The following is a 129,909-nucleotide window of genomic DNA, read 5'->3' on the forward strand; positions in this document are numbered from 1 at the left end:
ATGGGATTGGGTTTTTTGCAGATTTGGTGCTAAATACAAGCTGATTACTAATGCAATTAATGTATAATAATTACATCTATCAGAGGAAGGATGGTTCAGTGGTTAGGATGGGCACTTGGGAGATTCAGGTTCAAATCCTTTCCATCACAAACTTCCTCTATGACCATTGGCAGGTCACTTAGTCTCCCTGTGCCTCAGTTCTCCACTTGTAAAATGGAGATAAAAGCATTGCTTTACCTCACAGGAGTAATGAAGATCAGTATATTTAAAGACTGTGAGGTGCATGGATCCTATGGTAATGGTGGTCATATAAATACGTAAATATCTACTATATATTTTACAGGGTAGTTGAGATGTGTAGAATTACTGATTAATTATAACTCATTCCCAATTCTTGGGAAGAAGCTGAAAAAAATCCACAATGCTTTTAACCAACAGTTCAATGCAATAAAAAGTGAGATGGGAAAGAGAATTACTACTTAATCCATGTGGCTAGATGAGATTTGATTATCCCATTTTACCAGTATATAACTACAAGTTGTCACAAGTTAGAGGATTACAACACACTTGTATATCCATCTATAGAAATTGACACAGGATGCTTATAGTCTAAACCAGTGGTCCCCAACCTTTTTAGTCTGGTGGGCACCAGACAGCGAGCCATCGAGGACCATGGCCGGCGGATGAGCATCTTCCGAAATGCTGCTGAGAAGCGGCAATGTGAATAGGCATCGCTTCTATCAAGCAGCGTCAATCAGAGGCATCGCCACCAAAATGCTGCCGAAAATCAGCTGCATTTCGGCAGCGACGCCTCTGGATGACGCTGTTTCTCGGCGGCATTTCGGCGGATGCTTGTCCACCAGACAGTACGCAGGCGCACATAGATGCCTCGGCGGGTGCCGTGTTGGGGACCACTGGTCTAAACTACCTTGGCAATTTGCTACAAACCATTTGGATTCTATTGCATGTCTTACCCAGGAACAAAGTTATTGTTCCTGAAAGTTCTTAGTACCCTGGCCCCAAATCCAGCAAAATACTTAAGCATGTGTTTAATTCAAGGCATGTGAGGGTCCTGCTTCCTGACAAATGACATCTCTGGTCAGGGAGCAAGTTCCAATAATAAAACTCATTCTCCCTTGACTGCATTTCCATTTTGTAATGGGCTAAATCTCCTTACATCCTGACTCAGCAGGTGCACATCTGGCTGCTCCAAAAGCCAGAATACAGTAGTCAAAATGAATATACTGTGTACTGTTTGAATTAATTAGCTTTGCTGTGCCATAAGAGGTAATTTAGATTAATAGAACAGATAATACACAATACTGCTGTGGTATAAATATAGCAAATTTTAGAGGAGCAGAAGATACAGCACTGGGAGTGAGGAAAAAACACTGGGAGATTCTGTGTTGTTCCTCTAAATTTGCACCATTCCAATACTTGGCTGTTTCAGGAGCTGGAAAGGCCCTCAATGTAATGTAGACCATCCTGAGGGTCTAGCTAAGTTACAGCAGCCTCCCTGGGGGTCCCTATAGACTGTAATACAGCCCAGATTCTTCCCAGTGCTGCAGCCCACCTCTGGAATTCCCTTCCTGCCTCCCACAGATCACCTGCACCAGGGCAAGAGACAATCCACAGTGCCTGCACTGAGGGAAGCAAATCCTCCCTCAACTGGATACGTGAGTATTAGGACTCAATTACACTGCGCTGGCTTCATACGCAGCATAAAAAGGCTAGAGTGGGCATAAGGATCTCACCTCATAGATTCTGTTGGCTCTGACCAGCTATGTGATCTTAGGCAAGTCACTTCACCTCTCTGCCTCAGTTCTCCAGTCTGTAAACTGGAGAAATGTATAATAATGTCAAATGATTCTCCAGCTTTTATGCTTCTCCTGCACTTTGAGATCTACAAGTGAAAAGCGCCATATAACAATCCAATCAGGAGACTAGAGTTCTAGACATAGCTCTGCTACTGCCTGGCTAGGCAGGGCCATTTGTTAAATGAAGATAACGATTTGTCTCCCTCACAAGGGTGTTGCTGAGGATTAATTAGTTAATACTGGTAAACTGTTTTGCTGCAAAGCACTAGGTAAATGCTAAGCAGTTTTTTATTACTACTGTTAAGTATTTATTAAATGTCAGTATCTGAACTCTTGGTGTCAACTTTCCTCCTTCCTAAATACTATCACCATGGCCTGACCCTAACCCCAAAACAACTTACTATTATACCTGAATAACTTAGTATTTATTACAATCATACTTAACAATTAGAGCCAGAATTTCACCCCAAATGGACACTATTTACTTCAAACTGTTACAGTTTTATTTTTAATTTCTAATGATGTATTATTAAAATGGAATGTTGATATGTAAGAGAGGCCTTTAGAGTCATTAGTCCGATCCCAAATAGTGTCCATTCAGTAAATGATCACTGTAAGGTATCCAGTGTATTAACTTGAACACACGGCAATTAATAGACACCAGCTGAGGTTAGCGTGCCTTATGGCTACCCAGCTGCTTTGTAGGTTAGAGTCAGGATAGAAAACAAAACTGTCAGGTTTGCTACTGAAAATCGCCTATCGCTATTATTTTTGAATCTGAGCAGCTGCTCTCTCTTCTGAGAAGTGAACAAACACATCTGTCCAAGCAAGATGCTAGGTTTAAACAAAAAAGGAAGTTTTTTAATGTAAACATTTAAAAACATTAAATCCTGCTGCTGCTGCATAAGATATCAGGTGTTCCCTTCTCACTGCTTCTATACCTTTGTATTTATTTTTTGTGACTCAAGTTCCACATGCTCCATAATTTATCATTGTGGTAGGCAAGATAAGAGACTTATCTAGTAGCCTGCACTTATACATTTAAGTGGTAACTGCCATTGCAAAAGCCAAAATAGCGATCAGATTCGATAAAGGGAATGATTTGGGAGTGAAGAAACTAGTCTTATGTGCAGGATAAGGACAATACCAGCTTGCAGTGTAGCCTGAACTACTGAAGTGTTTATAGAAAGTTACAGCATGAGTAAATATGCTACTGCTGGAGGAGCTATTCACATTTTTTATTCTGGAGCATGGGGCATGAGGAGAATAGTTAACAACAAGTTTTTATATCAGCAACCTCTTGGACTTGTATTTTTCTGGTACGCTGTTACATCATGCACCATGCTGTGTGCTGTGGTAGAGCTCAGCAAGAGCAGGAAGCTTGTTTGCACTGAACTGTGTCTAACATGACAAATAGGTTATTTTTATATATTTTTGTAGAAAAAGCAAAGATTAGTCCACAGTGGCAGATATTTCCTTGTTTTCATTCACTGGTATATTAGCTTTGTAGAAAATGCTACAGAAGGTAAAGGGTCTCTGTTACCACCTGGCTATTTCTATCTGTTCAGTGACTGTAGCTGATTACATGCGTTTGCCTTACCTAGGGTGACCAGATAGCAAGTGTAAAAGATCGGGACGGGGGTGAGGGGTAATAGGTGCCTATATAAGAAAAAGCCACGAAAATCGGGACTGTCCCTATAAAATCGGGACATCTGGTAACCCTAGCCACACTTTCTTCTTTCAGATGCAAGCTTGCATGATTGCATCACACCCAAAAGCATGCTGCAAAAAACGTCTAGTCTCTAAGGTGCCACAGGATTCTTTGTTGCTTTTACAGATCCAGACTAACACGGCTACCCCTCTGATACTAGCCTTACCATGCGTCCTACTTTCATCTGCCTTAATTTCTCTCTCCATTCTGTTCCTTTTCACCTCCTCCTGTTCCTGTTCCCACTTCACTATATCTAGGGTGACAAAATGTCCTGTTTTTAAAGAGACAGTCCCATTTTTGGGACTTTTTCTTATATAGGTGCCTATTATCCCCCACCCTCTGTCCCATTTTTTCACAGTTGCTATCTGGTAACCCTAACTATATCCATCTCTGCCCCTTTCTTTTTCTACTCCCAGATAGCTTTTCACTTCCTCATTCTTAATACCCAAGTTCTATCCACATCCTAAAAAGCCCCTTAAAAATTAAAGAAATACAAAATAGTTATGTCCGTGCACTGCATGTTAACTCATTTTACAGACTGCTTATTTTCCATTAGTTCTCTCCATGACCTCCCAATAATTTCTTCCGGGACTCCCTCCTATCTAAATTATAAATATTATGTCATCCAATCAAGGAACATAAACAATGCCATATAACTTTGGTGACCAGTAATACAACTCAAGCAGTGAATTATAGCTGGTGACTATTTAGGGTATTTGCTACAACCGGTTCATGAAAAGCTTATAGGCTCAAATGTTTTTCAAACTCAAAAACCAAAACACAACCTCCCTCCCTTCATCAAACAGCTAAAAATAACAGATTAATAACTATCAGGATCTGTTCAGACAATTGAATAATAGAAGAAAGGGCTAAATCTGACCCATGTCCTTTGCAACAGACAGCTTGACCAGCTCCATTCAAAGCTGATAGTTTGTGATTTTGAGCCAACATTTCCACTATTCCTTTTGGATTTTAATCCAGGCTTCTATGGAAAGCTTTTCATTTTTCTAAGGTTGGTGCCCAGCTACTCAATTACTCAGTGATTTTTCTGAAGCTTGATTTTTATCTCCCTTCTGTTTACTGATTGATTACTGCTCCGCTGTAGAGAAGACAGGAGGAAATGGTCAAATCAGTTTGCCTGCTTGTGTTGCTTCTGCATCTGGATGAGTATCTGAAACAAACTTGGAATCTTCACCATAGAAGGACGCTGAGGAAGATAGACTCTAGGCTGTATCCAAGGGAGTTCATCATTTCATCTTGAGCTGCCTGAATTTTTTTTAAATGATGCAACATATACTAGCGATGAAGCAGCATTACCATTAATACTTCTGTAGGGTTGGCAGAGATCTATTAGAGGGTAGTAACTGGTCCCCCTCTCCCTCGTTGAACCTTCTTCAGGCATGCCACATCATGTGTGTTTAAAAGTGCTGAGTCAGGAAGTGTACTGATATATCTAATAGAAAAGCAAAGTTGGGTGTGATAAACATTACATTACACCAGAAAGTGAAACTTTTTGTAACATCTAAATGTTCACTATAAATCACAATGCAAATCTTAAACGAGAGTTTCTATTGTGTATGTTACAGAAAAATGAACTATTCAAAGACATAACTCTAGCAGTCTTTATGGGTGTTGTGGTGGTTGCTGTAGATTAAAATGAAGTATATTTGGCCTGTAGTTTTGGCTTGGCAGTTTTTAGGAAAAGTCATGGAAGATGGTGAGGATCTGAACCCTGTAGAGTAGAGCTTGGTTCCATAGAAAACCCCTGGCTCCAAACACTGCCATCTTTCCAGATTGCCTATTGGCAATCTGTACACATCTCAAAGGAATGCTGTTCATCAGGGAAGGGAGCAAAAGAAATACCAGAAAGTTGAAAGAGATCAGAGGGCAAACTGAAATTCTGTGACTGTATAAGAGGGACATTTTAGTGACCAAGTGAAAATCCTTGGGCCATATTCTCAGCTGATGTAAACCTGCCTAGCTCCACTGAAGAAGAGATTTTTTTGATTCACACCAAGGGAGAATCTGCCCCCACCCATGTTTATTGCATCCCAGTACAACATAAAACAGTGCTGTAGCCCTTATGTTTGCTATATTTGGTTTGAACAATCCATTGTTACTATCTGTCTTTCGTGTCCTGCTGTTGTTTTTGCCTTTGTCTGACTAAGTGCCTTTTTTCCCTCTTTCAGCAGCCGCGTTTCCAATTCTGTCTTATTTTCCATTTTGTGGTTCTCCCTGATCATATTTTTGTGACTCACTCCTGTCACAGGTTTTATTTTTCAAAAAAAGTTTTTTTTTACTCATTGCAGGGTATAATATGTCACAAATTTATCCACTTTTATACTTCACTTTAATTCTCTGCTGATTTAAAAATTGGTAAGAGTAAGCTTTCAGGACCTTGTGGAATTTTCTCCCTATCCAAGTCCTCTCCTGCAGCTTAATCTGTGAGTTGAGGATGGCCCCTCCCATACACTTAACCATCTTGACCATATGAATACTGCATCAAAGAAACTAATACTTATTTCTTGTCCATCAGGAAGCTTTTAATTTAGCACTCATACTGCATTTATCCCCATGTACTATACTAAGATTTATCTCTTTTATAAAGTTATATTCCTTAGACTCTCTTGTAGGTTCTAAATCTCAAACTTTGTTATGCGTTTGAAAATTGATTGAGGGATTGGATTGGAAAACCTGGATGATAGCACATTGATAAAAAGGACTACAAGTTGAATTGGAAAAGTGGGAAAACACTTTTTCTTTGTCCAGAGTCACAACCAGGGATTATTCTCCTTACTGACCTATTTGACAAGTGATGCAGTAGGATCGTACTTTCAGACATGTTTCCTCCCCTCCCCAAGATACAGATGTCCTTAATGATAGGTTATTCTCTCTGGAATCTGTGGAACTCGTCAGTCCCATATGTAGAGGGAAAGATGTGCTCATGCACAAACACACAATCTGGTACTGCATGTCAAATTTGGTGCATGCATTGCTGGGACAGTATTTTGAAAAATACTATTGTACCAGTGGAGTTGCATGTACTCTATTTTAGGCTGAAAAATATTGAAGCCTCCTGTTTTTGGTTGCTCATAATTTCCTGAAATGGTGTGCAGTATTTTGTAGTATTCTGTGATGTCAGATAATCCCTGACAGTCTTTTACATATAAAGACCAGTATGGTATAGTAGGTACAAGATTTTCAAAAGTGACTCATGATTGTTGGGTGCTTTAGGTTTTGGGTATTCAGCTTAATAGAACGTGTATGTTCAAAGGGTGGTTTGATGTCCATGAATTCTGAGGTCTGATTAAGTGCATTAATGTTGACATTTGGTCAGCTGGTACTCTTTTGTTAAATAACTGAATTGTGTATGTGCCTAGAGCATTGCGTAAATTTCAAAAAAGTGAAAATCAAGATACATGTCAGATGCCAACTGGAGGAGCTATGTGGTAGGTAGAGACCGATACTAAGGTGCAGGAGGCAGCCGATTAGAGAGGGACTGAGAGGAGCAGCCAGTCAGGGTCTGGCAGGTCCATATCAGAAGAGCTACAGAGCAGGTTCAGTTACTCCCTGGAGCTCAAGGAGGGAGAACTGCATGTCTGGCTGGCAGAAGCGAGTTAGCACCCTGGACAGTGCTGCTAGCAGGGACCAGAGAAGCTACAGAGAGCTCCTGGATGGCTGCTGGGATTTTCAGGCTGAGGCCCTGAGTCAAGAGTGAAGAAGGTGGTGGGGCTGTGGGGAAGTGGTGGGACAATTGGCTGCAGCTCTCCCTGGAAGGGGGGAGCACAGATAATGACACAGCCAGAGGGCTGTGTCATGAAAGGGATGCCACAGTCCTTGGCAGAAGGAGCAGAAGTGACTGCAGGCGAGGCACCATCAGGAGAGGGCATGCTAACCTGCAGAGCTAATCCCCAAGATGGCCAGCAAAAGGCACCAGCATGGTGAGCGGAGCCCTGTTACAAGCTATCAGAGTTCTGTCTGCCACAGGTGTAGTAATTAAAGGCAGTATTGGCATTCTTATATGGCATCTGTCCTGCTACAGGGGAAGAAGGATCAGATCTGAGAATTATCTCCTTTTATACTACTGAGTACCATGGAGCTCAAATGAGTGAAACCTGCTATAGTTTATATCTGGCTGATTGTACCACAATTAGTGAAACTGGCATTCGTTTGGGTTGAATTTGCATGCTAGTCTGAGTGAGAAATGTGGGGCATGGGTGGAAAGTTTTCAGTACAGAAATCTTTCTGGAAGCAGCCAGTCTTCTCTCTGTTATCAGGGATATAACAGAGTATATACATTATGCTCCACCTTTCTTTCAAATTGTATATTATCTTTGAGAAGAGGGACTGGATTATGAATCCAATCACATGGTATTGGGAGGCAAAAAGAGGGCTTTGTTTCTCTGGATGCAGTTGAGTATAGTTTTACTCTTTCTCCCATTTAGCAACTATGGTGTGAGGTTTGTCTTTCCTGTCTTGTTTTCTATTATAGTTATGCTGGCGAGCTCAGGGGAACTGCTTGTAATGTTATGACCATATTCAGGGATACATGTGGTGTATCTGCCATTGTTGCTTACATTGTGCCAGTCAGTTTCAATGTGTTCCAAACCTAGCTAAGCGCCATGGGGTGCTCCACTCACTGCTGGTCTGGCGCCTCCACCTAGTCCCTCTCAGCATTAGCTCTCGACGCAGACACCATCAGTCTGTGGTTTGCATGCCATCACTCTGACTCTGGTGTGCAGCTCCTCTCACTCCAGGACCTGCAGCTTCCTCTTCATGACTTAGCACTCTGGCTAGCTGTCATAAACAGATAGTTAAGGGTTAATGCCTCTTTTACTTGTAAAGGGTTAAGAAGTTCACCTAGCCTAGCTGACACCTGACCAGAGAAACCAATGGGGGACAGGATGTTTCAAAAGGAAGGAGGGAAGTTCCCTTTGTCTTGGTCAGTTTCAGTTTTGGCTGAAGTGGAAAAGATCAAGGAACCAGCCTCTTATCAGAGTAGTAGTATTAGAAACGAATAAATAGGTTTATGTTTATTTTCTGTTGTGACTTTGTCTTTGTGCAATTAGAGGAATAATCAAATTGTGGATTCTTTTGTGTACTAAGTTTTTGCCCAGGGGAACATCCTCTGTGTTTTGAATCTGTTGTCTGTGAGAGTAGCTGGTATGCTAATCTCTCCCAGAGGTTTTTTTTTCTTTTACCTTTCTTTTCTTTAATTAAAAGCCTTTTTTTAAGAACCTGATTGATTTTCCTTGTTTTTAGATCCAAGGGGATTGGATCTGTACTCACCAGGGATTGGTGGGGGAGGAAGGCGGGGGGAATGAGTAACTCTTCCTTGTTTTAAGATCCAAGGGTTTTGGATCGGTGTTCACCAGGGAATTGGTGGAGGAGTCTCTCAAGGCAATCCAGGGAGGGAAAGGTTTTTTGGGGGAAGACAGAGTTTACCAAATAACTCTTAAATGATTTGGGTGGTGGCAGCCAAACCAGATCTAAGCTGGTAATTAAGCTTAGAGGTTCTCATGCAGGTCCCCACATCCATACCCTTAAGTTCAGAGTGGGGAAGGAACCTGTGACACTAGGACACTCACTGTTTCTCCTTTCTGTGGTTCAATCCATCAACAGTCCTAAGTAGTCTTCCCATTCATTGCCCTGGTGACACTTCCTCAGTAGCTAGTAGGGGAAATTGGGCTCACCCTCTACTCCCTGTTCCAGTCCAGGAACCCTCAGCTCAGAAGTTCTGGGTTTCCTCTCTGCCCACACTGCTCTTTCCCTGGATTGCTTCCTATTATCTAGTTCCCCTTCTCTGGGTGTACCAGTTCCAAGAATCCTCTTCCCAGAGAGTGACAACTCTTTTTCAGCAGCTGCCCAGTCTGAAGCCAACTACTTGGCTCCATAGACTCTGTCTGTTCCTGTACATGTGAGCCTGTTCCTAATCAAGCTCCTGCTCCTTGGCTCCTGCTCCAGGTGCAGCTTGTGGAAGTAATTGGCCTTCTCAGCCACCTTAACTCTGCTCAGTTGTGTGTGGGATGGTCACCCCATCACACTAAATAAAAATGGGAAGTGGGGAGCTGAGTGGAGAGCACCAAGGATTCTGTGGGTTCTTCTCTATACACTTCTGAAACACACAGTGCAATTTCCTTAATCTTAGATGGGTTTGAGTGAGGGGTTATCAAAGTTCATTGCACCATGACCCCCTTCTGATAATTAAATTACTACATGACCCCAGGAGAGGGGACCAAAGCCTGAGCCCTGATGCCCCAGGAGTGTGTGTGTGGGGGGGGAGAGCAAAGACTGAGCCCCACTGCCCCGGGTTGGGGGAGGAGTGAGGGCCAAAGCTGAAGCCCAGGGGGGCTTGGGCAACTTCATTAAAACAGGGCTGTGATCCACTTTGAGGTCCCAACCCACAGTTTGAGAATCACTGCTTTAAGTAATTTCAAACTATAATTGGATGAGGGGAAGCCGGGTACATTATTTAAGTGGAATTCCATATTCAAATAACTTGCCAGTGGCAAATTGTGAAGTTTAAAACAGAAACAAGTGATCTACACCAAAATTAGGACTTAGATGCCTTTTTGCATTTTCTACACAGGTAGAAAAACACTTAGAGCCAACATTTTATATACAAATGCTGGGATCCTGTGTTCTCACTCCTTTTACACAAGGGCATTCCATACTCTTCAGCACATATGCCCTCCTTTACTTATTTTTGGAATATTTTTTATAATAATATAGCAGAGCCCCACTCTGTCTTGAGAGGAATGATTTTAAGTTCCTAAGTGAATAGCTAGTGTTATAAGCTAAAAGCCTCCCAAAACCTGTATAAAAATATGGAAGAAGTTTGTATGCAAAAATACATGACCCCTATTGTTTGTAAAACATGTTCCTTTTGGGCATGATCCAATGCCAACAGAAGTCAATGGAAGTGCTCCCACTGACTTCAGTTGGCAATGGATTGGGTCCTTAAGGCAGGTTAACTCTCATGCTCCTAATTGTATATGTTCACTCTTTCACAAATTGGGCCTTATATGTCTCCTGTCTCCTTTTCCAATGTAAATTCAATCAAACTCTAATCAAAGTTCCTGTTTACACTATAAAACTACATGTGTTGTGGGACCCTAAAACAATGTATTTTCCTCCAACATGGTTAAAGCATGGTATGATAATGCATGCAAAACCTAAATGTGTGTTCACTGCATCCTGATCTATACTATAAAGCCCTGGCACATGTGCCATCTATACTACAAGTCTAAGCTGTGACAGGGGACAGACTTCTTTACTTCAGTATATATTTTGATAAACTACTTCCTCCATATTTTTCAAGGCTATTTTCCCCAAGTCCATCTGTCTTCTTTTTATTAACTGTTCTCTCTATACTTCCCCTCCTAAGCTTGTACTTTAGAATAGCTGGCATGGGGTTCTCTTGGATGCCAAATGCAGATGCTTTGAAAAATGCTGAAATATTTAATTCTACAAATCAGTGTTAGAACTATTAATTTGTCAATTAATTTACAAAGATATCTTGTATCAACATTCATATATTTGTGCAATATTTTTCCTTTTGGTATCCATTATGCAGGGTTTATATCACAATAATTCTCCTTTCTAACCATGAAAGTCAAAAGGAGATGTCTTTTTAAAAAAAGTGGGTAAAAATTGGTCATTGAGTTACTGTCATGGCTCCATGATGTAGGCAAGACCTGTAGATAGCTTAAATCCAAAATAAAAGAACTCATTTTTGGACAGAGTTCAGTTGGAATAATGATTTTTCATATCCAGAATCTACCCTACAAACACTTACTGAGTCGGTGCTTACTAACAAGGGGGTGGTCCTATTAATCAAGCGTTATTGAAATGCAGAGTAGAAAGAAAGAATAAAAATTATCTTCTGACACTTACAACTCTGTTAGTCATATAGAGTAGACAGGGCATGCTCTAAGGCAGCGTTTCTCAAACTGGGGTCTGCAAGTCATGTTCAGGGCCATCGGTCCCACTGATCAACTCTTCCTCCTCCCTCCCAGTGCCTCCTGCATGCCACAGAACAGCTGTTCAGTGGTGTGCAGGAGGCACTGGTGGGGGTGAGGGAGAGGAGCAGTGACGGTGTGCGCTCAGGGGAAGGGGTGGAAAGAGGGAGGGAAGAGAAGGGACAGAGGTGGAGCAAGGGCAGGAAGAAGTGGGGCCTTGGGGGATGGGGTGGAGTGGGGTTGGGGCCTGGGGCTGAGCATGGGGCTTGGGGTTTGCAAAAAATTTTTAAATCAAAATGGAGGTTCTCGGGTTGTTAAGGTTTGAGAATTGCTGCTCTAAAGCTTATGCATGTTTTGAGGACACTCCTAAAATAAGTGGTCTTGTCTATTGTACATGGCCAAACTATATCTGGGGCAGCAGAATTACCAAATTGGCTTTCATTTGTTGTGACACTTTTTTTGACTAAACTCTTGGGCTTATAGTGGGCCTTACATCTTGGACGTAACAACTGAGACTCATAAGTTCTCTTAAGTAGTCAGTGGAGATATTGACAGTCTTAAGCATTATGCCTGGTGTTTGTAGAGTCAGGTTCCAAGAGACCACATGATGTAGGAATCAGAGAAAATATTGGGAGTGTGGCAGATGCAATGAGGGTCTGAACAGCCAAAGAAAGAAAAGTCAGTGTCTCAGGTTGAAAAACACAAATTTTCTCTGGGGTGCCAGACACACTGCAGGACTTACAGTTTAATTATGGAAACTGGTATGCATTCCTTCCATGCAACTCTACAGTCAGTAAAATCCAAAGCAACAAACACTGTAGTTCACACATTTCCTGAGGGTGCTGTACTCCTTTTCTCCTTTGGGTCTAACTCCACCATTCGTTATGGTGCTGCACATAGTTAGACCCAGCTGAAAATGCTTCCTCAGAGTGACTTGGGACTCTTGGCGGAAGTACACCCAAAAAGCCATGACCACTTTCTGGCTTGATGGGGACTTCTGTGAACGTCACTGGGGTGGGGAGTATCAGGATTGTGATGTCCTCTCCAGGGAGTACCAAACGTTGCTTCTAAGAGCCTGCTGTGCATGACAAAAACTGTTAATTTGTTGCCATACGATTATGCTGTTTATTTAGGTGGGCTATTAGTCTATCTATTAACAACTTATAAAGAAGTATGACTCCATAAGGAACCGAGGTTGCTTTACTCATATAAATGTCCTGATTAGTATGGATATTTTGGTTCGTCGATGAAAAAGGGGACATGCATTTAGCTCCAGGAGCCATGGATTTTTAGCTTTTGATGTACTAATTAGTGTTTAATATTTCCTATTTATGATTTTTTATCACTTTTACATTAGTCATCATTAGAATATCAAATTCACATTTAAATTTTGCTGTGTAGTTTGATTTATCCAAGCTGCATATACCTGCCATATTTTAAATTATATATATAAAAAAATTAAAAATGTGTTTCTTACATGAGCTGCTACTTAGCATATTCTTATCTTTCAAAGAGAAAGGTAGAAGATGTAAGTTTTCTCTTTGATTTTGAACTATCTGAAATGCCTGTCACATGGCAATCTTTGGCTTCTTTTCATGTTCTTTAGTATCTCATTTAAATAGGAATTAAAATGTAAATGATTCCTTTTTAAAAATATAACTTCTGCATATGCTGCTTATAACACTATAACATTTTAACACCATCCTACAAAGAAATAACCCCATGCAAAACTGATCCCCTGCCCTGCATCTCTCACCCACCACAGGCCCCTTACAGACCCCATCCCTGCCCTGCAGGTTCCACCCCAAAGCCTCCCCAAATACCCTACTCTCCTCCCTACAGGCCTTCCCTCATCTCTTGCAGATTCCAACCCTAACCTTGTGGCTCAGGTATAGTATGACTGGTAACCGTCTTTGCCAACTTGAAAAGGGAAGGAGCTGCTGCTGTGTAGCACTACAGTACTGTGTCTGTCAGGAGATGTATGGTGACAGTGAGCTGAGTGGGCTCTATGCTTGCTGTGGTATATCATCTGCACAGGTAACCCAGGAAAAAAGGTGAAAAATTATTCTTTTCCCGTTGCTTTCACGGAAGGAGGGAGGGAGGCCTGATGACATGTACCCAGAACCACCCGCAACAATTGTGGGGATACACGTAAACGACAGTATCAAATTGATTTCTAAAAATCAACTTCTATTAAATCAAACTAATTTCATAGTGTAGACATACCCTAAGAAACTGATTACAGGTAATATCTCACCCTCAGACATGTTCCAATAAGCTTCTTTCACAGACTAGACTCCTTCCTAGTCTTGGCCCAATCCTTTCCCCTATTACAGTCCTTGTTAGTTCCAGCTCAGGTGGTAACTAGGGGTTTTCTCATGACTGGCAGCCCCCTTTGTCCTGTTCCACCCCTTTTTATAGCTTTGCCACAAGGCAGGAATCTTTTCTCTCTGGGTCCCCACCCCTCCTTATGAATGGAAAAGTACCAGATTTAAGATGGATTCCAGTATCATGTGACATGGCCACATGTCCTGTGAGACCTCAGCCTCCATTCTTCCTTGGCAGGCCCATAGGTACACAGGGAGGTTTACAAGTAAACAGAGCCATTTACAACCAATTGTCCTAGTCAATGGGATCTGTCAAGATTCTAAACCACCATTAATGGCCCACACTTTGCATAACTACAATAGGACCTCAGAGTTATAGTTCATATTTCCAACTTCAGATACAAGAATGATACATGCATACAAATATGATAAACACACTCAGTACATTATAAGCTTTGTAATGATACCTTACAAGAGACCTTTTGCATAAAGCATATTCCAGTTACATCATATTCACATTCATAAGCATATTTTCATAAAGCATATGGAGTGCAATGTCACAATATGTACTTGGATATTTTTAATGATGCAGTTGTCACCTAGCAAGCTTAATTTTTTTAATTAAGCTTTGTGGGGTTTGGAATTACAATTAATGAACTGTCTAAACAAAGGAATTTTTTAGGCTAATAATATTTAGAACTTTTTACTAAAAAGAGGTAGTAGACAAGCAAACAAGTTCAAATGGTGAATTTAGAATCTCTCTTGCCAATATTTTGAAAAGGAAAAATATTGTCGAAACTATTTTTATAAGCCAAAAGGTGTCTGACACATTTCTTCCTTCATCTGCCATGATGAATGTTGTCCTTGTGACCTGGAAAGGTCATTTGTATTATGAACTGACTATCAAAGCCGGCTGTTTCCTTAGAATTATATTTATTATTCCATTCATCTGGAAATATTTCAGTCAGTAAATGCCAGCTCTGAATGTCTCTGAAAGATGCCTTCCTACATGTTTCTAAAGTCTTGCTAATGGCATCAGGCTGGGTTTTGGACTCTGGACTTCATTAATTATGATTGTATTAGTGAGGTTCCTTTGTACAATGATGTATTTTAAGAATGCTAACATGGTTTAGGAATATATATACTCTGTGAATTATTTTACATAAAGGGAAACAAATGTATTCCAACTATGTTGCTTTTCTAGAACAAAAAATAAATAGTACTTACAACTTTAAAATTACATTTCTCAGATACAAAAACTGTCATTCCAAATACAGGTAATGTAATTTCTTGTTCCTGTTACTTCTATGAGAGATACAGTTTAACCTTTCACACAACATTACAACATTTGAAGATAGGAAAATTACAGGCTCCACTTGAATTGCTTTATCTAAATAAAATGAGTTGCTGCTACATAAAGCAGAATCACACTGCCATCAACATCAGGGTCATCATCTGATATGTCCTTGGCTAGAGTTTGCTCCAACTGATAACTAAAAGTGTGAAAATTCATCATATGGGAAAAGTAGTCTGAAATGAGATTATTTTCTGACTTGACTATGACATTTTTCCTATCAATACTAGAAGAATTTTTTTCTTATTACATCTTGAACAGATCTGAAGTAGCACAAATCCCAGTTTTTGCTTTTAGCATTAGTAAAACTATTGATCTTGCATAGCCAAACTAAATGCTGTTCACATTTGTAGGCTTAACGCCTGAAAGATGACTGTTGGGAGAAATTAAGTAGGAGGAGAAGATGATATCCATTGTATAAAAACACTATACTGCAACCAATCTTTCTCCATATGGCGGGGGGGGGGGGGGAGAAATGATAACTTTCAGACAGATTTTTTTTCTCTGTCTAATTTGTCAGTTTATATTGGAATAAAATAAAGCCAACTTGAGTTTGCCACAGCTCTTTTCCTCACCTTTTAACTGATTTTTTTCAGTCACAAGCTGCAAACAAAATTCCCTATGTGAATAATTTTAACCAAAACTGTTTAGTGCTTTAATATATCTAGGCCCCAATACTGCAAAGATTTCAGTGGGACTGTTCATGTTTGTAGGGTTAAACATCTGTGTAACTCTTTGAAGGATAGGCCCTGGTGCCCCTTTGTGCTCTGTTTCCAATAACATGAAGCAAAATGGAAAAGTTTTTTTTAACTAAATGTGGAGGGTGAGTCCTTGATCTTTAAATAAAGATCACAAGAAATGTTGCATCTGGTGTCCCTACATGCAATAACCACAATCAAAAGTATGCTCCTGAGTGTTAGGAATAGCCCTGCTGGATCAGCCTAGTGGGCCACCCAGTCTGGGTCTTGTCTCCAATGGTAGCCAATGCCAAGTGCTTCAGAGAAAGGTGCAGAACGTGGATATTCCCTTGCTCATTCACTACACAGCTTCCAGTTTCTACAGTAAATGAAGTAGGTGTCCTACAGGTCAATGTTTCTCAACCTTTTTGATACCAGGGGCCACCTTGCAGCCTTCCAAAACTGTTAGGCAGATCTCAGGGACTGGCACCAGTGCACGAACCAGTCGTTGAGAAATACTGCTATAGATGACAACTTTTTACTACAGTACCCTGATTCAACTCCAGAACAAGTCCATACTCTGCACTGAAAGAGGCAGGTATCCCTGTGGAAAATATAGTATGTGTTTTTGTAACTGAAGACAGTAATGTAATGCACACCCACAAGGGGGATGAATTAAGGTTGCACAGGCAATCTTAATCCTGGCATTTCCTACTTTGAGTGCTTGACTTTGCAAGCTTAATGTTCTATTAACATAGTTTTTTCTGTGTAATTTCCTAGGCTTTTGAAAAAAAAATCCATCATGTGATATCATACTGATGCCCATGTGGGTAAATAGGAGGGCTGGAACCTTTAGATCCACCACACAGACCTCTGTCATTTGAGTTCATGGAGTAACTGATAACAGTAGTAGGCCATCATCTTCTGTCAACCAGTACTAGAAGGAGATGGGACACTGGCCCATGGGTTTAAATAGATATTTGCTGACAGCAGAGGAATGTTGAGACTCATGAATTCCATTCTAGATTCTGAAGTGAATGTTGTCTAGTGGGCATAGACTTTCTGCCCATTTCCCCAAGCGTAAGCCCATTTTTCCCATACCTTCCATGTCCTTGTCCCAGTCCTGTCACTTCCCCACCCCTTGTTGCTTGTCCCAATCTCATTCTCCTTGCCCAATAAATCCTATTCTCACCCCTCCAGAACGCCCTGTCCTAGTCCCAGTCTTCCTCCCCACAGTTCTGACCTCTCCCTCCTCCCCTACCTTGTCCACTAGTTGCTGCTCCTACCTGCACTTGTTCCCGGTCCCCTTCCTAGGCTCTTTGTCCAATAACATTATTGCTCCCCTCTGGTTCCTTGTCCTATTCTCTCTACCCAGACAGTTCCAGTTCTTCCCCAGCACCCTGACTCCTTATCAGAGCTGTCTTCTCCCCCTACATCCTTTACCTTGCCTTCCTGGTTCTCAGTCCCAAGCTCCCTGCTGACTCTCCATCTGATCATCTCAGTTTTCTTCCCCCACCTATTGGCTCCAGAGGCTTCTAAGACTTTATACTAAGGCTGTTAAATGACTAAAAAATTAATCTAAATTAATTGTGTGATTAATTGCACTGTTAAACAGATATAGGATACCTTTAATTTAAATATTTTGGATGTTTTCTACATTTGCAAATATATTGATTTCAATTACAACACAGAATACAAAGTGTACAGTGCTCACTTTATATTTATTTTTTATTACAAGTATTTGCACTGTAAAAAAAACAAAATAAATAGTATTTTTCAATTCACCCAATACAAGTACTGTAGTGCAATCTCTTTATCATGAAAGTTGAACATACAAATGTACAATTATGTACAAAAACTGCATTCAAAAATAAAACAAAATCCACTCAGTCCTAATTTTTGTTCAGCCAATTGCTCAGACAAATAAGTTTGTTTACATTTGCAGGAGATAATGCTGCCCACTTCTTGTTTACAATGTTACCTAAAAGTGATAACATGTGTTCTCATGGCACCATTGTAGCCGAAGTCACAAGATATTTACGTGCCAGATGTTCTAACGATTCATCTACCATTCCAGGGGACATGTGTCCATGCTGATGACGGGTTCTGCTTGATAATAATCCAAAGCAGAGCAGCCCAATGTATATTCATTTTCATCATCTGGATCAGATGCCACCAGCAGGTTGATTTACCCTTTTTTGGTGATTCAGGTTCTGTTGTTTCCTCATTGGAGTGTTGCTCTTTTAAGACTTCTGAAAGCATACTCTACACCTAGTCCCACTCATATTTTAGCAGGCACTTCAGATTCTTAAACCTTAGGTCAAGTGCTGTAGCTACCTTTAGAAATCTCACATTGGTACCTTCTTTGCATTTTGTGAAATCTGCAGTGAAAGTGTTCTTAAAATGAACAACATGTGCTGGGTCATGATCCGAGACTGCTATAATATGAAATATATGGCAGAATGCAGGCAAAACTGACAAGGAGACATGCAATTCCTCCCCCCACCCCAAGGAGTTCAGTCACATATTTATTTAACACATTTATTTTTTTAATGAGTGTGATCAGTATGGTAGCATGTCCTCTGAAATGGTGGCCAAAGAATGAAGGGGTATATGAATGTTTAGCATATCTGACACTAAATACTTTGCAGTGCTGGCTACAAAAGTACCATGCAGTTGCCTGTTCTCACTTTCTGGTGACATTTTAAATAAGAAGAAGGCAGCATTATCTCCTGTGAATGTAAACAAACTTGTTTGTCTTAGCGATTGGCTGAACAAGAAGTAGGCCTGAGTGGACTTGTACGCTCTGAACTTTTACATTGTTTTGTTTTTGAGTGCAGTTACGTAACAAAAAAATCTACATTTGTGAGTTGCACTTTCATGACAAAGAAATCGCACTATAGTACTTGTATGAGGTGAATTGAAAAATACTGTTTCTTTTATCATTTTTACAGTGCAAATATTTGTAATAAAAATAATATACACTTTGATTTCAATTACAACACAGAATACAATTTATAGAAAATGTAGAAAAACATCTAAAAATTAATAAATTTCAATTGGTATGCTATTGTTTAACAGTGCAGTGAGAACTGCCATTAATTGCGATAATTTTTTAATCATTAATTCTTTTTGAGTTAATCACGTGAGTTAACCGCAATTAATCGACAGCCCTTCTTTATACATAAACAAGGGGAAGATGTTTAAATACTTCTGGTTTTATGTTGTGTTTTTGCTTCTGAGCTTTCACAAGTAAACCAGTGGCAATATTTGCAGGTTACCACGTGATGTTAGAACCTGTTTACTCATTTATTATTCTGTGTTTGTGGTATTTTCCATATTCTTTGCTTTTTATAGAGAGTATTGACAGTGTTAAAATGTTAAATCATTTTTGGTTTCAGCTTCTCCCCTCCCACTTCATAGTCTAATCTAATGTATTGCTTTGTGTAGTGAACACTAAGTTTTTAAAAAGCCACATGATCATTTTTATATATTTTCTTAACCTTATCAAAGTTCAAAAACGTCTGTGTGCCCATTGATGTTAAATCTCGAATCTCTTCTATGCAACGGACCATGTCTCATTCCTTTCTGCAGTCATTTAATAGCATAGTTGTGCTGATACATTTTGAAATCTTGTGTTAAAAGCTTTTGGTTCAAATAATTACTACCTGTATTTCTGCTTGGAGGATTTCATATTTGTTCTCTCTACCTTTTTTCTTTTTGTGAAGCCTCCTAATTGGTTGGCACCAAAATATGGGAGATGTCACTTCTGATTGCATCAAAGCACAATTTTCTGTTAGTCAGTGTAATGAAATATTCCTAGGTGCAGTCTGTGCAAATATAATGTTTATTTTGATAGAATGAGACATGGAGTATCAGTAAATTGTCTATTGGATGTGAGGCATAATAAAGCTGATGAAAAGCCTATCGTGAATGCCAAACTGCATAAATGTGACAACCTTAGTCTGATGGAAAAGTATGGACTGAGAGACTCTGCTTATTAAAAATTCCTGTTTGTTTCTAGCTTAATCTGTTACATTAATAACACTTGTTTTGTAACTAACCTGGTTCTAGAGATTAGTTTGGGGCTATATTTGTTATGTAAATGTATAGGTTTCACATACAGAAATTAAACAGCAAGTGATTTCTTTTCAAGACAGCAATTGCGTCCCTTTAAAATTCTAATTTACAATGACAATTGAGTTTGCTGGTAAGGCCTGGCCCAAATAGATAATTCTAGACTTTTTTTTAAAAGGTCATAGGCATGATTTCTAGTATTTGTAACCAACTGTATGACACTATAAAATTAAAAATATTTTATTTGTGCAGAAAGCGCTGATTATCTTGCCAGCTTCAAGACAGGATGGGTATTTTGAGAAAAATAATGGGCTTCTTACATTGCTTCTGCAGGCAAAGCTGGACCACAGCCAAAGTGTAATCATGTTTGACTTACTTGGGGCAGGATTTTTAGGAAGACAGGCATATATATACAGTAATATATTTTATATTTGTATTTCATAGTTTTGGCCCTGTTTTTTCCCAAAACATTTAGGCAGGTGTGTAACTAATTGGACCACTCCGGCAAGTATAGTTATGTACATGTCTAAGGCCCTGATCCTGTGAAGACTTTAGCCATGCTTAACTTGGTTTTACAAAAGGTAGATCATGCCAGACCAACCTGATTTCCTTCTGTGAGAAGATAACAGATTTTTTTTTAAGACAAAGGAAATGCAGCAGATTTAATCTACCTGGATTTCAGTAAGGCATTTCATACAATTCCACGTGGGAAATAATTAGTTAAATTGGAAAAGATGAGGATTATTATGAGAATTGAAAGGTGAATAAGAAACTGGTTTAAGGGAAGATTACAAGTGGTCATACTGAAAGTGAACTGTCAGGCTGGAGGGAGGTTACTAGTGGAGTTCCTCAGAGACTGGTCTTGAGACCAATCTGATTTAACGTTTTTATTACTGGCCTTGACCCAAAAAGTGGGAGTATGCTAATAAAATTTGGGGATGACACAAAGTTGGGAGGCATTGCCAATATGGAGGAGGACAAGAATATAATACAAGAATAGCTGGGTGACCTTGTAAAGTGGAGTAATATAAATGGGATGTAATTTAATAGTACAAAGTGCAAGGTCATGCGTTTTAGGGAATAACAACAAGATTTTTTGCTATAAACTGGGGATGTATCAGTTGGATGTGAGAGGAGGCGAAAGACCTAGGTGTATTGGTTGATCACAGGATGATTATGAACTGTCAGTGTGATGTGGCTGTGAAAAAGATTAATGTAATCCTAGGATGCATCAGGTGAGGAATTTCTAGTAGAGACAGGGGAGTGTTAGTACCATTATACAAGGCACTGGTGATACCTCATCTGGAACACTATGTACAGTTCTGGTGTTCAGTGCTTAAGGAAGATGAATTCAAACTGGAACAGGTGCAGAGGAGGGCTATTAGGATGGGACACTAGATGTGGGGAAGCTCTGAGTTACTACAGAGAATTTTTTCCTAAGTGTCTGTCTAGTGGGCCTTTCCCACATGCTCAAAATCTAACTGTTTCCTATACAGTACGTCCTCGCTTAACATTGTAGTTATGTTCCTGAAAAATGTGACTTTAAGCGAAACAATGTTAAGTGAATCCAATTTCCCCATAACAATTAATGTAAATGGGGTGGGGGTGATTTATTATATAGATATACACACAGTATACGTTTTAAACAAACAATTTAATACTGTTTACAGCTATGATGATTGTGAAGCTTGGTTGAGGTGGTGAAGTCAGAGGGTGGAAGCGGGAGGGATATTTCCCAGGGAATGCCTTACTGCTAAATGATGAACTAGCACTCGGCTGAGCCCTCAAGGGTTAACACATTGTTGTTAATGTAGCCTCTCATCAAGGCAGCACGAACAGGAGGGAGGAGAGACAGCATAGCAGACAGAAGCAGACACACACCTTGTGTATGGGAGAGAGAAAGGATGCACACTGCCCCTTTAAGTAAGCTGACCCACTCTTAAGTGCATTGTCTTTTTAAGTGGATCAGGAAGTTGAGACAGCAGCTGCTGCCCCAAGCTCTCTTCTTCATCTGGACCCATAGAAAAGAAGACCTTGAGGAATTCCACGATGATTTCAATAATTTCCATCCCACCATCAACCTCAGCCTAGATCAATCCACACAAGTGGTCCATTTCCTGGACACTACAGTGCTAATAAGTAATGATCACATAAATACCACCCTATACCGGAAACCTACTGACCACTATACTTACCGACATGCCTCCAGCTTCCATCCAGGACACACCACATGATCCATTGTCTACAGCCAAGCTCTAAGATACAACCGCATTTGCTACAATCCCTCAGACAGAGACAACCACCTACAAAATCTCTATCAAGCATTCTTAAAACTACAATACCCACCTGCTGAAGTGAAAAAACAGATTGACAGAGCCAGACGAGTACCCAGAAGTCACCTCCTACAAGACAGGCCCAACAAAGAAAATAACAGAACATCACTAGCTGTCACCTTCAGCCCCCAACTAAAACCTCTCCAGTGCATCATCAAAGATCTACAACCTATCCTGAAAGATGATCCCTCACTCTCACAGATCTTGGGGGACAGACCTGTCCTCGCTTACAGACAACCCCCCAACCTGAAGCAAATACTCACCAGCAACCACACATCACTGAACAAAAACACTAACCCAGAAATCTATCCTTGCAACAAATCCCGATGCCAACTCTGTCCACATATCTATTCAAGTGACATCATCATAGGACCTAATTACATCAGCCATGTCATCAGGGGCTCATTCACCTGCACATCTACCAATGTGATAATATGCCATCATGTGCCAGAAATGCCCCTCTGCCATGTACATTGGCCAAACCGGACAGTCTCTATGCAAAAGGATTAATGGACACAAATCTGACATCAGGAATCATAACACTTAAAAACCAGTAGGAGAACACTTTAACCGGTCTGGTCATTCAATGACAGACCTGCGGGTGGCAATTTTGCAACAGAAAAGCTTCAAAAACAGACTCCCAGGAGAAACTGCTGAGCTGGAATTGATATGCAAACTAAATACAATCAACTTAGGTTTGAATAGGGACTGGGAATGGCTGAGCCATTACAAACATTGAATCTATCTCCCCTGGTAAGTATTCTCACATCTTATCAAACTGTCTGTACTGGGCTATCTTGATTATCACTTCAAAAGTTTTTTTCTTACTTAATTGGCCTCTCAGAGTTGGTAAAACAACTCCCACCTTTTCATGCTCTCTGTGTGTGTATATATATCTCCTCAATATATGTTCCATTCTATGCATCCGAAGAAGGACTGTAGCCCACGAAAGCTTATGCTCAAATAAATTTGTTAGTCTCTAAGATGCCACAAGTACTCCTGTTCTTTTTGTGGATACAGACTAACACGGCTGCTACTCTGAAACAAGCTCTCTCTGTCTCTCTCCGTCTGTGTCCCCTCCCTGCTCTATATGGAGAAGGGGTAAGTGGAGTGCAGGAGCAGCGGGGAGGGGGACACCCTGACATTAGTTCCCCCCCATACACACACAGCAAGCAGGAGTCTCTGGGAGCAGCACATGGCAGTGTGGGGAGGGACAGCTGAATTGCCGATTGATCACCTGCTGGGCAGCTGCAGCATAGGGAACATAGCGGAACAGGGAACTGATAGGGGGGCTGACAGTCCACCCTAGTTCCAAGCCCCCTCCAGCTAGCTGCAACAGGCTGCTCTTCCTGCAAGCAGTGGACAAAGCAGGCGGCTGCCAAAGGATGTTAGAAGGGAGCATTGCACAACTTTAAACGAGCATGTTTCCTAATTGATCAGCAACATAACAATGAAACAATGTTAACTGGGATGACTTTAAGTGAGGAGTTACTGTATTTGGGGTTGGGAAGGAATTTACTCTATGTCAGATTGGCAGAGGCCCTGGGGTTTTTCCACCTAATTCAGCCAAAGGTGATGGATCTGGGACAGGGGTGAAAGTAACTTACAGGACTTACTGGTACTGCTGGAGTCCTGATGGGGGCATGGCCTCATCCAAAAAAGGCATGGCCTCAACCAGAAGAGGTGGGGCCTCTCAAGATTTAAAGGCCCTGGGGCACCGGCTGTGGCTGGGAGCCCCAGGGCCTTTAAATCAAGCGGGGGCTCCCAGCTGCAGAGGTGGCTGGGAGCCCCTGGGGCTCACGGGCAAATTAAAGGGCTCCGGCCGCCGCAGAGCTCCAGGCCCTTTAAATCCCCACCGCAGCTCCAGCTGGGATTTAAAGGGCTCTGGGCTCCCCGCAGCAGCTGGGAGCTCCGAGCCCTTTAAATCCCAGCCCCAGCCTGGCCGCCAGAGCTGTGGGTGGGATTTAAAGGGCTCTGGGCTCCCAGCCACTGCTGGAAGCCAGTGCGGTCCGGCATGGCATACTGGCTCTTGCGGGTACGCCATACTGGACCATACCGGCTTACTTTCACCTCTGGTCTGGGAGTGGGTTGGTGAGGTTCTGTGACCTGCAATGTGCAGGAGGTCAGACTAGATGATCATGATGGTCCCATCTGACCTTAAAGTATATGAACTTTATGTGTGTGAAAAGTCCCATTGATTTCAGTAGGACTACTTGCATTGTTTAAAATTAGGCACGTGCATGAGCCTTTGGAGGGCCAGAGCCCAAATTCCCATTTGTAAGATCAGGACATGTGTATGTGTGTTTTGGTGTGTGTATAGGTATATAATCATCCTTGACCTTAGTGTGATCACAAAAATTTACCAACCTAGGCACAATAGATGAAATCTTGGCCAATTGCAGTCAATGGGTGTTTTGCCATTAACTTCTCTGGGGCTAAAATTTCACCTGTTAGCTCTACCCTGATGGCACTGATGATGAAAATATTTGATATTTGTTAATATCAAAGGTTTAAACAGGTATGTTGAACTTAGAACAGTATGATGATTTAGTGTATGTATGAGAGACTACAACAAAATGGAAATAATTTATGCAAACTGTGTTGTCAGTTCTCATCCATTAAAACACCAGTATTTGCTGAAAGGTTGTACACAATAATATCTAAAATTACATTTCCCCCCTATGGGGAAATCAGCTCTTGGCTTATCTACCTGGAGTTTGGACTATGGTGTGTGAATTATAGAATATTCTAAAGTTTTGCACTCAACTGCCTTGTATAGACCCTGATGGCACAAACTAAAAGGTATCTACCTCACACCAACGTAGTCCTGTTTGAAATGAGACTACTTCAGTGTGAAGTAGGTACCTTTTTGTTTATGCCAGTAGCAGCTACATGGGGCAGTTAGAGTGCAACACGTTAAGAGTGCTCTGCAATTCACCCACACCCCCAGTCCAGATTGCAACACCCTGTAGACAAGCACTCTGATCCTGTGCCATCAACCTAACTGGGAGTTTAGCCATTGACTTAATGTGCCCAATATTAAGCGCACAGATAGAATAAGGTAATAATTGGAGATATACCAATCTCCTAGAACTGGAAGGGACCTTGAAAGGTCATCTAGTCCAGCCCCCTGCCTTCACTAGCAGGACCAATTTTTGTCCCAGATCCCTAAGTGGCCTCCTCAAGGATTGAACTCACAACGCTGGGTTTAGCAGGCCAATGCTCAAACCACTGAGCTATCCCTCCCCCCCTAATAAGAAATAGTTGTGCTAAATCTGTGGCAACTGTGTGGTATATATTTCCAAAAAATGATTAGGCATAGCAATATAAGGATTACCATACTATAGATCAGGATAATGATTAGTTTAGTTTGCTATTTATCTAGATCTTCTACAGCATCACTTAATACTTCAGAGGGCAGATAAACCTAGTTAAGCATCTAGCCTGCTGGGGAATCCTATAATATGAGAGGACTGTGGGTATATTGTCTGGAAGAGGAAGAATCTAATACTACATGTAGGCAGCTGAACAATCGAAAAACAAGCAGTTAGGTATCTTTTCATAGATGATCAATGTAAAATAATGTTTCAGATTATCCTTTGAGCACCTGGTCTTCATCATAAATTTAATTGTTTCTGATAATGCTACTCCCTATTAGATGAATGATCATTGTAATTTCAGTGTGTGGAAGCCATAATTAAACACACTAAGCTATTGTTATTGCTTCAACACTGGTTTGTATCTTATATGTGCAGATAGGTAACCATTTCCATTGGGTTCACATGGAAACAGCTACATTTCTTAAAGCTCCCTGATACTTATTCCTAATGAAAGGGCCACAGAATGATGGGGCAATTTCCTTCTGAAAAAAACCCCACCAAGAACCAAGTGCTGAGCCTGCTTTGGATAGCAGATGAAGCAAGGGCCGAGTAGAAAAAATGGACCTTTAGAGGTGTAAAAAAAAAATAAAATCTGTGAATCCCACTTGTGGGGGCACCTAGATACTAGAGTAAGAAAAATGTTTGTTTGAAATGCATATATACAGATAGATAAGATTTCATATACATTTCCTAATCCTGTATACAAACAGTTACCCGTCAATGTTTTCTTTTCTTCAAAATGTCAGAATTTGGTCCAAAAATCTCATTTTAAAAGCTTGTGATGATCAGATGCCATACTTGACTTATATGTCATGGTCTGTAGTAGGTAATAACTTTTCTTTCCACTTAGGTTTAAATGAACACTTCACAGTGTAGAATTTTTTTTTCATGCTGTAGAATATCTGATGTTGACTGAATGCAGCTCTATCAACATCAAAAATGGACTTTGGTAACAAGCTATAAAGGACCCCCAAAGAGGAGTCAATTTACTTGTCATAGCTTTTTCCTGCACACCCCTCCTCCACCTATGGTTAGGGTGACCAGGTAGCAAGTGTGAAAAATCAGGAGAGTGGGTGGGGGGTAATAGGAACCCATATAAAATAAAGCCCCAAATATCGGGACTGTCCCTATAAAATTGGGACATCTGGTCACCCTACCCATGGTTAACTTAATAATGCAGGGATAGATTCAAGATTTAGGCACAGCCTTGAACAGCAGATAGTACCTAAACTCTCATGTTAGAAATGGGCCTTGTGGGCATTAAAATTCTGAATTACTCTTTGCTCATGATGACGGTGATGATAGTAACTTGCTTGTGATCTATGCCAGCAGTAGGTTACTATCACCTCAGATACTCTGTCCAGTGAATGGGGGGCTGAGTCGAGACTCCACCTATTCCTAGCTTGTGAGTGCACACCTGCATTTAATAAAATGGCAAGAACCCAGCTTACTACTGTACTCCCAGACCCAAAGTCCAGGTAACATATGGAAGCCTGTCTTCCTCCTTTGTACTTTCTTGTGCAGATATATACTCAGAGTCAAACTAGCCTTAAATATGTTCCTGCCACTACCTGTCTTTTCGCCCTCCTTTGTCCAGTGGAGCAGTACATATTAATCAAGATGAACTGGGACTGTTTGCCAAACTCCTATGTGCTCACATTTTTTTCTTTACAATATAAACTGGTAAAAGCTCTTATATCATAAAGAGAGGATTGTGAGTTAGTGTAAATAAACAAAAGTGGTGAGGGATCATGATAGAAGAAGGTATATACTTTCCCTTCCACAAATCTCTCTCATCTTATTCTGAATGTTAAAATCCTACTACTGTCCTTGGTATAGCAACTTAATGCAGTGCAGCCAACTGAAGATTGCAGTGCATAACATAGAATTACTATGTTACATTGGTACACTCTGTTAGAATTACTGCCAATTCCACTATGCTGTATGACCCATTCATGCTAGATAGCTCAGTAAGGTCACTTGGGCCTGGTCTACACTACAGGGGGATCGATCTAAGATACGTCGACTTCAGCTATGCTAGTCTCGTAGCTGAAGTTGCGTATCTTAGATCGACTTAGAGTCACTTACTTTGCGTCCTTGCAGCATGGTATCGATGGCTGCCGCTCCCCCGTCGACTTTGTTTCCGCCTCTCACCAAGCTGGAGTTCAGCAGTCGACGGGAGAGTGATCAGGGATTGATATATCATGTCTACTCTATACACGATAAATCGATCCCCGATCTGGCAGGTAGTGTAGACATACCCGTGGTGATATCTAAAATAGAGAGAGCTGGTGGAAAGGATTTGGTGGGGGGAGTAAAATCATGTAATGGGTGAATAAAAGACAAATAATGCATGGAATGCATTATATGACGTGTAGCTTGGCATAAGGAAGAAGCCAAGGTGTATTCTCACTTGAGTAGCATCCTTAGTTCTTGAAATGGAAGCATGACAAGACTTGTATAATAAGGCTAGCACTTCAATAATAATAATAATAATAATAATAATTAATAATAAATTAAAAAAACAACAACAACCTTACAAACAAACACACTCAATGCCTTCTTACTTGTGTGCCCAGACCCAAGGTGCAGGTAACCTATAGCAGGAATGCAGGGCCACCCGGGGGGAGGCGGCAAGTGGGGCAATTTGCCCCAGGCCCCGGGCCTCACAAAAATATAGTATTCTATAGTATTGCAACTTTTTTTATGGAAAGGGCCCCCAAAATTGCTTTGCCCCAGGCCCCCTGAATCCTCTGGGCAGCCCTGCAGGAATGTAGGAAATTCTTACTCCCTTACACAGGCATGTAGTTCAAATTGCAATCTACACTAAATGGATGGAACTAATGCAGTATCTCAATATTCCTGGGTGATAACTATGTTGTCTACTGTAAGAGGGATTCATATCAAATTTAAACAGAGTAGAAAATCAAAACAAAGAACAAAAATTAATCTAAAAATATAGACTCCTTTTCAAACATTGCTCTCAGTGCCTCATAGGTCAGCAAACAAAAACCTATTGGCCTTGAATATCAATAGGAGCTCCACTCTTATAGGGCATGCAGAATGCCAGACTTGAGGTGACTTGCCATATGAATTTAAGAGTGGAATGGGGACAGGAGGCAGCCAAACTACAACTTGCATGAAATGCTGTGTTGGCTTTCCAAATCAAAGTGTTGTGTGTGTTAAAACCAAAAATCTGTGCCTGAAAATGTTCAACTTAAGAATTTTTGCTGAAAAGTCAGTTTTCCACAGAAAAGCCTCCATTTTCTAGCAAGCTCTACTTACCAGCTAAATTTTTGCCACCTCAGGCTGCATGCTGTGAAGTAGGAGAATACGTATCTGACAGGTTTTTGTCCTGGATCATATGATGTCTGAATGAAGGTGACATGAAGGATCCAATTCTCAGTCCATTCTTGATGTCTTTCATTGACAAAAATAATATAGGAGATACTTGTTTAGGACAAGTTAACACAGGAAAGTTGAAATGTCTGTTTTTCAGTGTATTAAGTATATCAAATATTTAGCATGCTCACTTCTGTGTTTAGGTCTAAATGTGTATCAAAAAGTATCTTATATAAGAGAGATCTGAGTCAGGCTGTGGAGAAAAAAAATGAGAAACCCAAGCAGCTTACAAAAACTTAATGCCAGTACTGAGGAAAATGAGAATGGAGCTGATGGGATAGTAAGCTACAAGAAAGCCTGTTTTTAAACGTTTGTTGTTAAAATTCTATCGCTAGCAACAAAAATACAGCATTCAGCAGGCTCCTATAAAGAAGATTAATTCTCTTGGCAATGAAACTGGAGTGAAGAAATAAATAATGCTCTGTCTAGAGAAGAGCTGTCTCTAAGTTTGTAAAATAGCTACTATATTGAAGCTTTCTTCATCTAACTTTCACCTAATAGCACTTAACGTTTTCTTCTTAAGCAGTAAAATGTTTAAAACCAGGAGATTCCATATATTTAACAGAGAAAATATTGGTAGAACTGTTAATTTCTCTCAAACTGGTAAAATGTTTTTTTTTAATTATTATATATATATATTCTAAATTCATTCTGAAATTACTGAAAGGTTTTGTATTCCCAACATTTATTGGGAATAATCTTCTACAAAACATATGTAGCAAATGTTCTTCATTATTGTAAATTAGATCATCCTAATTATAATAAAAATGTCTGATATCTAACAGTTTGCCAGAATAACATCTCTGGAGGATATTTCTGAGGTGTGCAAGAAGGGCATATCTAACCATATACTTTTTTTTTTACCTTGATGCAGCTAAGTAATTTGTTTTCTTCCTTTTGGCAGAAAAAGTACATGAATAGTGTACCTTATGCTAAGAGCAATATACATTAATAGTCTTTATTTATGTAAAGTTTTAGATTGCTTATAGTTGCACTAGTTACATTTCTATAAATTGTGACTTAATGACGTGAGAAAGTAATCTTCATCTCTCAGACCATCTGTAGTGAGGCGGCCTGGCTCCCAGCCGCACCTGAGAGGGACGAGCCAGAACAGCAGCCTCAGTGGGCGGAGCCACCACCACCTGTCCCCGCCCCCCGGAAGTCAAGGGGCGGGACAGGAAGTATAAAGGCCCGGGCCCAACGCTCAGTTGCTGCCTGGCCACCAGAGAGGACAGACGCTACTGACCGAGCTCCTGTTAGACCGAGCCTTCCCCGAGCCCGGTACCCTGAGGAGGGCTGGCCGAGCCTTCCCCGAGCCCAGTACCCTGAGGAGGACTGGCCAAGCCTTCCCCAAGCCCGGTACCCCGAGGAGCTGCCTGAGCATCCCCTCGCTCCGTGTCCTGAGGAGCAGCCTGACCGATCCAACGCTCAGCTCCCTGAGGAGCCCATGGTGTGGGACCCGGTGGAGGATGCTAGAGATGAGCAGGTACCAATGGAGGGGGAGATTGGAAGTAGCCCGGGGGTAGCCGACCCCAGTCTGGCTACAGCAGACTTAGAGCCAATGTTGGTGTGTTGTGGTCAGGACCCCACTGACACAGCAGCAGACTAACTGCCGCTGTTAGGGCCCCGGGCTGGGACACAGTGGAGTGGGTGGGCCTGTGTCCCCCCTGCCACCCCACTCACGGGTGGCAGTCTCCCCCTTTCACCCACGATCAGGCATAGAAGCCTGGGCTTACTGTTGTTTGCTCAGCTCCTGCCTGAGGACCTGAGCCCCTAGACTGCTGTGTGTCTGCTCAGCCCCTGCCTGAGGGTCTGGGCCCTTGAACCGCTGTGTGGTTACTCAGCTCCTGCCTGAGGACCTGAACCTGAAAAGTACTGACTTTGTTTGCTCAGCCCCTGCCTGAGGGTCTGAGCCCCTGAACTATTGCTTGTTGCCCCGCCCTGCCCTAGGGCTTGGGCTTAAGAGACTGTTTGTTTGCTCGGCCCCTGCCTGGGGGTCTGAGCCTACAAACTACTGTTTGTTGCCCCGCCCTGACCTAGGGCTGGGCCTTAATTACTGTTGGTTTTGCTCAGCCCTGCCTGAGGGCCCGAGCCCAGGTACTACTATTTACTGTCCCGCCCTGACCTAGGGCTCGAACTCTGGAGACTGAACTGCTTACTAGCCTCACGTAATGAGGCAGCCTGGCTCCCAGCCGCATCTGAGAGGGCTGAGCCCCCACACCGGACTCTTACACCATCAGTACCAGAATGGTAAAGCTAACAGTTATACAATAATTAAATATGCTTGATAATACTGTAGTTCATATAAATGTTAGGTGCTTTTGAAAATGTTCAGGGACATAGGATCCTAAACCCCACTCTCAGATGTGACTTAGGACCAGATCCACAAAAGGTATTTAGGCACCTAACTCCCACTGAAATCAATCTGAGAATCTGGACGTTAGATGGTGGGAACCTGTCTTAGGCTGACAAGGTTCTTGTGTACACAGAGGGTTAAACTGGATTAAATCAAGTTAATTTGGTCTGAAAACACTTGTGTACACACAACACAATCTGTTCAAGTATACTAACTCCACATTTATTGCAAACCCTGGAGTTTTCTTTTAAAGTAAATTAACTCTGCTGTGAATCAAGTTAGTTCTCTATTGTTTATGCGTACACAATACTGTTTCATGCTGCTTTGGCAGTCCTCCAACAGCTGTTCCACACTGCAATGTGGGCAACTGACTTGTTGGTTTACCTGTGTGCTCTCCACTGCTCTGGAGTTAAATTGACTGGAGATGCCCTCACTCATTGAAAAAATTGGCATGAGGTCAGATTTTGCCCACTTGCACCCAGATTTGAGCATATTTCAATTGCAGCAACATTACTCCAGAAGCCCTACAACATGCCTAGAGCATGCTGAGACCCTAATTACTACTGGGAAAGAAACACCTGTTCAGAAACTCTTGTGGTCAGCTAATGGAATAAAGATTTTTTGTGAACTTTCCTAGCAGATGTCTATGCAGGGTTATGAGTTGGACACTGACCAGTACCGGATAAAGACAAACTGCTCAGGAGTATATATATTAAAAACAGGGATTCTAGGAAAAAAATCTGGCAGGGGTCATATAATGTAGTCATTTTTCTAAAGAGCTGGACAGGATTTTTCAGGTCTATACAACAATCAAACCTAGGAAGGTTATGGAACTTGAAGCCTGCTGTCCAGGATACTGGTAACACTGGTAACTCCTACTCAATGTACACCTGCAACAGTGCTGCCAGAGGCCGTTCACTTCAGAGCCACGCTTAGGCTGCTGAGAACAGTTGCCTTGGGAAATCAACTCTTTTGAGCCCCAACCACCCAGGGTAACTTCAAGCCTCACCATTCAACACTAGACGGCTCAACAATAGCAGAGCAAAGCCGTATGTTCACCTGTGACTTTATTTTTGCTGGTTAAATAATGGATTAATAATAAAAATGACAAATTCATTCATAAGCAGTTTACAATGTATTTATATAATTCATAAGTATCTGGGCAGAGCATAGAGGTAAAATAAGGATTGCCTCAGTATTGCTTCCACTTCCCATAAACAGCACTCAGCAGATGGAGGCGCTAGCAGAGAATGATGGATTGTGAGGAGCTAACAGCTGAATGTATAGATGCACTGTTTCATGCCTGAGACTCAAAGGAAGAGCAATAGGCATCCCTGACATTATTGCTCCAGATGTTTCCATTTTGTAGAGACACCTTGCTGGTTCCTCAAACCGCTAAGCCAGTCTCTGCACCTCAGCCTCCCACCATCATTAAAGCTTTCTCCCTTACAAATATTGCGCAAAATACAACATGCTGCTATAATCATGGCACTTTTTCCTCTGCTGCTTTCAATCTGTTCCTTTCATATGGCCAAATGGCAACTTCATTGCCATTCTGCCACTACTAAGGCAATAGTTTAACAATTCCTACATTCTGTCCAAGTGACCGGTGAATGCTTCTCTAACTAGGGGAAGCAGTGCTCAATATCTGTTAATATCCACAGTGTTACTGGGGCCAAATATTCATTTCTCTATTAAGGTAAATAGCTCTGAGTTCTGAAAGATTCTCACCTTGTGGACTCATCTAGACCACCCTGCCTTTCTGTCCATAAACCTTCCATTGTGGTCAACCAGCCCTTGGAGCACCATAGAGAAATACCCCTTTCTGGTTATAAATTGTGATCTTTAGTGGGGAGAGGTGGGGTACAAATTGAACCCAAGTGTCTATCAATTGCCCTACTGCACTTTGAGAAGCCTGTGCATGGAAAGCTATCAGTCTCCTGAGCATTACCAAGCTTTATAACCCGTTGCAACAAAACCTTGTCTATGGTGTCATGCAGGTGTATAATGCCATGGAAAATGGCCCCAATAGTCAATCTTCCCACATTGATTTAGTTGGAGAAATTGATCCTGTATTAGTTGCTGGGTGTCCTTTTCCTCTTCCTCGTCCCGCTTCCACTGCCCCAGAAGCTCCTGTTGCTCATCAGTGCAGGGGCAAAGTCTAAAACTGAATTCACTTGGCTTTGAGTGCTTAAATACAGCCCAAGTAGCCTCTGCATATTTAAGGTTGCCAGCATAGTGGCCAGGGGCGGCTCTAGGCACCAGCATCCTGGGAGGGCGTCATTTGGCTCCGGTTGAGCTCTCGCTGCATGCCCAGCGCTGCCCGGAGCGCAGCCGGACGAGCGCCGGACCTGCGCCTACGTGCCGGGTCGCCCGCCCCGCTCCCGCGCCCGGGTTGGGCATGACCGCGCAGGTCCGCGGTCGTGCCCGGGCCCTGGACCCCGCCGCAGCTGCCCGGGCGGAGCTCAGACCGAGAGGGCCGCCGCCCTCCCAGATGCCGAGCCGCGGGAAGAGGGCAGCGTGATTTGTAGAGCCGCCCCTGATAGTGGCACACTATTGTTGGGTCCATACTGGCTGACAGTTATTTCAAAGTGGCATTAGCCCTCCCAGAAAGGAAGTATGGGGCAGAGACAGGAAATATAGGGTTTTTTTGTTTGTTTGTTTTTTTAAATTTGAACTCCCCTGGCTTCTGCTATGCATCCCACAATTAAGAGTGAGAGAAATCCCAGCATGCACACTGCTCAACAGCAAAGCAAAGCACTATGGATTTCCTTCTGAGAATGCCACAGCCCTAGTACACAGCAAGTCACCAACATGTATACACAATGATGCATGTTGAAAGAGGGCACATCTTCCCATGTGCACGTTATTAGTGTGGCTGGCATATTGTGTGTTACCCAATGCACGTCAAAAATCTGCAGATTAACATTCTCCTCCACCATATAGCTAAGCCCTAGAACTTGGGTAAGATTTTTTTCAAAGGGGCCTAAGCAAGTGTTCAATTTCCATTGTCTTAAAGTGAGAGCTGAACACCCAACTCTCTTAGGAAACTTTGAAAACTGCAGCTCTTGTTTATAGACTTCTTATTTTAACTCTAAATGCATAAATGTGGTGTCACTTACAGCAAGGAGACTATTTACAAACCTCTGAACTTCATAGCAATTAAATTTGGATGACCATTCCCTGAACCACCAGGGCAAAATTATGTTTTGGAAAAAATCATGTTCTTCTTACACATAGTCTATTTGTGGGATTGTTAAATCTGTTCTGACAAATTACTGAAACTTGAAGGTGCAAGAAACTTAGTGAAATATGCAGATGTTTTTGTTTCTGTTTTGAAGGAAGACTTAAGCATCTTCTGTTGCCCCAAGAAATCAGTGTTGAACATCAGGTTCAAGAGTAAGAGTAAGCATAAGCACAAAAGTATGACACATTTAGCACTGCTACTGAGAGCAATTTCTCTTGGAAAGCAAAATTGTTCTGTTACACAATTGTCCAAAAGGCCTTGTCCGCACTCTAGCAATGATTGCTAAATCTCTTGTGCAAAGGCAGTCTGACAAGTAAAACAGGTTGGAGCTGTGCAGTGTAAGTGGGCATATGCCAGCCTGTGGAAGAACATTATAAACTCATGGATCCAGTTATCACATAAGGAACCCCACAATGGAGAAAGTGAGCCTTTATAAATTGTGTAGCCTTTTAGATGTTTGCTCAGACTCTATTACTGCCACTGCTTTCCTAATCAATGTTTATTTTCCTTACTTTCTCATTGTATCAGAGATCCAGAGATGGTATTTAATATGGTTTGGAAGTTAACCATAGATCTTACAGGTACTCAGCATGAAGAGTCTAGTCTTCCTCTTGATTTTTTAAATTAAAACAAAATATAGCTTTTTTGATGTACAGTAGTATCATATTAAAATTAATGCACAATAGATGCATAAGTCTGTTCTTATTTTTATTTATAAATTTAATTTCACATTAGGAGTAAGGCAATCCAGGTAATACACAGTCAAGGAATGACTGTATTTCTCATGTGGCTAGTAGTGCAGTATTCAGAATTATTTTACTTAAAAATCCACCTATATTGATGTCTTTTTTTTCTATTGTATTACTCTTATTTAATGCCTCCTAACTAATATTTGAGTAGATCCTTTCTGTTACAGGTATTGAAGTGCTTGCTACCAGTATTAGTGTTCTCTTTATGTAACCTCTTGGGCTAGATCATGGATTAATGAGAATTGTGCACATACAACTAAGGACATGCAGGAGTGCTGCAACAATTTGTATAATGGGGGTGCTGAAAGCCATTGAACCAAACTGTAAACCCTGTATATGATGGAAATCACTTCAAGCCAGGGGGTGTGGCAGCTAGTTCTAGCACCTAGGCGGACATGGCGCAAAGTAGTCAAAATGAGCTATCATATGATGCATGTTGATTTGAGGTTATATTTCTCTTCTGCATTTTTTCCCACATACCTTCTGGTCTTTCACAGGGACTAGTGTAGGATTCCTACTCTTTATATATTAAGATAAATCCCTTCAGGAAAACTATTCCTATTTGTAAAAGCAACAAAGAATCCTGTGGCACCTTATAGACTAACAGACGTTCTGCAGCATGAGCTTTCGTGGGTGAATACCCACTTCTTCAGATGCAAGTGGGTATTCTGAAGAAGTGGGTATTCACCCACGAAAGCTCATGCTGCAGAACGTCTGTTAGTCTATAAGGTGCCACAGGATTCTTTGTTGCTTTTACAGATCCAGACTAACACGGCTACCCCTCTGATACTATTCCTATTTGTATCTGCAAAATTGTAGGATAATATACCTAATGGGAGAAATCCAAAGAAGTGGTACCATGAAATCTTACACTCAGTCAGTTGAAATATTAACATATTTGAATAGCAATATGACAAGGCCACAACCTTTAAAATGTAAGACGTACCTGTGTGTTAGACTCCTTGTTGGTGAGCCTTTCTGACAGCACTGGTGTGACTACTGCTGAATTGCAAACTGCAAAATTAGGAACGTGTTTGAACACAAATTGGTTTATGTGTTTTCAGTGCAGAGATATTTAAATTATTAACAAGCCATACAACAACAAACAACTTTAATTCAATTCTCTATACATCTCTAAATGCAGGAATATTACCAAGCCTTTGTAATGAAACACAATTTCCCGACCGTCTTGAGATAATGTGGGATAATCTGTTTTATTAAGATATTAAAATCTCAGATGTGATAAGGTAATTCAAACCATGGAAAACAAAGCTTTTTTTCTAGATGAATTTTTGTAATAGTGATACCAGGTAGGTTTTATTTTCAGCATCATTATGACACTTACCTAGCTGAAAGGCTGACAGTGGCTTTGAATGTAGGGAGATTCAACTATGGGAATACATTTCCTTGATAGTTTCTTGGTATTGCAATATCTATGTTAATTTCCCTTAAACAATATAAATGTCCTATATGATTAAAGGACATTATCATTGTAGTAATGAAAACTTATAAATATAGTATGAAAAACTAATATTACAATAAGACTTCATTAACATGCTTCGAAAGGAAGCATTTCTGATGTTGATTCCAAACACAGGAAGCTATAGCATTTTTGCACTGGAATAGATTTTGAGCATTTTGTGGAAGCAGGGAAAGAATTAATAAGGATTTGAAGGGGATTTTAATGCATGTCAGTCAGTTAGCAAGAGTTAGCCTAGCTGTAACCCTAATGACGTGAGACTTGTAGAAGCAAAGATAGTGTGGGACAGACGAACGAACTGTGTAAAAAGTTATTACGACCTTGCATTGATAACCAAATATGCAGGCTTGCTTTTTCTAGTAGTGAGACAAATAAGATAGCAGAAAGGCTTATGTATAAACAAATGCAATTGTTTCTTTTTACCGTCTGTATTATTGCTAGAAATTGTCTGTAACAAAGGTATAAAGGCTTGCTGTAATTGTTTACCAGTTGAGAGACCTGTCCAGGACTGGGGCGACCCTGTGTCCTATGGCACTCTCTCCCTCCATTGTAATTACTGGAGAAATAATAAAGTATTTAATTTTGCTGCACCCAAACGAAAAAGCGAGAACTGAGTTTTTCTCCGACAATTTCATGCAACAAAATACCTCTGTTAGAAGAGATGAAGAATGGTAATTCTATTTCATGAAGGGTTTCAAGATTTCAACTTTGTTTTGACACTCTCTGGTCACAATTAAGAAATCTCTCCAGTGAAAACTTTGTTGAAACTGACCTGTTTCTGAGAAACGATTTGGCTTTAAAACTGCATATATTGGTGAAATTTCATTTAAGTGGAAATGTTCTGACCAGGTCTACTGGCTGCTCCATACTCTCACTCTTATGGGGGTGGCAGAAAATGCAGTGGCTCTGCAGAGGCTACTGTCACTGCTATGCTGCTACCCAAAGTAAGGGTAGCTGGGACTGGGGCATAAAGGGGAGGCTTTACCACCCCTTAACTCCTCTGTGGAGGCATGCAAGACAGGTCACAGTTGTATCCATAATTACTCAGGTTTTCCATATCTAAGCATCAACAGTGTGAGCATCCAACAACACTGAGAAGGCTTTCCCAAAGACTGAACTACCATCACTGGGAATATATACCCATCCAGAAATCTATCCAATCACAGTTGCTTTTGCCTCAATATTATTTCAATCTTAGGACACAGAAAAAGCTAAAAATGTTAAAGGCAGTCATTGCTAACTAGTGTTTCTGAACCACGGGCCTGATCCAAAGCCCATTGAAGTTACTGGAAAGAGTCCCATTGGCATCAATGAGCTTTGGATCAAGCCCTAAACAGATTACATCAAGGATATTGTGGGACCGTCTATGTTAGTTCACGAGTGCTGTCTTGAAGACAACATCTAAATCTTTGACTTTTATAGTGAAGAGAAAACATCTTCTCAATGAACTGAAATGTTTAAAGCTGTGAAACTTTCTGATGTGGGAAGAAGGGGGGATGGCTGCAATAATAATTACTTGCAAATGAAGATGTTCCAAGGCATTTAGCTACTCTGCCAACTGTGCTAGGAAGAGATGAAGAATGGTAATTCTATTTCATGAAGGGTTTCAAGATTTCAACTTTGTTTTGACACTCTCTGGTCACAATTAAGAAATCTCTCCAGTGAAAACTTTGTTGAAACTGACCTGTTTCTGAGAAATGATTTGGCTTTAAAACTGCATATATTGGTGAAATTTCATTTAAGTGGAAATGTTCTGACCAGGTCTACTGGCTGCTCCATACTCTCACTCTTATGGGGGTGGCAGAAAATGCAGTGGCTCTGCAGAGGCTACTGTCACTGCTATGCTGCTACCCAAAGTAAGGGTAGCTGGGACTGGGGCATAAAGGGGAGGCTTTACCACCCCTTAACTCCTCTGTGGAGGCATGCAAGACAGGTCACAGTTGTATCCATAATTACTCAGGTTTTCCATATCTAAGCATCAACAGTGTGAGCATCCAACAACACTGAGAAGGCTTTCCCAAAGACTGAACTACCATCACTGGGAATATATACCCATCCAGAAATCTATCCAATCACAGTTGCTTTTGCCTCAATATTATTTCAATCTTAGGACACAGAAAAAGCTAAAAATGTTAAAGGCAGTCATTGCTAACTAGTGTTTCTGAACCACGGGCCTGATCCAAAGCCCATTGAAGTTACTGGAAAGAGTCCCATTGGCATCAATGAGCTTTGGATCAAGCCCTAAACAGATTACATCAAGGATATTGTGGGACCGTCTATGTTAGTTCACGAGTGCTGTCTTGAAGACAACATCTAAATCTTTGACTTTTATAGTGAAGAGAAAACATCTTCTCAATGAACTGAAATGTTTAAAGCTGTGAAACTTTCTGATGTGGGAAGAAGGGGGGATGGCTGCAATAATAATTACTTGCAAATGAAGATGTTCCAAGGCATTTAGCTACTCTGCCAACTGTGCTAGTTTTTAAAGTGGTCTTAATTTCCACATCCTATTGTAGTTTCATATCAACCCAAGCCACCTGCTTTTTGCATTGCTTTGTTACCAACATTATAAAAAAAGAATCCACTTTTAGTGAACATTTGGCTTCTGATGAAAGGAGGTGGTGGTGGTGATGAAGTGCGGTGAGCAGCGCAGGCTAAAAGACCATTTTCATATTTAATTAAAAATTGCCTACAGAGCGAGTGACTTACTTCAGCTGGCAGGAACAGAAGCAGCCAAATTGGAGACTGTTGAACTAGGGGGAAAGGGGTGAAATGGAGCCTAGCAAGGTCTACTCCTGTCCCTAGGTGCTATGGGCCCAGAACTGTACAGGGAAGACTTCCTCCCCCACCCCTCCCATGAATACAAAGATCCACTCCTTCTCCTTGCCATGTATCCTTGGCAGGGGGAAACCTCAGAGAGGAGCCAGCAGAAGCATCTAAACATGGACCTTTTTACCTCTGGACATTCCAGTCCAGACTGTAGCATGTTCTCTTTCTCTGCACTGTGCTGATTGGCTATTTTTTTGCTCCAGCCCTCTCCCTAACCATCTCGTCACTTCAGCACCACTACACACCTGTCCCTTTTTACCCCCTTCTCTCCTTCCCTTCCCTTTTCTTTCCATTTAGTTGTTCCCCTCCTAAGCAACTCACCCTCAAGCAATCGCAAAAACAAAGGGGGGCTAACATGGTGTTTGCCACCATTGTATTTTTCACTCTGCTGGTGTTCTCCCACCCTGTCTTTGTCTAGAAGCTCTTGTAGGCAGAGACTGTATACTCTGTTTTTTTACAGTGGCTAGCACAGTGGGGCTCCATTCTTGGTTGGACCTTAGCACTGCCAAAATAAACATGATTGATAAATAATAATTTATGGTCAGCTGGAGGGAGAATGTATTTTCCTCTTGATTTGTAGGCATGGGTATGCCAGTTGAGAGTGAAAATGTCTCTTGTCATAGGAATGCAAATGAATATCAATATTTAGAGGATCTATAAATGAAATACAGGAAGGAATGATGTGCAAAGTAGTTAAGTATCTGTCCCTTTTACCCTTAGCTCCCTCCCTCCACCAAAAACAAACCAACAAAAACACAAACTTAGAGGGTTATCTATCACTTTGATTATTCCTTTCAGGGTTTCCTGTGATGCCTTCTAACAGCTGTTATGTGACTTACGAGTTTCCAATGGTTCTCACACTCCAGCAACCAGTAGGTCCTAAGGCTACATCTAGATGGAAAAATGGTAAAGGTGATCTTATGTGACGCTGATACAATGTTGCACAAGGTAAATTAAGTACAGTTTCTCTATGAACGTAATATTTCCATAGCTCTTGAAAGAAATAAGTACCCATTCTCCAATATATGTTTGCTATAAAAGATATAATAGAGAGAAAAAATCCTGCATAATTCTTTTAGATGGAGTGAGAGTCAGTAACCCATTTCATGGAAAGGTGAACATCATTCTAAATCAAAAACAAAGTTTAAAGACTGAAAAAAGAATCACAAGATCAGCAAAAGAAAAAGATATTTTTTTCTGTATTTTTCCTTTGTCTTAAGTAAGTAGCCTGAATTAGTTTGTCCAATTAATTACACCTCTACCTCGATATAATGCTGTCCTTGGGAGCCAAAAAATCTTACCGCGTTATAGGTAAAACCGCGTTATATCGAACTTGCTTTGATCCACCGGAGTGCGCAGCCCCGCCCCACCGAGGCACTGCTTTACCACTTTATATCCAAATTCGTGTTATATCGGGGTAGAGGTGTACTTCTTAAAATGCCAGTGACACTTAATGTTAAAGACTTTAATGTTAATAAAATGGCGTCATCTAACTATACCACTAAGATTGGCAACACCAGCTAGATATAACATATTTATAGGCCCTATTCAGCAGAACATTTAAGCATGTGGCTGAAATTGAACGTGTGCTTAATTGTTTTGCTGAATCAGAGCTTTAAAGAAGAATTAATACTGCAGAGAACCACAGTACAGTGTTTGTCCCTTTTGTAATACTTCTCTTAGGAGCTCCTCTCCTCAGAGCACAGCTTCTATAACGTAATTTATGTACTAATTCTCTTGACATGGCTTCCTAAAACATGTGGACAGAACAAATGGGGGAAGCGGAGTTTCAGAAGCAGCAGTGGCTGGGCAAGCCCAACAGTTATGCTGCCAATGGGGACGGAGGATGGAAGGCAGATTGATGGTAGGTCACTGAAGTCTGGCACATATTTTCCAACGAATTCACATGGGCACTGCCCCAATCTGTGACAATTTGAATGCATAAGTTGTCCCTTTCCATATAATTTGTGTGTGAAATATGTAGTCAATTGAATAAATGGATTCCTAAGTGAGAATTAAGTCACACATTCAACACCAATTCTGCATCTTACACTTTTTTTTCCCTGCAGGTTGTTATATCCATTAAGGATTAGAAAATTTGTATACATCAGTTCACTTTTTTCTGTGGTATATTCTTGATCTATAGTTCTCCATCGCTATTGATGAAAGGTATTGGTATGTATTAAGACAGGATATTCTACTGTAAAGTCAAGTAAAGCTTGTGATATAAAACCATTGCAAAAATAAATAAATCAAAGTTAAGGCAGAGGCTCTGGCCTCTTGGATCCACTACTATAGGTAGTGAGATCATTACTGGAATTTAGCTTCAGAATTAGGAGAGCCCTGGTATCCGTCTTAATGACCTTCACAAAAGGAATTGGAGAATAGTTAACTAATAGGACTCAGACATGGCATAACTGCAACATTAATCGCAGCAGTTAGGGCCAAATTCTGGAGTAAGGGGTGTGGGGATACAGGGAGGGTTCTTACTCCCACAAATTGGTGTTACACTAGCCTGACCAATCCTGTGATCAAGCAGTTACAGAAGCAGCCATAAAACCACCTCCACATAGCTCCTGAGAGGGGCAAGGAGATCTTAGTGTAACCGTATTGCCCAGGCAGCATCCTGCTATAGCCCTTCCAGGCACAACTCAGCGGCATGTCCCCACTGGCATGTCTCTGTCTTTGAGGTCCCAGTGTAGTTGTGGTTGGGCCCTACAGGGTATTACGTTTCAAAGGTAAGCAGGAACAAACAACTCACACAGGGTCAACCCACAAAATGTTGGTGGGCCCCCACCCGTCTGTTCAGAGCTTCTCTCACAAGCAATCTCTGCTTCCATTGATCCCCCATCCCAGCTGTCCCTTCCACCAGGGCTGATCCAGCTAGCCATAAAGCTCTGACTCAGGGCCGCAACCAGGTTTCTCTTCCATCAAGAGAAGCAGAACTCTGCCCTCCTTCCTTGTCAGCCCCTAGCTGTGCTATTTATCCTCCTTTTAGCTCTGCTATCATTGGCTGCAGGTGTAGCACAGCAGCATTAACTGCATGCATAGAATCTCCTTATCCCTCTCATTCCCTGTCAGTCTCTTTAACCCCAGCATTGCCAAATGGGGCTTGCCTTTCTATCCCAATACACTTAGGTATTTATAGCATCTGCATTATCTGAGAATCTGAGCATCTCAGCTTCTTTAATGAATTTACTGAACATCATAACACCCCGTTGAGGTAGGGAAATGCTATTATCCCCAGTTGACAGATGGGAAATTGATGCCCAGAGAGTCTAAGGGCCAGATTTGTAAAGGTATGTAGGCACCTAATGCCTAAGATCACATAGAAGGTCTCTGGAAGAGCAAGGAATTGAGCCCAGGTCTCCAGAGTTGCAGCACAACACTCTAACCACTGAACCATCCTTCTTATCATGTGAGCATGCTTCTTGGCCTCTTTGCATGATATTCCTGTCTCCCTGTAAAACCTAGAATCGCCCTGGGACTGCAGTAACCACTGCAGTGGAGAGGGGAGATTCCCTCTTGGGGTGAGGGGACGATTGAGTGTGGAAAGGCTATGCCATCTTCCCACTCTGAATTGCCCAGGCATGTGTGAGGGAGCTCTTTATCTTCCAGCTCTGTTTGGGAACTGTAACCTTTACTTGCTATTTGGTCCCAAGAAGCTTCTCTAAGGTTCTGTGCAGCAGTCTGATGGATAGCTGTGGTGACCCATCCCTACCCCAAACTGGATAATGAACAGGGCATCTGGGTACTGTGAAGCTACTACCTAGAAGCTTCGGAATATTGACAATTAAAATAATTCAAGATCTCTAAAAATTCCAGAGCAGAAAAGTTGCTTGAGGGAGAAAATATAACATCACTTGAAATATTCTTTCTCCAATATAAAGTGAAGCAAAAATGACTCTGTAGCAATAAAACTCTACATTTTTCAATACTTTGTGTTTTAGCTATATAATCATTCTATCATATTTTAAAAGCCATGTTTTTATGCACTCTGCCCAGTTCCACCTCTACACCAGACTATTTATAAAAGTCATAAGACAGAATGCAATGCACAATACACTTTTATAATGCTATGAAGAAGGACCACCAGAGAAATGTGAAAATGTGTGTGGAAGTTATAAACTGATAGAATTTGGCCCTTTTCTATGTATGTCTTTAGAACATATGATTCCAATAAAATTAGCCATTACACCCACAATGTAATTAATGTATATGTTTAAAATGCAGAGTTTTACAGGTACAATAATCCTTTATCCACTGAATCAAGTGGGCATAAATCTTGGAAGTGTTTTTCTTGACAAAATGTTTGATTATTTTTGTGCTTTGTTTCAATCCTTTAGTATGAGACAGGCACTGTAAAAAGCTAAACTAAATCTATGTTCAGTAGATTTTGGAGATAGGTTTTTACAATCCTGTTCTGCAGGAGTCATTTTATCTATACTAAGAGTGAGATATTTTAGACAAGTACTGCAAGCTGAATAACCGAACATATTTCTAAATGATGATGAATAATTCATGAATATACACGGTTACAGTAAAAGGCTCAAAAGAACACGAAAAGGTCATTTTCTCTTTTTAAAATTTTTTTATCAGTTTCTTTTTTTACACTCCGTAACGAGGAGTGGGGAAGCTATGGTTCTAGCATATATGAGCTGAATTAATTCAGATTGTAGATGTTTTTGCTCTGAAACTCTAGACTCGGGGTCTTGAAAGGCTGATCTTCATAAATGGTAAAGGAGTTCATTTTTCCACTTTTAATATGTGGTTAGTATTTCTGATTATGTTTTAGGGCTATTTTATGGCACTTTTCTTTTGATTGCACTCTAGAGTGATTTTGATTTGTATTTTAAGATCTTTAGATATACTTGAATATATATATTTAAAAGGGGGGAATCTTTTGAGTATTGAGTTAGCTGAAAATAATGGTGGTAGTATATTCAGTGCACAGAGAGAAGACTGTGAATTAGGGCTCCATGTATAGCATTCAGCCAGAGACAAATACACGTGAAAACTTAATTATCCAAGCACCAGACCCCAGATCTGTATGAATTTTTTTTTGTTCATGCTCTAGTCCCAAGCTGTGCCACCATAACAGACCTCTTCAGGGTATTGCTGAAACTTTGAAGGAGGAGAATCCAGAATTCTCATGGACCTGTTATTTTCTCTTTTTGTATCTGTCTTTTACGCTTATGTGCACTCACAGACACACATTTATATACAGATATGATATACAACAAACTAAATGGCCCTTGTACACTATATAGGGTATACAAGTAACAGGCATGGCAGAGGCAACTGAAGGCCTATCAGCAGTTGGTAAACAGATCAAAAACAAGGGCATGTGTACATATGCCTTTGCTTGTTACAGTTTCCCTGGCAAACCCCCAGCTTCTTCTGAAATATTGAATGGGTTTAAATTCCACACTGAAGGAAGCATCCAAAAGAGAATGAGTTCATCTCAAAGAACCATCTTCTCTGTTCAAGTATTCAAGCATAGGGGAAAATATTGATGAAAGGGGGCAATTTTTTTTCCTGCCTTCAGTTTTTATGGTAAGACCTTTAGAAAATAATGAGATTTGCAGCATGCTCTCAAAAGGATCATACCATGGAGTTGTAGTCCTTTACTGTGTATTTCAATGCTTTATTTGGCTTAATCCAAAACCATTATTGCTCTTTGAATCCAGCTGTTTTTTTGTTGAGGATTATTTAGTAATATTTATTCTGAAGACTTCACTACATCTTTTATCACTTCTGTTCATGGAGAGCTAATCACAAACCTGCAGGTTAGCTCAGTTCCTGAGTAGGCCATACATATCTCTTTAAATTCTTAATCACGAACATCTGTGTTCAGGTATTTAGGTAGATAATGTTGGTTGATGAGCTACATTTATTAAGTACTATGAGGATGTTAGCAATAATTACACTCTCCATGCTAATGTACCATACTGCAAGTAAAAATAGAACATTCATGTTTGGTTGATGTTTAAATAATTTCATTATCAAGAAGAATAATAGGATTGACATTGACAACGTCCCTAATTACTGCACTTGACAGAAAACCAATGCTAATTAGAATTACAAATTTTTTAAAAAAATTACACTGTTTGTAATCAGCATAACATGCCTTAGTTGAAGCACAGTTTGAATATCTGAGTTGCCATTTTAATTGTTGCATGTATAAAAGAAAGGGGAATTATCTGCTTTTTAAAAATTGAGATGTGTATTATATAGTTCACAAATGGTGTTGTCAGATAGGGGATTGTGTTGTCTTCCTAAGTATTACAAGGTGAAAGGAATGTCATTAAAAACAACTTTTTAACACTGCAATTAGTGCTATAGCACCACATTTTTAAACTGAGTTTTAAATTAGCACAGTACAGACTTAGGAGCTATCTCAGTCCGCATGGTGGACACCTAAGATATTATTAATTGTTTAATCAATACATATCTCCTTAAAAATCTCAACCAGCTCTATTCTGTGTGTGATGAGAGACTCTCTATAATTTCCAGTGTGTGGTTTTTGTGGAAAAGCCAGAGATCTTCTCATCCCCTCACTAAGGTTTATGGGTTTTTCCTGCTCAAAATTTCTTGCAGAGCTGGCAACAGCAAAGGAGTGTCTTGAAACCCCTTCTCCTCCAGACCTAAGACATCTCTGCACCACCCTGAGCCAGCAGCACCAAAAATGATTTGGAAGAAAGAGCACCAGAGCCCTTTTTCTCTGCCAAGTGTGTAGCATTGTGACTGGGCATACAAACCCTCCCTTGGAAAGGAAGGTGTTGTCTGGTGTGCTGGTTATATATTAATTATAATAATTAAGAATGGCTTGGCAGGGTCTCGTCCAAAGATCGGGTCCAGAGTTATTAGAATTACTTAACTTGAGAAATCTGATGTGCACGGGAGCAATACCCACACTTAGGAAAAGCCTTTTGCATTTGCATAAGTTTTATAAACATAGTTAGCAAAATTGCAAACACTACAACTCAGCAAAGAACCTAGAGGTAATATAAAATGAGCATCCATAATCTTTTACCATCTCTTGTGGAGAAGTGTTAGTCATTATCTTCTTCATCGTCATCACCATCATGTATCATGCTGGTGTGTCTCAAGGCACGCAAGCCGGGATACAACTTTTATAGTGTTATGCTGATGCCTATTATGCCTAATGCATATTCAGTAAGGATTTCAGCTCCTTTACCTTATTTGAACCTCCACACCTTTCTCCCATAGGTTACTAGGCCTTTTACCTCAAGTTCATTAACATCAATTAGTTACCATGGCATTATTGTGGTTGAACATGTGTTGATATTCCTAACTTAAAATACCTTAAGATGGTACAAACTGCCATCTTGTCAGCAATTTAGTCATAATTGTTTATTACAGAATTCTGTCTTGTGATATCTTATGATCTAGGGTTATCCTGGGTAAGTGTTTATGCTAAGGCTTTTGGGGCATTATGCCTTTATTCGTTTAGATAAGCTGTTGTCATATAGGCCTTGAAGCTTGTAAGCTCATTTCGTTACTGCCTTAACTTATACCTAGCCCTTACTCATCAAATATATATTCCTATAGGCTACAAAGGGGTTAAAGAGCTACTTTGGATCCAGGCAGCTCTACCCTGCACACACACAAGGTATGCATGGACTGGAGCATAAAAGGAGAGTGGAGCAGGTAAGTTCTGGCCAGCCAGTGGAGGTGAACTCTTAACTCCTGAGAGGAAGTGCTATGAGAGGTCCATTTGTCTGGTGTCCTGGATTATTGAGAACCTACCTGACATGCTGAGGGAAAAAAGGACTGTGACTACTTGAAAGGCCTGGGATTTACCCTTTGATTTATTCTGTTCATATATCTTTGCTTTGTCCTTTTGTGGGAGGAGACTGATAGAAAGCAATCCAGAGGAGGTGCAACAATGTGCTGTCCACCACAGGGTCCTGGATTGGAACCTGATGGAGAGAATGGGCCTGGCTTCCCTTAAAAACTCCTGGATGGGGCTGAAGGCAAAAAGCCTTCCCCAGATCCAGGGCAATCTGGACTAGAAGGATTATAACCTGGAGGATCATGACTCTGTGAAGCCTGGAACCCCTTGACTGACAGTAGGACTATCCTTTGTTAGACTCATAGTATACCCTGAAAGGCGTGGACAAAGCTCTCAGCCTGGCTGGCGAATTGAGTCATGGAAAAGTAGATCATTGTAGGGCTGGAGCTGTTGTCACTAGGGGGTGCCAGGAAAGAAGATGCCCTTGCCTAAGCACTAAATCAGGGGTAGGCAACCTATGGCACGCGTGCCGAAGGCGGCACTGCAAACTGATTTTCAGTGGCACTCACACTGTCCAGGTCCTGGCCACCGGTCCGGGGGGCTCTGCATTTTAATTTAATTTTAAATGAAGCTTCTTAAACATTTAAAAAACCTTATTTACTTTACATACTACAATAGTTTAGTTATATATTATAGACTTATAGAAAGAGACCTTCTAAAAAAGTTTAAATGTATTACTGGCACACGAAACCTTAAATTAGAGTGAATAAATGAAGACTCGGCACACCACATCTGAAAAGTTGCCGACCCCTGCACTAAATGATGCCTGTGGTGATTGATCTCCATCACACCCACCTGAGGAAAGGAAAACCCTGGAGGCCAATGGAGGGAACTACTTGCTTGTGGTGACTGGCTTTGCAGCCTTATAAACATTCAGTTTTAGAGGAACACTTGAGAACAGCCCTATTGATTTCAATGTGACTGCTCAGATGTGTAATTATTTACAGCAGAATGTCCATAGGGAGTATCTTTGAAGTCTGGTGTTTGTTTCTCAGTCTGTACACCATTAATCTGGGGGCTTTTGTGAAGTCCAGCAAAGATCATGAATCAAGAAATAATGTTATAAATCCTTTTAAATAAAAATGATAGATCAAGCTTCAAATCAGTGTTTGTAGCTATGATCTCTCTGTCTATAATGGCTCAAGTCCAAAACACCCCAAACTTTGTGAAAGCTCAGATTTGGGTTTTGAACTCTCCATCTGTGGAGTTCCAAATCTAAGGATTTAGTTGAACCTATTCTGGAGATAGGGGTCCAAATTCAGCTATGGCATAAGACACTATTGCTCCTGTTCAAATTAAAGGAGCTGGCTTACTTCAGCCAGGATGGAATTTGGCCCAAAAGTTAAGGGGTGACTCTATAGTCTTAGCTCAGGGCTATTCTGTTAATATATTTTCCGTTCTTTTTTCTTAAAAGTAGTTATTCTGGTAGGTATTATGTGGCTATGCTCCATGTATATGTCACCACATAATTGTGTTGCCTGGGGAGCAGACTGGAAGCTTTCATAATCTATTTCTTGTTCTCTATTTCTCTGTGCGAGGAGTAACCTGGGCTAGCCCTTACCTGGGATAGCTGCCCTGGTCAGCACATTGGGGGGTGGAGCCAGAGCTCTATTCATTTCACCCCAACCTATCTCCCAATACAGTAGAACCTCAGAGTTGTGAACACCTCTGGAATGGAGGTTGTTTGTAACTCTGAAATGTTTGTAACTCCTGAACAAAACGTTATGGTTGTTTGTTTGTTTTTTTCAAAAGTTTACAATTGAACATTTACTTAATACAGCTTTGAAACTTTACTATGCAGAAGTAAGAAAAATGCTGGTTTTAACCATCTTAATTTAAATAGAACAAGCATAAACAGTTTCCTTACCTTGTCAAATCTTTTTAAAACTTTCCCTTTATTTTTTTAGTGGTGTACATTTAACACAGTGCTGTACTGTATTTGCCTCCCCCGTCCCTCCTCTGCTGCTACCTGATTTTGTACTTCCAGTTCCAAATGAGGTGTGCAGTTGACTGGTCACTTCGTAACTCTGGAGTTTGTAACTCTGAAGTTTAACTATATAAGGAAGGGAACATAGTCACCCCCTGGGGGCTGTTCTCCACTCCATACTGCTATATGCAGGACTGGCTCTAGGTTTTTTGCCACCCCAAGCAAAAATAATAATAATAATAATAAACCCCTCCGAGATTGCAACTGCCGAGTAAAAAAAAAACCCCTCCCAGAATGCCACCTCTGGAATTGTGCCTCCCCAAACACATGCTTGGTTTGCTGGTGCCTAGAGCCAGTCCTGGCTGTATGGGTATCTGGTGTAGGGGAGAAAAGAGGTGCCTTCCTTCCCTTGTTGCCCTGGATAGACATCCAGGATGGGCCACAATCTAGCCCTGGATTAACAACAGAACTGATTTGGGTTTCAGCATCAGAGTTTGGGTAACAAACCAGTGTAATTGGATATTAACTACTAATTGTTTAAGTTGAAGTGACACACTTTTTTCATGCTTTGAGTTCAGAATTTCAGCTCCACTGAAGAAGAAAAGAGAGACAGAATGAACTGCAGAAAAATATAGCTTTATCTAGCAGCTCAGAATAGATATAAAGCATTTCTCTTTATTCAAGGCAGCACTAGCCAGGTCTTTTACCTTTGTTATGAAATAATAACATTAATGTAAAATGTAGGAAATGTAAAGACAATCTTTACACTGGCCAGCTCTTATCGGTGAAATAAGAGCTCTGATGGTATCAGCAACAGTTTCATTATTTATTTGTTCAGACAATCATTTAAAATAACTTTTTCTATGCTATGCATACAGCATCATTATGCACATTAAAACTGTGACATGTTCAGTTACAGAGACCCCATTGAGACTGTCACCTGACATGCTGAAGATACCTCTGAGCCCATTTTCCCTGCCAACTCCAGAACCCTGGCTTTTTGAGCCAGACATGCTAGCCTGCTGCAACACAGACCCAGGGATGGTCCACACCCCCAAAGCTGCAGTCTTTAATCAAAACCTGCTCAGTCTTTAATCAAAACCTGCTCAGCAGGTCACCTATCTCCAACACCCAGTCATCCAGTTACCAATGGGATCCAAACCCCAAATAAATCCGTTTTACTCTGTATAAAGCGTATGCAGGGTAAACTCGTAATTGTCCCCCTCTATAACACTGATAGAAAGAGATGCAAAGCTGTTCGCTCCCCCCAGGTATTAATCACTTACTCTGTGTTAATTAATAAACAAAAGTGATTTTATTAAGTATAAAAAGTAGGATTTAAGTGGTTTCAAGTAATAACAGACAGAATGAAGTAAGTTACCATGTAAAATAAAGCAAAAATATGCAAGTCTAAGCCTAATACATTAAAAAACTGATTACAGGTAATATCTCACCCTCAGACATGTTCCAATAAGCTTCTTTCACAGACTAGACTCCTTCCTAATCTTGGACCAATCCTTTCCGCTGGTACAGTCCCTGTTAGTTCCAGCTCCATTGGTAACTAGGGGTTTTCTCATGACTGGCAACCCCCTTTGTCCTGCTCCACCCCTTTTTATAGCTTTCGCACAAGTCGGGAATCTTTTGTCTCTCTGGGTTCCCACTCCTCCTTATAAATGGAAAAGTACCAGATTTAAGATAGATTCCAGTATCATGTGACATGGTCACATGTCACTGTAAGACCTCATTCTTAATTACCAATGGGATGGCCCACACGTCCACAGGAAGGCTTGCAGGTAAATAAACCATCTACAACCAATTGTGCTAGTCAATGGAAGGCATCAATATTCCAAACCACCATTAATGGGCCACGCTTTGCATAATTGCAATAGCCCCTCAGAGTTATAATTTCTATTTCTAACTTCAGATACAAGAATGATATATGAATATAAATAGGAGGAATATATTCAGTGGGCTATAACCTTTGTAATGAGACCTTTTGCATAAAGCACATTCAAGTTACATTATAGTCACACTCATAAGCATATTTCCATAAAATATTATGGAGTGCAACGTCACAAAAATATTTATCTTTTTATATGACTAATAGGAAAGAGAGAGAGCACTTCCAAAAGTAAGGAAAATAATTATAGACCATCTCGTCCTTCATAAAAAAAATCAATGTAGACAATAAACCAACACAGATAATTGTTTGAAATAAAAAAATTTAAGGAATCTTTAATTATTTGATTGAGAATACTCTTCTTACCCCCTGGTGGAGATTAACATTTTCTCAGAAACCCCAAAATTCAGTATGCGTGCAATGAATCTAAATGCAAAGTATAACTCTTCAAAGATGATCACAACTAAAAAGGAGAACCAGACAATGTCTGTAAGTGAAAATGTCTCTATATCATTGTCTAAGTCTCAATCATCCTATCATGGAATTCTGGGAAAACAAGTCTGACTCTATTCAATCTCTGAAACAGTGATTTGAATGGTGAAATGGTACATTCAATCTATTTATCAAAACCTAACATTTTCTAACTTTTTACGGACAAATTCTTTACCAGTGAAAAATTGACTAAACTCCATTGTCTTCAATGAAGCAGCACCAATCTGCACCACCAGAGAACTTGGCTCCATGACTTCAGCTTTATTATTTCTGCACAGAAGATCAATTTTTTATTTCCATAAAATGATTTAAGTAGTCCTTTCATCATTACAAGAGATGAACAAGCAAGGAATAAGGCATAGATTAAGCAAAACCTCCTGGAGATTTCTGTATCTTTTTTTTTCTCACTGCTAAATGGCCTCTTCCATTCTCCTTACTGTGGGTCTTCTGGGCTAAATTATCTCCTCATTTGTGTGATATCTATTTGTGGGAGAAGAGATGCTTGAGGAAGAAGAGCGGGGATACAAACAACAGAAAACAGGGGGTTTAAGAAAACCCACATGACAAATTTAGTGGACTTTTTTTTTCTTTTTTTTTTTTTTAACATTTTCACTGAAGGAAGGATCAGTTTGCTGGCGGAATGAGGGAGCCTAGATTCCAAATCCTGATTCCCAGGTATCCATGGGAAAAGGAAATTGCAGCCTCACTGTTCAAGTCCCTTCATGGTGCTGACTGTCTCTTCTCTGGTAGCATGGCCATCCCAGGAACCATGCTGCATTTTGCTCCTCTGCTTTTTATCATCACAGCCCCACTTCTCCGAGAATGCTGCAAGCATAGAGTGTGAGTTAAGTTTTGTTGGGAAACAGTCTTTCATTCTTAGATATTTGCCAGGCTCAAAGGAGATCATGCCACAAATCTGGCTTCTCCCTTGGTCCTGGTCCCTTTCATCTTGCACATCCCACAGACTTGAGGCAGCATGGCACACTGGGACTGAGAGGAAGGCAATAAATAGCCTGTAATTGGGGTGTTGGCCTCTCAAGCCATTCCTACTTGCCCTGATCATTAACAGAATGGAGTATATAGGAAAATGAGGAAAATCTTCAAAATGATAGCAATGCACAAGAGAATATGTTGACACTCTGGTGAAAAGTAATGGGGAGTGAGAGAACATGTGTAGTGTGCTTCTGTCTTGCTTACTGGTTGAGGGCAACCTAAGTGTCTGGTCAAAGGTCTATGCTTCACTCCAGGACAGGTGTTTGTTTTAAAAAGTCAACAACTGTAGAGTAGCCCTGGCAGTAATACAGCTACTTTCCCATCTGTCATATGAGGATGCAACTATTCACAGTGCTACTGCAGAATCACCAATCCCACTGACGGAATGCATGGATGCATGATTTTGGTGATTGTTTTTGACACAGTGAACATCTTGCTTTTCTTATAACTGGTAACATTTCTCTTATACAGATGAGATCTCTTCCTTTTATCTTGTCTGTGATGCTCTATTCAATTATTAGGTGCATGGTACACAGTGCCAGTTTATTTCTTTACAATCTGGTTTCAGGAGGCTGCTGTGCTCTGCCCTCAAGAGACTTGAGAGCACTTCAGAACAATGAGGATTCAGACTGCAGGGAAGTTAAATGAGTTCATTGAGATGCTGGGATAATTGATTTATATATGTGGTGCCTTCCCCCACACATTGGGTACTGCCACAGTATGTGCTTGTGCCAAGGACACACAACCCTCACCTAGACTTGTCTTTGTTTATTTCTCTTTTTAATTTGTTGTTAATAAAGAATGAATACGTGGTCCAACAGTGGGAGTCTAGTAATACAAAGTACATTCATTTGAATGTCCTTGTTAACATAGCCTATTCTATAGTATGTTCTTTAACTAAATAGTGTTGGGGAACAGCGAATAGTGTTCAGAGGCACATGGGGAAAATATAAATTGCCTTTGAAACTTTCCTCATGATGAGAATTTGTGCCCAGCATTTCCATTTGCCATCATCTTTTTATGCAGCTGCAATCTTTACGCGTGCCTGAGTTGATGTTATCTGCCACTTTGCACTGTCTTTGCTCAGCATAATAGGGATCTCAAAAGCAGAGCTGATTGCTATGGTTATTTGTAATCTGCTGTGTGTTAGGTTTCAAGAAGCTGCAAATGCAGATGCTTTAATGGATTTTGGGTAGTATTGCCTTTTCCTTACTTAGACCTTTTCTAGTCACTGAATCGATAGCCACTGTTTTTTGTCCAGTGGGTCCATTTCAGCAATCTTTACATGCACTAAATAGTTACTTAAGGACGTAGTCCCAGGAAAGTCCAAGGTTGCAGAATTAGGCCTGTTACAAAATCTTAGATTTGATGAGTATATTTTACAATGGCCTGTTGTGACCAGGGTCCCAGTGGGGGCCAACTGAGATTACCCAGTTAGAGTGAACTGCAAAGAATGGGGCAGACAAACTCCAAAGCTGGTGGATAATTCAATACTTAGATTTACCAAGCCAGCACTAAACATCTGTTATACCTTACTGGTTATTCAGCAGTCCAAACAACACAGTTGCCTTGAAGTAACCCAGTCTTAGGCCTCCATCCAGATACCCAAGTCAAATATGATGCAGATTTCTGAAAATCTTATTTCATCATATAAAAGAAAAGGTTCTACCAATCCCAAAGGATTGGACACATTACCCCCCAGGTTATTGAATATTCCAGATTTTACCCAAATGCATGCATACAGCCAATTCTTATTCACTAAACTAAAATTTATTAAAAAAAGAAAAGGGTGAGAGTATGGTTAAAAGATCAATACACATACAGACATGAGTTCAATTCTTGAGATTCAGATTCATAGCAGAGGTGGTGGGCCATGTAGCTGCAAAGAGTTTTTAGAATTTAATTGATAGGTTATAGTCCAGTGTCCAATATCATATCCAGGGTGTACCAGTTTAACTGGGATCTCATCTTGCAACTCAAACTTCCCTTGATGACGCTTAAGCAGATCTGAGATAAAAAGGATCAGGTCCTATATGGGGTGGTCACCCCGCTCCGGCCCTGAAGGATTTAAAACAGCCCTGGGGGAGGGCTGCAGTGGGAGAAAAGCTGAGTTGATTGGGGGAAGCAGCCACAGGTGTGGCCATGCCCCAATCAGACCACAAGCTGGCCCTATAAGAGGTCTGAGGGCCAGAGACTGACACACACACACTCTCTAGTTTCAGAGAGAGAAGGACCTGGCTGCCTGGGAAGCTGAGGAGGGTACCTAGAGTAGAGCAGTGCTGGGGAAGGGCAGAGGGAGCTGGGGAAGCTCCAGCCTAGCAAAGCCCCAGGCTGTAGGCCAAGTAAGGGCCCAAAAAAGGGTACTAGGGCTGCAGAGGGGCAGCCCAGATATAGGCAGAGGCAGCTGGTCCAACCCCCCTTGCCAATGATGAGTGGTTTATAGACTGAAGTCTGTCCCAGGGAGTGGGGGCTAGATGATGACTGGCAGTAGCCTCTGAGGCAAGGTGGGGATATGGGGTTGGGGTTTCCCCTGAACAGGAAGACCCAGATTGTGGGTTACTGTGGGGGCAGAACACTGACATAGAAGGGCACCAGGGTCCGGGAGGGACACGGGATCCAGCGGCTGGTGAGACATAGGCCTGCAGAGGGTGTTCAGTGCTGGAAGAGCTAATTCCCTAGATGACCAGCAGGAGGCACTGCAGAGTCATCGCCCCACCACAGGTACCAAGGATCTTTTTTTATAATTTCAGGTCTTCTTTGACAAGTTGGAGTCCCTCAGGGAACAATAGGCTCTTATTCCCTAAGCATTGTTGTTAACTATTCACAGAGATTAACATAAGGCAGTCTATCACTGGTACTTAACTATATGAATTAACATAAGACACCATTCACGGACAATTTGCTATACATTTCAAAGAGAGATGAATACAGAGATATCCCATGTTTACACTTCATTTAAATGCTAGGATGTTCTTTTGATCTTTGAATTATCAGAATACAGCATGGACAGAGACTGTTGATTACATCATTGACTACTTCCCATACATATGTAAATACACAAAAACACAAAAGTTATCTCCACCCATGTCTTTAAGGGTTGAATATGAGTCATTTATTTTGCAGGATGTTTAACCCTTTCTGGCCATGCGTCACACCCCTGATGTGAGACTGGTGTGGAAGGGAAAAATTAAAGCTCTTGGATACACCTTAAGGATCTCTTGACAGGGCATCAGCCACAAGATTCTCTTTTCCTTTTATATGAATTATGTCCATATCAAACACCTGAAAAGCCAAACTCCAATGGAGTAACCTAGAATTAATTCCTTTTGCTTTGTGTAACCACACCAAGGGAGCATGATCACTGAGCACCGTAAACTTCTTGTTATACAAATAAGGTTTGAGTTATTTTACTGCCCACACAATTGAATAGCACTCTGTCTCTATAGTAGCACAGTGTTGTTCAGTATGTTTCAATTTTTTGCTTAGGTATGCAATGGGATGTCTCTTACCCCCTTCCCCATGCTGCATGAGCACAGCTCCCAACCCCACATTAAAAGCATCTGTACATAGCAAGAACATTTTCCCAAAATCAGGGATGACTAATATAGGCTCCTTAGCTAAGGCCGCTTTTATTTTTTGGAAGCCTTTTTCACAAGCCTTGGTCCACTTTACCTTGTCCAGTTTCCCCTTTTTGGTAAGATCTGTTATAGGGGTCACAATGTCGCTAAATCCCTTTACAAACTTGTGATAATAGTTGGCCAGCCCAAGAAAGGATTGGACCTGCTCTTTTGTTTTAGGGGCAGGCCAGCCTTTTATGGTTTCTACTTTTAGGGGATCAGGGCATACCAATCCACTTGCCACCCTGTGTCCCAGCTTATGATACCTCTGCAGCTCATAAGATACACTTGGAGATTTTAATAGTTAGGTTGGCTTCCCTTAACATTTGTAACACAACTCCCATGTGGTATAGATGATCTTCTCAGGAGCATCTGAAAATGGCCGAGTCATCTATACAGGCTCTGGCAAAGGTCTGCAACCCACGCAAAATCTCATTAATGAGTCTCATAAAGGTGGTGCTGACATTTTTTAATCCAAATGGTAGAACTTTGAACTCATACAGACCAGAATCCACTATGAAAGCAGATATTTCCTAGGCATGAACATCTAAGGGGATTTGCCAGTATCCTCAAGTGCTTATGGAAGTTGCACCCCCAATGGGTCCAATAAATCCTCTATGCTGTGTCTGGGGTATGGATCAGGCTGTGTGATTGCATTTAGCTTTCTGTAATCCACACAAAACCTCGTGATTTTATCCTTCTTGGGCACCATCACAATAGGGGAAGGTCAGGGATTATTTGATTTAGTAATTATTCCCATTTCCAACATGCTTTCAACCTCCTCCTGGATCTGCCTTTGCATTTCCCCCTTGGCCCGATATGCTCTTCTAGGCGCTGGGTGGGGCCCTGTGGTTTGAATGGAGTGCACAATCATATCAGTTAAACCTGGCTGGTAGAAGAATGCTTGCCTGTGGTGTTTTAACAAGGCTAACATCTCCTGCTTTTCCCAAACTCAGTGCTTTCCAGCGGGGTTTCTTCTTGCTTTCTGTAATTAGGTCAATCAAAGGGACAAATAATGTTCCCTCATCAGCACAACAAATCATATTGACACCTGCTTCCCTTTCAAGATAAGCTTTCAGTCTATTAGCATATACAATCTGCATAGCTCCTGTTCCATGAGGCTTCTTGACATTAGCAGTAACCTCATGAACCCTTTCCACTACCTCATAGGGTCCATGCCAGATGTTCTGCATTTTATTTTTCCTCACAGGAATCAACACAAGAACCATATCCCCAGTTTCAAAAGCTCTTTCCTCAACATGCCTATCGTCAGTTCAACACAAAAATCGCCCTCACTCCAGGTGGATCTTAGCTAAAGGAACAGTTACAGGAAACTTGGCTAGAGCCAGAACAGTTATGTTCTTCCCTGCCAGTTTGTCCTCCTCTTGGACATAACACTCCTTAACTAAAGTGATGTCTGACGCCGTGTCGCACCAACCATGACAATCCACACCATTCACCTTTATGTTTCTAATAAATTCATCCCTACTCCTCCAAGACTCAGTTCTGACATAAACAACGAGGAGTCCTTGTGGCACCTTAGAGACTAACAAATGTATTTGGGCATAAGCTTTTGTGGGCTAGAACCCACTTCATCAGATGCATGAAGTGAAAAATACAGGAGCAGGTATAAATACATGAAAGGATGAGGTTGCTTTACCAAGTGTGAGGTCAGTCTAACGAGATAAATCAATTAACAGCAGGATATCAAGGGAGGAAAAATAACTTATAAATAATAAATATAAACTAATAAATATAAATAATAAATATAAACTAATAAATTTGTTAGTCTTTAAGGTGCCACAATGACTCCTCGTTGTTTTTGCTGGTACAGACTAACATGGCTACCACTCTGAGTTCTGACATAATTCACAAAACCCTGTCCTTCCCCTACATTCTCCTTTGGGGCTAGAGAGGCAACATTAACATTTACAGGGTTAGCTACTGCACTCCCAGTGGTGGCATTGGCACTCACAGGGATATCAGGTCATGGGGTGGTTTGGAATTTTGGATAATTTGGCCTTATGTGCCCAGGCATTCCACACTGGTGACAGGTAACCGGCTTCCCTTTAGGGTAAGAGGTTTTTGAACTCTGGGCTCCCATGAGCTCTTTTATCCATGTCAGGACCATTCCAGAAAATTAAAGTTTGAGGAAAGATACAAAATTAAAGTGCTGTGCAGTGGTAGTATAATGTAGCATACTTTGTAAGTGACAAACATAATAGCAGATAACTGTTTACAGAAACTGAAAGTGAAGGTCTTGATCAATAACACACACAGACCTGACGTTATACAGGCATAGTTCTATTGTATTTGATTTTGCAGTGACAGAATAATATTTTAAAGACATGCTCTCTTTACAATTGAATTAAATTTATATATACTGAAATGGAACAATGCAATGCTATGTGATGAGAGATAATAGGGTGTGACATAAGATGGCAAATTAGGTCTCTGGGAAAAATGTAGATTTGTGATTTTTTTGTTTGTTTTTAATTAAAATAAGTGGTATGTCTAATTTATAATGTGACTAGTGTTTTTATAAAGCCATAGTTAAACTTATTTACATATTAAATGTCTAAATTTTAGAGTTATAATTCTTAAGTGGAAAACTGATAACCATTTTAGAAATGTAGTGGAGCATTAAGAGGAATACAAACTATGAAGTAAACATAAAAAAATCATGACTAATTTGATCCTGAATTCCTGACATAGGCAAAATCTCTTTAGACTTCAGTGAAAGCACTTTATGTGTAGGCATTGCAAAGACAAGTGAATACATGAGCAAGAAGCAGATTTCATGGCCATGGAATTTACATTTCTCTCAGAAAGAGTTGAATGTGTTCCAGTTCCTTATTTTGACTAGGGCTCCATTTTTCTAAATAAAGATCTGACTAGAATTCTGTCTTTAAGAAGTACAAAGTGGCATTTGTTCTGGACGGCTACACTGAAAAATGCGGGGAAGTATTCAATTCTTGTGTGTGGGGGGAGAAATGGATAGGTGTGCTTCATTCCATAGTGAAATGAATGTGGAGGAAATGAGTTTTGGGCGTCCCCAAATCTCATTTCCTCCACATTCAGTCCACTTTGGAATATAAATGCACACATAGTGCTAGCTATATATAATGGTAGGAGAAGAGGAATGTTACCTGTCAGCTATCCTTTATTGAGAGATTTTGTTAATAACTTCAGTTATCAAGCGGATATAAAGATCATGTTGGTCATGTCAGTGTTTCTCATTGAGAAGCTGAATTCTGTTACACATAGTTTATTTCTAATAGATTTTTTTTGGTGTGGATGCTGTTGAAAGACTGACTTTTATTGTTACATCAATTGCACCTGGTAATAATAATACTGGAAGATGGTTACTTCATTTGGGAAAGCAATAGGTGGGAAGAAAGACTGATAGATTCTGGTGTTTGTACTATATATATTTTTGTCCTATGAATGAATTGCTGTGCCTTCCAATGAAAGAACTGTTTGCATGAAAATTCCCTGTTCTGGTAGGTTTATAGATACTGCAGTATTCCTCTTGTGGTATACTTCCAAGTACAAAAATCTGCAGCATGTAGACTGTGTGTTCTATAAACTAATAAGTCTTGGGTCGTAGACATAAATAGGAAATCAAACCTTACTGAATGTCTTGGACAAGTCATTGGAAAACGAAGCCAAATCCTCATGTAGTTATGAGATTATAATGCGGAAATAGCTTCCTATAAGAAACTTGGGAGAACACTGTATGGGATTACTAGACAGCCTAAACTACTGTAAGATTGGTACATATTTTCAGCATTTATAAGTGATGTTAGCAGAGTATGAGTTCTTAATAAGAAACTTATTTTGTATTAGCATCAGACATGTTAAGATCCAGTAGGTCAATGAGCTATAATTAGGGCTGTCGATTAATCGCAATTAACTCATGTGATTAACTCAAAAAATTAATCATGATTTAAAAAAAAAATTGTGATTAATCTCAGTTTTAATTGCACTGTTAAACAATAGAACACCAATTGAAATTTATTAAATATTTTTTGATGTTTTCCTACATTTTCAAATATATTTATTTCAATTACAACACAGAATACAAAGTATACAGTGCTTACTTTATATTTTATTACAAATATTTGCACTGTAAAAATGATAGAAGAAATAATATTTTTCAATTCACCTCATAAAAGTACTGTAGTGCAACCTCCTTATCATGAAAGTGCTAGTTACAAATTAGTTTTGGTACATAACTGCACTCAAAAACAAACAATGTAAAACTTTAGGGCCTACAAGCCCACTCAGTCCTACTTCTTGTTCAGCCAGTTGCTAAGACAAACAAGTTAGTTTACATTTATGGGAAATAATGTTTCCCACTTCTTATTTACAGTGTCACCAGAAAGTGAGAACAAGTGTTCACATGGGACTTTTGTAATTGGCATTGCAAGGTATTTAGGTGCCAGATATGCTAAGCATTCATATATCCCTTCATGCTTTGGCCACCATTCCAGAGGACATGCTTCCATGCTGATGGCACTTGTTAAAAAACCAATGCGTTAATTAAATTTGTGACTGAACTCCTTGGGCAGAATTGTATGTCTCCAGCTCTGTTTTACCCATATTCTTCCATGTTATACTAGTCTCTGAAAATGACTCAGCACATGTTGTTTGTTTTAAGAACACTTTTGCTGCAGATTTGCTGAAATGCAAAGAAGGTACCAATGTGAGATTTCTAAAGATAGCTACAGCACTCAACCCAAGGTTTAAGAATCTGAAGATGGACAAGGTGTGGAGCATGCTTTCAAACTCTTAAAAGAGCAACACTCTGATGCAGAAACTACAGAACCCAAACCACCAAAGAGGAAAATCTACTTTCTGCTGGTGGCATCTGACTCAGATAATGAAAACAAACATGCATTGGTCCGCACTGCTTTGGATTGTTATTGAGCAGAACTGTCAACAGCATGAACACATGTCCCCTGGTATGGTGGTTGAAGCATGACGGGACATATGAATCTTTAGCACATCTGGCGCGTAAATATCTTGCAACACCAGCTACAACAGTACCATGAGAACGCATGTTATCACTTTCAGGTAACATTTTAAACAAGAAGCAGGCATCATTATCTTCTGCAAATGTAAACAAACTTGTTTGTCTGAGCGATTGGCTGCATTGATTGAAGAAATAGGACTGAGTAGGCTTGTAGGCTCTAAACTTTTACATTGTTTTATTTTTGAATGCAGTTATTTTTTTGTACATAATTCTACATTTGTAAGTTCAACATTCATGACAGAGATTGCACTACAGTACTTGTATGAAGTGAATTGAAAAATACTATTTATTTTTTAATAGTGCAAATAGTTGTAATCAAAAATAAATATAAAATGAGCACTGTACACTTTGTATTCTGTGTTGTAATTGAAATCAATATATTTGAAAATGTAGAAAACATCCAAAACTATTTAAATAAATGGTATTCTATTATTGTTTAACAGTGTGATTAACCACAATTAATTTTTTTTAATCACTTGATAGCCCTAGCTATAATTTTTGTGGTGTTTGGGATACAGTAGGATACCTTTCTTAACGTAGTATTGAGAATGGCTGGTACCAATGACTTCTTACATATATTTTTTTGAGGAAAATGGAGGCCAATAAGAAGCATGGGAAGTGGGAGTTAGATACAAATGCTGAAAAGCATATGGGGCGGGGCGGGCAGAGAGGGCCGGGGGGAGGGGAGGGAGGGATAATGCAGGGAAGAGAAATTAAACAATTGTCTACCACAGAACAAAATCAGAACATGGTATTTAAAATCTGCTTCTGTTTCTCTTAGAAGGTCTCTAAATACTATTATTTATGATGATAAAATGTAATTTATGTTCAGTATATTTAATCTATAAATTAATAGATATTTGTAGAGTGAAAATGGACATTTAATCTTAATAGTAGCACTCAAATAAAATTATTTTACTTAGACACTATAGTTTTATAAATTTAGAATCTTGAGTCATCTAAGGAATAGAGGAAGTCCAGTGATTGTCACTTTTAGAATGCCAGGTGAGCTATTTAAACATCTAGTTGTCTCTACGAAAAGCAACCACTCCTGCACACATGTGGTCAAATAGCTCTCAGGTGCATATATGCAATTCCCATTGATACATGAAGGTAGAATATGGCTTGTAGTTTATAGTCTTCATCTTTCTCACTTTAGCTGAAGTTTTTCTATCCTTTTTTAAATATAATTTACACTCATAATGGGGATATCAATATATTATGATTATTATTACTTGACTGGCAATGTGCTGGTACCACAAAATGCAGACAGACCCCCTAAAATATTATGCACTTTCACTTCGCTATAGTTAGGCTAGCCAGGTTTCTAGCTTTCTAACTGCCTACAACAAATTCTCAGCTGATAGGAGCCAGACTGGCTCCCAAAGTTTATCTGAATGTTATATTTTCCATGGACATTTTTTGACTTTTTGGCCAAAAAAGGGGGAAGTGCAAAATCATAATGAAGGATTAAGAAATACCCTCTCTCATGGGAGCAGTAGTTCAGGAGTCCCATGTCTTTTGTGGATTAGTCTTCTTGGCTGGACTAAATATCCCATGATGTACCACTGTCTCACCTCTTGCTGAGCCACCAGGGGGCACGACGTAAGTCCCTGGCCCTAGTGTATTGTGGGATACGTAATCTCTCTGGGGAACCCTCCCAGAGAGGAGAATAGAGGGTGGCGTGAGGCAGTGTGGTGACTTTTAAATCAGTTTTCAATTTCTGTGCTATTTCTACACTCCCCTTCCTCCCAAAAAAGTTATCCTTACTCACAAAGCAGATACTTTCATGTCGGAAACTCAATTTTGTGTCAAAACAGTTGAATTGGAAAAAATTTGACTAGCTGTCTTAACTTAATTGAACTTAATGGTGCTATAACAATTTACACTGATTGAGGATCTGGTCCAATATCTGAGTGCTTGACTTCAGTGATATACAGTTTTTGCTCTTTCTTGTTACACTTTTGGTATCCAGCTGTCAGAATTTATTGCAATTAAATTTAGTTATATAACTGGTACCCTGTGGGAATGTTCATCTGACATTGCAAGAAAGAAAATAGTTACTTTTAGAAGACATAGCACTGAAACAGAGGGTGGAATTCTATGAAGATGTTATTCTAGTGTTTGGTGTTATTCTAAAGGGCAAAACACTCCATCTTACAAAGATTCTTCATTACAAAGTCTGTTTGTTTTTGGCACCAGAATGGGGAAATGAGGGTGTAGTTGGATTAATTTATGATTGATGTAAAGATAAGATATTCATTAATGAATAAATTGAATGCCTCTGTAAAACATCTCTCCTTTATGAGAAGAATGACAAGTAGAGAGCTCTCCTCGTCAGTCCTCTACCTAATCTTGGGGGATGCCAAATATTTCTAAAGCTGAAAGTTTAAAACATATTTAAGTAAGTAACTCGGGCACTAGGGATGAACAATACATGTAAGGGGCACTAAGAATGAAATAGTAATGGTAAATTACAGCGATATTCATTGTGGGAGCAGAGTGATCCATCTTCTGATGAAATAACATACTACTAGGTCAAATACTGAAACTACACTGATTTCTCCTTGGCATGTTTAAAAAAAAAAGAGGCTTTGATAATTCTTCCTGCAAAAATTTGCATCTTCCCAAATGTATCCAAAAGCAAAGGAGGAGTCATAAAACTGGAGAACCATATAACTTCTGCATAAAAGACCCACGTGCAACATACATCTACCTCAGTAACTTACATATTCTATGGGCTCAGAGCACACCTGATCTAAAGCCCACTGAAATCAGTGGAAAGATTTCCATTGCTTTCAATGGGCTTTGAATCAAGCCCAATAAGCACTATTAGTTCTCATTTGTAGCACACAATTAATCTTGCAACCAAAACAACTCCAATACCTTTGGCTACATTTTTCATTATCTTTCCCCATAGATAGATCTCTTGTCAAGATTGTCTATACATGAACATAGACGCCAGTAAAATACTTAATTTCCAATGTGAGCAGGATTAAGTACAGATAATAATATTACAGCGCTAAGCAACAATACTTAAGGACATCAAAGCTGCCATTAAATCCTTGTTTAACTATTTTTAGGTTGCCTTTTGAAAGAAAACAAGCAGATAAAAAACATCTAATTGAAGTTAGCCCAGGGAAAGATAAAAGGCCCCTAGCCGGGAGTCCATTTTCTTCCACTGTTTAGATTGATGATAAAGGTGTTAACTATGAATAGGGTGATGTGTGTGAGTGTACAGGACCCAAAACATTAATAGATTTAGCCTTTGCTCTTCATCTATCTGTTCTGATGGCACAAAAAAAAAGTTTAAGATAAAATGAGGCTCTTGGACCCATATTTTTAAAAGATATTTAGGCACCTAAAGAAGCAGATAGATGCCTAGTAGGATTTTTAAAAGTGACTATGGGAGTTAGGCACATAGGTATGTTTGAAAATCCCACAAGGCACCTAGCTGCATCTTTAGTTGCCTAATAACTTCCAAATATCTGGTTCTCAAAGATTAATTAAGGTTCCAAAATAACATCAACATACTTGAAATGTTTCATTCTGTATTTCACATATATCATGCAGGATCTTGTCTCTTTGGTCTTGTAAATAGGCCATGCTACTGTACAGGCCTAATGTCTGATGGAAAAAAATGCTGTTTCCATGCCTTCAAGAATTCTCATCAACCTGATGTTTCTTAATCAAGCTTATTTTTCTATGCAATCAATTTGATGTCTTAGTTCTTTCCCTGATTGCTAGTCTTTCTCAAAATAGCATTGTCCATTGATTGTTAGTTTTATATCTTTATTTTTATTACAGTTTCCTGCAATCTCAAAGCAAGGCTTTCAGATTAAAAGAATAGTATCTTGAATTGGATTCCATAATATCTGTACTGCAACCTTGGACCAGTCACTTTCTTCTTCTGTGACTTTATTTCCTCTCCTACCTTTTGCCTGTCTTGTGTATTTAGAGGGCAAGCTCTTTAAGGCAGGGACTTCCTCTTACTATTTGTGTATATGGATTTTAGTGCAACAGATCGGGGCCTCTAGAGGATACTGTAATACAAATCATAAGAATAATGGAAAATCCAACAAGTCAAATACATACCTACTGAGATGGATCTGAAGGTAGCCATAACTGTTTCCTAGCTAATGGAAACAGTTTAGGAATTAAATTCACGCTCTTTAAAGGGACATCATTTTGAAATCTAGTCAAGTTAAAAAACAAACACTCCCTCCCCACAACCTGAAAATAGTTTTAGGTACAACACCTACCCCAGAACGCTCCAGTTTTTCTGACTGTAAAATGCTTCTCTCTTCTCACAAATAATAAGGGAAAACAACGAGTATGCAGGAAAAAAACACAGAAATGCTCTATACTTCGTGACTAGTTAAAGTGCTATCAAATGCACAAAGTCCCTGTTTTTATTTATTTATTTATTTATTTTTTATTGAATAATCTTATGATAGTTGTAACTACAACAAACTACAAATTCAGACTGGTGAGTGGCTTTGTAAGTATGGTGTCCTCTATGTTTATTATATGGTATCTATTAGTCTGTTCAACTCCTATTAGCTTCAATGGGAATTAGATTGGGCTGTATCTAGCCAATAAACATTTTTTATTTAATTAAAACAAACAAAAAAAAACAAATCCAAAGACATAAATGGTAACCAAAGGCAAAAACAACCAGTGTAACAGATCTAAAGGTGAATAGTTCTGGCAGCCATGACTCTCTCTACTGGTTTCAGAGGGGTAGCCGTGTTAGTCTGTATCAGCAAAAACAATGAGGAGTCCTTGTTGCACCTTAGAGACTAACAAATTTATTTGGGCATAAGCTTTTGTGGGCTAGAACCCACTTCACTCTCACAGACCTTGGGAGACAGGCCAGTCCTTGCCTACAGACAGCCCAACCTGAAGCAAATACTCACCAGCAACTACACACCACACAACAAAAATACCAACCCAGGAACCAAACCCTGTTACAAACCTTGGGCCAACTCTGTACACATATGTATTCAAGGGACCTAACCACATCAGCCACACCATCAGGGGCTCATTCACTTGCACATCTACCAACATGATGTATGCCATCACGTGCCGGCAATGCCCTGTATATTGGCCAAACCGGACAGTCTCTACTCAAAAGAATAAATGGACACAAATCTGACATCAGGAATCATAACATTCAAAAACCAGTAGAAGAACACTTCAATTTCTCTTGTCACTCAATAACAGACCTGAAAGTGGCAATTCTTCAACAAAAATACTTCAAAAACAGACTCAAACGTGAAGCTGCAGAACTGGAATTAATTTGCAAACTGGATCCCATCAGATTAGTCCTGAATAAAGACTGGGAGTGGTTGGGTCACTACAAAATTTAATTTCCCCAATACTAATTTCTCTCTACTGTTACTAACACCTTCTTGTTAACTATCTGTAATGGGCCACTCTCTTACCACTTCAAAAGTTATTTTTCCTCCCTTGGTATCCTGCTGTTAATTGATTTATCTCGTTAGACTGACCTCACACTTGGTAATGCAACCCCCCATCCTTTCATGTATTTATACCTGCTTCTGTATTTTTCACTTCATGCATCTGATGAAGAGGGTTCTAGCCCACGAAAGCTTATGACCAAATAAATGTGTTAGTCTCTAACATGCCACAAGGACTCCTCATTGTTTTTTCTCTCTACTGGCCCACTTCATCTTCTTGAACCTTTGGGCTTAGATTTCAGGACACAACTTATATGCAGAAAAAGTCAAAAATGTAGCAGTGAGGGGTGTCTTTCTTTACTCATCTCTGTGTGGTCATTCCTTTGAATTCTACAAAGGTAAATAAAATGGTTAAATTTCTATAAAAAGACAAAAGTTACCAAAACAAAATAGAAAATTTATATGTTTTGATTTATTGGCCCATCAGCAGATATTTTTCATATCCCTTTAAAAGTTATATCTATTGAGATTTGTAGATACCATAAGAAAACATTGTTCCAAAGAATTCATTCAGGGTAGATCCCCAGTTGGTATAAACCATCAAAGCTCCATTGATTATGGTTTGCTGCTGCTGAGGATTTCCCTCAATGTACCCTACAGAAGAATCTCACTGAGAGGCTTATAGCATCAAATATAGAAATATGGATTAATACAACCACACTTCTATAAAGTTTTGATTCAAGATAATTGAAGGGAATATAAGAGTAAAATGAAAACTAGTTGGTGGGACCCAATCATCAGCTGGTTTAAATCAGAATAGTTCTACAGCAGCCAATGTTGATGTATGTCAGCTGAGAATCTGGCCCTTTGGCTGTCTGGCTATGCTAAATATGAACATATCCATCCAGTCATCACTCTTTTCTAAGCCAAGTCCTGTTGAGAACTCCTATCTTCTCTGACTTGCTTGGTTTGAGGGATAGCATATATCTCACCTGCACCCCGGATGTCTGTGATCAGAGCAGAGGGAAGTACTAAATATTCTCTGGTAATTAAGTGACAAACATTGTTACAATCTAAATTTAAAAACAGCACCATGCTGCCACCCAGAATCTGGCTTGCATCCACCATAAATAGTTATGTGAAGATCACTCCAGGGTAAGGAATTCTTCACGGCAATAGGACTAGCATAGTGGGGTCTACTCTGCCACTGTACAATTATAGAATCATAGAAGATTAGAGTTGGAAGAGACCTCAGGAGGTCATCTAGTCCAATCCCCTGATCAAAGCAGGATCAAGTCCAACTAAATCATTCCAACCAGGGCTTTGTCAAGCCAGGCTTTAAAAACCTCTATGGATTGAGATGCCACCACCTCCCTATGTAATCCATTCCAGTGCTTAGCAACCCACCTAGTGAAATAGTTTTTCCTAATATCCAACCTAGACCTCCCACACTGCAACTTGAGACTATTGCTCCTTGTTCTGTCATCTACCAACACTGAGAACAGCCTAGCTTTATCTCCATCCTATTTGGAACCGCCCTTGCTCCAGGTAGTTGAAGGCTGCTATCAAATTCCCACACTCTTCTCTTCTGCCAACTAAATAAGACCAGCTCCCTCAGCTTCTCCTCATAGTCATGTGCCCTAGCCGCCTAATCATTTTCATTGCCCTCCGCTGGACTCTCCAATCTGTCCACATCCTTTCTGTAGTGGGGGGGTCCAAAACTGGACGCAGTACTCCAGATGTGGCCTCACCAGTGCTGAATAGAGGGGAATAATCACTTCCCTTGATCTGCTGGCAATGCTCCTACTAATGCAGCCCAATATGCCGTTAGCCTTCTTGGCAACAAGGGCACACTGCTGACTCATATCCAGCTTCTCATCCACTGTAATCCCCAGGTCCTTTTCTGCAGAAATGCTGCCTAGCCAGTCAGTCCCCAGCCTATAGCAGTGCATGGGATTTTTCCATCCTAAGTGCAGGACTTTGCACTTGTCCTTGTTGAACCTCATCAGCTTTCTTTTGGCCCAATCCTCCAATTTGTCTAGGTCATTCTGGACCCTATCCCTATGGTCCAGCATATCTACCTCTCCCTCCAGCTTAGTGTCATCCGTGAACTTGCTGAGGGTGCCATCCATTCCATCATCCAGATCATTAATGTAGATGTTGAAAAAACTGGTCCCAGGACTGACCCCTGGGGCACTCCACTTGATACCTGATGCCAACTAGACATTGAGCCATTGATCACTACCCGTTGAGCCCAACTATCTAGCCAGCTTTCTATTCACTTTATAGTCCATCCATCAAATCCAAGCTGTGACTGGCGTTTCCCTAAACTCTGATACCCAGACCTGCTGTTTTTGAGTGTTCTGGCCACTTGCAGGCAAAGTCTGCTCCACCTTACACTGTGGTGTTGGCCCAGCACACAGCTGCTCCTGGATCTGGGAAGTGCAAATGTTTCCTTTACCTTAATTTATTCCTCCCCCCTGTGCTCTTTGTACATATCGGGGGATCGTGCCCAAATATTTTATTTCAAATAAATTGGAAGTTATGTCCTTCTGTAAACTGAACTCTTGTGTTTATCAATTCTTGCAATTAAGCCTGAATAGGTTATTTTACAAGCCTATAATTTGAAATACTCACCTGTGATGGGTAGAACATTCAGTGACAGCTTTACTATATTGAGGGTTAATAATGTCATCCTAAAATGACTGCTGTATACTAATACAAATACACGGAGAAAAGCTGATTGCTACAGGATAAACATCAGGAAGGGTGGGTGGATTTTCCACACTTTATATGTTCTTTATGGTTTCTTATATATTTTCATATTCTAAGTATAAATAATACAGGGAAATTATGAACTCAAAATGAAATTGTAAAGTGTATCAGTTCTCAAAGGTGGCGAGTCATTATTATAAAGGGAAGAATAAAAACTTACAACAAGTGGGTCATTTTTTATATCTTTACTCCAGGTATTAATCCAGACTCCTCTTATCCTTCTGTCCCATAATCTGAAAATAGGTTATGTCCTGTAGCATGAATCATTTGCATTGAAAAGTCCCCTGTCTGTGACTAAATTCTATATCTCCCCAGTCTGTTCAGATAATTGGATTTCTATAGTATATCATAGTTTAAATTTAAGGGAAAGTCCTCCCTCAACCCCAATTTCTCTCTTTATCCTTAATTGTCTGATATCTTATTTTAAAGATTGAAAATGCATTTAATTTTCTAAACAGAGATTTTTTTTCATCTTGCCAAAATTGTCTTCCTAGAGTGTAATGCTGGTAAATACCAACATGCCTCCCTCACTCCCCCACTTTTCTTTCCTGTTTGTGTATTGGCACCATCAACTATGTCAAGTGCAACTCTGGGACTAGTGCTTGATATTCGCTGGTGCTGAGCCAGCAGAGGGAGAGCTAGAGAACATAATTGTTTTTCTGATGACCTTTTATAAGCATAGACATTTTAATTAAAAAGGAATCATTTACAGGCTCCCCCTTAAGACAAAACCATCAGAGAGCTTTGTCACCAAAGGAAACTGGTTTTGTTTTGTATCACTAATGATCCTCGTTTAGGGACAAGGATTTACCTACATGTTTGAGAATGAATGAAAGGGTGTCCAGATGCAATAATAAATTAAAATAAATAAAGGCTCTGTGTCCTACACCCACATGCATGATTTCACACCTGCAAAACAGTCCTGTTAAATATAACCCATACTCTGAATCATAAACATCAAGATGCTATCCAGGAGAACAGTGTTTTAAAGTAGACAATACTGTTGGTTTATCGAACTGATGACTCGTAGATAAAGCAAAAGGCTTTTCGTCCAAGAAATGTTAATTTAGGCAATAATGAAGATGTTACAAGCATGTCAATACTGTTCTCTCACTTGTTTGAGGAAACCAAATTTACTAAATATTTGGGCTTAATCATAAACATGGCCTCCTTTTTCTAGGCAGTATACAATCTGAGCAATGATGCCTGGGTTAGGTTGCAGATTTTCCAGTAGTCAGGGGTGTTTAGGTATGAAGCTTTGCTTCATCTTATTATAGATATAGGAGTCAATAGGATCAGCAGTATTCTGATCTGGTTTCCTATCCTTCCAAATATGCCTGCTTTTGCCTCACCAAAAAAATGTTCAAGGGTTCTTCTTATCTGCAATTTTGTCCTTCCTTCATCTTTATGTGGACTAAACAATAATTAACTAAGATATTGGGAGATGAGGATTTGCATTTCTGGGCATATTAATTTTATTCTTTATAAGTTTGGGCAATTTTTCAGAGTATATTAATTTTGAAAATATCAATTTGGCACTTAATATAAAAATACAATATATAAAACAAAGCACTGAGAACCAGAAAGGAATTCTAGTGAAATAACATACTGTGTATTGGAGCCTATATGATCCATATTATTGTATGGACTTATTTTGTTATAGGAACAATAGGACCTGTGATTGGGTATTCACCCCCAACCAGCCCTGAAAGGGTTAAAGAAGCTTTAAAAGGGCCAATTAGTGTGGCAGGCTGCATGTGAGGGGACTAGGCTGCAGAAGCAATCCCTGATTGGATGAAGCTCAGCTGAGCAGTTATGAGCTGGGCTAGTACAAAGGCAGCATGTCAGCAATAGAAATGGCTCCATTGAGGAATTCTGTAGCTTCCCTCTGTGCATTACAGAAGGGAAGAGAGAATCCAGGCACAGAGTTAAGACCCTGGGATCCTGGCCCTGAGGGTAGAGCATACTTAGAAGTGAGAAGGGTGGAGAAGAAAGCCTGTGGGAGGCAAGTAGGAAGTAGCCCAGAGGGAGAGCAGCAAGGTGGAGGACTGAGTAGACCTTTGCTGTGTAGTGGGTTGGAACCTGGAGTAGTGGATGGGCCTGGGTTCCCCTATCAGCCACTGACAGTGTCTGGACAGTGGGTCCAGTGAGTAGGGCCGGTGCAAGGATGTTTCGCGCCCTAGGCGAAACTTCCACCTTGCGCCCTCCCCCCCGCCCCTGTCCTGAGGCATCCCCCCACCCCCACAGCAGCTCCCCCCTCCACCCTGAGGCACCCCCTAAATGCCGGCAGCAACCGGGGCGGCTGAAGATCCGGCCGCTGTGGTCGCTGCCGAAGAAAATGGCACCCTCCAAATCTTAGCGCCCTAGGCGACCGCCTAGATCGCCTAAATGGTTGCACTGGCCCTGCCAGTGAGACACTACATACTGTCAGGGGAAATCCCATAGTGACTTGGCTGGAAGGCTGAGTCATTAAGAAAAAGCTGGAATGACAGAGGGGCTCGAGAGTGAGGGAAAGAGGACAACAGGGAGGGGGGAGACTGCAAGGAGAGGTGTCAGACCTGGAAGAGAGCTATTCCCAGAACAGCCAGGAGGAGATGCTACCTGTGCTGACTAGAGTATCTTGTGACAAGACCTCAGTGCTGCTTTTGTTCTGTGGTTTTCTATATGGAACAAAGACCCCTTAAGGATTACTGAACTAGAATAAAAAAAATTAAAGGGATATTTTAAAGCTTTTGTTAACTGAACATTTTTTGGTTCACCCCGGTCAGTTTCCCTAGTGCCTTTAAAAAAAACCAAAAAATACAATCTGTCTACCTTCAGAGTGTTAATATGACAATGACAACTATGAAACTCTCTTAAAAGAGCAGATGAAAGATGTATGAAAAGGCCATCTTAATGACACCCTGGCAATGTGTTTCTCTGGACGACACACTCCATGTATATGTATCTAAAGAAGATGGCACTGGTAGCAACACTTATAGTTAAGTCTTCCTGACACTTTCTATTTTAAGACCCAATTTTCACTTGCTTATAACTTTGCCAACTTTTAACTGTTCAGGCTGAAATTTCCTATGCCTGATGTATGGTTAAGGATTGTCTATATAATTTTGAAGGCGGCAGTAGTTGTTTCAATAAGAAAATTTAAGACACAATTTAAGAATCAGATTAGGGAAAAATATTAAATATTCATATTAGGGAAAAATATTCTCACAACTGTTTTATTGAGAAGTTCTAGCAACTTTATGCTTTGGAGCAGGGACTTGGGTGGGAGGGAGGGGAGGGTGTCACCCTGATGCCAGTCTTGTGCTTTTTGCTATCCTCATAAAATTTATCCAAATTTGGCCAAATTATAAAACTTTTAAAAATTTGAATTCAGCTAAATCCTCTGAGTGTTTCATCTGTATATCTTCCATCTGCCTTTGGAACTGAGATCGGGGAGACTGTCTAGTGCTTTCAGCATACTCACTACTGGATCCAGACAGTGTGACTGAAATAGAGGTGGGAATAGAAAATGGAGTAGACTGGGACAAGGCGGCTAAGGCAGGTGACTGGAATTGGAAGATGCAGGGCTGGACTGGCTGATTGTGACTGAGATAAGAAGTCCAGGGGGTGGACATCTCCAACTAGCTAGCTGAGGAGTTGGGAGAGGACAGTGCTGAGGAACTAGATGGGGGACAAGAACAGACTGGAGGGGTCAAGTGAAGATGGGAGTCAAGCTTTCTTTGGAGTAGAGGAAGAAGGGTCTGTGACCACTAGAGCATATATTCTCCAGAACAACAATGAAACCCAAGATTCTGGAGTCTCAATATTCCTCTGCTGTCAATAAATATCTGTGAAACCTACTGCAGAAAATGTCTCATCTCCTATCTAGTGCTTGCCCATGTAGGGGATGACAATCTACTGCAATCAATTACTCCTTTAGCTCAAGTAGCAGAGGTCTGTATGGTAGATCCAAAGGTTCTTTTTTAAACACCTAGGAAATTATACAGAAAAAACTACACCAAAAGAACATTAAGATTTGTAAGTCAAGCACTCAACAATTGATATGCATTATGATATGGTCTCTAATTACATGATCAAATACTATTTTTTTCCCACAGGACTCCTGCCTGATCCAATCCTTAGTCGGAACATTGTTGACTGAGTAAGTAACTATTCAATATTTTGTTTTATTCTCATTGTTCAATGGATGACCTTACTTATTGCACGTTATTCAAACCATTCTCTGAATATAGAATTAATAATTTCTTCAGGGACTTATCTATAGTGCTCATCACTCTTCCACTTGTGTATTTCACAGACATTTATTAACTTATTTTCTCAATACCCCAGTGAAAGATGTTGGTGTTATCCCCATTTAACAGTGAGGCACAGAGATTAAGATCACAGGTATCTGCTAATATTGGGTGTCCAATTTTTGATGCCTAGGGCCTGATTTTTGTGTGTGGAGTACTTAGCATTTTATCTCACTTTACATGTTCAAAGCACAGCTCCTATTGAGTTCACTGCAGCTGTAAGTGTTCAGTATTTCTTCAAATCTAGGTCTCAAGTTGGGCACTTAAGAAATGAGGAGCATAAAATTAGTGGCCACCAGTGAAAATTTTTATTTAAGCCACTTACCTAGCATCAGATAGGAACTCTGTCAGACGCAGGGATAGAATCCAGTTCTCCAGAGCAGTATTTAACTTCTTTGACCATGACACCATGCTTTCTCATCCTGTAGCACCCTTCTTCATTTACTATATGCTTTCCAACTTCTGCAACAAATGGAGCAGGGTTCTTATAGACAACACCCTCATTCACTTCAGATTCTTGTCCGTTAAGAATCCATTATGCCTTTTATGTAACTGATACATGGAAGGAATTATGATGGGGACAGTATAGGAGATGACATCCAAGTGAATTTATTATCACTACATTAATAGTAGCAGCTGATAACAGGATCCTTTTCTTGTGGTGAGCAGAAAGACCTTTAGCAACAAGACTAGATCAAAAATATTCTGGAATAAGCTAGAGTACAAAACATTATTTGATTAGTAATATAAGAGGCCAGTTTTTTGAGGTGTTGCATCTCTTGAATATGACAGGCTAAATTGGATTTTAAAAATTTCTGAAAGTATATTTTCTTAAATTTATGGTTACAAATCACTTTAAGTTGTCACTGAAGATCTGTATGGGAATTCTGTAGCTTATAACTTTTCCTGTATATTAAATTTTTTGGAACGGGTGCACTTATTGGAGTCAGCCTTCTCCATCTTTTGCTACTGATTGTTAAATTGTGTTTTGTTCTCTTTAGTCACATTTCTGTTAAAATACCAAAGTTTACTGAAAATGTGATTGTCAGAAACTTTAATATGGATTTTTTTTGCATCTGCAGATCTGCCTCTATGGTGGCATTTTCAGAAATGCTCCCAGTTCCACGCGCAGGGCCAGGTAGGCAGGCAGAGCTTCAGAGTCTCAATGCGTGGATGAGACGATGGTGTAGAGAGGAGGGGTTCACGTTCATTAGGAACTGGGGAAACTTCTGGGATGGGAGGAGCCTATACAGGAGAGATGGGCTCCACCTGAACCAAAGTGGAACCAGACTGCTGGCACTAAACATTAAAAAGGTTGTAGAGCAGTTTTTAAACTAGGAGATGGGGGAAAGCCGACTGCTGCAGAGGAGCGTGTGGATCGGACACAGACTTCTCTTAGGGGAGAGTCTGATGATAGAGAATCTCCAGGTTATAGTCGGGAGCAGAGGAATGAGAAGTATAATGTAAGGGCCGGATCAGATGATAAACAGTCACATAAAAAAGAATCTGGCACATCAGAAAAAGGCAGGCTAATAAACAGGGACAAGTTTTTAAAGTGCTTGTACACAAATGCCAGAAGTCTAAATAATAAGATGGGTGAACTAGAGTGCCTTGTGATCAAGGAGGATATAGATATAATAGGCATCACAGAAACCTGGTGGACTGAGACCAATCAATGGGACACAATCATTCCGGGGTACAAAATATATCGGAAGGACAGGACAGGCCGTGCAGGGGGAGGAGTGGCACTATATGTTAAAGAAAGTGTAGATTCAAATGAAGTAAAAATCTTAAGCGAATCCACAGGTTCCATAGAGTCTCTATGGATAGAAATTTCATGCTCTAGTAAAAATATAACAGTAGGGATCTATTATCGACCTCCTGACCAGGACAGTAATAGTTATGATGAAATGCTAAAGGAAATTAGAGAGGCTATCAAAATTAAGAACCCAATAATAGTGGGGGATTTCAATTATCCCCATATTGACTGGGAACATTTCACTTCGGGACGAAATGCAGAGATAAAATTTCTCGATACTTTAAATGACTGCTTCATGGAGCAGCTGGTACGGGAACCCACAAGGGGAGAGGCGACTCTAGATTTAATCCTGAGTGGAGCGCAGGAGCTGGTCCAAGAGGTAACTATAGCAGGACCGCTTGGAAATAGTGACCATAATACAATAGCATTCAACATCCCTGTGGTGGGAAGAACATCTCAACTGCCCAACACTGTGGCCTTTAATTTCAAAAGGGGGAACTATACAAAAATGAGGGGGTTAGTTAGACAAAAGTTACAAGGTACAGTGACTAAAGTGAAATCCCTGCAAGTTGCGTGGGCCCTTTTTAAAGACACCATAATAGAGGCCCAACTTCAATGTATACCCCAAATTAAGAAAAACAGTAAAAGAACTAAAAAGAGCCACCGTGGCTTAACAACCATGTAAAAGAAGCAGTGAGAGATAAAAAGACTTCCTTTAAAAAGTGGAAGTCAAATCCTAGTGAGGCAAATAGAAAGGAGCACAAAAACTGCCAACTTAAGTGCAAGAGTGTAATAAGAAAAGCCAAAGAAGAGTTTGAAGAACGGCTAGCCAAAAACTCCAAAGGTAATAACAAAATGTTTTTTAAGTACATCAGAAGCAGGAAGCCTGCTAAACAACCAGTGGGGCCCCTTGATGATGAAAATACAAAAGGAGCGCTTAAAGATGATAAAGTCATTGCGGAGAAACTAAATGGATTCTTTGCTTCAGTCTTCACGGCTGAGGATGTTAGGGAGATTCCCAAACCTGAGCTGGCTTTTGTAGGTGACAAATCTGAGGAACTGTCACAGATTGAAGTGTCACTAGAGGAGGTTTTGGAATTAATTGATAAACTCAACGTTAACAAGTCACCGGGACCAGATGGCATTCACCCAAGAGTTCTGAAAGAACTCAAATGTGAAGTTGCGGAACTATTAACTAAGGTTTGTAACCTGTCCTTTAAATCTGCTTCGGTACCCAATGACTGGAAGTTAGCTAATGTAACGCCAATATTTAAAAAGGGCTCTAGGGGTGATCCCGGCAATTACAGACCGGTAAGTCTAACGTCGGTACCGGGCAAATTAGTTGAAACAATAGTAAAGAATAAAATTGTCAGACACATAGAAAAACATAAACTCTTGAGCAATAGTCAACATGGTTTCTGTAAAGGAAATCGTGTCTTACTAATCTATTAGAGTTCTTTGAAGGGTCAACAAACATGTGGACAAGGGGATCTGGTGGACATAGTGTACTTAGATTTCCAGAAAGCCTTTGACAAGGTCCTCACCAAAGGCTCTTACGTAAATTAAGCTGTCATGGGATAAAAGGAAAGGTCCTTTCATGGATTGAGAACTGGTTAAAGGACAGGGAACAAAGGGTAGGAATTAATGGTAAATTCTCAGAATGGAGGGGGTAACTAGTGGTGTTCCCCAAGGGTCAGTCCTGGGACCAATCCTATTCAATTTATTCATAAATGATCTGGAGAAAGGGGTAAACAGTGAGGTGGCAAAGTTTGCAGATGATACTAAACTGCTCAAGATAGTTAAGACCAAAGCAGATTGTGAAGAACTTCAAAAAGATCTCACAAAACTAAGTGATTGGGCAACAAAATGGCAAATGAAATTTAATGTGGATAAATGTAAAGTAATGCACATTGGAAAAAATAACCCCAACTATACATACAACATGATGGGGGCTAATTTAGCTCCAACGAGTCAGGAAAATGATCTTGGAGTTATCGTGGATAGTTGTCTGAAGATGTCCATGCAGTGTGCAGAGGCGGTCAAAAAGCAAACAGGATGTTAGGAATCATTAAAAAGGGGATAGAGAATAAGACTGAGAATATATTATTGCCCTTATATAAATCCATGGTACGCCCACATCTCGAATACTGTGTACAGATGTGGTCTCCTCACCTCAAAAAAGATATTCTAGCACTAGAGAAGGTTCAGAAAAGAGCAACTAAAATTATTAGGGGTTTAGAGAGGGTCCCATATGAGGAAAGATTAAAGAGGCTAGGACTCTTCAGTTTGGAAAAGAGAAGACTAAGGGGGGACATGATAGAGGTATATAAAATCATGAGTGATGTTGAGAAAGTGGATAAGGAAAAGTTATTTACTTATTCCCATAATACAAGAACTAGGGGTCACCAAATGAAATTAATAGGCAGCAGGTCTAAAACAAATAAAAGGAAGTTCTTCTTCACGCAGCACACAGTCAACTTGTGGAACTCCTTACCTGAGGAGGTTGTGAAGGCTAGGACTATAACAATGTTTAAAAGGGGACTGGATAAATTCATGGTGGCTAAGTCCATAAATGGCTATTAGCCAGGATGGGTAAGAATGGTGTCCCTAGCCTCTGTTCGTCAGAGGATGGAGATGGATGTCAGGAGAGAGATCACTTGATCATTGCCTGTTAGGTTCACTCCCTCAGGGGCACCTGGCATTGGCCACTGTCGGTAGACAGATACTGGGCTAGATGGACCTTTGGTCTGACCCGGTACGGCCTTTCTTATGTTCTTATGTTCTTAATAGCTATAAATATCCAAAGAACATGATCCAATGCCCATTGAAATCAATGGAAAGATTCTTAGTGACTTCTATAGGTGTTGGATTGACCTTAGAGGGCTAGATTAGCAAGGGGAATTTAGTTGCTGCAACGTTCAGTGTTGCAGCACCTAACTTTTAGGTACCCTACTGCCTAATTAAATTAATGACCCTAATTTAAACCCTGAGGCTTTCTGTACAACACATGGGAAATAGGGCACCAAAAAAAAGGGTTAATGAAAGCCAGCACTCTGAGCCGAGAGCCACCTAAGCAAATTGTCAGGAAGTTCTCAGGCCATATGCCCTTCTCCTCAAAGGTTGTTGTGTGCCAGCTTCTACTTGAGATTCAGAAGTATCAACTCTCTCCTGAAGCTGGGTGCTTACAACCAAGTTGTTTGTTTTTGATGACTAACCTGCCCCAATAGTCGGTGGTCAGATACACACCTAGGCTGCAGGAGATCTGAGTTCAAATAACAGGCATTTGGACCCATGTGTCTCACTTCCCAGGAGAATGCCCTAACCACTGGGATAGGTCTCTTCACTGTCCCCGGTTGCAGCTGTTCCATTTTGTATAAAATATTTATTGGAGCTGAGTCTTCCACCTCTCAGCAGACTATCCTAATCACTCCAGGGGTTCCCAAACTTGGTTCGCGGCTGTTCAGGGTAAGCTCCTGGGAGGCTTCGAGACTCTTTGTTTACCTGAGCATCCGCAGGTATGGGCACTTGCAGCTCCCAGTGGCTGTGGTTCACTGTTCTCAGCCAATGGGAGCTGCGGGAAGTGGTGTGGGCTGGGCCACTGCTTCCCACAGCTCCCATTGGCCAGGAATAGTGAACCGTGGCCACTGGGAGCTGCGAGTGTCCGTACCTGCGGACATTCAGGTAAACAAAGCTGCTTCTTCGAGTGATTGCTCATATCCATTCCATGTAGGTGTGCGCGCGCCACGTGCACGTTCGTCGGAAGACTTTTATCCTAGCAACTCAGTGGGTCGGCTGGGCGCCCCCTGGAGTGGCGCCACCATGCCCCCGCATATATACACCAGCCGACCCACCCACTCCTCAGTTCCTTCTTACCACCCAATTGTCGGTCGTTGGAACAGTGGAGTGCAGCTTAGCTGACCTCCACCTCCCTAGCATTCTCATAGTTCTCCTTGTGTATATAGTTGTAAAATTAGTTGAAATTTAGATAAGTGTAGTTAAATTTAATTGTTAAGTTAGTGTTTAGTGAGTTTAGTCGGGGTCGGGGCTTAGGGCCTCCCTGCACCGGGACCGGAGCACATGCCCGGCTCCCCGGGATTCAAGCCGTGCTTGGCTTGCCATCGTCCGATGCCCACAGGAGATCGGCACGACTCCTGTTTGAAGTGCCTCGGCGAGTCGCACTTACCTGCTAAGTGCTCAATTGGTAAGTCATTTAAGCCTCGCACCAAGAAGGAGCGGGACATTAGACTTAAGCAGCTCCTTATGGAGGCGGCTGTTACCCCTCCGTCCTCGGCACCGAGTGCACCGCCATCGGACTCGAGGAGTTCCTCTTTGGCACTGGGCCGCACCGGTGCGCCCACTCCTTTCGGGCACCGGATGTCCTCGGCTCCCAAGTCAAGCCAGAGGCGCTCGCTCTCTCCCAGAGTGAAGAAGGCTAAGACCCCTGCCGCTCCGGCACTGCCCAAAGTGCGGCACGAGGGCACGGCTCCGTCACACCGCCCAGTGCCTGCTGCCACCGCGGCACCTGCTAAGCTGTTGCCGTCGACTCCGGTCCGCCAAGGGCCGTCGAGTCTCCCCGGCACCCGCCGTGGTCGAGCTGATTGTTCCATCCACGCCGGAGGTCTGTGAGGTAGCAAAAGACCTGATCGCGCTGTCAGATGAGGCACCACCTCCACCCCCGGCACCGCTGGTGCGGGTGATCCAGTCGATTGGGAAGCCAGCCCTGATTCGTCTGGCTTCCGTCAGCGCTCCTGACCGGCACCGCTCTCGATCGCGGTCCCGCAGGTGTTCCAGGTCCCGGCACCGTTCCCGCTCCTCACGCCGCTCGCAGTCCCAGCACCGCTCCACGGCGCGGTGCCGGTCCGACTCGTGGCACCGTTCTCCATCCTGGTCGCCGTCATATCATTCGCGGCACCGCTCGCGGTCCCGGCACCGTTCATGGCACCGCTCCCCCAGGAGCCAATCCCGACGCCGCTATTCCAGGTCCCGGTCGACCTCCCGGTACCGGGCCAGTCATAGGTCCCAGTCTGCTTCTTGGCACTGGAGTTCTTCGTGGCACTGCTCCCCGGTGTGGAAGAGCACCAGATCGGTGGGGACATTGGCCCAAGGCCTCTCTGCTCCGCCATGGCCTTCCAGACATCTGTCGGCTTCGTCCCAAGCGGGAAGTTACTACTCCCAGGACCAGGAAGCGGATGTGCCGGAGGGCCTGTTTCAGGAAGCCCATTCCGAAGCGCAAGGTGCTCAGCAGTGGCCCTTTTGGACACCAGGGGCATACCATCAGGCCCAAGGTGCTCCTCTGGTTCCATCGCGGGCCGCCTTTTCCGAGCATCGTGCCCCTGAGGCCACGGTTAGTCGTCCTCCGCCAGCTGGCACGGGCGACCAGTTAGCTCAAGCATCCACCTCACCAGCGCAGCTCGAGCAGGAGCCTCAGCAGGACCAGGAGCAGATACAGGATGGCCTTGCCCCCAGCGTCTCGTCCTCTTCTTCGCCGGATGAGGCAGTGGCGGGCTCATCGTCCTCGAGCCCGCCCCCAGTTGACCTTGCTGCACATCGGGACCTCCTCAGGCGGATCGCCCTCAACATCAACCTACAGGTGGAGGAGGTCCCAGAGGTCGAGGACCCTGTCGTCAGCATCCTGGCGGCTGACGCGCCCACCAGAGTGGCTCTGCCATTCATTAAAACTATCCAGGCCAAGGCAGATACATTGTGGCAATCGCCGGCATCTATTCCACCAACGGCAAAGGGAGTCGAGTGCAAATACATGGTGCCATCCAGAGGTATGAGTACCTCTATATGCATCCTCCTCCCTCCTCCCTGGTGGTCCAGTCCATCAATGACAAGGAGCGCCATGGACAGCCGGCCCCCGCTCCAAAATCCAAGGAGGCCAGATGGATGGACCTCCTGGGCCGCAAGGTGTATTCGGCTGGCGCCTTGCAGCTGCGCGTAGCGAATCAGCACGCTCTGCTGAGTCGCTACGATTACAACACCTGGGCAGAGATGGCTAAATTCCGGGAGTTGCTTCCCCCAGATTCCCGCCAGGAGTTTAAGGCTTTCCTGGAGGAAGGGAAGAAGATGGCTAGGACCTCTTTGCAGGCTTCCCTAGACGCGGCGGACTCCGCAGCCAGGACCTTGGCGGCTGGCGTTACCATGAGGCGCATCTCCTGGCTGCAGGCTTCCAACCTTCCGCCCGAGCTCCAGTATACAATTCAGGACTTGCCCTCTGAGGGCAAGAATTTATTCTCAGAGAAAACTGACACCAGGCTCCAGAATTTAAAAGACAATAGGGTTACTATGCGTAACCTGGGTATGCATACTCCCGTAACCCAGCGGCGCACTTACCGCCCCCAGCCCTTCCTTCCCTACTCTGTCCCTAGGCAGAGGCAAGATTTCAGCAGATGCCGAGGGCGCAGAGGCCGCAGACGCTATTCGGGCCCTCAGTCTAACCAGAATCGTGGCTCCTCCAAACCACAACCGGACCCCAAGTCGTCCTTTTGAAGGCACGCCCGGGGACAGCATACCACTTCCAGTTCGGGATCCTTTCCCTCCCTTCTCCAACCGCCTCTCTTATTTTTTCCCTGCGTGGTCCCACCTGCCCTCGGATGTCTGGGTCCTGCGCACCGTGAAGCAAGGATACCACCTCCAGTTTGCTTCAACCCCGCCTTACCGCCCTCCCTCCCAGTCCCTCTTCAGGGACCCCTCTCACGAGCAATTCCTCTTACAAGAGGTCCAGACGCTTCTCGACATCAGAGCAATAGAGGAGGTGCCAAGGAAGCAACGGGGCAAGGGATTTTACTCCTGTTACTTCCTGATTCCCAAATCAAAAGTGGGTCTCAGGCCGATCCTAGACCTACGTGGCCTCAACAAGTTCCTAATAAAGTTAAAGTTCCGGATGGTCTCCCTATGGACCATCATCCCGTCCTTGGACCCGGGGACTGGTATGCTGCCCTCGACATGAAAGACGCTTACTTTCATATAGCCATTTTTCCTCCGCACAGGCAATACCTCCGCTTCGTGACGGGCCATCGGCATTTCCAGTTTGCGGTCCTTCCCTTCGGCCTCTCCACAGCACCTCGAGTGTTTACGAAGTGCATGGCAGTGGTGGCCGCCCACCTCCGTCGCCAAGGGCTCCATGTGTTCCCCTACCTGGACGACTGGCTCCTCAAGGGGGCCTCCCGGGAACAAGTCAGAGAGCATGTGCGAGTGGCAAAGGACCTGTTCACGAGCCTTGGCCTGCTGCTCAACATGGACAAATCCACCCTGGTTCCCACGCAGAGGCTGGACTTTATAGGAGCGACCTTGGACTCCACTCTGGCCAAGGCCTGTCTTCCTCAGCCAAGGTTCCTGGCGCTGGCAACCATCATCCGCAGCCTTCAGGCCTTCCCCACAACCTCGGTCTGCACTTGCCTCGCTCTACTGGGCCACATGGCGGCGTGTACATATGTCACCAAGTTCGCCAGGCTCCGACTTCGCCCTTTTCAGATGTGGCTCCACTCGGGGTACCGTCCGGCCAGGGACTCGATGGACACCTTAGTCACCGTTTCGCCGAGTGCGCTCCACTCCCTCGACTGGTGGCTGAACCCCTCCATGGTGTGTGCAGGGTTGCCATTTCATCTGCCGCAGCCCACACTGTCTCTGACGACAGACGCGTCTTCCCTCGGTTGGGGAGCCCATCTAGGCCGCCTGCGCACCCAAGGCCTGTGGTCACCAGAGAAACTCTCCCTTCACATAAACGTGCGGGAGCTCAGGGCGGTTCACCTAGCATGCCATGTGTTCCTCAGGCTTCTGTCCGGCCGTTGTGTCTCCATTTTTACGGACAACACAACGGCCATGTATTACATAAACAAGCAGGGCGGGACTCACTCCTCCCCTCTTTGCCGAGAAGCCATCAAGTTATGGGAATTCTGCATAGCGCATATGATCGACCTGGTAGCATCCTTTCTCCCGGGAGTTCGGAACACTTTCGCGGATCGACTGAGCAGATCCTTCCTGTGCCATGAGTGGTCCATAAGACCGGACATTATCCACGCGATCTTCCGCAAGTGGGGCTTTCCCCAGGTGGACCTATTCGCGACGCGCGCGAACAGGAAGTGCCAAGCGTTCTGCTCGTTCCAGGGCCACTCACCAGGATCGATCTCGGACGCATTTCTCATTCAGTGGACGCACCAACTGCTCTATGCGTTTCCCCCAAACCCCACTAGTCCACATGGTTCTGTTGAAGCTCCGACAGGACAGGGCTCATCTGATCCTGATTGCTCCAGCGTGACCCAGGCAGCCCTGGTACACCATGCTGCTCAGCCTCTCTGTGTCCCCACCGATCACCCTCCCACTCTGCCCGGACCTTATAACCCAGGAGCACGGCAGTCTCCACCATCCAGACCTCCCGGCTCTCCACCTCACAGCGTGGCTCCTGCGTGGCTAGACACCTCCGAGCTGTGCTGCTCCGCCCCTGTGCAGCACATCCTGCTCAGTAGCAGGAAACCTTCCACTCGGTCCACATACTTGGCCAAGTGGAAGCGTTTCTCGGTCTGGTGTGCGTCACGGTCTCTTGCGCCCACGGAGGTCCCCTTTCCAGTCATTCTGGACTACCTCTGGCACCTTAAACAGCAGGGCCTTGCCATATCTTCCCTGAAGGTCCACTTAGCAGCCATATCTGCTTTCCATCCCGGCGAGGGTGGACACTCTGTGTTCTCTAACCCGGTGGTCACTAGGTTCCGCAAAGGGCTGGAACACCTATACCCTCAGGTCCGTCGCCCTGCCCCTACCTGGGACCTTAACCTAGTGCTGAACAGGCTCATGGGTCCGCCCTTTGAGCCACTGGCAACCTGCTCTCTCCTATACCTTTCATGGAAGACAGTTTTTCTGGTGGCCATTACTTCGGCTAGGAGGGTCTCCAAGCTCCGAGCACTCACCGTACACCCTCCTTACACTGTCTTTCACAAGGACAAAGTTCAATTGTGGCCACATCCCGCTTTTCTCCCTAAGGTGGTTTCGGCCTTCCATACCAATCAGGATATTTTCCTCCCAGTTTTCTTCCCAAAACCTCATTCATCTCCACGGGAGCAACGGTTGCACTCCCTAGATGTCCACAGGGCGCTTGCATTTTATATTGACCACACAAGGCCCTTCCGTAAGTCCCCCCAGCTTTTCATGGCCGTAGCGGACCGTATGAAAGACCTTCCCATCTCCACGCAAAGGATTGCCTCGTGGCTAACAGCATGCATCCGCATGTGCTATAACTTGGCCCATGTCCCAGCGGGCCACCTCACTGCCCATTCTACAAGGGCTCGGGCTTCTTCAGCTGCCTTCCTGGCACACGCACTGGTCCAGGAGATATGCCGTGCAGTGACCTGGTCATCGGTCCACACGTTTGCTTCACACTACGCTCTGGTACAGCAATCTAGAGATGATGCGGCCTTCGGCTCAGCGGTTTTACATTCCACCACATCTCACTCCGACCCCACCGCCTAGGTAAGGCTTGGGAATCACCTACATGGAATGGATATGAGCAATCACTCGAAGAAGAAAAGACGGTTACTCACCGTTGTAACTGTCGTTCTTCGAGATGTGTTGCTCATATCCATTCCAAACCCACCCTCCTTCCCCACTGTCGGAGTAGCCGGCAAGAAGGAACTGAGGAGTGGGTGGGTCGGCTGGTGTATATATGTGAGGCCATGGTGGCGCCACTCTAGGGGGCGCCCAGCCGACCCACTGAGTTGCTAGGGTAAAAGTCTTCTGACGAACGTGCACGCGGCGCGCGCACACCTACATGGAATGGATATGAGCAACACATCTCGAAGAACAACAGTTACAACGGTGAGTAACCGTCTTATCTCGACGCCTGCCAGGAACTTACCCTGCACAAGCCATGAACCAAGTTTGGGTTCCTCTGCACTAGGCTGTAGTTACTCTCTCTGACTCAAATAATGTTTTCATATACATTTTAACAGCTCCAACAGGGGAGAGTGAAAGAAGTATACCCTATAACCTATTGGTTAAGGAAACTACCTGCTATGTGGGAGACCCAAGTTCAAATTCCTTCTCTACATCAACCTCTGTCTTCTATATGCTGGGTGAATGTGCTAACCAATGAGCTATTAGTTTTAATAGGGCACCATTTCTGCTGTCATATGCAGGTTTAGGAATGCTCTAGCATACCTATTGGATTGGACCCTGAAGGTAAAGTAGGCAGAAAAATCCTAGTTTGTGAATCCCCCCAGGGCTTAGGCAACAGTTACCCGCAAAGCTGCGGAGTAGGGGCAGGACTTAGTGGTTGAGTGCATGACCAGTGGCTGAAATCTGGCAACTTGGGGACTTCACCAGTGGAAACTTAAGCAACTAGGGACTCTAGGTGCCTAAAAGATTAGGCAGCAGCTGAGCAGGGATTTTGTGAATTTCGGTGACGTCTAAATATTGTATTTAAGTGCCTAAAAAGTACTTTAGGTGCTACTCCCCCTTGTGAATTTAGTCCAAAAACTTACCCAACCAGACTGCTTCCATACTGATTCAGATACCTTTGAGAAAAACCTGTCAACATACTGTAATCTTGTTTATAATTTTCAGTAATAATCATTCTCAATTTTATCCCCAGACATGGCTATAGAAATGTTAATGTCTTTTCCACCTATAGAAGGAACAAAAATAAGTTTCTGCAAAATAGTGCTATTAAGTATCTCACTATTTTGTAGTCCTCTTCTCCCATTACACTTACAATTTACTTAATACTTTATTTTAAACTTTCATTTTATAGAATTTATAGTCCGGCCAAAAAGGTTGCTGATCTTGTACATCACATTTCAATGTTTTTAAAAAAAAACACTTTTCTGTTCTCATGTAACTTAAAATACGTGGAAGGCCACAAGTTTTCACAATGTCATTGTAATTTTAAGTTCTATTTTCCTTTCACTGTTATTACACAGTCAAACTTTATGTGGAACCTAAGAAAAAATATACCAACTTTTACTGAAAATATAATTGAAAATGTGCAAGCCTCTCATCTTAGTATGTATTGCCAGGAAAATATAATTATCTTCTTGTGAAACACTCCTTTTCATGAACTGTTCCTACTAACAGTGCTATGTAGGAATTTGTCTGCAAAGCACAGAATTAGTGTATTGGTGAAATAAAGGCTTATCTGAGAATTCAAGAACAAAATAGACTTTAATGCGACCATGCTTTTCCCAATATTAGTGCTATATATAATATTACAGTTGTTTTTATGCACATTTAATCTATGTAAACATTTTAGATCCTAGATTGTATTGGCTTTTTCGGAATTGCTAGCATGTGAATGCAATGTGGATCAGAGATCCTGCAGTCCTTCCATCCACAATGTTCTTCTTTACTTTAGGGTGGGGTAACATTCATATGCATAAGGTCTATTGAGGCCCTCAAAGTCATTAGAGTGATGATTTGCAGATAATGGGAATATATTTATGCCATGGGGTGTTAAGGCCAATTTTTATTTTAAAACATGTGAATGTGATCTTAGTGAAGAAACAAAACCATTCCAATAATAGTACTTCCAGGCACTATCTGTTTTAAATTGCTCCAGTTTAAAACCAATTGAGTTAAATCAGTACAAAACATTGAGGAGACACTAAATCAACATATCCTGGTTTAAAATCAAATTATCTTAAACTGATGGTTTATCAAATTAAACTGAATCAGTATAAACTGGGTGTGTACCCCACACAGGCACTGAAGGGACTGATATGGGCCGGAGGCCATTTAACATATTTAGCAGCACCTTCAAGAGAGAAAACCAGGCTTAATTTATAGTGAAGCCCAGCTGGGGAGGAGTAGGTGGTCATTAGAAAGCCAAAAATCTGTAGCAAAGCTGGGGCTACAGTAAGATAGTGTCTGCAGTCACTTTTTTGGGGACAGAAGAAGTAGGAAGCAGTCCAGGGAAGTAGCAAGGAGTTTGAGGGAATAGACCTTGGGTGCCAGCTACAGGATATATGGACTGAACCCCAAGTAGAGGGAGGGCCTGGGTTCCCCTACAAGCTACAGAGGAAAGTGGGGTGTAAGGCTCATGGAGCCTAGAGATAGTTAGAAAACCTGCTGCAAGGTCATTGGACTATAGCTCAGTTGGACTCTGTTACCCTGGAGAAGGTGGACTAAAGTGTGACCTGGCCTGAGGCTCAACTTGCGGGAAGAGAGAGACTGGAGTGATGGATTAACCCTCAACAGGGTGTGCCATACAGGGAGAGAGCTGCTATGCCACATCTGGCACAAGCAGTTGTGTCTGTGCTGAGTGACCTTCTTTACATCAGCTTTAATTAAAATGTTATCTGTGTTTTGCACTGGCTTACTGACGCAACTTTGAACAGAGACAAAATTCTGGGGCCAAGATTTTTTTTTTAAAATGGGGAAACTAAAGTTAGTCTTTCAATTCTATTCTTAGGCAGGTAAATAAGTGACCAGAATTTCCAAAGTTCCTTCCCTTCTTAAGGAGAATTCTCCAGAGCTTTCAGTGAGGTATTCAGTTGGACAATGAATGGTACAGGATTGCCCACCCCGAATGTTCTAAAATTATGAGTTTGGTCCTTTTTTGGGGGCTGGGGATAGATGAGTCTTTCTTTGGTCTGTCTGATTTTTAAATCCAGGGGCAGCACCAGGGGGGAGGGGGCACCCCACCCCAACCTCAGGCACAGGAGCCACCAGGGGCCAGCCCCAGCCCCTCCCCAGCAGAGTGGCCTTAGGAGCATGTGCACCAGAACTGCAGGTCCCAGGTGCAGTGCAGAGGGAAAGGTGCTTTCCCTGCCGCAGGGAGGAGAGCCAGTCAGTGGAGAGGGCTCTCAGGGGGCAGGCTGGGGAGTCTGCCTGCTCTGGTGTGGCCCCTGCCCCAGCCCATCCCCCCCCCCCAGGACCCCCCTCCCCCCCCACCCCCTGGCCTGCACCCCAGCCACCTGCACCCTGCCCCCCTGCACCCCCTCTGCCTCTCTTGAGTGGAAAACCTGCAACCCTGTGGAGCCCCCAAAGCTATAATTAGATTCCTGCAACCCAACTTCATTATTCCTGCCTTTTAAAGTATACAGGTGTTAAAAAAAGGGAATGTTGTTAATGTTTTCCTGGTGTCAGTGCCTGTGTTTCCAGTTGGGCTTTTGCAGTTGGAAGGGGATTCTGTGGGTGAAAGATGGTGTGATTGTTGGTGCCACCCCTACCGGAGTGCCCTGGCAGCTGTTCTGCACTAGCTGTCTAGCTGAAACCCTGTCTCCAGGCAGCTGAAACTCTCCCCTGGGGCTGCAGTCTGCACTGTGAAGGTGGTGAAGAGAACAAGTGGCCTCAGGTGCCCTATGGTACCAGAAAAAGAGCAGGAGGTGCAGGAAAGTGTGTGGGTCTTTCTCAAAGGAGAAAGCAGTGCTGGTTTGGACTGCTGGGCCCTGAGAGACTCTACTCCATAACTGTGTTGAACAGGCTTGAGGGTCCCTAGCCAGTCAGGCCTGTCTTGCCTGCAGCTCTCAGAGCAAACACTCCTGGCAGCCTTTCCTGAGGTCCGCTTAGCTGTTGTGCCTGGTGGGGAGGCACAGGTGTGCCTGTCTTGGGCAAAGCCACTGAGCTCCTAGGGGAAGGAGCAGAGACTCTGTGCAACAACCAGATTTGAGATCTCTCCAGCCAGCCCCAAAATTGTGTCCTGATTCAGCAGATCAATGCTGGAGGCAGGTGAAACAGCAGACCGGACCCATAGTCCCACTCAGAGGGGAGAGGGGAGAGTCAGCCCAACCCCAGGAGTAGTCTCTCATCATTTCTCCTCTCAGGCAAAAAAGAAGCTCTCACTCCCAGATCTCCTCTTGTTCCAAAACAGAGCGCTTGCCACAGGATCTCTTTCCACCCAGTTCCAGGTTGGCCCTGAAGGAAAATGAGACAGACCACACAAGTTTCCCCCAAACCATATGCCCAAAACCATATGCCCAAGAGAGGTCTGGACATATGAGTCCTCTCTTGGACCACTCAGAAAAATGTTTGTTTGCTCCTCTAAAGTGACAAAATGCACAGCTTATCATTTTAACTGGAGTTAACAATCACTTTGTCAAACACAGCAGTGGTTTGACTTAGACCAAAAATAAAACAAGTTAATTAAAAAAAAGAAGATAGGATTTTAAGTGAATTTGAGAATAAAGGATAGTTAGAAATGATTCCAGGCGTACAAAAGTGAAAAACACTTTCTAGTGACTAAGTCTTAACAAGCTACAGCTTTTGTTAAATTTACCTTCCACAAGAGGGCTGACCAACCCGTCTGCTCAGGATCTTCTACAAAGTGTCAAATGCTTGGTTCTTTTCTTGTCAGAGGTGAAAGATAACTTGGTTTTTTTACCGCTCTCTTTTCTAATCCAGTGAACTTTTGAAATGGATTCTTCTGAAGCTTAGCTCCCAAAGTAAATCTCATTCAAGCTGTAAGGAAGGTGATATGGAGTTTCCTGGTGAAGAAAGTTCCATGCTAGTTTCTCCCCCTGCTGCTGTTTGCTAAAATACAAATTGATCTGTTTCCTGCAATCTGAACCACTCAGCCTCACAGCAGGGGAAGATCTCCTCCCCCTTGTTGGCTTGATGGTCCATATTTATCTATGTAAATTGCATTCCCATTGCCTCATAATGCACCTTGGAAATACTGTCAAAATGGCAGAACCATATTCCTTTGCCTAGGTAAGGTAACTTTAGCTCTATCTGGCAGAACACATTGATAATTACAGTCTCCAGGTGTTTTGGTAACTTTGAATTTGTCATCCATACGTACACCACACATTATGAATGATCGGCATGTCATTAGCTTTCTATTGATATCTTACATACCTTTTAGATACAGGGTATGCTCAATTTGCCAGGCCAGCTGAAACATGCTACCAGATACCAGTGAGCCTGTAGTATTGGGATTCTATTAGGGTAAGAGCGGAGAAGGCAGAAAATCAGAGGTGGTTTTCCCCCAGACAGGGCTCAAATTCACAAGAGGGCTGAAGCTTCTCAGGTCATCATTAAACTGGCTCTAGCATCTGCCGGACTCATGCAGAAAATCATGAGGGATGATAAAACTAATGGCTACATCCTGCCATTGTTCCATGAAGAGCTACTGAAGTCAATATTTGCTTTGGCCAAAAGTCAAAGGGAGGATAAAGCTGCTGGCTTGAAGTCTAAATTGACAATAAAATTCGTTTAACAGTTCAATTGTTTACTCATATCTCAATATAGCAGAATTCTCAGAATACAGTATAATATTGCGTAAACTGTGTACCTCATTTAGATCAAGTGATGCAAGTTAAGGATGAAGTGAAAGCCTTCTCTCAATTTCCTTGGTCTGATGTTTTAAAATCAGTTAATATACTTTTTGGTGTTAGACACAGCTGATATTCTTGAGATTTTCCATGGTTTGTTTTTTTTTATTACAAATTTACTTGTCCAGATACCAGCATAATGACATAAATATTTGCCAAGTCTGTAACCTTATTTACTCTTCCAACAGATTCTAAATATGTACCTTGCTCTTAATGAGGATGATTTATCTGTTCAAGAATGTACTGTGTAAACAATACATTACAACAGAGGTTACTATAGTAACAATGTTGTGTAGCTTTTATGCTCATACTTCAGTGGATCTCATTTTATTTTTCAAGTGCTCTTCATGTGAATACTTTAAATGAACTTATCACTTGAAAACATTAGTGTATTCCCGTGCAGTATTTAATGTGGTTGTTATGGCAACAATATCTTTTCCTTGATATTTTGCCTCTGATAAGGCAGTAGCCACATCTCAAGCAAATGAGAAGGAAGGGAAGATGCTTATTTATTTATTTATTTATTTATTATTTTTACTAAAAGCATGATGTCACACAACAGTAAATTTAACATGAAATGTCAACCGCATTTCCTGATGAGTGTGGTCCGTGCCTTAGTCCTATTTTATATTGCCATGTACAAAGTCTTTATCAACAAGTGCTAGATTAACAAGTACTGAAAGGGTAGTTTCCTTTCTGTTCCAGGCTTTACAATGAGATAATTTAGTAAGAGTTATGTATCTTAAGATGAAGTTCCATAATGGATGCAAAAATAAATAGAAGAGCCTGCAATGGAGAGTGTGACTGAAACTGGAATGTTAGAGCATTGTGAAGATTAGGAAGCTATACATTGCTATTATCTATTTGTGCCTAAAAATGCCAACTGAAATGGGGGCTCCATTGTGCTAGCACAGTACATACTCCCTTCTTCAAAGTTTATGATCTGAATAGACAGGATTAACAAAAGGTGGAAGAAAGGAAGTGTTTATTCCCATTTTACATTATAGGGAACTGAGGTACAGAGAGATTCTGGGTGAAATCCTGGCCCCATTGAAATCAGTGGTAAAACTCTAATTGACTTCAGCTGGGCAAGGATTTCATCCAAATGACTTGAACAAGGTGTCACGTGAAGTCTGTCTGGTAGAACTGAGTATTAAACAAGATCTCCTGAATCCCAATCCAGTGCCTCAACTCTAATCCATCTTTCCTCTCTGCAAGTTGTAAAGTTGGATTGCTTTGTTATGATGCTGTGATGTTACAAAAAATAAAATAGATACAAATTGTGTCTATAGAAAGTGCAGGTGTATACCCAGGAAGAAGTATGTTCAGATTTGCTTAGTACAAAGGATGTGTTGAATTATGGCTAGTTTTAAAGGTTCCGTTAAGCATACTGGTTTTTAATGAGGAGAAATATTATGTCAGCTGAGTGTCTAAATAAGATATATGGGCATTGGGGAAGAGTGTCCCATTGCAACAGGCCTTTGAGCCCAGACTACTCAAAATGGAAGGGGATTTCCAGGAGAAATCTCCTAATATTTAAATCCTATTTGGAATGGTCCTTCAGGTAGACTTTTGCATGCTGCATGATCCCTCTTATATTGTTCCCCTTTATCTGCTAGAAAATGACTTTTGAACCAAATAGTAATGGTATTATAAAAGAACTCTGTTCCAGGCTGCAAACTAAAATCTTTGATATCCCTGACAGCCAGTATTCTTGCTGTATTCTTTGTTAAATTCTAAGACAAAGGGCAGAATGGAGGGCAAGAACATGGGACCAGGTCATATTTCACCTGAATGTGTGTAGATCCTAACTATCCCTCACAGAAAAGGAATAAACAGCTTCTATGACACAGCAGCTCACCTGTAGGACTTCCATGGGGTTGGATTCTGCCTGTGGTGAGGGGACAAAGACTGGCTAAGTTGGACAGGAGTGGCGTCAGAGGGACAAGCATATTTTCCTTCACCTTCTCTCCATCTTCACACCACTATTTCAGAGCCATAGGAATTAGAACAGGAAATACATCCCAGGTTATATTAACTCTTCTACAGTGCCTAGATATTCAGGGTAAGTGTATCCTGGTGAAGTCATAACCAGGGGGAATTTTGACAATGCAGCTCTAATGGAGCTGGGCTGCTGGGGTGTGGGAAACCATGCTTTCATGATGTCACTTAAGCACAAGACTCCTGAGGGATTGGTGAGATTTATAGGCAGGCCTGTAGCTCATTCTATGGGGATAGAAAATCCCACTATCCCCTTCTCCATGGTGGAACATGGCAGAGTTTACTGCTTTGGATCCTCCTGTGACCTATACTTTCAGTCCCACAATAACTGAACTGCTATGGGTAAAAGCAAAATAGGCTTCTTTGCTGACTCTGCCAACTTCTGGTTAGCAATATCCACCCAATAAGTAGTTCCAGATGCCATCATGGTGACTTTGGTATAGCTAGAGAGATTATCCTCTTTGTACCTAGACCTGCTGTTTCTGCATAATGTACATAACTATAGCCAAAACTGAAACATGGGTTCCGTGTTGTCCACAGGATGTCAGGTCTGTAAGGTAGGGTTGCCAGATGTCCGGTTTTCAACCGGAAAACCTGGTCAAAAAGGGACTCAGGTGGCTCCGGTCAGCACCACTGACCAGGCCATTAAGACCAGTTGGTGGTGCAGCGGGGCTAAGGCAGACTCCCTACAAGGCTCCGCGCGGCTCTCTGGAAGCGGTGACTTGTCCTTTGGCTCCTAGGCAGAGGCACAGATGGAGGGGGCTCCATGCACTGCCCCCGCTCCAAGCATTGGCTCTTCAGCTCTCATGGGCCAGGAACCATGGCTAATGGGAGTTTCAGGGGTGCTGCCTGAGGATAAGCTGCCTGGCCGCGCCTCCGCCTCTGAGCCAAGGGACATGTCCCCACTTTTGGGGAGCTGCTCGAGGTAAGCATTGCCCAGAGCCCACACACCTCACCCCTCCCATGCCCCAACTCTATGTCTCATCCCTGAGCCCCCTCCTGCACCCAGACTCCCTTCTGTGGCTCAACCCCCTGCCCCAGCTTAGAACCCCTTCCCGCACTCCAAACCCCTCGCCCCCAGCCCGGAGCCCCCTCCTGCACCCTGAACCCTTCATTTCTGGCCCCATCCAGGAGCCCCGTCACCGCCCCAGTGACTTCAATAGGACTAGAATTCGATGCTTAGTTTTCAGCTGAATACATCACTCTGGAAGCTAATTTTGTTTCTTCTGAAAAACTGCAGATGATTTATGATTTCACTGGTGGGTGTGTATGAGAATTCTGCCCTACAATAGGCAGTCTACTGTGTATAATTTCTATCACTTCTAGATCAGAACTAACCATAACACTTCCTTTCAAAGTAATGAATGGGATTTATCATGTGGGTCCTACTGAAATAAATAGTTGTCATGCTGCTGAGGTCCCAGGTGCCACTTTGAAAGCACTGCCCCCTTGAGACTGACTTATATGAAATGCAAGATCTACAAATTAAAACATCCATATTATGCTACTGAGAATAAGTTTGCTTTCAAACAAATCATTCAATGCTACTATCAAATCTTGTGGGAGTCCAACAGGAATTAAATTCCAGTGGGCCCTATTCTGCACTTTTTTTGCATATCCTAAGCTTCTCTTCCTGTTGAAGACAATGAGAATTTGGAATGTACAAAGAATACGCTGTTGGGTCCTTTTCCCACTCCCCACAGAAGTGAGGAGATGGATCTAAATTCTGTTGCATGCCCATTTAGCAGGCTTGAAATTCAATGCACTTAGAAGATTGAGGGGTTTCAATTAATTAAATATGAAATGGAATAACAAATTCATAGTCACCCATGTTATTTATTTATTTTCTGTTCTGCCCACTTTTTCGTTTTTCAGTAAGCTGCAGATTTTGGTTTAGGCACATTTTGTATTATAGAAGTTGTCAGGTGGGAGGTTGGACATCTTGGAAGATAGGTAAAGAGACTCCGCTTGTGGCACCTTAGAGAGGCAGTCTGAGATAGTGGGATAAGCACATTAGCTGTATTTTTTTTAACAACATTGATTTATCAGCTTTTCCCTTCACAGTTAGCTATTATTTGTGTATGCAGCTGTCCATGCCTCTCAGAGCTATTGTTTCAAGTTGTTCAGATTTTGGAAGACTCGAATGCATCAGTTTATATTTGTTTCACACTTTCAAAGATAATCTTCATAACCATGAGGTCTAGAAATATCAGCTTAGATTATGGAATGTCAGTCTTTGGTGCGGAGGGGTTCCACGTCAAATCTAAACCCACTGAATAGTGGAATACATTTCTGCCTCATCACTTAGTGAAGGTGGCTACAATATGGTGCGGTACAAGGGCATTTGTAAAGAATTCTTGTGACTACATGGATCTTTTTTAATAGGTAAAGGGTAATGTGCCCATCAACTAACCTTTGTTGCTCATATCAAATTTAGTGTACATTTTGCTGATCTCTGAGAAACTAAATCCCATTTAAAAGTAACCCCAAGGGTTTGGAGTCTTTCACCTCTGGTCTATTTTCTCCTTTTGCCTATCATTTTGTCACTTTGATATCAACACGTGTCCCAGCATTATTGATTTGCTCTGGTGCCTGATTGAAATAACAATCGCTTGGGAGGTTTGGGGGAAAGAGAAGTTGGTCTTATTAGATCAGAGGGGTTTTCAATAGCTGTTGAAACTAAAAAAAAAGGCATTTAGTAAACTACAGCAAGGATAATGACATTTATTTTCCATTGTATTTCAAGCATTCCCATTGTGCTTTGATTCATTATATTCAGAAAGGAAAGATGTTTAAATTGAACTCCTTCAGCATTTCACTCTTTGTGGCTACCATTACTGTTACTGGTGTTGGCCAATATCATATATGAATCAGAATAACTATTAAATGTGTTCCCAAGATGATATGTATCTCATGCTAACTTTAACTGTGGAAATCTACTAATAATAATTAAGCTGATTAAAGTTTCCAATGTTTTGTTCCTTATACATGTGGGAACTGTCAGAAACAGGCTGTATGGGGGGAGGGATAGCTTAGTGGTTTGAGCACAAGCCTGTTCAACCCAGGATTGTGAGCTCAATCCTTGAGGGTTGGGCACAGGGGTAAAAATTTGTCTGGGGATTAGTCCTGCTTTGAGCAGGGGGTTGGACTACATGACCTCCTGAGGTCCTTTCCAACCCTGATATTCTATGATTAAGGAACACTCTATGAATTGTTGCTAGGTACCATTAGTGACATGAACAGTTTTGTCCTATGGTTAGAGCCCTGGCAAATTCACAGCCATGAAAAATGCATCATGGACCATGAAATCTGGTCTCTCCCTGTGAAATCTGGTCGTATGTGGTGTGCTTTTACCCTATACTATACAGATTTTGGAGGGGCAGTTATCTGTTTCTGCTCTACTTATCCCACTGCTGTGCTCTATGTGCATGGGCCAGATTCTGCCCTTAGGGAGAGACCATTCTGACTGAAGACTGTGTGTGTGTGTGTGTGTGTGTGTGTGTGTGTGTGGGGGGGGGGGAAGGTATAAAAAGGGCTAGATATGGCCCTAAAACTATTCTCAGTCTGCATATTTTGAGTAGAGCTGCCAAACAGGGCAGGTGTAGTGATGTCAAACAACCGTGGACAGTGGTCTAAATACTTAAGCCTACTGGTCAGAAGATCTGGAAGCCATTTTACAGTCACCCTATGTACCTCCTCCTCAGAGTTGCATTGGTCACCAAACAGTCAGTCCTGAAAATCTGGCCCTTTAATCAATTTAGGATCAGTGCAGAGGTGCCAGCGACCATAGCAGTCAGAGTTCCTGGAATACAAAGTCTCCTCACTCCAGTTCACCTCCTGGCAGAAGCAAGATTCCAAAAAGGGAGCAAGGAGGAGCCAGGATCATAGACACACAAAACAGAGCTAGTCTACTCCATTCCAATTTTAGTCTCATTGGTGCTCCTCAGGGTAGTTCAATCCCACCCTCAGTTCAGGGCTGTATCTTAAAGCCAGTCCAGGCTCTAGTGTTCAAATAACATTTCTCTCATGTTACTGAATTGGAAATGAAAAATGTGGGGCTGAATTATGACCTCTGTGCACTTGTGCTGCTCCATTGGAAACAACATGCATGTATCAGCAGGCAAAATTCAGCTCAGGGTTAAACAATATCTAAAATTATTTTATATCTGATAGTCTTTGGCCTGTTTCATAATCTTTCATAGTTCCATAACATTCAAAGCACCACTCAGTGCTACAGTCTAGAATCCTATTAGACAATGTTGGTACAGTATGTTTCTAATAATGAATATACTGTTTCTCATATGTCAGCAGTTGCACTTTTTAAATTAAAATGAATAGAACAATAATATTAAGGACAATGCAATATTTCTTAGAGTGAGCAGTATAATAAAATATTGCTTTAATTATTTCTCATATATAGCAGAGTATTAAACTAAGCTTTTTGAATTCCTTATTCTCAGAACTAATCATTACCAGTTAATTGAATTTTTGATCTGACAAACTCTTGTCTTCACTTTCAGCCGATCTTTGAGTGAATATTGAAAGTTGTCTGCTAAAAATGCAGGATTTTACACCAGGGAGAAACACAGCACTCAGTCCACGCTAGTACATTCCTGTTGAGCACCCTGATTAGTGGAACTCACAGTCATTCAAATTTGTTAAAACTGTACAAAGGAACTTCTTCACCATCCCTAACTGAAGAAACAAAATAGAATATATACAGCATGTTAAATACAAAACTAAAATATAATTTATGAATTGGAGTTAGCGGATAGCAATGCATAAAATACTTTATTCATCTTAATTTTTTAGCAGTCAGGCTATAACTTATGGTCAGAGAAGTCAGTTTAAAATTGGAAGATACAGCAGCCACACTATCTAAATATGTTTAGACAAGAGTGAATAATTGGTATTTTTGGATTGCTGGTCAAAATGGGATGTGTGGGGGGGTGGGGGGGAGAGTTCTAGGTCTATTCAAAATGGAACATTTTTTTCTCACTAAAACAAAAAATCACTTTGGGTCAAATGTTTTGTTCAGCCTGAAATGACCTCTGACAACACTTTTTTATTTTGGTTTGGGGTGTCTTTATCCTCTTTTTTGTTTCTGAACAAATCTAGTTAAATTTCAAAATCATGTTTTGAAATGAAGTCAAAACATTCCATTCAAAAATATTTAAACAAAATATTTCACTTTCATAAAGTTTGTCAAAAACTAGTCATCAAATTTGACCTGAGCTAATAAATATGTTAGCTCTACCCAAAATTGTTGCTTTCTTTGTTGTTCACTATTTGTCTGAAAATATTTGCTCCATTTTACTATTGACACAGAGGGGCAGATCCTCAGCTGCTCTAAATTGCCAAACCCCTACTGAAGTCAATGGAGTTATTAAAACTTACACTGTTAGAAAACCAGTCCATAAATCTTTTTGTATGTGTCCCTGTATCTGGCAGCAGGTCTTCAAGTTATATAGGTACCTTCAAAAGTCAGTAGTTTTGTAAAACTTATTTTAATGTCCAGACCATAGCTGAAAAACAGAGAGGAATGAAGTGGGGTAATACCCTTATGAGGAAGCTATATACTAAAATTAAATGTAAATATATTTAACTTTCATTTATGCCGGTCTGGTTATGAGAAACTAGTAAAGATATTCAAATCTACCTATGTGACTCTGATATGTCTGCAAAATAACTAATAGTTACAAGATGGCCCTAAACAAAGTTCAGTTCAATGAGATATATAAGCACTTAGCACTCAATTCTGATGGTACTGAGCACTCTGGTGCCAATATAGTGGAACAATTAAACACATGCTTAAGAGTTTCACTGGATCAGTGCCAGAGTGCTCAGTGACTTTCCATGATCAAACCCTGAGACCTTGGAGAAATTGCTCATTATTAGTTTTCATGCAACTGCTTTTTTAAGCTGGGTAGTAACATCTGTTCTGATTTAGTCTATTTTTGGCTGGAATCAGCTGAAACTCACAAGTAAACTCATCATATGGTGCCAAATGTTGGTGTCTCTGTCAGGCTTACAAGTTTCTATTTTAAAGGCATTATAAACACTGAAGAAATATTAAGCAAGCACAGGCTTGCTTTATAGAGGCATTTGACTTTTCCAGATCCTATGTTTGTTGCACCTGTCCCAGGCTCCAGGAGTAAACATTTCAGTTTATAATACATTAACTCAGAACCCCAAACCCAACCCATAGGTCATTCCAAGGAAACCAGTGCAATTCCACCCCAATCTCAACCACCCCGTCTCTTCAGTCAGCCCCTTTACGGGAGAAGAGATGAAAATGTGGATACTGCAGGGAATATTTAGGCATCTTCAATTTGGGATCTAGTGTGTTATGAGGGAAGAGTACCTCAAATACATTCCACTGAAAATATCCTTCCACCAGGTCACTCCCATTGCACTTCAGCCAAAGTAGTTTTTTCTGTAAAACGAGCCATTACAAGTCCTTATTCCCTGATAAGGTGTGATTGGAGTTTTGATATTCTGGAGGGAAAAGGGGTATTTGGTACACATACACAGTAGTGACTGTACATTTTAAATACTTATATTTTGCCATTGCGAAAAAAGCAAATTTCTTTAATGGCATTTTATCATATCAGATGTTTAGCTTCACTGATACAAAATAATGTTCAATCAAACTGATTTCATTAAAAAGAAATATCAATAACTACTTTAAAGAGGCTGCTCTTTCTCCTTTCCATACGAAGTGCTAATTATAATATGAACTACAATTAAAAGGTTCTGGAATTATTTATGGAATAATTAAATATAAATGATTCCATAATATTGAGTCTTGTTGCAAAGGTTTCTGTGATTATTTTTTTGAAGAGGGATATGTCGTGATTTGGGAAGCTCAATCTAAGGTGCGAAGCAGGAATAGGTGAACTAGTCTGGATAGAGTAGGGACCTTTTCCCCCACCTCCCCCAAACTGTCACTCATTTTCAAGTCTGGAGTCAAACTCTTGAAGATCTGAACCATATGGATACGAATTCTTTCACTTCTGTTAGCATTCAGAAACCAAAACTATCAAAACACTATAGCTGGCAGTAGGGTACTCTTCAGCCTAAGGGCTTCAGACCTATTTGTCTTGCTTAGTGAATCATTATTTTCTACAAAGTTATTTACTAATTGTAAGGTATCAAATAGTTTGGATGAGACTTTTCAGGCAATGGATGGTTGACAAACTTCTTGCTACAATTTATCATTCTTAAGAGTTTAAGAGATGGGATTATTAACATTGTATTGTTTGTGCTGTCTAGCTGGATGACTGGGAGGTGGGGAAGATGAACAGTAAATAACAAACTTCTGGTGTCAATTTGTAAAACTTCTGAGATTTAAGGATATTTTAATGAAAGCTGTCAGGTCTCTGAATATTCACAAATAGTGAATTGTATGACCTCAAGAATAGCAGCACATCACACTTATTTGTGACTTCATTTGCATTCCCCATCTTCCCCTCCTCCCAAATGCTGGCGCCACACAGTATCATGAGTGTTTTTAATGCATTTCTGCCTGGGAACTGAAGTTGAAAGCCACATTTCACAAAAAAAGCTTTGTGTCCCAAGATTTCCAGACCAAGGACTTGATCCTACAGGTTTCTGAATGCTGCTGAAAAACAAGTGAATCTAAAGTATTATCCTGGAGCACTCAATTTGCTTAGTAGTGGTACACATTGGCTTCCACATCATGTGAAGAAATGTGCAGTCACCATCTACATAAGCTGGCTTTTACACCAATGATGAAGGAATGTCTGCATAGAGGTACTGATCCAGCACCCATTGAAATCACTGAGAGTCTCTTCCCTTGACTTTCTTGGGAGCTGAATCAGATCCTAAATCCGTAGAAGTGTGACATGTGTTGTTGCTGCCTGATATCATCTGATAGTTTACTACAACATTACTGACCTCAAGGGTTCAAAATTGTTATGTTCCCAAAAATCATGATTGGTTTAGAAACCAAAATGTGCTGAGTTCTATTTGTTTGCTTTCTGGCTTCTGAGTCTTTAAGGTAACTCAGTTCATGCTTTTGAGTTTTTCCCTGCAGCCACAATGACTAGAAACTTTTTTCTTCTGTAACAAAAGCTGAGAGTCTCCTCTAATCCATTGCCTCCAGGAGCTAGGGCTTTAAGAAAAGTATTAAATATTGCAAGACTCATGATAAAACCTGAAGCGCTCTCAACATAGTTACTGTGTAAGGTCAGGGGATGGTAAACTGTGAATAGAGCTGCTATAATTTTAGATATCTTTGTTTAGGTATAGGGGATCTGGGGATTTATATTCTTGGCTGAAACATTCTGGAGTCAGTCCAGACTAAGGTAGTTCATTGTTAAAAGAACACTGAGCCTCAGTGAAAATGAGAAAGTGCTTAGTTTCATTGGCATCAGTCAGCCAGCTCCAGGGTCCTTCTGATAAACTTGTTTACTACTGAAATGTGGGCCCAATTAACACCCCTTTTTGCTCACTCTCCATCCACCAGTATGGTAAGAGCAGTGGTGGGCCTCTGTGGGGTTCTTCCCCACCATGTCACTACCCACAATAAGGGTAGTCAGTGCAGGGGAATAAGAGGTTGCCCTATGCTGCCTCCTCCCTTGTGCTGATGCAGAGTACAACTTTGCCTTGAATAATTACTTAATTATGAATGAATTCAGACAAATGGAATCTGTAGACAGTTATCCACAAGAAGGGAATGAAGAAAATTGTTCATGGCAAACAGTTAGCCAGGCTCCGTCAGCGGCATACCTTGCTTCTGCTCAGTCAAGTGAAACCCTTCACTTTGATATAAAGTTAGTTTAATTTTACATTCACCTTAAGTAAGAATAAATCTCCAACTTTCCAGCAGGTTTTGTTCTGTAATGCGGTTATGATGACAACCAGCTGGCTGGGGGAGTACTGCACTAGCTATTTGTATAATGATGGGCTTTCCTACTGAATGATAATAAGGAGTTTGCTCAGCAGAGCGGCAAATGTGACCCAGAAAACTTAGTTATGGTTGCCACACTTTAATAAGTTTTTGATCATTTCAGTAAAATTAGACTTGCAGGTTCCAGATCTTCTGCTCTCAAATAAAAATGTGATTCTACTTTCCATATTGTACTTACATTAGAAATTATACTCATATTAGTTATTAATTACTGGTGTTGCATTGATGTATAGTGCCCAATTATGATATCTGGAAATCTGATTTCCATACTCGGTTCACAACATACTTGCTTGAGGTGAGCTATTGGGCACTGTGGATCTGATTCTCAGTTCCATTAAAGTCCCTTTTATGTCACTCTATTAGCATAAAAGGGCCTTTAAAAGGGCAGAAACTGCACCTGATACTATTCCCCTGTGCAGGAGACTTCCTCACTGGATAGAACTAGCTTAAGGACTATAGGCCTTCTCCCAGTCCCACATGTAGAGTGTACACTGGAAGCAGGGTGGGGAGCTTGGCCTGAGCACATGGAGCTACACCTGTGAGCTTGGGAAGCAGGGTGTAAGGCACAGCAGGTTCCCTAGCTGCCCCAGAACAAGAGGAGTCCAAAATAGGCCTAAAGCCATTGTGACAAATTGAAAATATCCTGCAACATTGTGGAGAAATCTCATGGAATTTAAAATAAACTTCACTGAATTAAGTTAAACCTTATTGAATTAATAATATAATACCCAAAGGTATCAAACATATTATTATATTGTATTAAAAATGGAGTTGTGTAAGTGTTACTGTGGAATTGTGCATAACTCCTCTACAAGGACAGGGATGCCAATGTAGTTCCTCCGATATCAGACCCTTTGAAGCCACCCCCTGGTGAGGTTTGCATAGATTAGTTCAAACTGGATTCTCCAGGGACCAACAGACAAAGGAAGGCTTTTTTGATCAATAGCTTATTTTTAAACAGACTCAGAGTTTTCTTCCTGTTTCAGCAAATGGACAGGACAATTGGTCCATGGAAGGCCCCAATCCTTGGGATAGAGTTGGAAGGACTGGACCTATTGAGACCCCATATGACTCTGTGTGTTCTGAGCTGAAACGGTGATTGTTGTATCCTTGGGGGCAGTAGTTTTAGGAAGAAATCACTTGAGACACAGAGAGCTGTGAACCTTAAAAGCAGCCATTTATTTCCACACACTGAACTAACCAAAACCAGCCAAAACTGGCTGGGCTATCCCCTAATAATCTAACTCAGTTGCCATAGCAACAACAAGGTGCTATTACCACGACAATCAAATACACAACATATTCCTCCCCTCTTAATAAGAACATCCCCTAAATAAAACAAACACTAAACTAGAGAAGGAGGGTAAACTGCCTCCATTCCCGGCTAAACCCCGGGGATTATTTTGCCCTATAACCATGGGTTCGCCCTAGCTAAAGATCCAGCCATTGAGGAGATCTTCTTCTCTAGGTGGATTACGGCGAACTTTTGGTGTTGTTGCACCCAAAAGTATCTTGGGCGCAGGCCTGACAACAGGCTCAGGGTTTGTAGCATGAATGGGTGAGGAGGTGGTATCAGCTCATTTCGGGAAAGGGGGTATCTCAGCCACTGGCAGTAATGGAGGATAACAGTCAGGAACAGGTGATTCTTGATTCAGTGTCTTGCCAGAAGAGGTGAAGTCAGACAACTCAACTGAAGATGTGTCCTGAGGACTGGTATGACCTGGCAACAGCTGGTCTACATGTCATCGCTGGGTCAGATTCTCTGCAGTCTAGATTGTGTAGGAAACAGGTCCTGTTTGAGCAATGACCATGGCAGGGACCCATTTTGCTCCAGAAGTATAATTCCGAGCCAAAACGGGCTGTCCCGGGCTAAAGGTTTGGTCTTTCGCTCTGGGTGCCCGCCTAATGACTTGATATTGCTGCTGATGTTGCACAACTTGTCTGGGTTCAGAAGGTTTCAGCAGATCAAACCAAGTGTGCCGCTGTCATCCCATCATTAGAAAGTCCGGGGATGCCTTGGTCATAGCATGAGGTGTGTTTCTGTCGGATAGTAAGAAGGTGTCCAGATGCTTTTGAATGGATAATTGTCCCCTTGCCGATTTCAAAGCTTGTTTCATTGTCTGCACAGATCTTTCAGCTAATCCATTGGTGGATGGATGATATGGTACTGAAGTGATGTGGTGTATCCCATTTGCCTTTATGAAATTTTGAAACTCCTGAGAAACGAACTGCAGTCCGTTGTCGCTCATAAGTTGTTTTGGCAGACGGAGATTTTAAAGAGTCCCCATAGTTTTTGGATAGTACTCTCTGCAGTAGTGGACTGCATTATAGAGACTTCTGGCCATTTAGAATGGGCATCTACCACCACCAAAAACATGCTTCCTTCAAGGGGGCCAGCGAAGTCAACAAGAATACATTGCCATGGGTTTTCAGGACAGTCCCATGGGTGTAGGGGTGCCCACTGAGGTGCATTCCTGACACCCTGACATGACATACAAGATCTTGCCTTCTCGTCAATAGCACTGTCCAATCCAGGCCACCAAAAATAGCTTCGTGCAATTTCCTTCATGCATACTATTCCACAGTGACCAGAATGTAGCTGTTCTAACATCTGTGATCTCAATGGTGGTGAGATAATGACACGTTTCCCCCACAACAAACAACCAGATTGGATTGATAACTCAGTCCTCCTGGAAATGTAGGTAACAAGGTTGGGTGAGACCAGAGAGGTTCATTGAGTTTTTCCATGCATCACCAGGTCCATAACTTGGGACAATACTGAGTTAACACAAAGTTGCCTTCTTTATCTGAGTAGTGGTGATGGGTGTATTCTCTACCTGTTCAAAGTAAAAGATTTCCTTTTGGGCACTATCTTGATGTTTGACTGGCAAAGACAACCTTGAGAGACCATCTGCATTGCCGTGCAGAGTGGATTTCCAATATTTGATTTCATACGTGTGCGCTGAAAGCAACAATGCCCAGCATTGCATACGACTAGCAGCTAATGGGGGAATGCCTGTGTGGGGTCCAAAAATTGAAGTCAGAGGTCGATGGTCTGTGAGAAGAGTAAACTTTTGCCCGAACAGGTACTGATGAAACTTCCGAATTTCAAAAATGATTCCCAATGCCTCACATTCGATTTGAGCATAGTTAGTTTCTGCTTTGCTTAGAGTGCGTGAAGCAAAAGCAATAGGTCTCTCTTCTCCCGAAGGCATAATATGTGACACGACTGCTCCTATTCCATAAGGGGAGGCATCACAGGCCAATTGTAGAGGTAAGGATGGATCAAAGTGCGTGAGAACTTCAGAATTTAGCAATGCATACTTAGCTTTGTTAAATGCAACATCACAGGCTTCAGTCCACTTCCAGGTCTTGTTCTGCCCAAGGAGTTCATGAAGTGGTTTTAGCAGTATGGCTAACTGTGAGATTAACTTTCTATAATCGTTCAATAGATCTAGGAACGAGCGAAGCTGGCTCACATTTCGAGGTGGGTGAGCCTCCACAATAGCCTTAACTTTTGCAGGGGCCTTATGAAGACCCATAGCATCAATGATGTGTCCCAAATATTCAGCAGAGAGCTGGAAGAATTAACCCTTGTCTTTGCAGATTCGTAGGCCATACTCTTCCAGTCTTTGTAGAGTAGCCTCTAAATTCGTTAAGTGATCCTTCTCATTCCTTCCAGTGACCAGGATGTTGTCCAAATAGCACTGAACTCCTGGCAAGCCACACAAGAGCTGGTCCATAGCCCTCTGGAACAAGGCAGGAGCAGACGTTATTCCATTATAGGCGACAGTATCGATAAAGCCCCTTATGTGTCACAATAGTCAACAACTCTTGGAACTTTTCATCAATGTGCATCTGTAAATACCTTGACTCAGATCAATCTTACTGAACTTTTGTCCTCCAGCCAGGCCTGTGAAGAAGTCATCGATGCGAGGAAGCAGATATTGCTCTGCACACAACACTGGGTTGACAGTTACTTTAAAATCACTGCAAATCTGGAGGGAGACATCTTTCTTCACTATTGGAATGATAGGAGTTGCCCATGGGCTATGGGTAACTGGTATTAGGACTCCATTGTGACCAGGCACTCCAGGTCCACTTCAACTTTCGGCCTGATGGCATATGGCACAGTTCAAGCCTTCAGATATTTTGGTTGACTGTCAGGTTTAAAGTTTGATGTCAGTGTTTCCCTCCAAGACCTACACATTAAGGCTGGATAATTACCTCTCACCACAAACAGTGGCAATTTAGCAGCCTGTCCATTGAGCTCCACCTTAACATCAATAGTGCCCAACATGGGCACAGCTTCTCCTGTATACGACTTCAGAACAGTTTTTGTTGCCTTAAGTGAAAGATGCTGTAGCTTTTCTTTATACACAGTCTCGGAGACCAGCGAGACGGCTGCACTGGTGTCCAGTTCTATGAGTATAGGTTTGCCATCCAACAATGGGGTTACCCAGTATTCATGTGCGCCCACTGCCAAAGACAAAATGTGGAGTGGCACTTCTTCTTGTGATGAGGTGTCACCTTGATCATCCTGGGTCTGCTCTCGAGTATGCAGGTTTCCCTTTTTGGTCGGCCAGACCACAGGCCTCTTTCTTTTGTTTCCAGGCATACTCAATGTGTCCCTTTTTGCCACAGTGTCGACACACCAGGTCCTTACACCAGCATTCTGATGCATGGTGACCCGGCTTACCACAGCGGTAACACTTCTGACTCCCCACAGTTTTGGGGATAGGTTCTTGTGACACCTTATGCACCCCAGGGGATGCACCGATGGATTGCACCTCCTTTGTAGCCAGTTCCATGGAGACTGCAATATCAGTGGCCTTCTGTAAGGTAAGCTGAGCCTCTGTCAATAGACGCTTCCGTATAGCTTCACTGTGCAGGCCACACACTAACCTGTCACATAGGGCATCATTTAACATCTCCTTAAATTCACAGTGTTCTGCTAGCCTTTTTAAAGTTGGTACAAATTGTACAACTGTTTCATCTTCTCTTTGATCTCTTTTGTGGAACCTATATCATTCAGCAATTACCAGTGGTTTTGGAGAAAAATGGGACCCCAGGATTTCCACGATGTCACTGTAAGATTTGGTATCAGACTTAACAGGGTGTAGTAAGCTGCATAGCAGGGAGTAGGTCTTAGCCCCTACAATATTTAAGAATATTGACATCATCTTCTCTTCTGTAATGTCATCTGCAATAACAAAAAGCTCAAAATGCTCAGTATACACATGCCATTGCACTATAGTCTCCTTAAAAGGTTCCAGTGGCCATGTAAGTGTAGCAGTTGTTGATGTCTCTAGGCCTAGATGAACCAAAGTTCTTCCATGCTGTGAACTTTAACCAGCCTAAAATGCTAATAAACAGCAAGCAAAATTTGTAATTGTCAGCTTTCTTAGCTTGCAGCTGCAGTACAGCTCAAAACAGCAAAAAGCGGCAGTAAGACGGGAGAGAAGGGGGAGGGAAGTCTGCATTCGTCTGTGCTGTGAAGGCCATAGGTAAACATGCGAATGAGAACAGTTCTAACAAGCTACAATATAGTGTTTAGTGTAATTGTTGCAAGGGGGAGGGAGGAAGGGGGAAAAACAGTGAGAAACAAAGGCTTGTACAGACAGCTTAAAATATAAAAGGGGAACTTGCTTGTAATTAGTGTGCTTGATTTGAGACGTGTCTCTCTCTGGGCATCACTTTGAGATCTCAAATAAACTTGGTTTACTTCTCCACCCTGGTGTGTTAATTAGTGCAACGCACACCGGGCAACGAACCCCACTGTTGCCCCCCATCGGGCCCTCTGGGCCGGCAACACCATTATTTTAGTTTCAGGTTTCACAGTCAGTGCAAACAAGCCAGTTCTCACCCCCTTCCTACAGCAAAAAGGTGGGGTTTGGGGTTTTTTTTTTTGTACCTTGACAGCACAGAAATCCCATCCTCGTCGCCACTTTGTTGTATCCTTGGGGGCAGTAGTTTTAGGAAGAAATCACTTGACACACAGAGAGCTGTGAACTTTAAAAGCAGCCATTTACTTCCACACACTGAACCAAAACCAGCCAAAACTGGCTGGGCTATCCCCTAATAATCTAACTCAGTTGCCATAGCAGCAACAAGGTGCTATTACCATGACAACCAAATACACAACAATGATGAATTTAAAGCCACAAGGCAACCCCTTGGATGCGGTTTGGAAGGACTGCTCCTGCCAGAGCCCATGTTAGGGTTGGGGTGAACTCTGGTCAGCTTAATACCATGTGATGTAGATTCTTTTATTGTATTTAAAGTCTTAATAATAAAACAGGCTTACATAAAAAGAGCTGTGGTACCTATAACTCTGGGCAGTCACACTATTAACAGTCTCTGAAGAGAAAGCAAGCAGGCCTGGTTGGGCAGCCTGTCTCTGTTGGGAATAACACAGTGAAGGCAGGGAAATGTTCAACCTGGAGATACTCATGTCTCACTCCCTTCTGACCAATGTCTCCACCCAAAAGAGGTGATGGCCAGGGAAGCTCAGAGCCTGACAGTGGATGTCCTTGTTGGACCACTAAGGAAAAATATAGGTGCAGTTGCCCTGAGCTGTCACAGCCACATTCACCTATTTCCTCCATTCCTTTTATAAGCACAGGAATGGAGGAACTGAGAATTAAAGCCATGTTCAACACAAGAAGAACCAAAATAGTATCAGAGTCTAGATGGTGCTGTTTTGTTTTAATTTTACAATATACAATTAATCTCCCACATCTAAAATGGGGCAAAACATTTTAACTTGAAATGATTTCCTCCAAATGACCCAAATCCTCTTTAAACCAGTTCACTTGCAAAGATAAAAGTAAAAAGATGCTGCTTTCAGCTACCAGCCCTACAAACTCAGCCTGGGTTATGAGAGCCAAGGGTGGATTCTCTCAATCTTGCACATCACTGTGGCAAGGAGGGGAATCTGTCTGTACAACTTATGAATTCTGGTTTTCATAGATTCTAGGACTGGAAGGGACCTCGAGAGGTCATCGAGTCCAGTCCTCTGCCCTCATGGCAGGACCAAATACTGTCTAGATGATCCCAGATAGACATTTATCTAACCTACTCTTGACTATCTCCAGAGATGGAGATTCCACAACCTCCCTAGGCAATTTATTCCAGTGTTTAACCACCCTGACAGTTAGGAACTTTTTCCTAATGTCCAACCTAAACCTCCCTTGCTGCAGTTTAAGCCCATTGCTTCTTGTTCTATCCTTAGAAGCTAAGGTGAACAAGTTTTCTCCCTCCTCCTTATGACACCCTTTTAGACACCTGAAAACTGCTATCGTGTCCCCCCTTTTCCAAACTAAACAAACTCAATTCTTTCAGCTTTCCTTCATAGGCATGTTCAAGACCTTTAATCATTCTTGTTGCTCTTCTCTGGACCCTCTCCAATTTCTCCACATCTTTCTTGAAATGCAGTGCCCAGAACTGGACACAATACTCCAGTTGAGGCCTAACCAGCGCAGAGTAGAGCGGAAGAATGACTTCTCGGGTCTTGCTCACAACACACTTGTTAACGCATCCCAGAATCATGTTTGCTTTTTTTGCAACAGTATCACACTATTGACTCATATTTAGCTTGTGGTCCACTATAACCCCTAGATCCCTTTCTGCCGTACTCCTTCCTAGACAGTCTTTTCCCATTCTGTATGTGTGAAACTGATTGTTTCTTCCTAAGTGAAGCATTTTGCATTTGTCTTTGTTAAACTTCATCCTGTTTACCTCAGACCATTTATCCAATTTTTCCAGATCATTTTGAATTATGATCCTATCCTCCAAAGCAGTTGCAATCCCTCCCAGTTTGGTATCATCTGCAAACTTAATAAGCATACTTTCTATGCCAATATCTAAGTCGTTGATGAAGATATAGAACAGAGCCGGTCCCAAAACAGACCCCTGCAGAACCCCACTTGTTATACCTTATTATAGTAGCCCCATCTAAGTTGTGTTTGCCTAGTTTATTGATAAGAATATCATGCAAGACTGTATCAAATGCCTAACTAAAGTCTAGGTATACCACATCCACCTCTTCTCCCTTATCCATCAAGACTTATCCTATCAAAGAAAGCTATCAGATTTGTTTGACATGATTTGTTCTTTACAAATCCATGCTGGCTATTCCCTATCACCTTACCACCTTCCAAGTGTTTGCAGATGATTTCCTTAATTACTTGCTCCGTTATCTTCCCAGGCACAGAAGTTAAACTAACTGGTCTGTAGTTTCCTGGGTTGTTTGTATTTCCCTTTTTTATAGATGGGCAATATATTTGCCCTTTTCCAGTCTTCTGGAATCTCTCCTGTCTCCCATGATTTTCCAAAGATAATAGCTAGAGGCTCAGATGCCTCCTCTATTAGCTCCTTGAGTATACTAGGATGCATTTCATCAGGCCCTGGTGACTTACAGGCATCTAACTTTTCTAAGTGATTTTTAACTTGTTCTTTTTTTATTTTATCTTCTAAACCTACCCCCTTCCCATTAGCATTCACTATGTTAGGCATTCCTTCAGACTTCTCGGTGAAGACTGAAACAAAGAAGTCATTAAGCATCTCTGCCATTTCCAAGTTTTCTGTTATTGTTTCACCCTCTTGCTTCTAATATACTGATAAAAAGTCTTCTTGTTTCCCTTTATTCCTGTATCTAGTTTGAGCTCATTTTGTGCCTGTGCCCTTCTAATCTTGCCCCTGCATTCCTGTGTTGTTTGCCTATATTAATCCTTTGTAATCTGTCCTAGTTTCCATTTTTTGTATGACTCCTTTTTATTTTTTAGATCATGCAAGATCTCGTGGTTAAGCCAAGGTGGTCTTTTGCCACATTTCTATCTTTCCTACCCAGTGGAATAGCATGCTTTTGGCCCCTTAATAGTGTCCCTTTGAAAAACTGCCAACTCTCCTCAGTTGTTTTTCCCCTCAGTTTTGATTCCCATGGAACCTTACCTATCAGCTCTCTGAGCTTACCAAAATCTGCCTTCCTGAAATCCATTGTCTCTATTTTGCTGTACTCCCTTCTACCCTTCCTTAGAATTGTCAACTCTATGATTTCGTGATCACTTTCACCCAAGCTGCCTTCCTCTTTCAAATTCTCAATGAGTTCCTCCCTATTTGTTAAAATCAAGTCTAGAACAGCTTCCCCCCAGTAGCTTTTTCAACCTTCTGAAATAAAAAGTTGTCTGCAATGCAGTCCAAGAACTTATTGGATAGTCTATGCCCCGCTGTGTTATTTTCCCAACGTATATCTGAATAGTTGAAGTCCCCCATCAACACCAAATCTTGGGCTTTGGATGATTTTGTTAGTTGTTTTAAAAAAGCCTCATCCACCTCTTCCAACTGGTTAGGTGGCCTGTAGCATGACATCACCCTTGTTTTTTACCCCTTTTAGCCTAACCCAGAGACTCTCAACACTTCCGTCTCCTATGTTCATCTCCACCTCAGTCCAAGTGTGTACATTTTTAATATATAAGGCAACACTTCCTCCCTTTTCCCCTGTCTATCCTTCCTGAGCAAGCTGTACCCATCCATACCAACATTCCAATCATGTATCATGTGTATTATCCCACCAAGTTTTGGTGATGCCAACAATGTCATAGTTGTATTTATTTATTAGCACTTCCAATTCTTCCTGCTTATTACCCCTACTTCTCGCATTTGTATATAGGCATCTAAGATACTGATTTGATCTTGCCTCCCAGGTTTGCCCTGACCCTCCTTTCTCTCTGACATTATGGCCCACACTCCCGCCTATTTCCGACCCATCTCCCAGGTCTCCATGTTCCCCACTTACCTGTGGGCTTTGCTCACCTGTCCCCATCGAACCTAGTTTAAAGCCTTCCTCACTAGGTTAGCCAGTCTCTGTCCCCTCCTCGAAAGCCATCTCTGCCTAGCAGTCCTTCCTGGAATAGCATCCCGTGATCGAGGAAGCCAAAGCCCTCCTGGCGACATCATCTTCACAACCAGGCATTCACCTCCACGATGCACCTGTCTCTGCCTGGGCCCCTACCTTTGACAGGAAGGATCGAAGAGAATACCACCTGCGCTCCAAACTCCTTCACTCATACTCCCAGAACCCTGTAGTCACTCTTGATCTGCTCAGTGTCACACCTCACAGTATCATTTGTGCCCACATGGATGAATAGCATGGGGTAGTAGTCAGAGGGCTGGATAATCCTTGACAATGCCTCCGTAACATCTCGGATATGGGCCCCTGGCAGGCAGCATACCTCCTAAGATGAAATGTCAGGGCGACAGATGGGCACCACCGTCCCACTCAGAAGAGAGTTTCCAACCACCACTACCCTACGTTTCCTATTCGCAGTGGTGGCAGCAGACCTCCCAGCCTTAGGGGTATGAGGCTTCTCCTCCTCTACTATAGGGAGTGATTCATTCTCTCCTGATTCAAGATAAGCATAACGGTTACCTATTACCATGGTGGGAGGGTTTGGGGCAGGGGTGTTGCACTGCCTGCTGCCAGAAGTAACCAGCTGCCAGTGTCCAGCCTGAGCCATCTCCTCCTCCACCAGTGGTGTGTCAGCAGTCCTGTGTGCTGGGACAGCTACCTCAGCTGTAAAGGAATACACAAGTCTTTCAACTTAACTTCTTATTTCTATGCTTTTAAGGTTTGGGGTAGATGGAGAGTGCCTTGCTGTAGACATCATTGCCACTAAATGAAGTTTTTGTCACCTAATTATAATATAGATTGATAGACTTGAGTTACTTCATAGAAACTTACAATATTGTGTTGAACTTTAGTAGTGAGTCATTGTTATTAGTACGTGCATTAGAACATAGAAGGGGGAGCTTTTTCATATACAGAAAACCCAGTTTACCTGGTTTTTTTTTAATATTCCCCCCAAATCGGTAAATGTCATGAACTAATGGGCTCAAATATGTGATTTCTTTAATACATTTTCAAGCAATAGTTGTGGACAAGGCATCTGAAATGGATATTAATTTAAACATTCCTTTAATTTTCAGAAGGGCCACTTTCTACTGTCTATTGTTGCTTTGACTACTGGAGATGGTGAACTTTGAATAATTTGTGTGTACATCTGTGTCCCCTCATCTTAATGATGATAATGAATAAAACTCCATTTCCTAAGGAAACAGATAATTCAGTCAGTTATGAGAAAACTAATAATATGTAAATTTCCTGATGATTTCATCTATAAGACAATACTATGAGTGTACAGGAACTGGAACTTGAAAATATGTTAATTATATTGTAAAATAGCATTCTGGATTAGCAGTCATGACCTTTAAAAGGTTTAGGTTCAAAACAGGTAGTCATCCAAAAGTATGCATGCCTGACTGACAAATGTTCATGCCTGACTATTCAAATATTGTCTCTTGAATCTGCAACTTTGGCCTAGAAATCTTTAGCAAACAAACTTTTGCTCCTGGTCATAGTAGAAAATAGTATGAGAACAGCTTTTGGAACTGTGATTGAGAAGTTGGGGGAGGGTGAACAGATTGAACATTTCAGGATCTTAAATTCATGCTAGAGATGGGTTAAGGTTCATGTGGAGTGGGGTTTCTCTTTTTTTTTTCCCGACAAAGTTTGCTTGTCCTATTTAAAATGCATTAGTACTGTGGGAAAGAGAACGGTAAAGGAAGTCATTGCTGCTACGTGAGCTATAGCCCACAGGCAGAACCAGCTGTTGTCTATAGAAACTGATACCTACTACTAGAAGATGTTCAGCCCCCTATTTACCATGCTGCCTCTGTGTTTGTCAGGAGGACACAATTGATTAGATCATAAGCTGAGGCAGAGTTGCACCCAACCCAGCTGGAAAAAAGGTGTGATTGTGGACTGATTCCCTTTAGCCCCAGCTCTCATTGAAGTCGATGGTGTGCCACTGTTGTTTGGATGTCTGGGATGTGCCTTGTGGAAGAGCCATCAATAATCTCATGTAAGTTCTGTTTTTTTCCTGATGCTGGTTGGGAAAATAGGGAAGGAAGATGGTGGCATCAGATACTTAGAAGGGCCACAGGTAATTGATTGTTGCTACTTCTGCTTCCATTCAAGCAGTATATAATCTACCAAAGGAAATATTTTATTTCTCAGAAAGCAGATCTCTATTTAAGGGATCTAGACTGCACAGGAAATGTTAGAAATCAGGGGATTAGACCTATCCTACCCCACATTTTGTTTACTTCATGGGTCTGTTTGAAGTAATGACTTTTCTCAAGAGACAGTGAGAAAATAAATGCAGCTTAAGTTTAACTCACTATATTATCTTTAGAAATCCATTGAAAGGAGACTCAAAATACATGCAGGTGTCATAGGCACAGTGAGACAAAAAGGAGATATAAGAGATGAAAAACTGGTGTCTTTTGTGCAGTGCTGAATGCCATGGAAATAATCAGTGTGCCTGATAAAGTTTATAAGCAAAAAAGGAAATGAAACATGAAGTCATTCAACATGATGGACTTCTCAGAATCCCATGTTAACAGAGTACATTGACAGGAATATTTAGCAAAATAAAATGAGAAAACAACTGGTGCATAGAAGCCTGCAGGATCTACAGGAAGGTCCAGATGTAACCCTTTTAATTTGTGTGCCACACCAGATTTAACTACAGTATTTTTCGTCAGTAAATTTTACCTTGATTTATTTTATTTTACTCTACTGCTACAACATTAACTTGAGTTCACACTGTTATTAGTGTATGCCAATTATTGCATTAACCATCTAACGCTGTTAAGTGCTTTGAGACATATTGTATCACTTGGTAAAGTCAAACAGGGCAAATCTGTCATAGCTGCATAAAACAAGTATATTTAAGAAAAATATTTGCATAATTGAGAATATTGAAACAAAGCATGCTGTACAGCTACATGCATTAGATACTGGTGCATGCATTTGAATTGCAATTCTGAGGCTCCACTGTCTGAGGAGAAAGAAAAAAAATGAAATGATTAATTTTACAGTCTTCTGCATATGACATTCAGCTTTATTTAATGTTAATATTTCCAGCTGCTCTGTGTGGATTTAGCTATGTGACTTCCATGAATGTTAGTGAGTCACACACCTAAATCTACTTATGCTATCTTATTTTTATTGCTTTTCATTTACCTTTCAGCTACTTAGACTCCCCGAACCTCAGGGTCAAATCCTGACAGGCTCAGTTCAGTCTTTCATCCTTCTAAAATAGATTAAGTGGAGTTTCATGCAGTTGACTGAGTGTGGAGCTAGTAGGAATACTCACATGTTTAAAATTAGGCACATGTTAGAGTACATTACTGATCTGGGGCCTGAGAGAGCATGTATGAATAGGATACTTCAGCATGCACACTTCGGATGACCTCCAAGCAGGATTCTGCCTCTTTTGTCTGTTCAGTGACAATTTCTCCCCATGCATGATTTTTTCTGTTGCAGATGAAGCAGTGGACTCTGTTGTGTAAATGAATGCTGAACAAGAAGCAGCCCCAAGAGTATACAGATGTTTTTTAAAGCTCATACACTAGTTAAATTTAGTTACAAACCTCAGTCTCTATCTCTTGTATGGGTACAAAATTGTCACACCTAAAAACTGCTATGGTCTCAAGTAGATGGTACTTAGACATAAGACACTGCATGACTAGGCAACTAAAGTAGCTAGAAAGATAGTTGTATTGTACAAGTAGAAATCTGAAGCACTACTAACTTAACACTGTAATTGTGATAAGGCTCTTGGTAACACCTTACCTTCGGGCCCCACAATCCCTTTTGAATGAACACAAGAGGGATGTCATGGAAAGTACAGCAAATAGAGATAGGTGTAGCAAATGTCACTGTAGATAGCTCCTCTTCTGCTGTGATGCTACATTGACAGTAATGATTGAAAAGAAATGTGTTTTAGATAATAAGCATAAAAATGAAGAGAATTTGAACTTTAAGAACTGTTGGTGTTTTAGGTATGTCTACACTTACCGGTAGATTGGCACTGCTGCAATTGATGCAGCGAGTGTCGATTTAGCGGGTCTGGCAAAGACACGCTAAATTGATGAGGAGCACTCTCCCATTGATTTGTGTACTCCACCTCCCCAAGAAGCATAAGGGAACTCACCGGGAGATGCTCTCCGTTTTGACACAGTGCAGTGTAGCCACTGCGGTAAGTGGATCTAACTACGTTGACTTCAGGTATGTTATTCACATAACTGAAGTTGTGTAACTTAGATTGATTTACTGCGGTAATGTAGACAAGCCCTGAGTCTATGATAGACTTGTCTAGGCTACATTAGAAAATTAGGTTGACAATTATGTCATTCGGGGTTATGAAAAATCCATACCCTGAGTGGCATAGTTAAGCCAAGCTAAGTCCCCATATAGACAGCTGTAGGTGAAAAGAAGATTCTTCTGTTGACCTATCTACTGCACCTCGAGGAGGAGGATTACCTATGCCAACAGGAGAACGCCTCCCATTGACATAGGTAACATCTACACTTAAAATGCTATAGCTGAGCTGCCTCTACAAACATTTTGTTTGTAGTAAGCTGGGGTGTGAAACTGCACTACCTAGTGTGCCCTGGGCTAACTGTCTGTTTGAACCCTGCTGATGCACACTAATGGTGTGTTAGTGTGCTTTGATCTAGTCTTCTTTGAAATGGGACTCATCAAAACACATTAATGAACAGTTAATGTGTGTCAGCAGGGTCCATATGGACAGCTTTAGTCCGCAGCAGGCTAGGGCAGGGTAGAATCACACCCCAGCTTACCTCAGAAACTGGACTCTTATATTAAGTGACAGAAATCTGCTGCATCTTATTTTAATTGATTCCAAGTTGATTTTTTTTTAACCTCTGGAAGCTGACTTCTAAACAGCAGGAATCGTTCTTCTTCCCCAAAGTGTCCTCTGCTAGTTTAGTATGGTTAAATTTTACCCCTTATACAGAAGGCCAATGCAAAGTCTGTATCACTGAGGTCCTATTTCAAAGTGGAATGTAAGTAGTACGTATGTCTCATGCTGGCCTTCTGGAAAGGGTGAACAACTGGATCTTAAAATGGGGAGGATTGGAATCTAAGTGGAATACACTGCTCTGTTTCTAAAGAAAAGGAAAAGTTTTAATGTAGGTTTTAAAAAAAAATCACTCCAATAGAAAGCTGCAAAACTAAGCAATACATCCAGGCAATACTACATAGATGTGTTAGGGTGGGGGTAAAAGTAATAAAATAGAAGACATACATGACCAGGGGAGAAAGGGAACTGCTGTTGGGGGAGAGGAAGGATAGAGGATAGGTGGGAGGCATTCTTTGAGCCACCTCAATTTTTTAAATCTAATATCTCTAGTAATTGGGCTGAAATTTCTCTGAATTCATATAATTGTTCTCTACAGTGATAAGCTATTCTTTCTTTGGCTGCCTAAATCAGATAGGTCTAAATGCCACTGCTGTATTCTGGGCATAAGCAAACTCTTCTATTGTTATAAAATCATGAACTTGGTGATTGTTACAGCCCTCAAGAGCCAAAGTCTTTGTGACATAATTAATCCCAGTTTAACAGGTAAATACCTTAAGATATAAATTTTTGCTGCAGTGCCAAGCACTATTTTAATTCTTGTGTCCACCTCTTTTCACAGCTGCCTGGCTGTTGGACAGTGCCATAACATATGCATTATGGTTCCTTTTTCTGTGTTACTGGGACAACAAGCATCAGGTCTTTACCTTGTGGAACTGCTGCAGTGTCCAGTAGACTTTGAATAAAATTTTTTGTTGTATCAAGCGTAGCCTGAGATTTGCAGAAGCATTTGTAATGTAACATAATATGCTCTTCAACTAGGTTTCTTTTAAGAACTATGATAAATCCCCTTCCCATACTTTCACAAAGAACTCCAGTCTCATGGAATTCCTCTTCATTAATGTACTACAAATAGTGGACATGAGTCAGGGTCATTGATGAAACTTCCACTACTTCTAGGGCCTCTGGCAGTCCTAGAGTGTGCAGGCCAAATTGATATGTTTGCTAGTGTCCCATCTGTAAGAAATTCCACTCTGCTGGGTATAGCAGTGTAAACGGATCGACTCACTCCTGCAGCGCCTCCTGCTGGTTGTTCTGCAAACTTAGCTCAGTCCAGCCCTGGAGAACCCTCTGCAGGCCAGTGATCCACCTGTTCGTAGGCCCCCCCGTGTCCCTCCCTGGACCCAGTGCCCTTTTACATAGGGTGCTGCCCCCTAGCAGCAACCCCTTTCTCTCTGGGTCTCCCTTTCTCTCTCAGGGAACCCCCACCCTCTATCCCTACCTTGCCTCAGCATTTGGCTACTGTCAGTCATTGTCTAGCCCCACACTCTGGGGCAGACTGCAGTATCAGCCTACTCATCACAGGCAAAGTTAGGTTTGGACCTGCTGCCTTGGCCTACCCCTAGGTTGCCCTCTGCAACCCCCAGTACCTATTAGCCCACTGCTAGGCTGCAGCCTGGGGCTATCTAGGCTGGAGCTCCTCAGCTCTTCAGCCTTCCCCAGCCCTGCTGCACTCAGGTATCTAGTCTCAAGCTCCTAAGCAACCAGGCCCATCTCCCTCTATAGCCAGAGAGAGACTGTCTGGCTCCTGGCTTCCCTGGCCTTTTATAAGGCCTGTGGCTCAGTTTGGGGCGTGGCCCCAGCTGCAGCCACTTTCCCAATCAGCCTAGCCGGAAGGCTGTCTTCTCAAGCCCTGCCAGGCCACTTTTTAAAAACCCCTTCGGGCAGGAGCAGGGTCCACCCTGCTACAGGCAGATTATCATGTTGATTTAGCATTAGAAAAAAGACAGAGCCCTCATCATTGGTGAATTGGGAAACCCACACGATGCCCCCGCTCAACCAGTTTTTTTGAAATTACAAGTTTGTTCCCAGTTTGAAAGTCTGAGTTGCACCAGATAGACAGTAGTGATGAAATTGTTATCTCTTAGCTAATATAGCCCAGAGTCTTCATGCAGCCACTACTGTAGGCACCTTATTTTTTTCTTTTTCCAGAAAGAGGAACTGAGGAGATCCCCAAGGGGTATTATGTGCATTAATGCACATTCAGTTTCCACCCATGTAGTCATAAGGGTGTTAGCATGCTGGAACAGGTTTGACATCTGTAACATAAAAGCATAACCATAATCTTGTAGGTCTGCCATCCCAACCCTCTTCCTTGCCTATAGAAAGTTGGAGTTTTTTAAATTATAGTTGTGGGCACTGGCCACAGCCCCACAGGAAGGCTCTAACAGTGCTATTAAATATTCTATAATAAAACAGAGAGGGACTTATACAGGTAGGCTGCTTAGAATATACAGGAACCCAGGCAGAATATTCCTTTTTTATTATGTTAACCCTTCCCCACAGTCTTGGGGAGAGAGGATGCCTCATTGTTAACTATTTGAGAGAGTACAGGATCTAAATGTATGTTGTGGTTGTGACTCACTGACTAAGGTGAATTTGTTTCATCCACTTATTGATTCCCTCATTAACTTGTACATTTCCTTGTACGTAATCTGCACAGCTGCTTTGCTCTTCTTTCCATGTCTGATTTATTGACCATTTGTCAAGATAACTTCTCAACCTGCTCACCCCTCCCTTGGCTCCCAATCTTCCACCTACCCATTGATCAAGTCTTACCATTACTTTCCCACTATGTTCATATGTTGTCTGCCTCATTTTTCCTTCACTATTCACTGCTTCTCCACTTCATTTCTCTCACTCTCTCTCCAGCCCACTGATTGAGGCCATCTCTACAGTACAAAATTATGTCAATCCAATTTACGTTGGCATACAGCCACCAGTTATAAAATTGCTTATGTGTGCACACCTGGCTCCTTCTGTCAGTGGTGCATGTCATTATATCAATTGCATTGTCTGTTGGGGTACTGTGGGATGGCTCCTGAAACAGTTGATGTAAGCAACACAGTGTCTACATTGACAATGTGTTGACCTAATTACATTGACCATGACTCAAAGCCACCTGGGGAGGTAGTATTACTAAATTAGCATAGAGAGGCACTTACATTGAGAGGAGCCAAATTGAAGTGAAAACACTTCCACAGCTAGGTTGATGCAAGGCAGCTTATGCCAATCTACCCATGTAGTGTAGACCATGCTTAAGCATTACCCATAATGGAAAAGCCTCAGCAAGAGAGACTTAGGCATCCCAATGTCTGAATATCTCATAGCTCAGTAGTTGTGTGGAGCAAGGCAGCTGCCTAACTCATTCCCTCAAAAAGCAGCTTAGGCACCTAAGCCACCCGACTCCAGGCAGCGAGTTCATGGATTGCTAAAGAGAGAGAGCATCCTGGACTTAGGCACCATTCTCTGGATGATGAGTAGGGCTTAGCACACACTCCTTTCATCAGCCTCGCTCATTGACTACCTTAGGCAGCTCCTTGACTAGTATATTGGCTTTTGTGGATTGCATTTAAGGCACCTGTCTCTCCCCATTCATTGTACAGGGAACCTAGGCACCTAACTCAGCTTTGTGGATTGTAGTGTTTTTCCTGTGATTTCCTACCCTGCCCTTGACACCTAAAAATCAGGTGACACAATGCTCAGCATTGTAACACCTATGTACCTTGTGGATCCCATCCAGAGAGATTCCATTTTAGGTAATCTTATTTTTGTTAGAGATGGGGAAACTTTTTTTCTTATTTTCTCCTTACTGCTAACCTTCTATCTACTTATAAAAAACACAAGATGATGATACATGTGTATGGGTTATTTAACATTAATTGTACCTTCCCTTCACATTATTTAATCATAGACTCATTTAGTATAGCTGATCACAGTCCCCAGGTTACCATTGTTGAAAAGCCTCCTGAAATTGTAAGGGTTAGTATGTTTTGTTACAATCAGTAAACTTCCTTTTGTAAGAGGAGAGACTGAAGTATCTTTATGGACTAAACTTTTTATACATACATACATGCAGTCTTCCCATTAAGTTCAGTGAGAGTTGTGTGCATGTGTCCAAAACCACAATTTAGCATATATAAAACTTAAATCTACTTACAAACATGGCAGGATGTTCAGAGAGAGAATGGTAGTTAGTCTTTTGGAGCTAATGCCTTAGATAAAATAGAATTTTAATTGGCCAAGTTCAAGCTGGCAGTCACTAGGTATACTCCAGAAAAGGAATATGTATCCAAATGATACTTTAATGTCCTTAGTGACCATAAGTCTGTAACTATTTCAGAACAGTTTGTCCACAGTCTCAGAGCTCTCTCATATCTCTGCTAGAATCACCTCCAGCCAAATAATGCCACATGCATCTCTTGTTATTCAGCCATAACCAGAGCTGTCAAATCAAGGAGATTTTTTTTTCCAGACACTTCAACAGATGAGTTCTGATAAAAACCATTATGACACTTGTTGTGTCTTACTATTAGGTAATATACTATATGTGAAATTGTACTCTTCAACTGTACTTAGTTTGCAGCTCTTTAGAACATAAGCTCATAAATTAATGACTTCTTCACAAAACACTCACCTGACTCCTTCCCATATCCAGAACTTTAGAAATATATCTTTGTGAACCAGTGTTGGCTGTTATTTTTAGGTCAGTTTGTTGAGACAGGGCCACTGGACTCAATAGATTGACAAAAACAGAGCTTGTAAATTTACAGTATAATTAGAAAATGCTCAGCATTATGCATGGACAGGTTTTCTTTATAGGCCTTTGTAAGAAGCAGAGGTGCAGACACTGTCAGGAAGACAATAATTGGTTTTGTGATTACAAAGATTCTGGACAATTTCTGGTCTAATATTGGCTAAATCACAAAGTCTGAGAGGTGAACATAAAAGAAATGAAAAAGCTCCCATTCTACTTTCTCTGTGAAAAGCAGAGAGCTTTCTATGGTGGCCCTTCGTCAGGCATGTTGCTCAAGTGTCATGAGAAAAGATTGCATCCACCAAATTGTTCTCATTAATACAAGGTGATCAATTTTGTTGTAATGCCCCTTCCTTCTAGGACAATTTACTTAAGTGAATTAGATGAGGTGTTGGAAGAGCCATACTGGTGTGATCAGCTTTTACAATCACAAACCCTTGAGCTTCTTGCAGCACAAGGTATAGTTAACAAGGTCTGATTTGTCTCACTGTAGTTTATTTTATTTTATAAAACAATGGCAAGGCTGAATTTTTTATTTCCTTGATTGAGAACTTAAGGTTTCTTACTCATTGTATGGTTCTCTGAATTCACAAATTATCTACCACTGGTTGGCTCAAATCTGAGTAAACTGCTAGCTTGGTAGTTATTAGTGTCTACTAGATGGTGGGCCTCCTGCCCAAACAATAAGTACTTTAGCTAGTAAATAATGTTGATGAGACAGAAAGTATGGGATTCTACCCATTGACTGTGAAGGCAAATCACACAGTTCACATTAGATATTTGTAGTGGCAGACATTATTTTGACAGTTAAGAATTACTGCTTAAAATGCTGTAGAAAGACCCTATAAGTTATAATGGCATAGGGCACAGTGTTACTAGCTGACAGCTGGGATTTAGGATTGTGCTTTGAAAAGTGTGTTGGATTCTCAGATCTATTGACTTTAGTGGAACTATGTGGCTTTACATCTGTTGGAAATCTGGCCTATAAATTTTTACTATACCAAATGTAATGTCAGACAGTGCTGTTTAGATGAATTATGTCTTAAGTTTTAAAAAGTAAATGACGTGGTTCTCAAATAGGTTATTCATAAACATCTGTAAAAAGCTGAAAACTTAGCTCACATTAATTCAGTAATAGTACAGAATAAGTATGCACTTTTATGACAAAAGGTATTTCTGATGAGCTACAAATATAGAAAAAAAAATCCATGCTAAGCTTGACTGAACAATGAAAAGGTATATCCCTGGATCAACTGTCACTGTACTACCACTTATCAAAAGAACATCTTAACCAAAATTACTTTAAATGTAAATCCATTCTTTAAATAGGAAGCTTATTAAGCACTTTGTTATTTATATAGCATCATAGCCTTAGGCTATAGCTTGCAATAGAATAAATCAGATAAATACAAACTTTAAAATTGACACAGTTCAGTAAAACAAATAGAGTTTTAAGATACAACCCTCCACCACACACTTGACCCTTCTCCCGTGATCAATTACACATTTAAAATCATAACTCATAAAATATTAATGGTTAGAAATACATTTGTTTCCTTTGTCATAAAGTACCTTTCTTTCACATACATTTTTCTTGTTTGTGTCTAACCAGGCAAATAGGGTGACAGCCTGTATAACCAAAATATTTGCTACATGGCAAATGTTCTAGTTCTTGAGTCAGTGTGATTAAAAGGCATTTAAGAAAAATGGCCTTAGCCATTTTTTCCTCAGGTGACAGTGTGGTAAATCTTCAATCTGGATGGGCAAAGGCTATTCTGTCTCTCAGTGTAAGTGTACCTCTTTTCCAAATGGACCAGCTGCACAGTTTGAAAATGGAGAGCTGTAAGGGCCCTCCTCAATACACTATTGTTCAAATTTTCCAGCTATTTTTCATAACTGGGGATAGTGTTTAAATGAGGACGCCAAGGGGACATATTAGTTGCACAAACAGCTTTCATATCTAGTTTGCAAATATCTTCCCCATCCCTACCCCCAAGCTAATGACACACCCTTGCCAGCAGTCCTTGCCAGGTCAAGTTCCGAGAAGCCCACGGAACTGAGTAAATGACAGACTTACAAAAGCCAGGGGAACTTTAAAGTTTGTGATTTGTTAAGATGTCCCTCCAGACATAACATTGGAAGGCAATGTAAATTCATATGCTGAATATGCAGTCAGTAATGGATATAAAGGCACTGAGCTTTAGTCACAACAATGCATTCCCCTTCCTCTGCCCTGTCATAAACAGATAGTTAAGGGTTAATGCCTCTTTTACCTGTAAAGGGTTAAGAAGTTCACCTCGCCTAGCTGACACCTGGCCAGAGGAACCAATGGGGGAACAAGATGTTTCAAAAGGAAGGAGGGAAGTTTTCCTTTGTTGAGAGTTTAGAGTTTTCAGTTTCAGCTGGAGTGGAAAAGATCAAGGAACCAGCCTCTTGTCAGAGTAGTAAGTTTTAGAAAGGGATAAATAGGTTTATGTTTATTTTCTTTGTAACTTGTCTTGGTATCATTAAGGGAATTATCAAAATTGGGTATTTGGGGTATTTTTTTGTGTAACTAAATTTGTGCCCAGGGGAACATCCTCTGTGTTTTGAATCTGTTGTCTGTGAGAGTAGCTGGTATGCTAATCTCTCCCAGAGGGTTTTCTTTTACCTTTCTTTTCTTTAATTAAAAGCCTTTTTCTTAATACCTGATTGATTTTTCCTTGTATTTAGATCCAAGGGGGTTGGATCTGGATCCACCAGGAGTTGGTGGGAGAAAGGAGGGGGAATGGTTAATTTCTCCTTGTTTTAAGATCCAAGGGGTTTGGATCTGTGTTCACCAGGAAATTGGTGAAGTCTCTCAAGACTACCCAAGAAAAAAAGATAGTACTTGGGGGATGGTGGCAGCGATACCAGATCTAAGCTGGTAATTAAGCTTAGAAGTGTCCATGCAGGTCCTCACATCTGTACCCTGAAGTTCAGAGTGGGGAAGGAACCTTGACATGCCCTAAGTAAAACAGTTGGGGTATAGTTTGAGAGGCAGAGTATTCTTCTGAAAAATTTGTTTAGCACAATCTCTACCACCCTAAGATCTTTCTAGCTCCACATTTCCACATGATATAAAATTTGGGCACAGACTGTAGCCCTGCATGCTCTAAGAACCAGTGCAATTAATAGATTATAAAGCTAGCAGGTACCATTGTGAGCATGGATCTGACTCTTCTATAACACAGGCCATAGGACTCTGGATTAATTCTTGTTTTAACTAGAGCATGTCTTTTAGAAAAAAAATATCCAATCTTGATTTTAAAATTTCCTTTGATTGTCTCCTTGAACACAAGTGAAACAAAGCACTGCTTGCATAGAACTTAAGCACACATCTACATTTGATCTCAGAGGTGTGATTCCTAGCTCGTTTAGGCATGCCCCACATGATCTGTGCTCGACAGAACACACAAAGGGTATGTCTACACTTACCGGGGATCGACGCTGTGGTGATTGATGCACCGGGGTTGATTTAGTGGGTCTAGTGAAGACCCGCTAAATTGACCACAGATCACTCTCCCATGGACTCAAGTACTCCACCGGAACGAGAAGCATAAGGTAAGTCAATGGGAGAGTTTCTCCTGTTGACCCAATGTGGTGTAGACACCGCAGTAAATCGACCTAAACTACGTCGACTACAGCTACGTTATTCACGTAGCTGGAGTTTTATAACTTAGGCCAACTTACCCCCGTAGTGTAAACCAGGCCAAAAAGAGCAGCGTTTTAACCTGCGTAGCATGGGCAGTGGCTTGGGCTAGCCACCTGGGTACATATTGCTGCTGCCTGAGTATGTACCTGCCTGCACCCCAGAGTACATACCCAGGTGGCTAGCCCAAGCCAAGCTACTTCAGTTACACTCCATTTTTAGTGTGCTAGTTCAAGCAGAGATAGCACAAGTATACCTAAATTAGCTGGGAATCGCACCTCCCGGCTCAAAGGCACACAATTCCATAGGCTCTCCCCTTTATTTCTTCTATATGTCTATTCCATTAGCCATTATATGCAGTTTTGCTGGCATGAGTATCTGACTATCTAAAATTCTTTAGCATATGCTTGAAGCCCAGAGTTGTGGTGGTTGAGACAGCAGAGCTATGTCACCTGAGTAGAGGAGGACTGATACAGCTTGATCCCAATATTTATTTTGGGAAAATACTTCTCCCTTTCCAAAACCATCACAATCTCAATAATATAAAAAATAAAAAGGAAGGTGGGTAATAGACATCCCTGACGGACACCCTTTGTAATCTAGCTAGGAACACTTAGCTCAGACTTTTGCTTATCCTAACCTGGGCTATGTTTTGCTATTCATAGTCTCAGTAGTCAATGAATAGTCATTGGGTCACAGAAAGAGAGTAAAAATTACTCTAAGCCTGTTTGTTGGTCACAGGATAGTAGAGAGACAAGGTGGAGAGGTATATGTTTTATTGGACAAGCTTCTGTTGGTGAGAGACAAGATTTCGAGAGAGAGAAAGTTTACCCAGTGCTCTTCCTCAGCTTGTCTCTGTCACCAAAAGAAGTTGGTCCAATACAAGATATTACCTCACCCACCTCATCTTTATGTAGACTGGTGGCTGGAACAGTCACTTAGACCCAAATTCAAGTCCCTGTTCTAATGATTATTTCTACAAAATTGAACAACTTTAGCAGGATAGACTGAGATATCTACCCCAGCATATTCCACAATCCAGTGATTTTCTGCAATGTGGTAGATCCAAGTTCAAATCCCTTCTTCACATCAGGCAGAAAGAGGGATTTGAGCCTGGGTGTCTCACATCTCAGGTATTATTCTAACCACTGGGCTAAAGGTTGTGCCCAGTGGGTATGGAAAGAAGGGTATGGAAAGAAGGAGAGGAGAGAGATGGAGCGGGAGGTTCAGGGGACTAGACAAGCATTCAGGGAGTCTAGCTAGGGCTGTCATTAGTGCTGGGGAACCAAGGAGTGAAGCCAGCAAGTAAAAACTGTATCCCTAGCAGCTTGTGAGAACCTTTTGGCTTTTATGCTCCCCCACTCACTGCCATTATGTTTTAGGAATAAGGCACATGGAGAAGATGTGAGGAAGAAGAGGCTGAAATCCAGAGTTGTCTAAAGGTGTATGGACATACTGCCTCTGCTGGTGGATTTGGCCTAGTCCCTCAGAGGGCAGCCCCAGTCTGATGAATCTTAGCTCATCCATGGGGGGAGGGTGTGGAGACAACAGAGGGGAGAGCGAGATGAAGAGTTGGCTAGAAGCCACTGGATTGGGGCTTGCTCAGCAGATGGAGGTACCAGTACAGGCAATGAAGCTCTTATCCTTCAGCGCTCACTCTTTGTACTGCAAACTGGGGTTGTATCAGAAAGGCAGCATTGTATGACTTTGATGTAAATGAAAAAGCGATGATGAAATATACTAACAACTTTAATGATTAGCCTATATCTGAGATTTAAGTTAAGGGGAAGGTATAAACCACTCCCACCCAGCATGCCAGTTACACTGCTCAGGTTCTCAATGTGCAACTGTTTGTAATAATCAGATTATGACTAAAATGAATGATCATTAAATTTATACCTTTTCCAGCTGATATTTGGTTTATAGTAGTTTGAGTATAACTAGTTTGTGGACTAATCTTCCATAATGTGGTCTATTCATAAGTAGCTGTAAACCATCAATACTCCATTTATTAAATGGCACTTAATCTGGTATCAGTAATGCAGCTATGATATCTGTAGAGATGAAATACACCCTTGGGCAGAGGTACAGCATAGGGCCCTTTCAAATCCCACATCAGCCCTATTTTGAGGGCTTAAGTGCTGCATAGGCCTTGTATATTCTTCTGCAGTGAAAGTATTTCATCTTGTTGGCCCAATTATGAAAGGGGGCACTGCTGTTGGGTGCCAAGTGCCCTCAACTTTCATTGTAAATTTAGAGTGCTCAGCACCTTCAGGATTGGGTCATTACCTGACATTTCTCACTTTGATGTGTCACTGTTGATGTTTCAAAGGAAAATTGAAATCAGACTATGTTAGTGTTAAGGTTTTATGCAGATTTATTTTTTATGATCTTATCAAGAGTATTGTGCATCTATATATATTCTGAATGCACCTCTATAGCTCTGTAGACTTAGGGTAATAAATCAAATATATCATAAAAAAGAATAATTGATCAAATCTAGATACTACTGCAGTTAAGAAGTAGTGCAGGTTTGTTTCATGGTTCTTCAGGGAAGAAAGCAGAATAGCAGAATTTTAAACAAGAAGCTATCTTCCACTTTAATCTCATCTTTATGTGACAGTTTTCTAACACACCCTTGAAATTGTTTTAAAGGACTTGTTATTTTGAAACTGTGCTTAAATTCCCTTTTATATGTAATGACCAGTAAAAACATATAACCTTGCCTTTTTCCATAATGTCCTAGTTCCCTCATTATGAGGATTGCTTCATTTTTAATTGTAGCTTATTTTTCCTGGCATTTCCAGAGGAAAAGCATTTTAGCAGTCATATTTTTTCATTCCTTTTACAGCTCCCCTTCAATTTAACTGGAGTAATAAAACACCTGTTAGAAGCCCCATAATTATCAGTATTTGGCCTGATTACAGGTGGTTACCTTCAAATAGCACTGGCTTTTATTGTTTAACTCTTTTCTTTATGATTTAGAATGTCATGCTAAAGATGAGTAGAGCACTTCTGCAAAGCCAATAGTGTTAAGATGTATCCCAAGACCATAGCAACTCAAATGATGTTCAGAAATATCTTAGTTACTGACTCCTTGCAAAAGACAATCTTATATGGGGGAAAACCCAATTACATTTTCCAATTGATCCCTGTCTTTTAAGTGTTTAAAACATACTGTTTTACCATCAAAAATAATATCATGCCCCATGACCGCTGTTGTTCAAGATATTTGTTTACACGTAAACAAGTACTGAAAATTACCTCTTTGGCTTGCTGATGCTATGCTCTGCAGCTAATAGCATGTTTCTTTTTCAGCTAATTTTCTGAGTTTGAGATATCTTTCTGTCACTTAAATGACCAGATGCCCATTCATTGCTGTAAAGCTACACCATTTATACATGTAACTGCACAGTCAGAAATGCTGTATAACCTTTTTTCTTATTCTATGTTTAGAATAGAGATAAGACAGAGGATTGCCTCAGGTTGATCCCTTTGTGTAAGAGAGGAAGGAAAAAAAAGCCTGGTGCAAATGAAAATAACGCTTATGGTTTTGAGATAAAGAAAATAGATAAAGCTATGGGCCAAGTCCTGACCAGTGACTTCAGATGAGAGATGGATGCATGTAACTAGAAAATAATTGGCTCCATATTCTTTACTTGACAAAGATGCTAATGAAAAATTACAGGATTTAATATTTTGAAAATTACTGTGTACCCACTGTTGTGAATGTTGTGCATGTTGTGAAAAGCATTATGGGCAGAGATGTTATGATAAAAGATTCATTGAGTCTAACTCACTCCACAGGTATTGTGCACTCATATACACATTATTCATTTCTCATATTAGTGTGTCTCTGTTTGGAGACCTTTCTTTGTGAAGTTGGATGTGTTAATTGTAACAATGGCAGCTATGGCCCTTTCTGGCTGCGTGTTTCTAAGCTTTAGCAAGCACTGTTTCTATGCCCTGATAAGAAATTCCACCATGTCATATGCTACCAATTTTTTGTTGTTGTTGCAGTTCATCTCACATTTAGGTGGGCATGCTTGTGGAATACAAGAAGAGTTGGGCAACATTTCTCAGGTGAATAGCTTGCCAGAAAATACAGTTATGTTCAACCCCAAACTAACTGTGAATTTGACATGAAATTGCCAAATAGTTTTGGCCCCATATTTTTTTTTTCCAGGGCTCAGATGCTGGGCAATGATGGAGGACACATCTTCCTTCTAATCATTGGGCTAAAAATTATAGCACTCAGCTGGGATGTGGTAGACTGAGTTTCATTTACCCTTTTTGCCTCATGTGGAAAAGGAATTTGAACTTGGGTCTCCCACATTGCAGTAGAATGCTCTAGCTACTTGACTATGGGCTATGGCATAGGTTTCTCTTAAACTGTCCTGCTGAAGCTGTTACTAAATACAAAGTCACTAAAGCTGGAGGAATGGAACTGTGTAAGTGCCCTAACCACCAGGCCACAGAGTCACTCTTGCATTCTCTCCAACCCAATGACTATTCCTTGTCATTATGAATTGCCACTTTGAATGATTAAAAGTTATAAGGGATGGCCAATATCACCATCCAGAAAAAGTCAGTTTGGGATCCATCTGAGCAACATGAAATGTTGGTGTTTGTTTAATTTGCTGATTTTTTTAGTTTTTGGATTTGGTTTGGGTCAATGACTTCCAAAAATGTATTTTTTGGAACTTCCAGTGAACCAAAAAAAAAATTGCCTAGTTCTAGGATACAGTACTACAGTG

The 129,909-nt window shown here is 41.6% G+C and overlaps 1 long non-coding RNA gene across 2 annotated transcripts; it reads right to left on the reverse strand.

Moving 5' to 3' along the window:
* Positions 1 to 12,266: 12,266 nt before the first annotated feature.
* Positions 12,267 to 107,989, reverse strand: LOC120370681. Of its 2 annotated transcripts, none has more exons than XR_005583879.1 (5): positions 107,852 to 107,989; positions 89,945 to 90,126; positions 74,305 to 74,441; positions 28,923 to 29,057; positions 12,267 to 12,567 (listed from the first exon to the last, which is right to left on the reverse strand). It is a non-coding gene; the product is annotated as an uncharacterized LOC120370681 (long non-coding RNA). The 2 variants fall into 2 exon arrangements; XR_005583880.1 differs by lacking the exon at positions 107,852 to 107,989 and adding an exon at positions 90,526 to 90,604.
* Between the last annotated feature and the right edge of the window lie 21,920 nt (positions 107,990 to 129,909).

This window comes from Mauremys reevesii, linkage group 8 (assembly GCF_016161935.1).
Source record: "Mauremys reevesii isolate NIE-2019 linkage group 8, ASM1616193v1, whole genome shotgun sequence".
Classification (NCBI taxonomy): Eukaryota; Metazoa; Chordata; order Testudines; family Geoemydidae; genus Mauremys; species Mauremys reevesii.